The sequence below is a fragment of the Furipterus horrens genome, unplaced genomic scaffold (genome assembly GCF_987537825.1).
Source record: "Furipterus horrens unplaced genomic scaffold, mFurHor1.1.pri manual_scaffold_10, whole genome shotgun sequence".
Lineage (NCBI taxonomy): Eukaryota > Metazoa > Chordata > Mammalia > Chiroptera > Furipteridae > Furipterus > Furipterus horrens.
In genome coordinates, this window is record NW_028327180.1 from 3,192,163 (window position 1) to 3,336,341 (window position 144,179).

General features: G+C 46.9%; 1 long non-coding RNA gene across 2 annotated transcripts; it reads left to right on the forward strand.

Annotated features, from left to right (window-relative positions):
• The first annotated feature begins 16,894 nt into the window (after positions 1-16,894).
• Positions 16,895-117,766, forward strand: LOC149999192 (uncharacterized). 2 transcript variants are annotated; one of them, XR_016513386.1, is made up of 6 exons: positions 16,895-17,007; positions 21,689-21,775; positions 104,137-104,199; positions 105,519-105,592; positions 115,721-115,796; positions 117,297-117,766. It is a non-coding gene; the product is annotated as an uncharacterized LOC149999192 (long non-coding RNA). The 2 variants fall into 2 exon arrangements; XR_016513385.1 differs by lacking the exon at positions 117,297-117,766 and having other exon boundaries at positions 115,721-116,101.
• The last annotated feature ends 26,413 nt before the right edge of the window (positions 117,767-144,179 follow it).

Consider the following 144,179-nt stretch of genomic DNA (forward strand, 5'->3'; position numbering starts at 1 on the left):
GTGTGGATCACGGGAAAGTTAAACCTGCAATGAGACGCTTCCCTTCGGCATTTCCGGCCTGATCTGTCTTGAAAGTTAACGGTTTAACTCGATGTCCTTGTCTGGCTGGCGCGGAGGTGGGAAAGAACAGATCAACAAACAAACAGACAAACAGACAAAATGCTTACACGCCAGTTCCAGCTGCGCTGAGCTGAGACCACACAGCAGCACACGGCTCTCAGGTGCCGAGCTGCGTGTTTACAAAACCTCACGACACCGAGCAGCCTGGGTGATGGGAGGCTCCCAAGGATGCTGCCGCGTCCGTACACAGTGAGTGTGGGGATCCTGGTGACGGCAGCGTAGCGTCGCATCTTATCTCCCATTTTCTCAGCAGCTCAGAAAGAGGGACGTGGGGATTGCTACTTCAGAAGAAAAGAGATCGGCTGACGTGGTACTGTATACATGGAACTCTCTGAAGAGGATGCCAATCCAAGAAAATATCCTACCCCTCCCCAAGTAAACTTGCACATGTCATACTCGGCAAAAGTTCGGGGATGCTGCTGTCACGTGCTGTTTCCTTCCGGAGGCCCACCAGGCGCCCAGTTCGGGACTGCAGGTGTGCGGTGAGTGAAATTGCTGCGGGGGTTATCGGAAGACGCACACGTCCTCTGTGCTGGCCTTTTTACGTTTTTAATAGTGAGATTTGAGAGTAATCAACTCAGAAAAGAAACAAAGATTTCGAGAGCTTTTCCTGTTTTCTTTCAGGTTCTGAGAGCCAAGTCCTTTGACCGCTGGGTGAGGGAATTGGGGCCGGAGCCTTCTGAACTTGTAATTGTGTTTAGTCTGTAGACCGGTTATCGGCGCCCGTCCAGGGTGTTTCCTGCCAGGAGGCCACTTTCAGGATGGTGTCGCAGCAGCCTCTACTCCCCTATCCCCCCCAAAGCCTTCTAAGGGGGAAGGGTCTGTCGTGAAGCAGCCGGGAGCCTGGGTGTGCGGATGGATGCGGGGCGTTCTGGTGTCCGGCTCTGCAGAGGTCTCTGCCTCAAGGATTGGTTCCAAGTCACTAACGTTACCAGCAATTTACTGAAAAATCAAACCCCCTCCTTTTCTAATGTGTAAGTGGAGACACGTCTGAGTTTGGAGCAAGTCTTGCCTTATACCAAGTTAGGGTTGAGCTAGAACCCAAATATTTGGGTGTCTTTAGGGGAAAGTTCCACTAACCCATTAAAGTGTAAAGGTGACCCTTCTCACCGTGGACGTTCTATATAAAGAAGCAGGAAAAACCCTCTGGGGGTGGAAGCACCTTTTGTGAGTGCCGAGGACGGGGACACTTTCTTCTCTATGAACGAGCCCGTTTTTCCCAGTTACCGAGTCTTGTGCATTTCCTCCCGTGCAAACCTTGCCTCATGAGCTGCACGTGTACCGTTGGGCACGCACACTGCCCCACTGAGGCTGGGCTGGAGGTGTCAAGGGCAAGGGCAGTGAGGCGGTGGGTGCTTCACTACCCTTCTCTCTTGGGGATGTGGCAGAGGCGCAATGGAGTGACATTTCTGGTCACAGAGATTCAACAGTGCCGTTCCCGTGGCCCTTCAGGCCGGCATTTCTGGGTCCCACCCTGAATCCTTCTTGCGTCTCAGATGAGACACACCAGCTGTGCCCACTCTCTTTATAAATTATGTGTTTCAAAGACGGTGTCCTTCCCACACTGAAATGTAAGCTCCATGAGGACAAACGGCTTTTAAAATTGACTGCTGTGTCCCTGGAAGAATGGTGTCTTTGCAGAAAGAACTGTCTAATATATCTCCTGTTGTTGGATCTACAAGCTGTTTCCTTTTATTATTATGAACGGCTTGTATGGCCATCTCTGGAGCTCTTTCTTCTTAGTACCCAGCTTTGCTAAGTGTAAATCCCTAGGAATAAATTTCGTAGATCAAACTGTTTTGCACATTGAAAAACAATTGGTTTATATATCGACGGCTTTCCTCCAAAATGTTTATACCATATCACAGAAGTTCATACCAAACCAAAAGTTTATGCCATTTAATTAAAAGAACATAGAAATGCTAATATTCCTAGTTTCTCAGCTATATTGGGCATAAGCCTTCAAAATCTTGACTGGTTTGTTAGTTGAAAATAAGAATCGCATTATTTTAATTAAGCTGCACACACTTTCCATATTCTTAATTAAGAGCAAAATGTCCCGATTGTGGAGCCAGAGTTTGGGTGGACTGGGCTCGTACCACTCACTGTGGGCTTGAAGGGAGACTTAATCACCACATAATACTTTGCCATAAAATAAAACATAACACAACTCCTCCTCCCGAAATAGAGCTTCGTCGCGTCAGCTCTGGAGAGCGGGCCCTGAACCTCTGCGCGTCTGTAGTTCTGTGCACGTGTCCGACTTTTCCTCTCAGTCCTTTAGGCCCTTTTATTTCTTAACCAATAAACAAAAAAAGAAATATATGTTTTGCTGTAAGAAAGTTCCATCCATGAGAGTCTAAATGGTTACATTGTGGGGAAAGAAGTCATTATTTTACGAGTTCCAGCTCACAGTAACACACCTGTACAGAGAGAAAATAAGTGCAGAGACGTTTTCGCTGTAACAGCTGTGATGAGATGAACTTGGCCTCTGGGCCATCTGTGGGCGCGTCCCTCCCAGGACCCAGAAAACACGATGCGATGCATGATGGGACAGAGGCATTCCAGGCCGCCCTTCCGTGTCCTGCTCAGCAGATTTAGGCACTTTCGGCTAACCAATGTGTCCGTAGAAAGCAATGGGCCCTCTGCTTCCCCTACACCTTGCAGCTGCTGAAGAGTCAGTTCCGTCTCTGAGCCCTGAAGCCTTGGAAGCAAAAGGTAATGTGCCACTTCCCTCTGTGCTTTACTGCTCCCTGTAGAAGTATGAAGAGTAGCGACTTCAGCTGGAAGGGCACGTGTGTACGTGAGTACATGTATGTGTTTGTGAGCTTTCCGTTGAAAAGACTGCAGGATTCAAGTGAAAAATACAGCCCTTCCATCCCATTATAGGGACTTGAGGGCTTCCATTATTTAGAAGACTAGAAATATCTAATACTCGTCATCGCGTCCGTCTACAGGTGTCCTGGTGCGTCTACACGTTCTCCTGGCTCGTATACAACCAAGGAATATTTCAGCATTAGACGGACGTGCACCATTGTCTGCCATGTAGTGTCAAACAAATAGTTCCTGAAAGAAAGGACAGGCTACATAGTTCTCACTTGCCTTTTTTGGTGTGTACGTGGGTTTTCATAGACCGTGATGGAAATCCTGCAGACGAGGATTATCGCCTCAAGCTCAGGTGTAAACACTGGCGCTTACTGAAATAATGTGGGTCACGCGCCGTCCTGGGAGAGAGGGGCATTTCCTCAGGACACTTGAGTGGATGGATCAGTTGCCAGGCAACTTGAATTCTTATGGGGCCAGGCTGGGGAACCAAAGGGCGCCAGGTGGCAATACACTGTAGCACAAGGACAAAGACACGTGGAAAATTAAAGCCTCCGTCTGGGAACTATAGTGCATAACTGTTTAGAAATTCAGACTATGTTTCCTCTGAATAACCCATTTCAACAGCTATCAATCAATGATTATCTTCGATCTCAATGACCCTCTCCATTCATTCCCCACCCATCCGTTCACCTGCCATGGATGACTGATTGGGGGTTAGACATTACAGGAGTAAACTAGAGCTGTGTGTCTTGTATTAACTACTTTGCCCATAATTGTGTTCACTACTTTCTCATTCATTCACCTGATTTCCTCTGTTCCCGCACCCCCAAAGCCTTATCCATTTTGACGGTTTGTCCCATGGTCACATGCTTTCTCTGGCTGTCTCTCCAGACCAGTTTGTTACACGAGACCTTTGCTTCACTGATTATTGGCGCTTGGATCCTCAAGTCAGGCGGAAATAGAGATTCCTACAGGAGACTGTCAGAGTGGCTCTCACGGGCCCATGCTTCCTGAGGCCTCTCCCCTAGACCGTTGTGTGCTGAGACTGAACCTCCTGATCCCCAAGTGACAGCAGGGGTGACCGTCCAAACTACCAGACGTATGGGAAACAATCCTCCATGACATAAGCGTCATATATTTGAAGACGTCAGTCAGTCATAGGCATTTGTTCTAATACCCTACAGAAGTAAACCGTTTCTCACTGTAGAAACTACAGCTAAAGAAAACCTGTGAGTGCCTTCCCTTTGAGAGATCTGCCAGCCAGGGTTCTAGCTGAGTCTGCCCCTCGGTTTCGGGTTTTCAATGGGCTGTTCCTGACCCCATCACGACCTGTAGCAACCTAGCGCCATGTAGTGGCAGAAGCCCTGCTGTCCTGAAGAATGTCAGGAAAAGAAATGTGTAGTCTAATTTGGGGACGTGTCTAAAGGAACAAGAAACCATTGTTTACTTACTGCCTCCTCTATATATGCCTGGCATTGTGCTAGTCATTTCTTGATAGATTTTAAACCTTAATCTTTAAAAACCCTTGTAGGGTATTATGCACATTTAAAAATATGAAACGAAGGCTTGAAGTGGTTAAATAACTTACACAAAGCTGCTCAGCTCCTTTCCCAATATGTTTAATTCTTATATTTCCTCTTGAGACGCAAGAAAACCAGTCGAACACGTTTAATGGGAGGCTGCGTGCGGGTGTTGTTTGGTTGGGAATTCCTCCAAGGCGGTGTGTGGGGCTGGGGAGGGGAGGGTGTGTCGGTAGCTGTTGGAGAAGTGGGAGGACAGATGTGAGTGTTTGGGCCACTGGGGCCCCTCCTCACGTCTCCTTTGGTGCTGGCCACGCATTTACGCTGAGCTCAGCTCCCCCTACTTAGCGTTTCTGCTCCCCCAGGTTTGGCTCCTTTTATTTCCAACTTTCTTGGCCCTTCGGCCGTTCTCTGTTTGCCCGTTTAACTGCTGGGGTGGATACAGCGATGCCCCAGCAGAACCCCACCAGCGTGTCGCCCCCCTGGTCCCCCTGTGATGTCGCTGCTAACAGCAAATCTTCCCAAACATGAGGACAGAAAAAGTCTCTCAAGTGTAAGTCCAGGAAGCACAGAGGGTCTCAATGAAGATGAACCCAAGGAGGCCCACTCCAAGGCACATTGTACTTAAAACGGCAACATTCGAAGACAAAGAGAGAATCCTAAAGGCAGCAAGAGGAAAACAGCAAATAACATACAAGGGAGTTTTGATATGACTATCAACTGATTTCTCAACAGAAATGCCTGCCCCTCTCTACAGAACACCGAGGTCCCCTCAGGAGGGCCGGAAGTGCGGGGACATGTACCCTGACCCACCTGCTCCTGCGCTGGGGGGCACTTAACCAGTGACAGCCTGATGCAGGGTATGGAAGACCAAAGACCACCCCCCTCGCTTCCCATCTCGATTGCCCACTTTTACTTACAACGTTCACCAGGAGGCTCACCTGCTACATTAGTCCAAGGCTAGGACTTTGCCTCAAACTGCACCTTTCTTCAGCTTTGACCTTTTTTTTCCTCTTTGGTTTCTCCCATTCTCTTTGCAGTCTTCCTAAGGATACCTTCTTCATCGGTCAGTTGCTCATGAACTTTTGTCTCAGACTCTGGATTTTAAAGGGCTGTTGGACAGAGGTCTGAGATGACACTGTTACCGGGGAACCCAGAACACTCCCCTGGCTTTTGCGTTAGACTGAGGGAGAATGGAGGTCAGGCGACACACGAAGCTCTGGCCCCGGGACCATCTCAAAGTGGGCCCCGGGGGCTTCTGGACTCATCTGGTTGTCATTTTGTGATTTCCTGACTGAATTACCAGGGTGGACATATTTAGCATCTGGCCAAGTCCTTTAACCCATGGAGTAAGAGCTATCCTAGCAGGAAAGACCACATAGACATCACCCAGGTCACGATGGTAAATCAAAAAAAATTGGTCTCCCCAAACCCTGTGTGCGTGGCAGAGATTAGATCCTGCTTATACCAACACAGATGGTCGACCCTATTCAATCTGCATTTAATACTGCCTGTAATACTTCCTGAAGAAGCTAGGTGAGGCGTGGCAGGTGACATGGACCAGCAGAAACTTGGCCAGGTGACGGCCTCAATGCAGCTGCTGTGCCGCACATGATGTCCCTGATAGAGCAGATGGACACTACTGCTCATGGGGTTACTGAGCAGGCCAACGTGTTCTTTTCAATCCCTGTCGTGAGTAAGGAGCAGAAGCAATTCACCAAAAAGGACAGCAATGTTCAGTCACAGACTCTCCCTGGGCCCGAGGGAGCTCCTCTGCTCTTCATCACAGTATCGTCTGAAGGGACCGTGATTATCTGGACATTCCATGAAAGACCACTGTGGTCCGGTATGTTGGTGACATTGTGTTCACTATACACGAGCAGGAAATGGTGAGCGCTTTGGATGCCCTGGTAAGACCTTGTGCTCCGGAGACTGAGAGAAACCAGAGATTGAGGAGCCTGCCTCAGCAGTAGGCACCGAGGGTTCCAGCAGTCTGGGGCCGCCTGGGGCTGGGCAGCGAAGGAAGCACAGCGGTGGGCCCACAGAATCCACTGGTCTTGCTACGCTCCCACCGCCCTGAAGCAGCCGGTGTGATAGGAGGGGCGTGGGGGCAGGTGGCACCTCCTTGCAGGGCTGGGGCACGCTTCTCCAGAGGGCCATGTGTGCTTGGGATTAGTGTCCAGTGTACGGTGCTATTTCTCCAACAGCCAAGACTCAGGGGTCCAGGAATCCAGGCGTGAAAACGGGGGAGGCAGCTTTGCTGTTACCCCCAGTGACCCATTAGCAAAACCTTTGCTTCCTGCTTCTGTGGCTTTGTGCTCTGCTGGCCCAGAAGCCTTAGTTTCCAGGGAGGAATGTTCTTGCCAGGAGACGCAACAATGATCCCACTGAACTGGAAGCTCACACTGCGGCCGGGGCCCTCCGGGCTCCCAGTGCTTCTGAGTCAGCAGGCAAAGAAGAGAGTCTCTGTGCTGGCCGGGTGACCGATCCGACTGCCAAGGGCAAGTTGGACTGCTGCTCCACATGGAGGTATGAAGATGGTGGCTGGGGTACAGGAGCTCTCTCGGGGAGTCTCTGAGTACTGCCTGCCTTGTGGGTAAGCTCATGGGCAGCTACAACCCAACCCAAGGTCACTAGGGGGCAGACTTTTCAGGAACGAAGGTGTGGGTCACCCACCAGGTAGAGCCTGGTTCAGGTGAGATGCTTGCTGAAGGCGCAGGGAACACAGGATGAGGAGCAGAAGAAGGTAGTTCTAAATACCAGCTACGACCTTTGTTTCTGTTCCTCTCTTGTGCTCTTCTTATGTCAGGTGAGAAGTATCAATTTTATTTCACAGTTTTTTTTTTAAGTATAGTTTATTGATTATGTTATTATAGTAGTTCCAGTTTTTTCTCCTTTGCTCCCCTCAGTCCAGTAACACCCTTCCCTCCAGCAATCCCACCCCCCTTAGTTCATGTCCATGGGTTGTGCATATAAGTTCTTTGGCTTCACCCTTCCCTATATTATTCATAACTTCCCCCTGTCTATTCTGTACCAACCAATTATGCTTCTTAGTCCCTGCACCACTTCCCCATTTCTCCCCCTCCCCCCTCCCAGCTGATAACCCTCCAAATGACCCTCATATCTATGATTCTGTTCCTGTTCTGGTTTGCTTAGTTGGATTTTGTTTTTATTTTTTAGATTCAGTTGTTGATAGTTGTGAGTTTGTTGTCATTTTAATGTTCATAACCTTCTTTTTCTTAAGTAAGTCCCTTTGACATTTAGCATAATAATGGCTTGGTGATGATGAACTCCTTTAGCTTTGACTTGTCTGGGAAGAACTTTATCTGCCCTTCCATTCTAAATGATAGCTTTGCTGGAGAGAGTAATCTTGGTTGTAGGTCCTTGCTTTTCATCACTTTGAATACTTCTTGCCAGTCCCTTCTTGCCTGCAAAGTGTCTTTTGAGAAATCAGCTGATAGTCTTATAGGCACCTCTTTGTAGGTAACTCTCTGCTTTTCTCTTGCTGCTTTTAAGATACTCTCTTTATATTTAACCTTTGGCACTTTTTAATAATGATGTGTCTTGGTGTGGTCCTCTTTGGGTCTAGCTTGTTTGGGACTCTCTGTGCTTCCTGGACTTATATGTCTATTTCCTTTGCTAAATTTGGGAAGTTTTCCTTCATTATTTTCTCACATAGGTTTTCAATTTCTTGCTCTTTCTCTTATTCTTCTGGCACCCCTATGGTTCAGATGTTGGTGTGTTTAAAGTTGTCCCAGAGGTTCCTTAGCCTCTCCTCATTTTTTGCAATTCTTGTTCCTCATTCTGTACTGGTTGACTGTTTTTTCTTTTCTTCCTTATATTCAAAATTATTGATTTGAGCCCCAGTTTCCTTCTCATTCACCATTGGTTTTGTGTGGATTTTCCTTCATTTCATTTAGCATAACCTTCACTTCTTATGTGTTTGCTGTACTTAAGCATATCTGTCAAGTCTGTGAGCATCTTTATCACCAGTGTTTTGAACTCTACATCTGTTAGGTTGGCTATCTCCTTGTCGCTTAGTTCTCCCACTAGAACCTTGATCCGTTCCCTCTTTTGGGCCATACGTCTCTGTCTCATCATCTTGACAGCCTCCTGTGTTTGTTTGCCTCTGTGTCTTAGGTAGAACTGTTGCACCTGTTATGTTGTAAGGGGTGGAGCCTTAGGTATTCATCAGTACAGGGTGACCTGTTTCACCATGTGTGGCGCTGTATTTTGGGGAAGGGTCTGAGAGGGAACAATACCTCTTGCTCAGCACTCACCCCTGTTCCAGGCACTTCTCCCACTCCCATATGGGACTGGTGCCTCTCTAGCTGTTGCCCTGGCCATCGCTCCCAGAGTAGGTGGGTCTGCAGACATTCTAGGACTGTGGGGTCCCTTTAAACAAGCAGAATCTGCTGAGAGACCAGGAGTTTCTTCTTCCACCCCAACCCCCACTGGTCTGCACAGTCAGAAGCAATGAGGCTTGATTTTTCCTGGCACTGTGACCATTAGCTGCGCGGTCTGGTCTGGTGCTGGGAACGCTCCCCAGGTGTCCCTCTTGACTTTTTAAAACGTATGACCGTGCTTTCTGCCGGCCTGCTGCTGCCACCACCACACCGTGTCTTCTCTGCCCTGGGTCTGCCCCTCCTACCAGTCTGGGTGAGTATTTCTATTTTATATCTTTGTTTGATGGACTTCCACGCAGCTTGATTTTCTGGAACCTCTGGTTGTCTCTAGTTTTGAGGTAGTTGTGTTCCTTCTTAGTTGTGGAGGGAGACACAGCGTGTCTGCCTAGGCCTCCATCTTGGCCGGGAGTCCTCACAGAGTTTTTAAGTTATGTGCCATCAAGGAGAAGAGGAGTCAACAACTCCCAAGGACTTAGCCTCCTCTTCTGCGGAAGGGAGTCGTGAATATGATTTTGCTTGTCTGCAGGATAGTTTTATCACACTAGGTGTAATTATGACCGCGTTATTGTCTTTATTAGGAGATTCAGTGGGGCTTAAGCACATGTGTGTGTGGACTTGCGATGGTTAATTTTGATTGGCCACAGGTGCTCAGATTCAACCTTCTCACTGGGTGTGTCTGTGAGGTGCTGCCAGGTGGGAGCAGCACTCGGAGGAGTGGGCTCAGTACAGCAGAGTGCTCCCCCCTGCAAAGGCGGACGTTACCTCGTCCTTTCAGGGCCGAGTAGAGCAAAGGCTGGAAGACTGCGGGACCCATCAGTTTCATTCCTACCTCAGGTGCTTGAACTGGGACATCTCACCTCGGCTTCTCTAGCTGAGGGGACCATCAGACCAGGACTCAGTTACACCACAGACTTCCCAGGGTCTGTAGCTCTCAGGGGGGCTGTGGGACTTTTCTGCTCCCCCACCCCCCGCCCCAGTTCTTCATCGTAAGGATTCTTTCCATAATGAGTAGATTTCAAAATAAGTCTAATTTTATTAAGTTTATATATTTGACTGGTTCTATTTCCCTGGAGAACCCTATTATACCCTCTCGTTTGAAGAATAAGTTTGGGCACCTTTGAGTTCCCACTGCTTAAAGAATAAGCATGATGTTGTTAGACCTCTGTGCTTTGGGAGCAGCATAGATCGCACTTGGAAATGTTGCTGTGACCCCTGTTTGGGATGGTGACAAAGGCTTCCAGTTCTGAGAGGGGCAAAGAAAAAGGGAGGGCTCTTGGGAAGGTCCAGACTCTAGGACAAGCCTGCTTCTTGGGATTCTTACTGAGTAGATCTGTGGCGAACAGGTCATGTGGACATCACAGGGAGTCTCTGGCGAGATCTAACCATCCCAGAGCCAAACCCAGGTTTTCAGAGAGCCACGTGCAAGTGAGTGCTGTTTCCCATTCACAAAGCAGCCCCTGTCCTGGTCTGCCATTGGCACTGGCTGACGGTGGCCATCTGACTGTGGGACAGCAAATGATTACATGACCAGGGCTGCTCCTCTTAAGTCGGGTGTTTGTGGACCCACTGGGTCATGATGTGGGTGGGCCCAGCAGCAATCTGTCATGCAGTGACAAGTGGTATATCCACTCAGGCACCCGCAGGTCTCTGGGGGCACCAGAGGGTACATGTGCTCTGACAACAAGGTGGCCCGACTCCCCATGTCCCGCCCATGGAAGGCTTCCAGGGTGTTTAGTTTCACAGCCGTTTTCTTATCCAGGATTGTCTTTCATCCAGGGAAGAAGATCTCAAGTACCTGATGTCTGAAAATATTTTCTATTCTCTATCTCAACATTCTCTTAATTTGCTTTTGAGCAGAGTTGACGCCGGCAGTCATATTCCTGGCTCCGTGCTGGTTGACAGTCGCCCCACAGAACTGCAGTTCCGTGGAGGCAAAGGCCTCGTCCACCTCGCGTACCGCTGCCTGCCTAGGGCATCGTGCAGACCCATACCGAAGGGGAGGGCTGGGACATATTTGTTAAATGAGTGAATAATAAATTTGCAGAGTTCCTGGTAAGACTCAAGGCTTATGTAATTTTCTTGCAAGAGTACTTAGCACAGAGATCTGGGCCCTCGGTTGTGTTTGTAATAAATTCTTTTCTCGATGACAACGAAGCCTGTTGCGGTGCTGAAGATGATCACATCAGCTGCCTTTGCAGCTGCCGTGTGGCAGGCTGAAGTGGGGTGATCAGAAGCAACACAAAGACATGCCACAGCACAGCTTCCAACAATATCCTTTAATCCGACTGCTGGGAAGGCTGGCCACAGACCGGCTGCTCTGTGTGCCCGTCCCTGGGGAGCTGGCAGAGGATGAGCGAAGTCAGCTCTTGAGGAAAGAAAGGCGAAGTCACTGATAGCAACAGGTATTGCAAACAGTGTCACAGTTGCTAACGAGACGATGGGCCTGGCACGTCAACTTCCCGAGGGGAGGACCCTGATGTCATGCTGGTGCATTTCTAGCTAGTTTCTTACCCAGGCCCGGTTTGCCTGGAGAGCTCCCCAGAGGCATGTGCTGCAGGTATTATCACGCCTTCCCCCCATACTTTAAATTTTATTTGACATAAGTAGAAAGTCCATACCATGGAAGCAAAGCTTTTTCCTTCACGTGCCCTGTGTTACATGGTAAGACATAGTTTATTATTTGTTGGAACGCTCATCCCAAGTATTAGAAAATATGCATTTTTCTTGCTGTTTATAATTTTAAACAGAACAGAACCTCAAATATAAAAAATGAGGCACAGATTTGTAAAGTCCATCCTGCACTTCTGTTTTCTTTGTTCATGCCACACTTTTGCAACCAAAGAAGCACCCATACCTATAGGAACACGGGTGCACAGAGAGAAGAAAAAAAATGAAAGGGAGAAACTCGGCCTGCAGCTTGCCCCATTTTTTCCTGACTTGATGGCTGCCCTGGCGCACATCTAGAACCCGTAAGAGGCAGCTTGTTGTATCCGGGGCTCTGATTTCCCTCTTCAACTGGAACCAAGCTACCCAAAGGCAAAGTGGAGGGGCTGGGTGTTTGAGTTTGGGTTAGTGTGTCGGTCACAGAGTACAGAGAAGTTTGGGCAAACTCCAGAAAACAACTCCAGGGCAGAGAACCTCAGACTGTGAGGTCCCCGCGACGCATAGTTCTTCTCATGGAGTAGGTGGCCCGTTCTGAAGAAGATCTTGTTTGCGGGACGCTGCTCTTTCCAGGACATTTTCCCAACCAGCTTCCTGTGGCTGGCCGTGGGCTGGGAATACGGAGCCCGGGCCAGGGGTCCCATCAGGGGCGAAGGTGAGCGGGGCAGCTGTCCCTTGTGTCCTGAGCAGCGAGCAGCGGCACAGAGAGCTCACGTGCTGGTCCGCCCTGCCCTCGCCCAGAGCGGCTTCGTTCCCCCCGCCACTGTCCCGGAGGTCTCCCACGGGCTCTGACGTGGGCCTTCCAGAATCCACATGCTGGTGGGAACTTGGGGGTTCCTTTTCTTTCGGGTTTCAGCCTCCTTTGCAATCTGTGCCTCAAGCGCAGGACCAGGTGGCCACAGTCCCGGGAAAGGGGGGCTCCGCGCGTCGCCCACGAGCACCATTTGCTCGCTTCCCCGCCTCCTGCGCAGGTGGGTGGCGCAGCTGTGCCGGCTCCCGGGTCCCTCGCTCCCCCTCAGTGCAAGCCAGCAACGCGGAGTCCCCAGCGTGGCCTGTCAGGACACGATCGCTCTGTAAACACCGAAACCTTGTTGCCATAACAGCAGGAAAAACAGTACGAGGTTCTGCATAGCCATGCAGGGAGGCCTTGGGGAACGGGGGCATTTCTAAATGACTGGAGGCCCGTCACAGGGGTGTAACCTCCTGGGAATGAGCGTCAGCAGGTGGTCACTGAACACAGGCTGGGCTTCCACCCGCCTCGGGTGCCTTCTAGACGATACTCTGCTCAGGGATCCCTTTTAACAGAGCTTATCTCCTTGGCTTTCCTTCCGCATTCCTCAGGGCCTAGGGGAGTGAAACGCGTCTTATTTCAGGCAAGAGGTCCTGTGAACGACCGACCCTGCTTCCAGGCGTTGGGGCTTTGCATGGCAACCCCTTTGGTTTACAGAGAGAAGAAGGCCCAGGGCAGCAGCGGCGCCGCGGGGCCGGGACCCACATCCTCCCGGGAATGGGGAGAGGGATGGATGGCGTCGAGCCGTTGGGTTTGAGTAGAACCGTCCGGAGCAAGCTCATGCCGCTGTTGGGTCTGCTGTACTTTTCCTGGCGGGGATGGACATCGCTCACCTTTGCTTTCATCAACACTCTCTCTTCTGGACTCCACCTGAGGGCCCAAGTGGGACTCGGCCGTGATTATGGCTTTGTCTGGTGCACGCCACCATGTTTTACATCTTCCCCCCACGGCACTGCCCAAAACTGGGCTGCCATGGCCTGAACCGTACATCCAAAACTACAAATTGGAATGAGCAGAGCACTTTGGAATGGCCTCCGGTTTTATTTTAGCTCAACACAAATTTTGTTGGTGAATTTTGGCAGTCTTGGAATTATACAGAGAGCGAAGTATTCCATGGAAGAAAGAGAAGCAAATGGCATGATCATATGGTTTCAATTAAAAGGACCCACATTAACCAAATGTGAAGGATGAAATCAAGATGAAGTCCATGTCTGTTTGTGGACACTTGGTGCTTCAACGCTGACAGAACCGGGTTATTTTCATGGGAAACAAGACCCGCGTTAAAGGAGTCAAAGGGAATGAAGTCAGAGCTAAGGGCAGAAGACATGCTGGTGCTTTTAGGAAAATGCAATATAGTTATAATAGAGGCAACATATTTAGGACACTTAAATTTAGACTGCAAGTCAATCCAGATGTTTATTTATTAATGTTAATAATGTTTCCAGTCTTGTTATAGAAAACCAGGTCCCAGGGGTTCCACTGCTGAGTTTAAAGACAAGCGAGTGGTCTTTCTTCTTTTCCAGCTCTGGTTTGACTTCAGGGGTTTTCTATAGCTACGATCTTCCCGTAAAAGTGTTTGCGCAATCCCGAGCAGCTCCTGCTGCCCAGCAGAAAGTCCGCATGGGACGCTGCCCTCACAAAGCCTTCTCGCTTCCATGACAATAAAGAAGGAGACCTGACCTGAGAATGTCATCTGTTCCTGCCTGTTTCTCATCTGAAGTCGTAAACCTCTGCCGTCCCACCCAAGACTAGAGTTTCAGCCGGCACGAAACAGCTGTCTGCTTACCGGTTTATTCCGGCAGTAACCAAAGGCAAACCTATTTTACCCGAAGGCCCGTGGATGCTCTCCAAACCCTCATGATCTCTGGCTCATTCCCGAGAGGAAACCGTCGAGGAAAAGGCGCAAGTTACGTCCTTTCTTACAGTTTTTGACACACTCTGTGTTTGTAAGTTGAGAACATTTTATCCATCTAATCTCTCTAGATTGGATGCCGTGGAATAAAGGAGGCCGAGGCTCTCAAGCTATGTCAGCAAAAGGCAGGCCGTGGTGTCTGGGGGACAAGTGTCCTGTCCAAGGCCCACCTGCTGCTCAGCGTCCCCTGGAGTTACCACGTGGGAATGTAGAGCCAGGCCTGTTGGTTATCAGTACACGTTCCCAGCCCTGATTTTTAAGTGAATTCTGCACCGTTTTAAATGTTGACAGTTAATCTGAATTGAAGTTAGACATCGTGAGGGTCGATCAAAACAAGGCTCTGAAGGTCTGCGGTGGCGGATATCCAAGCCCCAGGCTCTGTCCCTGAGTCACGGTGGGAAGACGTTGTATCTCTCAGATTCTTAGGCTCTGTAACTGTCAGGCAGCATAATTTATTTACACATTTCACTGTTTTGTTCTAGGTTGTATGACATATAGCACAGAACACAAGCTTTTACTGGGTCCAGATTTTACCAAACTCTGTCCTGCTGCAGGTTCATCTCCTGAAGCGTCTCTCCGACATGTGGACATGAAAACGGATCGTACAGGGTGTTTGGAGGATTAACCCACTACTGCATAGACACTGTGCAGCCCGGCCCGTAGGCGCTTCTTGCCTGGGCATTACCGCTCTGGTCGTTACCGGCGGGTGACCCACTTTGGAAGACACAGGCCTCCATCCAAATGAGTTTCTCTTGAAACAGAAAGGAGGGCCCCCCTGAAGATCTCCCAGGCTCTGCCGTACACAGGAAGTGAACCGTGAGTCATCTCTCTGGAGGATTTTGGCCCTAGAAGAGGCTTTGAGGAAACAGAAACCCCAACAGCTAGAAACGAACAGAAGCATGGATTTTATCTCAGACAAGACTCGTTGAAGGCTTTCACTGAAACGCCGTGTGGCCCAGGAAGAATAGGACTTGCTATTAAAATGAAACCAAAGGCCGTATCTGGAACTATGCTGTGCAGTAGCAGAATGGAGGTTCAGTTCGCCCCACTTTCCATGGGACTTTTAGTTGGAAAGACGTGTGCGGGTGGCACGTAGGGTGTTACTTTCTTTTGTATCCGGGCAGGTCTGCTGCTGGGGAGGTTTCTTCTCTCTGAGCCTTAGGTCCATGATCTGTGCATGAGGGTGGCCAGGGGCCCAGCCAACTGGGGTGCCCCAAATGGAGGCTGAGGAGCTCCCCGACGTTTCCTCCTAATGTTCTAGTCAAAATTAGGTGCAGGTCAAAGCTTCAGCATTCAAAGGAAGAGGCTTCCTTCCTTCCTTTTCCTGGAACAGGGGCAAGCGATAACAGAAAGCACCAGAACAGAACGCTCAGCCTAATGAACAGTTCCGTGTTAGAGACAAGGCAGGGCGGTTCCGAACCGCGGTTCCGTGTCTCTGGCGTCTCTCACGAGACGGGCTCCTCGTGCTTGCGGAGGGCTCCGGGGTGCACGGCAGGCCGCGGATTAGAAGTGTCCTCTCTGAGCCGTTGATGTGCTCCCTGGACAGCTCTCTCAGCCCTAAGCCCGGCGGCGTGTAGTGATGCCACCATGAGGCTCAAAGACTCTTGCCGACATGCAAGAATTGTAACGAATAAAGATAATATCGTCCCCAACCACGAGATAGGACCTATGGTAGGTGCTTAGCGGACATTGTTGAAATCCTCATCACCCGTGTTTCGGGTCTGGATCTGCATTTTATGGCGGGGTAAGCCGAGCTTCACGCGTGAGGGGCTTCTCGCAGATCACCCGGGTAGTTAGATGAGGCCAGGATAAACCGGATTTGTTACTCTGGGCCTTTCTACCCCATACTTACTCAGGTAGCGTAAGGAGTGACTCGCCCCGCTTGTGGGGAACGTTGGTTACCTAGAAACCATGAGGGATGCCAGAAGCCCCAGCGGTCCCGCAGCCACGCCAGGAACAGAACAAGGTCACGTGATACACATCGTCGTCGACGGCAGCCGTCCGTCTCGAGAGACGATGGTGTAGCTTCTTAAGAGTCTATCTGCACCACCGAGAATGGCTGTGCAGTCCGACTCGGGAGTGACATGGTAGTATCTGTCTCCTCCCGTGTTGAATCGACATCTTGCGATGACGCTGAAGCTACAGAGCCTGGGCAGGGTAATATGGAGGGTCTGCTGTTGCCCATGCAGCAGACCCCCCCTCTCTTCGCAGCTGAAGGATCCAAGGGAAAGACGGAGTCAATACAGCTTGGGTTCAGGTGCGCCGCAGGAGTTGCCGGTGTTGACTACAACGTCGAACCGCCTTAGGGACTCCGGCTCCGGATTTTCTGTCGGGGTTTACTCCCTTAGCCTTTCCCCTGAAGAGGTATGCCGCAAGGCAGCGGAGGTTTTTTGGAGTCAGAGTTTTCCTTCTCTGATGTACCCTGACTGGAAGATCGAACCAGCGACACTTAGCTCGCAGGCCGACGCTCAATCCACTGAGCTAAACCACGACACTGGCTGTTTCTTAGAAAAGGAGGAAGCTCTCCCTCTTGTGCTTACCGCATATGCAACATGGAAGGAAAGGGAGAAGAATTTTTTAAAAAATGGGAGCGAAAAAGAATAATGAAAGGCTGGGTCTGACGCAAACATAAAATAACTCCTTTCTGTTCTCTCAAGCGGGGTCCCTGATGTGAAGAAACGGCTGGGAAACTTGACTGTAGAGAAAGTCAAGGACGAAGGGTGTCCGACCTCCCACGGACGGGAAGTGGGCCTCCAGTCCACGCGGCACCAGCAGGTTGGGTCTTTGGTAACTATGCTCCCTTTTTCTCTGGAAACCCCTTTTGCCCCAAACTCTTCAATCTTGGTGTAGCCCTTCTCCGCCTAAGACTAGCAGATGATGGGCAAGTGAAGGGCCAGTCTGTGTGCAGAAAAGTCCTCTAACCTCCCAGGAGGAAACTGGCATGACCCCCTGTGTAAACACTGAGTGCGATGAGCCCCCCGGCCCCCCGCCCCCTTTCTTTGCCTTTGGTAGAGATTTAGGTTGTTTGCTCACATGATCGTCTACAAAACCCGCCTCCTGTAGAACATCGGGGGGGGCCTGTGCAGGGATGGGGAGACGCAGGCCGGGCGCCCTCCTGAAGCCAGGCGGCGCAGAGGGCCACGCAGAGTCACGAAGGCCAGTCTTACCACGTTAGTCCACAGGGGGAAACCCCCCAGGCGCCGCGCCTTCGCCATGGCCGCTGATGGCACCGCCTCACGGGGCACTTCAGCCAGCACGTCTGAAGCCCCACGGTGGTCTCAGACGCCTGTCCGGGGGGTGGGGGGTGGCGGAGCTTCTTCCGCGGTGGTTCTCATGTGCCACAGGTCAGAGAGCAGACTAGGCCCTGCGGGTCACCCGCTCCTGGGTCCCAGGGCTGTGCTTTCTTTATTCCTGATCGATATGCGTGCCTGCGCTGCCTTTGCGTCAGGTACTCAGATTGTAATAACGCAGGTGCAGCAAAGGGATTCTCAGGAAAGTTACATCAGAATATACTTCCCTTCAGAATGCTGTGATGTCTGAACTCGATGTGTTAACATGGAAAACAGAGTATTTTAAGAACAACAGTAATTAAGGTCAAAACAATTGTGGAACAGTCAGATCCTGGTCGCAGTTCGGGAGCGGGGTTGGTTGAAAGCTCAGGAGTGTGTCAGGTTTTACCCCGGGGGTTTTCATCCGGGAGCTTAGGGATGTTGTCAGCAGAGCTGCAAATAAGGCTGGAGCTTTTAGAAAAATAAAAATGAGAGAGCGAGAGCGAGCAAACGAGAGAGAGAGAGAGAGAGAGAGAGAGAGAGAGAGAGAGAGAGAGAGAGCAGTGTGAACTGATAGGAAGCGCGTGGTGAATATCCTGGGAGTTCACACAAGTCTTCACTGAAAAGAAGAGCATAGGAGGCCAGAAGGAACTAGGAGGGAACCAATAACAGGGGCTACTCCTAAGCTGCTGTGGGCATGTGACCTGAGCAGGACGATTGTGACCGAAACGTTGAGCAGGTGACCTCGAGGTTGAGGCAGAAGAAGGACCAGGTTGCCTGGGAGTTCGTTGCTCAGCCTGCAGCAGGAAGTGAGAAGAGAAGCCCCCACCTGACCTGGGGTGGTGCACATACGATACGCGCATGGACGATGCGTCGTCCATTGCGCACCTGAGCGCTGTAGAATTTTATTGACCAGTGTCAACCCAATATGTTCAGTAAAAAGGGGGAAAAAGAAACTAGGGAAAACCAGTGAGTGCCCCGGCTGGTGTGGCTCGGTGGATTGAGTGAACCGAAGGGTCTCCGGTGTGATTCCCAGTGAGGGCACGGGCCTGGGCTGAGGGCCAGGTCCGCAGCTGGGACGCACGAGAGGCAGCCACACATGGATGCTTCTCTCCCTCTCTTTCTTCGTCCCTTCCCTTCTCTCTAAAAATAAACAAACAAAATCTTTAAAGAAAGAAATAGGAAACCAGTGAGGACAGTGGCCCCCAAGAACCAGGGCGAGGAGAGTCACCTATGACAGGAAATGGTGTAAGCACAGGGCTTGGAAGAGGCTGATGCTGGAGCCTCTGCCCAGCCAAGTCGCACGGAATGACAGACTCGGAACCTCGCACATCTGGACGTAGTTTGTGTCCTCAGAGGCCTCGACAGTGGAGCAAACACAGTCGTGCACTCGAAAGGGCTATGCGCGCTGCTTCCTCGTAGAGGGACAGCCAGCGTGAAGGAGAAGGAGAAGTTCAGAGGCCCAGTCTGTGCAGAGAAAACCACCCCTCTCAGGAAACGTCGTCTGGTGGCTGCTGGGAGCTGCACAGGGAAGGCGTGCGTGGGAACCTCAGCGAGGGGGGGTCTGTCAGCGGGGTGACTGCGGACTAGGCCGGCAGGTCCAAGCGCTCCTCTCCGAGGACGGAACCGTAAGAAGATACGTGGGCTTGTTAGTGAAGCCCAGAGAGGAGGACGCTCGAGGGAACTGGATGTAGGCTGTTCATGGTGGAAGGGCTGGCGGAACAAGGGCAGGGGCAGGCCACACGCAGAGCACAGGAGAAGGAGCAGGGGGGGGCCGAATTCAGAAAGCCCTGGGGAGAAAGGGAGCCCGCCTGCCTGTGGACTTCGATGCCTAGAAGCAAGTCATAGGTTAATCAGAGACCCCTGGAAGGACCGCTCGGGGCGAAGCTGGCCGCGGGGGGCCGTGCGGAGCTGCTCAGACACTACTTTGACCCTGTGGGAAGCGGGGGGCCTGGGACTGCGTGCGTCCAGGTGCTGCTCACTCCCTCTGGCACCTCAGAGTGAAACGTCAGCGAGGACCTTGGGAAGGAAGGAGGGGAGACTAGGCTGGAGGTCTACAGAGAGGAGCCTCTGGGGGACGTTAAAAACACGTCGTACAAGAGAGCCCCTTGTGAAACTTCTTGAATACCCAAGACCGTGGCCGAGGAAGGACTATTTTGTAACTCAGATGTCCCCATGAAATAGGTTATGTGCACATTTAGATATCTGCCAGTGTTGGAGCGAGGCTGGGATGAGGGAGGGGGGATTACTTGGGAATAGCAGAGAGTGGTAAGTGGCTGCTCCCCAAGGGGTGTGATTTCTGGAAGAGAAAATTTCCCCGTACTGACCATGAGCTGACAGGGTAAATTAGCTCAGGCTTGGAGAAGGGGCAGAACCTTCACAGAGAAGTCTTTCCTGTGGAGTTATGGTCTCGACCACAAGACGATTGGAAAGGACTTGGTTAGAGGCTAGAAGAAATTGTGTAATCATTGGAGAAGGAGAATGTGTAACCAGCATCTTTTTAGTTACATATAAGGATATAACATAAAATATTTTTAGAAATTAATACAGAATACCCGAAAGTGGTATTGAAATACCACTGGGGTTTTCTAGTGGGAGAAAGAATTTATATGGAAATTACCAGTTTCACAAAATGAAGAAAACTTGTCCAGAGGTGTTCATTGCTATAGATGCCACTCTGTCAAAGACGGTCTGTCCTGAACCAGAAGAATTTAGGGTGGATTGAATCAAGAGGGCACTCTATCTTGTTCATAAAAGATGCTCAATATGCATTTGTTGAGTAGATAAAAATATATCGACTAACTAAACAAATTAATGAATAAATGGAAGGAAGCAGTCTTTCTCCAGGATGGTTGGCTGCCCTTCCATGGGCTCCCAAGCTGTCCTGCACATCCCTCTCTTGTCCCACTGTGTGCTATGCTCACCTACTAAACGGGAAGCTACCTAAGGGTTGGAACTGATCCATAGCCTTTGCGAGAACTCTAGCACCGACCACAGGACCCTGCACATAGCGTGCATTCAATAATAACTGTATAGATGAATGACCTTATTTACAAGTGCCAGTTGAACCCAAATGTTAGAGTAGAGTTACACATGGGAGAGTCAAAGAGTTCACTTGTCTTTAAACACCTGCCTGACGTCTAGGAAAGCCCATTAAGGCACAGAAGGATGGACAGGGTAGTTTCTGTCATTTGAATTTATATTTAGTTTGAAAAGTGGATTGTGCTAATGCAGGGTGAACAATCCCTTTCTTGAGGATGAAAGGCTAACGAATTGAGGATGAAGACATAACTTTTACCAAAAGCACAGTAAGAGGGTGGCCTCCCCCCATCCCCCCAAATATCCAGACTTCAGATTATACAGGGATCACTTCTTGAAAAAGTATTTCCCAGAGGAAATCCAGCATCTATCGCCCCCTACTGGTGTCAGTCATACTAAGAGTGACGTCTGACTTTTTTTCCCCTCCTTTTGATTGAGAAATGTTCTAATTAAGGTGAATATTTTCATTCGTTATTTGGGGGAAATTTGTTTATTCTTAATTCAAAGCTTAAGCACCCTATGATGGAGATTTGTTTGCAATGAGCTTTACCGAGACTTGGAGGATAAATTGTTCCATCACAGATGAGGAATGGTTGCATATTGTTGCTCATCTGCAATGAACAGATTTATGTGACAGTGAATTATAGCTCGCTGATACAATGAGAAGCTTTACTGAGCTTCTTACTATAGAATATTTCAAACACACACAGAAGTGGAAAAATACAGTGAGTTCCCATGTGGCCATCATCCAGATCCCACCAAGAAGTCATAACTGATCTCATTTCTCTTACTGCTTCCCCAAGTTCCCATATCTGGCTCCCACTAAAGCGAAGTCCAAGCACGGGGTCAGGTCACCTGCAGATATTTCAGTACGTGCCTAAAAGGGGAGGATGCGTAACACCCCCCCAGACCGTTATTATGCCTAACTCAAATTAGCAATAGTTCCTTAATGTCAGCAAATAGTCAGTGTTCAAATTTTCACCATTATTTCAACATTTGTAATGATTTATTTTACAGTTTGTTTAAAGCAGGCTTTTAAGAAGGACTATAATGGTAATTGTTTGGTATGTTTCCTAAATCTCGTGACATTTATGAGATTTGTTTCCTCCTCCATTAAGTTTGGTTTTTGCTAATATTTTTGTTAACAGAGCTGCATCGTTTGTGCCGAAGAGTACTCCACACGCAGGAATATGCTGGCAGGACCCCCGTGGATCTAGAGGCTCGGTGTCCTTCAGGTTTGATTTCTTTTCTTTTTGCAAGATGCTGTTGTTTACTTCTATTACTGAAAGTCTGGCTGCGGCTGAAGTTCACTGTCTAGGGTAAACGGTCTAGGGCAGCACTTTCTAACAGTAATTTCTGTGCTGATGGAAATGTTCTGTCTCTGCACTGACTGTTCTCTGCTCTGTGTCCTAATATGGTCGCCACTGGCCACACGGGGCTCTTGAAGAGTGGCTAGTGTGATTGCGAAACTACATTTTTAATTTTCAAAAGTTTAATTGCGTCGAATTCAAATAGCCACGTGCGCCTAGAGTTTGGCATGTGGAATAGGATAGCTCTGACTCATTCATTAAAGGCTGCAAGGTGATAATGCTGTTATCCTATTATTTTTGATTTGTTTATTAATTGGAGTATTTCCATAAGGAGAAACTTCTTTTTTTTCAACTCTGTTGCTACCATGAGGCTCAGTGCATACAGGAAAGGCAGAAAAGTTGCTTCCTTCTTGTTAGTCCCTGAGCATTCTCCAGAGGTGAAGCATGAAGGCTTTTGTTATTCGTGCTGTTGTTAGGCAGTCATATTTTGTGATCCGGTTTATTGCAGTTATTCTTGTAGATGCTCAGCTTGGTCCATCCTTGGCCAGAAGGGTGTTTATTCACAGTTTCTCCTGCCTGCTCTTGGTGACCCTGTGAGTCTCTGATCGTGTCCGGGCTTTCTGGTGTGTGCTAAGGTGTTCCAGAATCATCTTGTACATTTCCTGCGTCATGTCTGAAATTAGCTGCCTTTCCAGGGAGCTGTGGTGCTGTTTCGTGGGCCTGCGGTATTTCAAGAACACACGGTCTTGGTCTCCAGGGGTGATCATTGCTGTTGGGTTGGCCATAGCTTCTTGCTTTTACAAAAACAGAGTAAAAAAATACAGATTAAAAAAAATACAAGGGTGCCTCCAATTTTAAGGCTTTTTTTTTTCATGCTGAAATCTAGTTTCTTTTCGATGACATCTGTACAACTACCTTTTTCCTGTATGCCACAATACATACACAATAACTTCAGGATAACAGTGCAATTATTATTGAAAAAATGCACAGGATTTTTGGTTTTGTTTTGCATATTTTTAAATCCCTAGGCTCTACCTCACTGAGGACATACTGTTGTGTTTCAGAGTTATTTAAAATAGTTTCTCCCTGTGTGGTTTTGCTATTTTAATACAATATATTTTAAAAAACCAAACAAACAGGATTAGCCCTGGCTGGGTTGCTCAGTTGGTTGGAGTGTCATCCCGTACGTCAGAAGCTTGCAGGTTCGATTCCCCGGTCAGGACACGTACAGGAAGCAACCAATCGGTTTTTCTCTCTGCACTGATGTTTCTCCTTCTTTCATTCCTCTCTGTCTAAAATCAATAAAAATATTCTTGGGTGAGGATTAAAAAAAATAAATTAAAAATAAAACAAGATTAATGCAAAACAGAAGCCCACGATGAACACTATCAAAACTTTAAATGGAGACAGGATCAGACCCGAGTCTCGAACTGTGCCTCGCGTGCCGCACCCTGACTCTGGCCCTGGTTCCAGTCAAATGTTATTAAAAAACAGGCAGCTAGCCCATGAGGCCATTCGGTCATATTTAAAAATATTGCCTTCAACTATCTTAATTGCTCCATGTTTGGTAACCCCCCACCCACTCCTTATATTTTGCAACCTGGTCTTGGCCCTGCTTTTGAGCTCAACTTAGAGTTGCTAGAACCCGTTAGATCACTTTTGCCTGTAGGGCTGATGTGATGGGCCACCGCGGTGACGTGGCAGGACGCAGGTGGCACAGACGACAAAAACGGGGCGGAGATGTGTCATGGTTCCGTGTGCACTGACTCTCCTGCCGCAGTCCTTGGGGATGAGATGCTTGGCCCCCAGTCCTTTTTTTCATACAGCGCTGTGTGTAGAGCAGCCTTCAGACTTCCTCTCTGAAGTCCATCCGTTACTTGTGTGACCTGAAGAGGATACTTACTTTTAATTGTTTTAATTTATGTTTTCGTGACACCCAGTTCCAGGTCAATGCAGTGAAAAGAAACGGAACGAAGGTAAAAGAAAAACAAAACTTTCTGTGGAGACCAGAACCGTTCGTATGGTCCTCCATGGACAAAATAGCTGATTAATAAATGTTTAATTATTTTATTTTATTTTATTTTAGATTAACTGGTGTGTGGTGATGTGTAGTTACAGGCTAGGTTTGCTAATGTTCAAGAAAAAATAATCTCCTCAGTAGGAGTTTGTAGAATTAATCACTAATAACTGAATGCTGTCTGCAAAGAACATTATACTTTGGAACTGGTGATTACTAGAGCAGGTGGTTAGTGTTTTCTTATTTTCTCAAGAGGGGAGGAGATAAGGATTTTCAGACATTCATGGAAACCAGAAGAAGATACTGGAAGGGACGTGTGTGTCGGTAGTGGGCGGGGGGAGGGGCCGGAGTAGAGCGTGTATATTTTTTTGGTTAAACTTAGGAGAGATCTGTGGGTTTCGCATCAGTCAGTTTGCATTACCCTCGTTCCCATCTTCTCTGCTTCACATGGTTTCAGTTTCTTCCCAAACAGCTTTGGTGCAAAACTTTATGGTCAGGAAACAGAGAAGTTGAAAAATGTTGACCAAAAGTTTTGGAAGCAGTTGCTGAAATTTGCACAACTTTACCAGCAGTTATTTTTAGTGTGAAAAATGGTGCGACTCTATAATAAATGTGGGTTAGGAATGTTTATGTCATTATGATGTAGCCACTGAAACGGAGATAAGACCACACTGTTAAATGTGTTTGCAGAAAAATGGAACTTGCTGGAAATCTAGAAGGAGATTTTATATAAGTTCCTTAAGATATAAGAAGTATGTTTTATTGTGTAGAAAATAAGATTTGCCTCAACTGGAGGAGAGGTAGCTATTTTGCCTACCACTAACTAGTATTTAATGTTGGATTTTAAAAATATGAACTTTAAAAACTTTAGGGTATCTTTTGAACCCAGACATAATTTTCATAATGCCATGAAATAAGATGAAACAGGAAAGCTATTGGGAGAGGGCATTGGTTTTTAAAAAATAAGTGAAAAGTACATTTTCTTCGGAGTCATATTTACAAGGACAGCATCAATGTAATCCTTTGACTTACATGTCTGTTAACCCCGTAAGAGATCATAAATTCATGATTTCAATAATTGCATGCATTGTATATACTCACATGTAAGGAAAATGAGCTATCATTATCATTCAGAAGTATTTATGGGGTGACTAGAAGTTCAAGGTGTTGACTTCGTAATGTCAGTAAACAGACTTTCTACTTCTAGGAAACTTGAACTACAATTTTTCTAAAAGATGACATCGGAGGAAGGACAAGCAGACAAAAAGTAATCATGCCAGACCCACACAGGACAAAATAGAAACTAGATATTCATTCATAGTTCATTAATAACTGCCTACTGAGGACATTTTCAAAGAAAAGAGAAAAAGGAAAATGTGTCAAGTACCCACTCTGGCCAGATACTATAATAAACACTTCAGCTGTACTCTCTCAGTCACGGTCAGACGGAGGGCCTGGGGTAGAAGCCTCCCACCGAAATACGGTCCCAGGAGGGCGGAGGCTGGCGGTCATTCAGCGGGACTGGCCCTGGGCCGGGGCGGGTCAGCGGGACAGAAGCAGGGCTCCCAGGGGGGAGTTTGGGAAGCTGGCTAAGCTCAGGTTAGACTGTCGAGGACCCTCGAGGACAAGCGCAGGCAGGCCTACCTTCTCACGCAGGTAAAGGAAGTGGGAAATGTGTCTGAGCAGAGCGCACGCCAGGGCCAAGGACCACGGGGGCAGCGGGGACAGAGCGTGGGCGGCGGTGGGGCCAAAGCTGGTGGCCCCTGGTGGCCCCTGCATCCCGGGAACAGCGGAGCTGGCTTAGCCGGGAGGGCGGCGTTCTTTTCAGGCGCTGGACTGTCCCGGAAAGTTGCCCTGGAATAGGCCCGAGGGGTAGCGGCTTATTGATTTAATCACCAGTAATTCAGAACCACGGACATTTTCTCTGATTTGCTGTTGGTCTAAAGGGTCTGACTTTGTGAAATAGATGTGCAATAAATAAGATGTTAAAATCTCTAGAGTAGGCTAATGTTTAGTGGCAGTTTGTGGTGACATTTAAGAAGCCAACAAGAAGATTCTGCTCCTTCCTATTAAAAAGTTTTTTGAAAGAAGTAGGATTCTCAGGGGTCCTTGAGGTTAGGGAGGGCGAGCACGTGGGACCGCGTGGGCAGGCCCTCGTTGGCCCCCGCACGTCCAGCTCCCAGGAGCACATCTCAACGCCTTGCGGGCACGTCGCGCCTCCGGCCCACTCTGGCTGCGCGGCTGGAGATGTCCCATGAAACCCTCTTTTCCCTTCCTTGCTCTTCTCCTTTTCAGTATTGAATTTGGAGAATTCTTTTTATTGTACATTTAAGAAAACGGCAGTTTCCTTTCAGTATTATTTTGTGCTGGTGTCGGGTACACAGCGTGGTGGTTAGACCGCCCGGGTGGTTCCCTCGACACTTCCTGTGCCCACCTGGCAACGGGCCTTGTTATTACAATGCTGTCGACCCCATTTCCTCTGCTGTACTTTACATCCCCGTGACTGTTCGGTGACTACCAGTTCGTGCTTCCTTTTATCCTCGCCTGAGGATACATTTATTGATTTCTTTAGAGGGACGCAGGGAGGGAGGGGGGGGGGAGAGGGGGAGAGGGAGGGAGGGACGCAGGGAGGGAGGGAGGGGGAGAGGGGAAGAGGGAGAGAGGGAGAGAGAGACATGGATTAGTTGCCTCAAGTACACGCCCACAGTCTCTTGGAGGACAGGACAGTGCTCCGGCTGAGGCCCATCTATTTCTGAACCCCTTCACCTCTGTCTCCCGGCTCCGCAGTCCCCTCTGGGGCTCTGGCCCCCACTGGTCTCCTCTCTGTGTCTGTGATTCTCTGTCAATTTTGTTCGTTTTTTTATTTTGCTCTTTAGATTCCACATATAAGTGAATTTGTTGCCAGTGGCAATGGGGTTCTTGTGGTGTCATGAGAAAGCATTTCCAGGGACCCACACCCGCACGGGGGGGATGACGTTTAGTGACAAGGTTTGTTGTAGAAGCAAAACCCGAGGCCTGTCCTGGGTCCAGCTTCGTCCGTGGTGGAAGACGTCCAGCCTTGTCTTCTTCGTCAGGCCCGGGGACAGGACCAGTGTCCAGAAACTCTGCCATCAGTGCAGCCCATGTTCAAACCCGGTCCAGTTCAGCCTTTGTCCCCCTCCGGCTGGCTTAGTCTCTGCTCCGCTGCGCCCAGGCCTGCGCTTGCAGCCCATGTGGCCGCTGCCAGGCCTGCGTGGCTGCTCTGGGGACAGAACTCAAGAACGAATAAGGGCAGCGTGTGCTGCGGAGGGAGAGAGAGAGCTTTGCTAAGCCTGAATTGCTCATATTATCTCAGGCTCCCCAGTCCTTCCCAGGCTGCCACTGGTCCCTCCCCCAACCACTCCTTTTTTTCTACGTCTTCCGGGGTCCTATGTCCCTTATCCAACCTGACCCTTTTCCCAGGCTTGACTGACAGGCCTCGATGGAACCCCTACGGCCCGTGCCTCAGAGTGGAAGGCCCTTCCCCATGCGCCCAGCAGAGGGATTTCTCCTGCTGCCATCTTCCCTCCGTAATCCTGGCCGACGACCTGAAACGATCCCTCCTGCCCACTACAGGACGTCGGTCCTACTGCAGGGCCCTGGGGAGCCTGCAGCGTCCTAGTGGGCAGGCTCGGGTCTGATTCAGCCCCCTAGTTCACCGTCCCTCGTAACATCTGACCCCTACCTGTATTAATGTCTAGCTACCTACACTGACAAAATCACACGGGACTTGTCTTTCTCTGAGGGACTTATTTCACACAATACCCTCTAGTCTAGATCCATCCATATTGCCACAAAGGGTAAGATTTCATGCCTCTTTTATGGCCGAGTAACGTTCCATTGTGTGAACGTGCCATAATTTTTATCCACCCATCTGTTGATGGGCCCTTGGGTTGCTTCCGCATCTTGGGGATTGTACGGAAGGCTGCGGTGAGCATAGGGGTGCGTTTATTCTTTTGCATTAGTGGTTTGGGTTTCTTGGAATAAGTTCCCAGAAGTGGAACCGCTGGGTCACAAGCAACAGAAGCAGTCTGGAGTATTGGCAGCTTCTCTCATTGCTCTGTGATTGAGCTCAGGGGGTTCACCACTCGGGGTGTCCCTCAGGGAGACACCGTTGTTACAAGACGATTTTATTGACCTACAACAAGAAAGAAGACAGGGGGATTCATACCCAAAGCTCTGTCTCCCAGAAGCAGCGCTCAGCCGTTGCTTATAAGACGCTCTGTGGTTAACTGCACGCTGATTTCTTCTCTGATTATTGCTGCCCTTATCATCGGCTTGGGTTCCTGTCAACTCATCCTGTTTACAGCCGTGTCTGCAAAATGTCGATGTCAGCAGCCGTCCGTCTCGAGAGACGATGGTGTAGCTTCTTAAGAGTCTATCTGCACCGCCGAGAATGGCTGTGCAGTACGACTCGGGAGTGACACGGTATCTGTCTCCTCCCGTGTTGAATCGACACCTTACGATGATGCTGAAGTGTCCTCTCCAGTGAAGCTGAAGCTACAGAGCCTGGGCAGGGTGATATGGAGGGTCTGCTGTTGCCCATGCAGCAGACCCCCCCTCTCTTCGCAGCTGAAGGGTCCAAGGGAAAGACGGAGTCAATACAGCTTGGCTTCAGGTGCGCCGCAGGAGTTGCCGGTGTTGACTACAACGTCAAACCGCCTTAGGGACTCCGGCTCCGGATTTTCTGTCGGGGTTTACTCCCTTAGCCTTTCTCCTGAAGAGGTATGCCGCAAGGCAGCGGAGGTTTTTTGGAGTCAGAGTTTTCCTTCTCTGATGTGCCCTGACTGGAAGATCGAACCAGCGACACTTAGCTCGCAGGCCGACGCTCAATCCACTGAGCCAAACCAGCCAGGGCTTGTCTGCAAAATACTGTGCTGCAATTTAACAGTTAGCAAGAGTAGCATTCTGTAAGAACGTCCCAGTCCTCCGGGACCTTGTCGTACGTAAGGGTTCCAGCCACACTTCTCTGTGTCTCTGGGTCCTCTTCGTCATCTTCCCTCCTAGCGGGGTCTCAGTCATCCCCCCGAGGGGATTCTGAGGTCATTATCATTCTGAAGGGATGAACAGTTCTAGAATGTTGAGAGTTCCCTGATTTGCAAAGGGTTCTTTCCGAACGCGGCTTGAGTTTGCTTATGTGTCCCTTGTAGGAACAGAATACACCCAGGTAACTCTGGAACACGAAGGCAGTAACGGCGCCGCGCTGAGTGGCAGAATACTGTTTTCCTGCTGAAGTACACAGCGCAGAAGGAGATTTATGCTCTAGCCGAGCTTCTTCCTTCCATGCTTGGAGGGAAAATCAATATTTCACGGGCACTGCCTCCTACACAGCATTTTGCTAGGGTGGAAAGAAGGGGTATAAACGATTTGTTGCAAACTATCGCGGTGTTATTTTTATAACCGGAGTGAAGGTGGGATTCTCAGGTGCCACCCGGTTTTCACACGTCTGGTGAAGTAAAATTTAATTGAGTTTTTAAAAGCAGGCCTATATTCTGTTGCTGGGAAATATAGCATCAAGGGTTCCTGCAGGCTTCCTCTGGGTTTTTCTTGCAAGTTTTAAATGAGAATTTTCTGCCAATTTTCTGGCAGAAGCAGAGGAGACAGAGCAGTTTCGCTGGTGGTTTTGATTATGGATTGTCTATATGACATCAATAAAAATAACTAGACCTGGGTCTGATGGGCACTGAGCTTGCTTAAATGCTAATAAAAATCACGAGAGTAGGGAATAAATCTTAACTTTTAAATATTTTTCTTATAATACATATGGAAAGACTATTTCTCAGTATTTCAGTGTTAAAAGTGTAATAACTGGAGAAGACTACGTTCCCTTCAAAGTGCCAATAAAAATGCAAAATGTCACTTTCCAGTGCAAGGCGGCTTGACATCGACCTGTTTTATGGTCATTGCGGGCCCTGGCACCAGAACGTGGCAGAGTTTTAAAAAGAGTGAATGATGATCGGGTCTAGCCTCCTTAAATGTGAAACATGTGAAATCACTTGTGTCAAGGAGAAGCCAGAAGAAGCGTCACCCTGCCCACCCCAAGCTCCTCACAGCACGTCCCTCGTGTCCTCCCCGGATGAGGGAGGAGGTGACAGAGTTACTGCCAGGACAAGACACAGGGGGAGAAACCTCGTGGTGGAAGGGGAGTTTCTTCCAACAGACGTATAAACTGTGAGGAAAAGACAAGGGTTCCCAAGTGGGCCCCAAGTGCCCTCCATTGGCGGGTTCTGGGTCATCACCGTGAAAGGAAAGCTCATCCACATCGCTCATGCCACGGCAGTGTCTGACACGAGGACCCAGTGACGTGCCACCGTGTGCCACATGGCAGCGTGCCTGGAGCCGGTCCTCGGGCCAGGAGAGACGTAGCTACGCTGCTCACTGTGTTCCCTGTTCCCGGTGATCCTGGTGTCTTGGCACTGGGGTGGCCTTAGATTGGTTTTAGCCTTTAAAATAGGAGAAAAATCAGAGTATTTAAATCCTGTAGGATTTGAGTGTCCCATATTATAAACCCAAATAGAGTAGTGGCTGAACCTTCTTAAGTTTTAGTTATTTTTTTAAACAAAATTATATGTTTAAAGAGTCCATTTTCTACAAATTTTGGTGCACAAAACCATCAGTGCCCTAAAATCTCCCCCTATTTTTTTTTATTCTCAGAGGCCATCATTTTCAGCCAAGTTAGCTGGTTTTTCATATTTGCATATCTTCAGATGTCACGTTTATAAGGCTGCTTCTTAGTATTCCCAGTTTGGGGATTGTTTCTTACTCCACTCTGAGAGTCAGGAACCTTCAACTCTTCCTTCCAAAGCCCCATCACACACACTCACACAGAGAGACACACACACAGATACAGGCACACACAGACACACATGGAGACACACACAGACAGACACCCAGAGGCACATAAACAGAGACACACACACTGACACAGACATACACAGACGGGGGCGGTTAATAACTGAGGCTGGGAGCACGCTCTCCACAGATGGTAGGTATTCAAGAAACAGTGACTGGAGCCAGAGGAAGATTCAGTTTCCATCAAGAGAACAGAACTTGGTAATAATCCTGCTCCCGGTGCAATTTTAGGAAGAAGCCGTACACACCGTTTTGAGATGTCCTGGTTCATGTAATTATTGCATGATAGAGGACTTTTGTTTCAAATAGGATCACAGAAAACGAGATGAATTTCCCATAAAGTTCCCCATATTCTACATCTATCTCAAAAGATAACAAGGCCCTACTTATATCAATCTAGTCCTCAAAAAACTGGCAATGCCGGCTTTAGTTTCATAGAGTGCTAACTTTCTAATTGATAAAAATAGAATATTTAGTCATTAATTATTGGTCATCAGTGTCATTGATACTTTCATTCTTTCAGTTTTCTTGATTAACCAGCATGGACTGGAAGTATTTGACTTATATTGCGACAGACAGGCTTCCGCAGCACCTCCTCCTGCCTCCTTTCTACCTGCTTTCTCTCCTCTTCCTCTCTCTGCCCCCTTGATTATCAACCAATCAGTTATTCGTGGGGGCATATACTAGGTGCAACATAACCATGATTTCTTTTTTTTTTGAATGAGGTGCCTGGACCTTTACCATTTCAGGCACAATGCTGTATTTTTCAAACCATATGGTCTTTGAAATGTGTAAAATGCTTCCTTTTGGTGAAAAGGATGTATTTATAGATGTCATAAAATCAAGCATTACTCTTGGCCCACATGACCGTACTCACCACCAACTCCACCGTCGTAGCAGTACCCTTGGTGCTGACGAGACTGATTAATTTTATAGCCTGTTCTACTTGTCTTGTGATCCTCACCATCGTGGCTTCTATGCGTTCATTAAAAAAAATAAAGCAGAGAATAAAAGCTTAGTAGTTTACATGCTGTAAAAATGAAGAGGACATGACTTAGGATTAAAGGAGGGCATGATTTAATTCGGGAGTTGCTGAGCTGAGCTCTGGGATTTGGGACACTGGAGAAAACCTAGGCGTGGCAGCGGCTGATCTGGGTAGGAATATTTTGTGACGGCAATGGCGGATGCCCTTAGCCAAGGCTTTTTAAGTCAGGATGTTGCCTTACATGTCCTTACGGGGACACAATGGCCTTCCCAAGGATCTGCATTTGATGAGACGTTTTCTGTTTAGCCAAAACTTGAAAGGTATCCCCCTTGACACGTTATTTCAGAATTACTTAAAATTACATGGTTTGCAAAAACTATTAACAGGATCTAAACATACGGTCTTTAAGACAGTAAAACCTATTTATAGTCTTTAGACAGCTTGAAGTAAGGTAAGTATTCTTTCTGGTACTTTTCCTGGGGTTTTATATATGGCTTCCGTGTCTCTGTATCTGTGACCTTGAAATAGCAGTGACGGGGTTTCTCTGAGACAGGCTGGGACTGCTCTGTTAAAAGTATACACCCCAGAAATTGTCAAGGTTCACACAGGCGTTTAATAGAGTTAACACATTCAAAAAGTTTGAAAATTTGTACCTTTGGTTTTTGATTTCTCGAATCCTTGATATGGAGGGACCATTAATTATTTTTGTACACTGTACATTTGCTCATAATTATTTTTTACTTTCAAGCACTGCTAATAAATAATGTGCAGCCTATTTATGACCATGTGTTCATTGGCCCAATTCAGAATGAACCTACAGGAACTCTACTGTCTGATATATATAACCCAACACCATAAACCTATCTCATTAACCTTTATAATCTTCAAAGGTGGGTAATATATCGTATTATTTTTACTTGTAAAGATTTTCACACTTTATCCTATAATATGGCTTAAGTCACTGTTCAAGAATGGATTTTAAAAAGACAATAATTCTAAAATTATAAGATTAAGTAGAAATTTTGATTTTTTGTTTGCATAATGGGAGCTGAGCATTGACAAGAACTACTTTGGACCAAGATCTTAACTTGACATGATGGAATGTTTTAGCTTTGTGTGGACTTACTGTCAAACCCCAAAAAACATTAGTAAATGGGACCTGAGCTTTCAAATCATGAAAAGCATCCTAGATTTGTTTGCAGATTTTTAATCTGTTATTAATAAACTTGAAAGAGCACGGCCCTGTCTAATAAACACATCAAACTAATGGGTACCAGAGCGGTTCAGAAGAGTGTTTGTTGTTTGGTGTTTAGATTCCAGTCAGAATTAATCAACAGTGGACGGGGCTGGCTGTATTTATTAGCAACTCAAACCCCTGTGATTTAATGCCAGGTCCCTTTGACTCATTCCAGGGAACGCTGGCGAGGTTGGAGCCCTGATACACGCTCCCATCCTCGGGTCTTACGGAGAAAGGGAAAAATAGAGCCTGAAATCCGACCGCAGGGTTGGCAAGAATTTCCCCAGAGCCATTTTGAATCTAGCCCTATAGAGCGAGCCTGTGAATAGGAAGCAATTGATTCAGGAACAGTGAGGCCTTTTTTTTTTTTTTTTTTTTTTTTTTTTTTGGCCAGAGGGAGCCCTCAGCTGTGCAGATGGCTGGCGGGCATAATCCAGTCTGCTTTTGTCTTGCATTTTATATGTTAGGCTACTTTCTTCTCACATTCTCCTTCGCTTTTATTTTCCCTAAGCCTCCAGATTTCAGGACTGGAGAGCTGGCAGGGTCCCGTGCGGGGCTGCCCCTGTCTACCCTCCCCCCACTGAGGTGTGCGTCCCGAGGACAGAGCTGGCCACGCCGCCGCTTGTCACGGTCAGCACCAGGGTGTCCTTTGTGCAGGAGTGCCCGCTTGTGTCTGAAGCCTCCAGAGACAGATGCAGGGATGAATCCCGAGGAGGCATGTTCCCGAGTCTGCCCGAGCACCCCCCTTTCCTTCTCAGCTACAAAGGCTCACAGTCTCCACTGTCCCTTTGCAGAAACTCCTCAGCCCTCAGCTGTCCCTTCTGTTTCCCATGTCCGGGCGCTGCCATCTGAGAGCAAATTATTTGTGGAAAGACATTATTTATTTTTCTGGAAACTCTTCGGTGAGAACGTGATGGAGTCTCCGTTCCCCCAGGGACCGTCTCTCTCCCTTGGAAGATAAGACTCCCCAGGGCTCCCTCCTACGCCTTCCGATGGGAAGATTGCCGGCTTTTGGCCTGATAAGTAGTGCAGTCAGGCTCCCGTGGCCTTTCCCAGCCTCCCCAGCCGCGGTCTCTCTCTGTGTCTTACTCTGGGTCATCTCATCCTCTTCTCTCTTATTTGGATGCACATTTTGAAGAACAACTATATGCCCAAATTGGCGTTTGTTCAAGCATTTCCGTGTTAAATATTAGGACAGATCTCCAAGTGTTCTGAAACAAATCTGTGCGCTTTTTTTTTTTTTAAGGGAATGCTGAGGTTGTTAATCACAAAGCTCTGTTTTTCCTTGGGTGCTCTCCTGCCCAATGGCGCGTTTCCTCTCAGCAAACAGAAGACTTTGTGGGAATGATGTGGGCTTTTTTAAAACAAAATTGTGAACGTTCCACACACACACAGCAGGAATGCCACAGAATTCACTGCTTCGGAATGGCTTGATAGTGAGTAGGTGTCCTTGTTTTCCCTCCTTACAAATGGTCTCTTCCATTTATATGGGAAACGCGTGCAGACAGTTCCCCCTCTCTTATCCTTCACCAACGGGTGTGATGCATCTCAGCTGAGGGTCCCAAAAGGGCCTGGTTCTTTAAACATTTGTGTGTGACGGGCAGATGTCCTGACACAGGGATTTTTTTTTTTTACTGTTGTAATCATTCTCCATATAGTCAGCACTTTCTCTTGTGAGGGACGTTCGTTCGGGTCCTACCCTACTTCATCTTTTTATGGTTCCTCTTTCAGATTATGCATCTCGAGGGTATTGCTCATGGAGGCGAACTTGGCTCTCAAGTGAACAGTGTTTATATGTGAGATCCAAGGCAGATTTTTGGACTAAACGTGGCCGAGGAAATGTACTTGCATACCCACGTATACCTTGAAATAAGAAACAACTACACCAGCGACAAACAGTGAGAAAGGCCGTCTTCCGTGAAGCTGGGCGAGCTCAGTTCTGGTTCTGACCTGGCAGAACTGCCGAGTACAAGTGCCAAAGAGATGGAGTTAGGCCAGACTGAGATAGTCCCCGTCCGCGGGCGTACGTCCTGCTGGCCTCTGGCAGGAAGTTTAGAGCTTTACCCGTCGGGTGCCCCCTCCTGAGAGGCCCAAGCAAATCTCCGTCCCTGCGGTGACAGTCACGAGTTTGGAGTGGCTGCAGGGAGCTCACTGAAGTCAGGCTCATATGGGTCGGAGTGTAAACACAGTATCTGACACATCACATTTTATCACAGAAGGCCGCCCACTCGAAGAAGGAAGATACGAGAAGGCAGCAGATGTGCAGGGACTCCCAGGCAGCTCTGATGGAGGGACACGGAAGCCAGCTCCTGTCAGCCCTCTAGAGCCAGTTAGTAAAGTTTTGAAATTTTTCAGGTCAGCTGTTAAACACAGTCATTATTAAAAGTCACATTATAAACTTACAATAAATGGCTACAAACAATGGTGATAAGTACTCAGAACTGATCACAATAAACATACTATACTGTTATCTATGTTCTTGAGGTATTTACACCAATTTATACCAATTGCATCTGATTGGTGAAAGTATATAAAAGTCCCCTACTGAGCACTTCTTCCCAATCCTGTGGCCAGTGATGTCACGTGGTAGTTTGAGGTCAGCCATATGTGGGTACACATACAAGAGTCAACCAATGAACACATAAAAAAGTGGAACAACAAATCGTTCTCTCTCTCTGCCACTCTCAAATCAATAAATTAAAAACATGCCTAGATTGATGAGAAGAGCATTGATGAAGAAATTGTTGACGGTGCTGACATCGGGACTGGGAGAAACTATCGGATTTCCTTGTATCCCCTTTTGTATACTTTTAAAAACTTTATTGTATCTGTATTATTTTTATTAAACACTCATCAGCTCCTTGGCAACAAAATAAAATCTGCAGAGTCAGTAAGTCGCCCAGCTCTTACTCTCAGATCATACAACTGGCCTAGAACTGCAGACATGACATTGAGTTTGCCAATGTGTTTTCACAAGATAGCATATCAAATAAGATTTTTATTTTTCATTCTTTATTAGTTGGGATTTCCAAATGGAATTACTACTCAATGTTCCATGGAAAATTTGACCGACCCAGTTTTATTAGAAATGGGATAATAGTCATTTTATTTTCATTATATGTTTCCAGTTTTCTTTTTAGCTATTTAAAGAGAGTAACTACTATATTGTACTCTAGACTAAAACGGCATCAAGAGGTCTTACACTTTTTCTCCCTTTTTAATTAGTTAGGATTTTTGACTTTCCATTAATACTCCCATAACATGAAGTTTCTGAAAAATGTTAGTTATCTGGCACGTGTACAGTTTATGTTAACTTTTTAACCTAACACGAGTAGGTTGGCTGTTCAGTCTGATGGACAGCATGTGGAATGCACCAGGGAAAGTCCAGAGAGGGGGCCCGTTCTTTTGCAAGTGCTGTGGGAGCAGATGGCATGGGCTCATGATGGGATCTTTAAGGAGGTGGCTTTGCTTTTCACGGGGAAAGAATATTTTGGACGGTTGTATGAGAATTTCAGTGCCTGCAGGGTCCCAGGGGTCATACTATGAATTTTTGGGTTAAGTGATGTACAAGCAACAGGAATACTGCTCTACAGAGAGAAGAAAAGACCAGGGAGTTATTGTAAAATCTGAGGGTGAGGGCGAAGTTTCATTATCAGCAAAGCATCTTGGAGACACATGTTGCCAAGTGCTCCTGGATCTGATGCCTATTTTGTTGTATTTTTAAAGGGAGATTTGGATATATTACACTTGGATGTTAAAATTTTCCCTACCTTGCTCTGTTTATCTAGCTGACACCAACTCTAGAATTCCGATACACTCATATATTATTTGGGGGCGTAAGTGATCATCGGAGCATTTACCAACGTAGTGGGGAAAATGGAGGGACCCTCTTTGCTTCAGTCCGGGGATGCTTCCTCGGTCTCCCTTCAGCATTCTTGAGCCTGGGCTAATGAGGTGCTAATGGGGTGTCAGTACAGGCTACTAGTCCAAGGCAGCCAGGAGACAGGAGGCTAAACACTCTTTGAAGTGTGTGCCCACTCCTTTGAAGTGTGCTTCAGTTGGGAAGATAAGCCCGTTCACTGTCTTCGGCTTGATGTCCTGCGCCCTCCAGTATGGATTCTAGGCCGACACTTGAGCAGTTTTAGGTAGTATTTCTGGAACACACTTCACGGGGGGTGGTTCCTGGGTTTGGGGGACTCATGTTTGATCTGTCTCACAGCGCCTCCTATAAGGAACCTGTAAATATTGGTAAACCAGCATAACTGACTTTTACCCCACCTGTAGGAGACAAATAAAAATATAAAGTAGGTCAAAAGAGGGGAGTATAAGCCCAAATGCCACCCTAAACGTTTCTCTTCTTAGCCTTTCCTTCACTCTCCCTGTCCCTCTTCAATGCTCTAATTAACTAAGGTCAGAACGGTCTCTTATGGGTCTTTTCATTCCCAGTTTCCAGCACAGCCATTGGTCAGTCAGGGGTACCGAACCTGCGTGAGTGAGCTGGTTTATCACGTGGACTCAAATCCGGAAGGAGATGCTCTGCTGCTTGGTTTGGAAACTCAAGGGGTTCTCAGCTTAGCGGAAGCCAAGTATAGGAACACACAACACTTTCTAACCTGCACGTGTTTAGATATTAGACGTATTTTGTTAGGTTACACCTAAGTATCTCATTTGGGGGGAGTAAATGGTATTTTGTTTTTAATGTCAAATTCCATTGTTCGTTGCTGGTATAGAAGGAAGGGATTGATGTTTAGTGTATCAACCCTGTATCTTTCAACCTTGCTGTAACTGCTTAATAATCCCAGGAGGGTATGTTTTGTGGTCGATTCTTTCAGACTTTCTACATAAACGATCATGTCATCTGAAAACAAAGATAGTTTGCTTCTTTCCTTCCTAATCAACGCACCTTTTATTTCCTCTTCCTGTTTTCTTGCAGAAACTAAGACTTCCGGGAGAACGATGAAAGGCGTGGCAAGAGGGGGTATGCTTGTTTCTGAGTGTAGTGGGGAAGCTTCTCGTTTCTCCGCGTGAAACAGGACGCTAGCTGTGGGTTTCTTCTAGATGTTCTTTGTATCAGGTCGAGGGTGTGCCCCTCTGTTCATGGTTAGCTGAGAGTTTCTCTCACGTGTTGAGTTTGGTCAGGTGCTTTTTCGACATCTATTACTACAATTGTGTGACTTTTCTCTTTTAGCCTGTTGATGTCATGGATCACATTAATTAATTTTTAATTGTTGAACTAGCCTTGAGTACCTGGGATAAATCCCACTTGGTCCTGACATAGAATTCTTTTTTTCACATTGCTGGTTTTAATTTGCTGATATTTTGTTGACGATTTTCCATCTATGCTCATGAGAGAGATTGGTCTGTAGTTTTCTTATAATATCTGTGTTTTTGGTATTAGGGCAAGGCTGGCCTCATAGAATAAGTTAGGAAGTATTTCCTTTGCTTCTGTGTATGAAAGAAATTGTCGAGACCTAGTGTAATTTCTTCCTTAACTGATAGGGTCTGGGCCTGATGCTTTCTCTTTTGGAAGCTTATTAATTGCTGAGTCAATTTATTTAATAGATACAGTCTTATTCGGATTGTCTGTTTCTTCTTATGTGAGTTCTGTCAGATTGTGTTTTTCAAGGAATCGATCTGCTTCATCTAGGTTATCACATGTTTTGGTAGAGACTTGTTCATAGTGTGCCTTTATCATCCTTTTAATATCCACGGGGTCTGTAGTGATGTCTTCTTTTTCGTTTCTGATATTACTAATTTTTGTTTTCTTTTCTTTCTTAGTTATCCTGAGTACAGGCTTATCAATTTTATTAATCATTTCAAAGAATAAGCTTTGGTTACATTGATTTTTCTCTATGGATTTCCTTTTTTAAATTTCATTGATTTCTGCTCTAATTTTTATCATTTCTGCTTACTTTGGATTTTCTTTTTCTAGTTTCCTAAAATTGAAGGTTAGTTTGTTGATTTTAGAGTTCTTCTTTTTTCGGTTCTCCTCTAAGCATGGAATCCCACAAATTTTATTATAGTTTCATTTTCATTCAGTTTAAAATATTTTCATTTTCTCTTGAGATTTCTCCTTTGAGCCACATGTTATTTAGAAACGTGCTGTTTAAACTCTAAGTACTTTGGGATTTTCCAGCTACCTTTCTGTCAGATTCAATTTGCTCATCTTTTGTTGGGTACCTTGAAATTAGTAAGAATCAATCAACTTATTTTCTTTTACTTTGAACAGTTCTACCTATATTATGCTCAATGAATGTGGTTTAAAACTTGATTCATATGCATCTTTATTATATTTCTCAGGGATTTTCCCCAGAGCTATAAATATGTAGATATTGTTAGATGCTTATTAAAAAAAGAAAAAAGAATGCTATTGGTTTGGACCCATCGTCCTTCTTTATTTTAGTATTTCTGTGCCTTTTGATCCCTTAGTTAGCTGAATCTCAGAATATCAGTGAAACCTTTCCCTGCCAATGTCAACAACCCCTGCTTTCTTCCTGACCCTCCCATGCCCTCGCCCCCCCCCACCCCGCGCCCCCCCATTCCAGCACTTCAGCAGCATTTCTGAATGAGATCTGTGTAGGCTTACACTGACATTACACTGGCTTCCTCTCGACTGGGAATGCCCAGAGGGCAGCGTTGGTGTGATTTCATAGATTTTCCCCGCAAGTCCTAGTGTGGTGACTTGTGTAGTAACATAGATACTCAATACGTACGGGGTGAATACATAATTTAATAATGCCAATGGCCCCATAAAGGCTTTAGAGACGGGCACATAATGACCCCAGAGGTAATTCAGAGCTATTCCTGTTTGAAAGGATTTGTGAAGGTATCACGTTTGTACATATCATCTAAAGACTCAATTGCCAATGGCAACTAAGGTGGTGTGAAGAGGACGTGCCGTGTCATTGAGCAATCTGAGGGCGGCCACAGCTGGGAAGGGGAAAGGAACCAGCGTTTGGAGGGGCAGTGGGACAAGGAGGACATCCCCAATGGCTACTGTCCACTGGGGCTCCTGGAAGGAGTTGAGGGTGGAGGGATGGCAAAGCTTATGTTGTAAATAACTCAACTTGCCAACCGCTCAGAGAGCGGCCACAGTGTTTGTGTGGGGCGGACAATTTCTGATAAAAATAGAGAACTTTTCTTTTTTAAGTTCAAGTACTTTAAAAGCAACTATGGGAAGTTTTAATCATAGGGTGGTTCTTTTCTGAAAGAAGACGAAAGACATTCCAGTGTTAAATTCAGGGGGTTGAGATGATTGCGTCGTTTCAGCTAGAGCAGAGCATGTCAACAGGCGGACATGTTTTCATTGTGGAAACTATGACTTGAAGATGTAACATTTTAAGTTTAAAAAAGCAAATAATTTCTGCTGTGGGTTTTCTTCCTCCACAGGAACACTTAGAACTTAGCTGCATTTGGAAATAAAAAGTAAAAACATCAGGCATCATATTCCCTGCTATCTTAGAAATAGAAATTTTATGATGTGACTGGGTTTCTTAATACAGTTACAATATGCAGAAAACAGGACAAAAGTCTTCCCTGAGGAGAGAAACTTACCTGCTTACAGGCGTCATGAGAAATTCACTGGCTACTTTATTTAAATATTTATGCTTTGTCTTAGTTATTACAAACACCTTCTCTCCAGTTCATGGTACCTATGAGGCATTGGATAAAGATTTGCTGAATGAATGAATTTTAAGGTGCTTGGAATATAACTATGTATTCATCATTTAATGGTAACACCAGCTGCCAACAAATCTTAATAATGATAGTAAAGGTATTCTTGTTTAAGAGGATTAACATAGACATTAGAAATATAAAAATAATAGATTGGTCTCCTTAAAGCCAACATTATTCCATGTTTGAATTAGTGTGGATTGTGTAACTCAGCAATAATCAGGACAGTGGCCTTTTATAGAGAAATCAGGCCAATGGCCGGATTAACTCGCCCGAATATGAATAAACAATCAGAACCACGGGGCTGTAGAGGTCATTAGCTCTGAATTCAGTGTTGAATAAACTCCTGGTCAGAGTAATTGGTTGCTCCCTTTATTTAGCTAATTGGGAGAGACATCTAATTAGAAATGTATTTTGCTGACTAGAGACCTTTCCCAACGTGATTTTTCTGCTTCCTCTGCCGTAACTTGAGGCAGATTCCTCTCTTCAGCCACCCGGCCTTACCGGCACGTCATTATTTTTTAGACACAGGGGTGGGGTGGGGATTCGGGTAGGCACAGGAAATAAGGTGTACTGTTTGTAGTTTCTATGTAGATGTGCAAATATTTCTTTTTCCCTACAGAATGTTTTTTTTTTTTTTTTCCAAACCAAGAGGTTTTGTTGGTGGTGACAAGTAATGGACACCTGGTAGCCGGTGGTGGCGGCCTTCGGGCAGGGTGGGAAGCAGCGAGGATGGCGGTGATTTCTAATGTGGACAGTCTGCGGACCATTAAACTAGCTTCTTCGCGACGTTTGTGTTCAGGGAAGCCTTTCTGGGCTGCCTCCCTAAATGCATGGCCACCCATTCCCCACCCCCCTGCCAAGCAGTTCTCTTAAACAGAGGCGCCAACTGCTTCGGGCTCAGTGGCCTGCGTCAGAACGCGGAGGCGGCTGGAGCGCACACCCGGACTTTGGGAGATGCTCATCAGCCTGGCCCTGGACTTGGCCGTTCCCAAAGGGTATGTTGTTGGTGGCCCGAACCTGTTCCCAGGGGAAATGGTAATGGACCGAGCCCGGCATGTTCACTAACCTGGTGTGTGCGTTTGTGTGTGGGGGAGCAATGAGATGCTCATGACCTACTGGATATGCTGACAGGCAGACCCACCCTCTGAAGTGTGCGGCTGAGGAGTATGACAAGGGCGCCTGCGGAAGTGCGGGCGGGACTCCCACGGGCCACAAGGAGGACAGGGGTCCCCGTTCCCCGTTTCCCATTCCCTTGCTCCCCATTCCCTTGCTCCCCATCCCCTTGCTCCCCATTACCGTGCTCCCCATCCCCTTGCTCCCCATTCCCTTGCTCCCCACTCCCCGTTTCCCATTCCCTTGCTCCCCACTCCCCATTTCCCATTCCCTTGCTCCCCATTCCCCGTTTCCCATTCCCCGTGCTCCCCATCCCCTTGCTTCCCATTCCCTTGCTCCCCATTCCCCGTTTCCCATTCCCCGTGCTCCCCATTCCCATGCTCCCCATCCCCTCGTCCCCGTGGGCCCTTGCGTTGGTCCAGGAGCTGCCTCTCCCCTCCACTCGCACCCCCTTTCCCTCCCTCCGTGAACCCGCTCCCTGGCCCCACGGCGGTCTCCGGGTGAGTTCTCGGGGCACGGCTGCCCTGCCAGCCTGGACCCCCGTTCCAGCCCCGCCATCTGTAGGACTCGCTGGCTTCCGCCCCGCAGCCCCACGCCTCCGCCTCCGGAGCCTGGTCTCCTCGTTTGTAAAACGGGGAGAACCGCTGGGGGAGGGGCCGTCTGAGGCTTCGGGGCGGTGCAGGGGGTGCAGGGCGGGCCTCGGCCCCCGGGGAAGGCACCCCGAAGCCCGCCCGCTGCAGCTGCTGTCTGTGCTGCCTCTCCCGTGGTCAGCCGTGCTCTCCGCTTTTCCTTGGCCTCGTCGGCTCTCCCTCGACCTCGCATGAAGGTTTGTTTTTCATCTTCTGTAATTTATTTCATACCCGTGGCTGCAGAGCGTAGCGTGTAAAGCAGTGGGTCTGCTTCCATGGGAAGTTTTTGGACTAGGTCTCGTCATAATTCCCCTCCTACAAGATGCGTAGACATCGCTTATTGAAGCACCAAGATAACACTTCACGCGTGATGTGAAGCCACGTACCCTCTCGTGCAGTAGTAACTCCGTGTTTCCCTCCGTGTTTCTGGCCATTCACCGTCAGGTCCCTGAAGATGTTTACACAGATCTCTACACGCCCACTCCTTCACTCCTTAGTCTTCCCTCTCCGATTTCTAGCTATTGATGGATATTTTCCTTGTGTCAGAATTAACGTTTTTTTTCCGAATATTGTTTCTTTGGGACACTTATTAACTTCCATTCTGTGTCCCAAATACCCAATACAGCAGTCCCTCTCTATTTCGTGGTTCACTTATCGTGGCCTCATTGTATCGCGGGATTTTAAAAAATATTATATTTAATTATTCATCGCGGATTTTTTGCTCTATCGCGGGATTTTGCGGTACTGTATACGTATGTTGTTAAAGTTACGTAGGTTTAAGAGTAGAATATGTTTAAGAACATAAATAGTGTTTATAAAAGTGTGGGAAAGGTTAATAAGGGAGTGGGAAAGGTTAATAAGGGACTGGAAATGTTTATAAGTGTGTGGGAAGGGTTTATAAAGCCTTAGAATATACATAAATACTCAAATAAACGTAAGGTTCCTACTTTGTGGAGTTTCACCTATCGCGGGGGGTCTAGAGTGTAACACCCGTGCGAAGTGAGGGAATCCTGTATTCAGTCCAATAAGGTTGCAAAGGGAGCGGAGTTCACAATAATCAACAACAAGCTGGTACCTTTCCTCCACCCCCACCCCCCGCCTCCTTCTGAGGGTGGACCCATGACAGTCCCGTGTGTTGGTGACAGGAAGGGACAGTGAGGAGACTGGAGGAGTTGTGTTTCCCAGGTGCTGCCCATACCCACCAGATGACACCCAAGTTCCGCACTACGGTGCCCACAGTCTCTGAGGCGTGGGCCCTGGTAGCCTCCCCAGCCCTTCCCGACCCAGTTTCAAGTTTGCCCCCCGGCGACACTAAACGGCTTGCAGTTGCTGGCACACCCCGCCCTGCTTTGAACCTGTCTGTCCTTACTCACACTCGCTGTAGCTTGGAAGGCTCCTATGTCCGTCTGCCCCTTGCCTCACGTCTCCAGCCAAGCCTCCAGAGCTCAGCTCAGGGACTGGCTTTTCTAGGAAGCTTCTTGGACGGCCTTTTTCTTCTTCACAGCAAGCCAAGGGCGCGCACTCGTTCCCCACTGGTGCCACTGCACAGTGGGAACAGCTCTGTCACTGTGTCCTCCTTTACTTTGGAATGATCTGCATATGGGTCTGTTTTCTGGGCTGGACCATAGAGCGCCCATCCCTGCATCCCCGCCCTGCAGCAGGGTGCGTGGTGGGTGCATGCCTGCCCGAGTTCTTTGTAGAACTCTTCACCCCACTTGCCCAGGGCCCGTGGGGAAGGCAGTGGCCCTGGGATGAGGTAATCCCAACTTCCTGTCCCAGCGCTTGCCCGACAGCGGCCTCTCTGTCGGAATTCCTTCCAGACAACTGAACCAGCCGGAGAATCTAACCCTTGTCCAATGTGTGCTCTTGTTCCAGAAGTGACTGTATTTGCTCACTGGGGATTCATATCTTTACATTATTTGGAAACGTTTCCCTTCTGCTGCGGGAGAGCTCGTTGCCAACACCATGTATTTCCCATCTAGTCATTGCTTTCACAGGACACTCATTGAGGTGACGGACTTTCTAAACACACGAGACAATGCCTCTGAAATGCCTGAAATGGCCGGCCGTGCGGCTGATTTGCTCATAGAGGAAACCCACAGGCACAACACGGAAAGCCTCTCAGAAGGAAGGCAAACAAGCAATTACCTGAGCCACTTCCTGTGGGAAAGCAGCATCCTACCACCCACGGCGAGGGCTCCTGAGGGCCTATGGGAGCCGTGGCGTCATCCTAAGGAAATGCATTCCTGTGTTTCTCAACAAACGCACAGTTTAGTCTCTTGGATGGAAAACTATGTGTCTTCGTTCAAGTTTATGTTCCTCTTGCTACTCGGCTTCTTTTGTTTTTTAAAAGCAAATATTACATATGGAATTTTGAAAGGCATTATAGAAGGTCGAATGGTGGTTGTCATGGGCTGACGTGTGGGTAGACAGCTGTGGGTCCCAGGAACATCTGGAAGGTCTGGGAGGTGGGGGTTGCCTGCAGGGTCTTTCTCTGGGTTTCAACATTGATCAGTGACTTCCAGGATAGATTTAAATTACAGATGTGTATTGCTATTAGTCTGGTAAAGATCTTATTTGATGAATCTCTTCTTGGTTTCTCTCTGTATTACAATACGTCTTACATTAATCTAAAGCCTTTAAGAATACCATAAGAATGAAGCTTTTGAATAAATCATATTTGGAAATATCAGTGAGAATAGTTCCCGCTGATTCATCAAGTGAAATAATTGGTAGATCTAGCCCCAGTAGATGGAGGCTGATATGCGGATTGATATCGCCTTATAATTTTTAGAGTAACAACAGGCCTAGTTTTGTATTTTTCCACTTCCTATTTGATGAAATAGCTTGCATCCTTTGGGGCTTCAGACTCAAAATTTGGCTTTAGCTTTTTCATACAGGAGAATTATCAATTTATCTTGTGATTTCGTAGCAAATTATTCATTTAAATGAATAATCCTCAAGTTTCATCTTTCCCTGAAAATTAATGTGTTGGCTATTGTAGTGATGATAGTTTAACCAAAATAGTTTTGTGAAATTTGAGGTTTAAGGAGAAATGGCTAACCTCCAAAAATATATATCTGATATATGAATTTAGGGACAAATTGTAAGGGATTGTGTACTTTCCATTCTGAAATGCCTAGAAAGTTTTAAAAGTTTCATTTCATAAAAAAATATTTTTCAAGTAGCTACAGAAAACTGTCTTACTAATGTTGAGAAGAAAACGCTCTGGGGGAGGTCCATGATTAATTATTATTTCCTGTCACGTGGTCTGCTTCTCCTACCTTGTTGGTGCTCGACAGAAATAAAACGGTGCTCTCTCAGCGAAGGTAGAGACCAAGGAAGGCTTACCCGCTGCCCACGACTCAGAGAGGTCAAGTGGCACTGCTCTCCTCGGGGACTTGCAGTCTGACAGAGGTGGGGGTTCAGAAATAGCAACGTTGACCTTGAAGTTGGAGACTGTGCGGTTGGCATTTCTTCCCCACTGGTGGGGGATCTGAAGGCAGCACCCCATCTCTGCCCCAGGAAGTTGGCTGCCTTGGGATGAGAGACGATAAAGATAAAGACAAATCCAAACCAGGGCTCCCCATTTGTTTAACCTCCAGCCCCAGAGAAAATCGCTGCCGTTTCCCTGGGCGAGCGCGGTAACGGGCTTCCTTTGCAGGTTGTTCACAGGGGTTCAGCCTGCACTTGGCTTACCAGTCCCAGTGAAGCAGATGACACCCCGAGACTCAGTGGATTCTCACTACAAATCCCAAATTGGATGACCTTTGAAATTCACCTCTACCTCCTGTCCTTTTCTCTTTAGCAAACACATTGCTCATTCACTCATATTGATTGATTATCGGCTCTGTGGACAGCTTGAAATGGCCACTCTGACATGTGTCCAAGAAGGAGACGTGGCTTCTATGCTCAGAGCGCATTCTTACTAAAGAAAATCAAGTCAGAGTAGAGCTGTGCATTTACATTGAGAGGCGGGGACTCTGAAAGAATTATTATATTATTTTGTTTCTGACACCAGCACTTGTGCAAAGTGAGGTTTTTAATTTTGTGAGTGATTTCTGGGATATAAACAGTAGAGAAGAGAATAAGAGAGACTGGGGAAGAGAACAGGCTTCAGAGAAAGACTCAGATGCTTGTCCTAGAATCCTGGGATGTCGAATCATGGCTGGGCAGGGGATTAAACATTAGGAAATTGATCTCAGCTTTATTTATACAAGAAACATTTGATTTAAAGAGGTGGGCTAAAGATCACTATTATATAGTATGACTGATTTGACTGTTACAAATTCTTTTTCTAATGTTTTTATATTATAAACTTTATATTAATAATTTAAAAAAAGGAAGAACGGCAAGGTTTGACACCTAGAGGAATTGAGTGTTAGAAGATGAAAGATGAAATTCTGTTGAAATAGTAATGAGTAATCACGATACCCTTACTGTTAATTGAATGAATGAATGTTAATAGCTCACATGTCTTGAACACGGAGCTCCTCGTTCCCCGTGGGAGGAGCCCTGTGATACAACAGGTGGGGTGCATTTATGGAGGCAGAAACTGGGACAAGAAAGGCACTTCTCCACAACTGACATCAGTGTCTGTGCCTTAAACGTCTGCTGGAGTCGCTAAAGAACATTTTGAGTTCCTTGCTTCCCCAAGTTTCTTCTGCTTCCGTTCTTTTTCCTTTTCCCATTCCCATCGATGAATTTTCTCCCTTGATTTCACTTTTTCATGACACAGTCCTGGTCTGTCCTGGAGTTCCCTGTTTGACAGGTGGGCCCTGAGGACCCGGGGGCTGATGCTGTCCTCAAAGTCTGATGCGTGGGTGCAGCACTTGTCACTGTTCTAGCTCAACGTCGACAGGAGTCTGTTGGACACGTGTGTTTTGTGCGATCAGAAATTGAAGTAAATGCCAACTGAAGCCTCGCATGATGCTTTCTTATAAAGGGGAAGAGAGGATATGAAGGAAGAAGACATTTATTGCTTAAAGCGTTTGTCTGCACACGCACTCACATACACACGCACACCCTGTTCTTCCTGGGAAACAAATGACGGGCTCTGCCCATCAAAGGCGGGCAGCGTGTTTGGTCGTATTGTAAACAGCCCAGTAAATGATCCCCCCGCCCCAGCTAACTGTTGATTAGGACACAAGGGTTCCCTGTTCTTTTCCATCCACTGGCGTCAGTCCGACACCTCCTGTGGCAGCCATCTGAACTCTTAGCCTACGGAGACATACAGGTGGTTTATCAGAAAAGTCTCTTTAGAATTGGCATTAGCTCCAGTGTGGGGTGTGGGTGGGACTGGGTCATCCTCAGTCAGACCTTACACTCAGCGGCTGTTTGGGGGCGGGGCATTGTCCCGGGCGATGATCTTTATTTTCAGATGGAGCCGTGGCCAGAGTGAAGGCCAGGCTGCCACGGGAGAGAATCTGCTGAGTGACAATGTCAGTGGGTAATTGTGCTCTGTGGGGCTGTACAGGTCACCCCAAAGATGGATCACCCTGATCTGACGAAACAAAACAAAAGCATCTCCACGGGCTCTACTTGTCTCCTTAGCGCTCCTACGGCCTTGTTATTCCAGTGATTACGTAACAGCTTGGCATCCGTGAGTTCTCTGACACGGTCCGGAATCTCAAACTGTAAAAATACCTCAGCTGAGGATCCAGAATGAAACGGATTGGCAGAGTAAGCGTTTTCACATCACGCCTGACCCTCGCCAGTTAGCCGTTAATGGTTTTGCCCAATATGGAAATCTGAACCTAATCATTTCCCTTCTGGCCAGCTGAATGATTTACCTAAAGAGGTTAAAAAATGTACATGCATGTGTTTTCATGGAAAACACTGAATGTATTCATTAGAAAGAATGTAGCAATTTTCGGGTCCAAGGCAGGGGTGGGTTGGCACGGGCGGGGTTGGAGGCCCTTGCAATCATGTTATTAGAATATGACTGAACACTTATCTATTTTTTATATACTGGGGTCAACATACAATTTGAAAAAATAATCCTGCTGCTAAAATTGTTTAAAATAGTAAAGGAATATTTGACACCATGAAAAATGTCCACTTTATATAACCTGAAAAAGAAGAGGCTGAATGTATTTACAAGATTTTTTCATGTAAGCTAAACACTAGAAAAATGCAAATAACATACTTGTGCCGCTCTGCTGGACCAAGGCCTTGAAGGTTACAGAAAAGGAGTGTCCTTATTGCTTCAGACATCAAGAATTTATCTTAGAAACAGATGCAGCATGTGAGCAGGAAGGGGAAATTGCCTCATTATTACCTGGTTATCGTAACAGGGCTCTAGTCTGTGGCTTTCTGGAATGCGGGGCAGGCTTCGCAGGTGGTACCCGGCGGGGCCGGGCCGGCAGCCCTTTGCTCAGTCTGCAGTCGGGTGGCGTCTGTGTAGCATTTGTGTGTGGTCACGTGAGGTCGGCCTGCGTACATATGGTGCCCCTAAGTGTGAGCGACCATGCTCTTCAGCAGCGGCCCAAGGGGGGGCCATGCTCCCATCCTTACTTCAGCCTGTGAAGTCACCCCTCACAGAGGGCAGACGTTACCGTCTTTTCTTATTTTTTACAGAAAAAGGAATGTAAAAATTTAGTAATTCCAGTAAAAAACCCCAGATAATCTATATTTAAAAAGAGATGCAAATAAGGTAAATTCAATGTAGCATATGCCATTAAAATATTTATATTTCCTTGAACTTAAAGAAAATAAATTATTGTGTACAAAATATTTAGTTTCCTAATTTAACTGCAGGTTTGAACCTTGATCCCATTTTTCATGAAATCTTTACATTCAAAACCTAATTTCTATTTCTTGATCTTCCAAAGGTATGATATTTAAAGACTTAATTTGTACAACATTTGAAGGATGAAACTGGGGCCCCAAATGAATATAATAAATGACAACAATTATTTTTGTACCTCATAAATCTTCCTTTATCTTAAAAGATAAGGCTTAGAGTATCTAGGCTAATGGTCAGAAAGGAAAATAATCTGTTTATCACAATAATGATGAGCATGATAATAAAAGTCATAACAACAATAATAATGATGATGATAAAATACTCTAAATTTTGTGTTCCTTATAAAAAAGACATATGGGAGGCATTAGAGAGGATCATCTGCATTTTCCAAGATGTTTGTGTTTTAGGAAACCAACATAAAATTGATGTAAGACAGTCCTGGTGAGTAGGATTTGTGATCTATTTAACAAAATCTCTACTAAATGAGCCGTTGACACGGGCTGGCTCCTTGAGGTTGCTTGGCCGGTACAGTGGGGGATGGGGCTGCCGGCTGGTAATACATATTATGTACTTTGTGGAACAACTTTTATATGATTTCACACCCTTACTGTAGTTCACATCTGTGACCTCAGTTCATTGACATGTAGACCCCGTGAAACAGGTGTGGCAAAGACTGCACCAGGTGACGCGGACGGGTAAGTGAGGCCTGGGCAGCTTGGGCAGGTGGACCGAGATCCCCGCTTCAGAGTCACGTGCAGCGCGGCTCCCTGACACCCATCCAGCGCGTTGGGTATCCGGCTGCCTCTGCCGAGCGGCGGCTTCCCGCTCTCCCTTCCCTGATGCTCTCAGACTGGGTGGGAACGAAGGAGTCCGATCCTCCTTCTAAAAGTCGAGACCCCATTCTTTTCTGAGCCCTGACTTCAGGTGATGTCACGGGGGCCCAGGTGCAGAGGCAGCGCCGGGCTGCAAGCCATGCGCTCCTGCTCCACCACATTTGTTGACACCCGGTGGCCAAAAATACAAGAACAAAAACAAAAAAAACCAATGCCGTTGGAAAACATGGCTGATTACAGCTACATCTGCCCCAAAGGGCGGTGGCGCAACCTGACGGCAGGCGGTGGCTTTTGGTTAGAAAGGCTCCCTGTTGCGTCCTTTGGAGGAAGAGGCCAGCCCTCCACACGGGTGGCGGCTGGAAGGTCTGAGTGGCAGGACAGCGGGCAAAGGCGTCGCCTGAGACATGCCAGCCAGTGGGCATGTCACGTGGGCTGGTGGCAGAGTCCTGCTAAGGAAAGGACATGTCATGTTGAGTATTAACACGCAGTGATGCCCACTCCTTTGTTGGGCTTCGGCCTGGGTGACAGCTGCCGGCTTCTCTAATGCTTTCAGCGGGCGGTGTCCCTGGAGGGTGGGGGAGGAACCAGAGAGTGGGGACAGGGGCTTACATCCCAAAAAGGCAGCTCCAGGGCAGCAATACTTTGGTCCCTTTGCCTTCGTTATACCTGCACGGTACCGGTGGGAGAAGGTTTGGGGGTGGGCATGGGGGGAGAAGCATAAAGAATATAAGCCGATGTGATGTCTCGACTGAGAGAGAAAGCATCAAATTCACTTCTGGGTTCCCTGAGCATGTTTATATTTGGTGGAAAAGAATGAAAAAGTTAAAAGACATTGTTTACAATAATCACTCTTCAGCTTTGATCTTTTCTTAGAGTTTCTGTTTCCAAAGCACTACAGCTCCCAACCTGGGAAAACTAGCCTGTGTGAATAGAAAGAATGCTTCTTCTGTGAGGGGGGCTGTTCCCCAAAGGAGCTCGCCTCTGGGCCGGAGGAAAGGCGTGGCTCTGCCCCTGCAGCGGGGCTCTCCTCTCCCACCCCCAGCCTTCCCCGCAGCCAGCTGCCTGCAGCCCAGGGCCTACGCGCCCCTTTGATCCCAGAGGCCGGGCGACAGCAGAGCTGACCACCCCGGCAGGTCTGCAGGAGCCCGGCAGCAGGCAGGCCAGGCCGGGGGTCTGCGGCTCCAGAGTTCAGTGTGTCAGGAGGCTGGGGGCTGTGCTCCGGCTGGCTGTCAGTCAGGCGCGAAGGACACTGATGATGGGTGGGCCAAGCCCTGGGGAGGGTGTTCTCTTATCTGGCTTCAGGGACACCGAGGTCCCAGAGCCTCCCGGACGTTGGGTCGTCAGGCCTTTCATTCCTCCACCCTCAGAAAGTCAGGAAGAAAACAAAAACAAACAGAAAACTTGAAAAAAGCACCCAAGTTGTTTCTTTCATGTTCCCTTGCCTTTGACAGCGCCAGTGTCTCACCCTTCCGGGGAGATGCTGAGTCCCAGGCCCAGGGCTGTCGGGGAGTCACACTGCACGTGTCACGCTCATCCCGCCTCCTCTGGGCATGAGGACACCAGGCTGTAAACTCTGTCCTCATTCAACTTTCTCATGAACAGGGGTGACATTAACAAAGTAGCCGTGAACTTGCGAACTTCTCTGCAAGGTGAAGAGCAGCTCTGACGACGTTACCTTGAGGTCGTAGGGAGAGAGCCTGGGGGGGCCCACTGGGTGTTGAGGAGCAACACCACCTCACTACGCAGAAATAAGGATCCGGACACCGGCCCCTGCCACGGGGCCACTTCCTCCTTCTGTCTGCCGGGCTCTGTCCCTGCTCCCCAGACCCCCCGTAATCATCCAGCGGGTCCAGGGACCAAGTGACCGCACTGCTGAAGGCTTAAGAGCAACTCTGTCCTCTTGGCTGGGACTTCGGCATTTTCATTTAAGGGGCGTTGGGTGGGAAAGGAATTCAGGCAACGGGGATCCAGTCCTCACTGTCTTACCCGGGCAAACACCGGAAGGTCCCCTTTCAGAAAGAGGCTTCTCTCGGGGCCTGAAGCGGAGCTGTTGCCCTACGTGTTTCTCCCCTGGGATGAGCCTCCAGTGATGTGAAAAGTGGGGGTTTCTGGGTGTGAGGTAGGCGGGCCGCGGGGAGAGAGAAGCCACAGTAAGCCAGAGGCAGGCCGGGCCGCCTGCATCGCCCGGGCTCTGCAGCGGGTGCCGCGTGTGGGGACCGCCCTGGTCCCTCCCCTGGGGCCTGAGCCGCCGCCCGCTTGTTCTTGCACAGAGTGATGTCCCCACGCGGAGGCAGGAGCTTGTCGTCCAGATGGGACGGACTGGCTGCAGGCCTGAGGCTTAGCATGGTAAACGGGGGAAGAGGCAGAGAGCTCGTGAGAAAAGGCAACTTGGTGGGGCCTCGGGACAGTTCGTGAAAAGAGAACGGGTTTCTCGGAGCGGCTCCTAGGGCCACGGGCTTCCGGGTGGGCTGAGCTGAGGGGCTGAATCACAGCGAGGTCCTCTTCTGGGGTCACTAGTGTGCTCAATAGACTCAAGACAGGAAGTGGGAAGGACTAGAACTCGGAGCAGAGCTAGACAGTAGAGCTGGACAGGGGTGCGGGGAAGCTTTGTGGGTCTTTGTCTGTGCCACTCTCTTCATCAGCTCAGGCCACATAACAACAGACCGTGGGCTGGGTGGCTTCAACAACAGATTTACTTTTTCGCTGTTCTGGAAGCCAGAAGTCTTAGGTCAGAGATGACAGCTTTGTCCCTGGCTCCTAGCCGGCTGCTTTCTCGCTGCGTCCTCATGGCCTTTCCTCGGTGAGAGTGCAGTGAGCGGGGAGGAGCAGAGGGAGAGACATCCTCCTCTTCTTATAAGGCTGCTAATTCTGTCAGATCAGGGCCACCTCATTATGACCTTATTTAACCTTAATTACCCCAGTAAAGATTCTGTAGCACTAAATGTTGTGTGTAAAGTCTCTCCACTCCTTGTCTGATCGTCAGCTTTAAGATGCACAGGGGAGCCTTGAAGAAGTCTAGTAGAAAGCAACACCGAAATGCTGGAAGAGGTGAACAGATATCGCGGCTGATACCCACCAGAGGGGAGACAGGGCTTGGACTTTGAGTCCTGCTCATTTAGAAGGGGGCTTGGTAAACACTTTGGGCTTTTCATTTCCTAAAGGGCCACCCTCCAGGAGCAAAGACTAAGCTCTTTAAGGAATTCGCCTTAGTACAAAGGGCTAAACTTAAACAGACATGCCCTAACGCGGACTCCACGTCTGTGGACATCCCATAAAAGGAGCCTTCTCAAATTCATGTCGGCGAACCAGCAATTTCACTGCAAGCTAGAACAGAAATCAATACTCTTCAGAGGAATATAATAGAATCTGGTGTCTTTTGAATGTATCATTCACAATGTATCATATGCTATAAAAATTTTTATATATGTGAACAAACAGGAAAATATAACTAATAGGCATGGATGAAGGAAGCTCATACAAATGGATTGGGTTGACATAAATGTTGGAATTTGTAGGTAAGCACTTCGAAGCAACCATATGTGCTCAAGGACTTAAAGGAAAAGATGTTTGTAATGAGGGGACAGACGGGGAATCTCAGCAGAGGACTCAAACCTATAAAGAAGAACTGAGGGTGAGTTCTAAAATGGAGAAATACAATAACCGGGGACAGAGAGTCAATGGTTGGACTTCACAGCAGACTGAAGACAGCAGAAGAAAGGGTTGGGTCAATGACCTTGGATACAGATGAACAGAAATTATTTATTTTGAAAAACACAGAAATACTGAAAAGTAAATGAATAGAGTCTCGATGACTAATAAGGCAAAGTGTAGGTAAGCTTTCTGCTCATTATGAAAGATTGAAATTCCCTGAGTTTGGGGTCTCTGTGCTGTTTCAAACCTGTTGTCTGTGCGGACACCACCTGGCCCTCTGCGTGGGCATTAGGGCGCAGGGAACTAGCGTCGATGCTGACACCCTGGCTCCTCTCATGGTTGTGAGTGACAAAGGCCTTCCGCTCTGACTCAGGAGTGTCGTGTGTCCTGCCAGCACCCATAAGTTTGTTACAGGTTAGGCTGTTAGGTTGAAAAGCGTGGTAAAATGTCAGACTGTTCCCAGTCCTTGGCAATCCTCTGACCACCATAAAATTAAACCTGACTGAATCACAATATAGCAACGAGTCCCTGAAGACTTGAAAATACATTTCTAAATGACTCATGGGTTGAAGAGGTCACAAGGTAAATTAGAGAATGTGCTCAACTAATAAATATATATTAAAATATTAGGGGATATTGTAAAGAGAGAAACTGATAGCTCCCATGCTTATAAACAAAAAATTTCTTAAAATCAATGGCCCACATGTCCACTTCAAGCTAAAAAACAAAAAAGATAAAATTAAAGCCAAAGTAATTAGCAGGAAGGAAACAAGAAATACAAGATTAGCGGCCAGTGAAACATGGAACAGAAAAGCAAAGGGAACTTGCAGATGAGAGTAAATGAAGGATTCCGAGACGGGAAGATTACCCAGGATGACCTTGGTGGATCCTAATGCACTCAATCCCTAGAGGCATCCTTGACTGCAGGAGGGGGGAGGGCAATCAGAAATTGTGGGGATGTGACCAGAAACTGCGCAGAAGACAGCTTCCGCCAGAAGGAGCCTCTGAAGGAGCCGGCTGTGCTGACGCCTTCCTTGCGGTCCCGTGAGACTCCTTTCAGAGTGTGGCTTTCCGAAGCTAGAGAAGACATTGCTGCTGTTTAAGCCACTGCCGCTGTGGCAACGTGTTCTTCCGAGGGGAGCGCACACAGCCCCCCAGCAAGACTGATGAAGAAGGAAGGAAAGAACACACGGGTTTCCAGGGTCAGAATTAAAGGAGGGTGTATAACCACAGAGTCTACGGACATTGAAAGAAGAGCAAGAGGGTATTTGAAATAATTTATGCCAACAAGTAAGATGAAATGGACAAATCCCTCAAAAGTCACAAGTATCTAATCTGATTTCAGAAGGAGAAATTGGAAAACTGAGTGGCCTTATATTTATTATAGAAATTGAAATATTCATTTAGAACTTTCTTACCAAGAAAACTAAGGCCAAGATGGCTTCAGTGATATAGTCTATCGAACATTTAAAAAAAATACCAGTTATACAAAACTTTCTGGAAAGAGGAAGAAAGATTTCAACTCATTTTATGAAGCCAGTATTAGCTTAATAATACAGAAAAAGACATAACAAAACTTCAGACAAATATTTCTCTTGAACATAAGTGAAAATATTCTTTTTAAAAAGATTTTATTTATTTACTTTTAGAAGGGAAGGGACGGAGAAAGAGAGGGTTAGAAACATTGATGGGTTGCCTCTCGCATGCCCCCATCCGGCGGCCAGTCCCATAACCCAGGCACGCGCCCCAATGAAAACTGAACCAGCGACATTTTGGTTTGTGGGATGACATCGAAGCCACCGAGCCACACCAGCCAGGGCAAAAATATTGTTAATAAAACGTTAGCAAATTGAATCCAACAGTAGAGAGAAGGGTAAGGCATGAGAATCAACTGGGGCAGAATAGAGACCTTAAGTGACTGATGGATAATTACTAACAAAAGAATCGTTCAGGGTGTTCGATGAGCTCAGAGTGGTCATTTTGTATCTGTTCTTTCATTCTTGCTTAAATAACCCAAGATTCCAGTTCTAAGTCCCCCACAGCAATGTAGCTAAAAGATCGAGCACATACCTTGGTACTCTTTGTTAACATTAGCTGTGCTTCTGAAGAGGTGGAGAGTCCTATATTCTCATCCCATCATGACTTCCTCTGGGAATAATCCCATCATCTCCAGGGAGTCGCAGCCGGGAGATTGCCTGGCGCTCAGAACTCCAGGAACCTACGTTCTCTTTTATGTAATTCTTTATGTGAGTACGTGCAGGCTCAGAATTCATCTTTGAGAAACACTGTCCTCGGCAGAGCCGTCCGGAGCCTTTCTCATCCACGCTGTCTTCCTGGACGGCTGAGTACGTTGCTAGCATTGCTGCCCGGCCCTCGTGGTTGGCAAAGAGGCAGGATGCTTGGTCAGCACATGAAAAATGTACTCTTTTGTTCGAGGTGAGCCTGGGAATTGACCCAGGTTCTTACTGAGTAATTCAGGAACTCTGCTGCTTTGTTCTGTTTTATCTATGTTGAAAACAAAAAAATATCTGAGGCCCTATTCAGAAAAGTTTGGTACATGCTGCATAAGAAGCGTTTTCATTTGGGAGAATACTTTTAAAACTAAAATACTGGGCTCCTGTAGTTTTCCTGATGTAATTTTTATTATGTTGTTAATGGTGAAAGAATGAGGCCAGCTGAATCTTCCTAACAGTGATACTAAAACACTTCTCCTTTATAGACAAGTTTGTAAAGGAGGAGCGTTTACATTATTTTATTTTTGTAAAAAAGATGGCTTTTCGTTCTATGGTAAAGTACATCACTGAAGATGAAGCTGAAAAAACTCCCGCAGGCACGAAGCCAGCCCTGGAAGTGGGAACCTGCTGGGTTTCTACCCAAACCACTGACAACGCGCTGCAGGTGGAGACCACATGGGCTGGTGAAAAAATGTGACTGTGAGGGCCATGCTGACAGGTCCGTATTCGCGATCTGTTCCTCTTCAGTTTGATCTGTGCCTCGGGTCGGTATCTCTGCGTGTACTTGTATTGCGGGAGCCCGCATTCTTTAAGGAGGTCAAGGGTGTCTGTGCTCCCAGACCTCCCGCTGGGCAGAGAGGACGGGGTTGGTGTAAGTGGGCCGGCAAGCCCGGGGGGCCTTGGGTCCTGCCGAGGCCTGTCGGAGTGTCTGAGGTTGCTTGAAGATCCCCACCTCTGAGATCAGGATTATTAGGAACTATGCTTCAAAAAGGCCATGTCCCACTTCCTACAAGCTGTAAAAGCCAGGGAAGTTTTGCGGATGCAGATTGAGTTCTGGACGGAGGTTGAAAACAAGCCAAGGCCGAACAACTGGGTAGTGGAGGATCCAGAGGCACATCACCCGGATGCCCATCGCTTGCCGCGCAGAACAAGCAGTCCTCAAGGGCCCAGCTCAAGGTTCTTGTCTCAGCCTGTTTAAATCACGTCTCAACAAGTGCATCCTATTAGTAACTTCTCAAAGCAGGAGCAGCAGAGATAGCGGCCCCTGTTTTCTGTGAATGCTGAAGGGGCCCTGAGGGAGTGCGCTCCATTTCCCGCGCCTCCTAGGAGGAGGTACGGCCCAGAGTCTCAGGCCAGCAGATGCGGCGTCGGTTTAGCAAGTGTGGCGCAGGGCACGAGGAGGCCCTGGCGGTCCTGCCCTCAGACCTGACCACGGCCTGAGTTTCTTGGACAGCTGATTGGATTGTTTCAGCAGCTTCAACGTTCCCGTCCTCCCACTAAGTCCTTCCCCCGTCTTCCAGGCATCATGTCTCTCCACTGACGGGCTTGGCTTGCGTTCAGACGGCTCGTGGGTCTTTTCTCTCGTTTCGGTCGTGAACTTTCTGTGTGCTTTAGCCTTCTTCATGCCGCTGGTCACTCACCGTGCTGCCATTTGGTAGCTGGTAACCTTGGGCAAAGCATTATTAAGCTTGTGCCTCAGTTTCCTCATCTCTGATATGGAAAAACAGAAGCTGGTGCTGTCGTGGGGATGACAGGAGCAGATGTGTGCAAGGCCTTCAGAAGAGCCGCTAACATGTAGCAGGTGCCGCAAAGGCGTTTGCTCTCCATTCTCCTTCTCATGCTGAACTGAAATATGTGCTGGAATTTTGTGTCAACAGATTCGACGTGGCTTCTTCCATAGTTTCATCCTTGGTTTGGTTTTGCTCCCTTGGAACAGCCAAGCCCAAGCGCGGTTAGAATCTCCAGCTATTAATTAATAAGCTTTCATTAGCCATCCGCGATCAGTGTTGCAGAACCCAGAGACAGCCCAGCTGTCTGTAGATAAAATTTGCATCTATGCACCCAGTGGTCCCCGGTGGGCATGTGACGACGACCATGTTGAGGTGGCCCAGGCTCTGGTTTCTGGAACTGGTTTCTGGTGGAATTGATTGGTGGTTTGCCCCATCCCACCTTGGGGAGAATGAGCCTTGTGCAGAGCTGGGGGCACACAAGGCCTGTGGGCACCACCCCAGCCAAGCCGTGGGTGCGGCTGGGAGTGAAGAGCGTGCCCCTGACTTTGAGAGGCAGAACCACATCCCCGGGGTCTGTCCCCCTGGGGGCCATGAGCAAGCACCTCCGCAGAGGCGGACAGCCCTTAGCTGCCACCAGAGGGCGCAGCGTGGGCACAGCTGTGAACTTCACGGTCGTGCCGATTCCTCGCTCCTCCTCGGCTGGACTGGAAGCGCCTTGAGGGGGTAGAAGAGCCACTCAAGAACGGGAACGACGACGGGGGAGCCCGGAGAAACAGCGGCGACACCAGCGGCCCTTTACTGAGCGCCTGCTGAGACTCAGGTGTGAGTCACGTGCGCTGGAGTCTCACAGTCCCCAAGCGAAGAGCTTTGCTGCCCTCCCGGGACAGCCGAGGACACGCGCGCGAGGAGGGCCTTGTCCAAGGTCACGCAGCCTTTCCCCGGGGGAGCTGGTGTCAGTCCAGCGCTGTCGCCTCGCATCCTTACATCTCAGCCCGGCAGGCAGCTCCGTGGGGAGGACTAGGTCCCCTGCCCGACGTGTTTCAGAGGGTGGACAGCTCTGCCGCGCGCCCTGGCCTTCCCAGCTGGTGACTTGGGGGGTGAGAGGTGTGGGTTACAAGCTCTCCGGCCGCACCCGGGGTCACAGGACGGGTTTCTGTGGGACCCCCTTTATCCCGGGAAGGGGTCTTTGCTGGAAGAAAGGCGTTAAAAGGAGGACCTCAGAGACTCGGACTCGGATTTTCGTCTTGCTGAGCATTCCCGGGTTCCGGGGGCGTGGAGAGCGCGCAGGGCAGGGAGCGCCCTCTAACCTCGCTGCGCCCCGCTGTGCGCCCCACGCCTCTGTCCGGAGGCAGCACCCCTGGGTGGGGGCGTGGCGGCTGCCCTGCGGATGTGAGCCCCCGGCTCTCTGGGCTGCCTGGGGGGGTCTCCGGAAGGCGTGGCGGCTGGAATGGGGCATGTGGCAGAGGCGAGGAGCTCCTTTGCATCAAGTTTCTATCAAAATAGTGGGTTGGCCAAAAAGGTCATTTGTTTTTTTCCGTACGACGGCTCTAGTAGCGCTTGGTGGTCTTTAACTTCATTCCAAACAATTCTGTTAGATTGTGTTGTGGCAGCTGCCATATCAGCGTGTATTTCAAAAAAACGACCAAAATTGGTGCGTTTTTGTTTAGTCATTTTCATATTGGAGATGGAAGAAAATACACAACATTTTCGGCATATTATGCTTTATTATTTCAAGAAAGGTAAAAACGCAACTGAAATGCAAAACAAGAAAAAAAAGATGTGAGCCGCGTATGGAAAAGGTGCTGTGACTGATCAAACGTGTCAGAAAGTCTGCGAAGTTTCATGCTGGAGATTCCTCGCTGGCCGGCTAGACCCGGTAAGGATGGTAGTGATCACATCAAATTGAGAACAATCAATGCTCTCCCATATGGGAGACAGTGACGTACTCAAAATACCAAAATCAATGAAAAATGTGTCTTTTATTCTACAGCAAAAATGCATGGGCTTTTTGGCCAACCCGATATTTCCCTTTTTGACTGGAACCGTCAGGCTGGCTAAGACTACCTGTACCTGCTCTCTGACTCCTCCTGCCCGCAATCCGGCAACTGCGAGCTGAGCCGCCCGAGCTGTGAGGAAAACGCCAGGAAGGACGTGAAGAGGCACTTTTCAAAGCTAATAGGAAAGGGTGGTCTGTTTTGTTTTGTTTTAATCAGATGGCAACGATTAAAAAGACTAAACATTTAATGCTCATGGAAGTGTGGAGAAAAGGGCACTAATATATATATATATATATATATATATATATATATATATATAAATTTATTTGTTTTGTTTTTATTTATTTTTAGAGAGGGGAAAGGAGAAAGAGGGAGGGAAACATCACTCTGTGGTTGCCTCTCACTCACCCTCCAGCTGGGGACCTGACGTGCAACCGAGTCATGTGCCCTGACTGGGAATCGAACCAGCGACACTTGGCTCACAGGCCAACGCTCAATCCACTGAGCCACAGCAGCCAGGGCAGGGCACAAATATACTGATAGAGTTGTAACAGCGAAACTTTAGGAGGGTATTTAATAGTAGCTATTAGAATTAGAAGAACGCATTCCCTATGGCTCAGTTACCCACTTCTAGAAATTAACTTTTTTCCCCCTTGGCTTGTTCCCAGTTTCAATGGAAATGCTTCTGATGTTTTACCATTAAATATAAATTTTGGTGAAGTTTTCTTTTTTTAAAGGAACTAGTTATTTTTAAAAGATCTATATTTCTATTCTTAGTTTCTATTATGAATCAAATTTGAATTTTATTGAATGCTTTTCCTGTGTCTATTGAGACGGTTACAGTTCTCCCCCTAAAGCTATTAAAATAATGAGTTGTATTGATAGAATTTCTAAAGAAAAATTATTCCAGCACTTCTGGGGTAAACTGAACTTGGTATAGCATATCATCTTTTTTTATTAATTACTAAGTTCGGTTTGCTAATACTTGGTTCATCATTTTGCATCAATATTTTATACATGAGATTAGCCTATAACATTTCTTCTTTAGTTTTTTTAATCAAGAACCTAACAGTCTCATTAAATGAGTTGAAAACTTTAAAAAATTTTTTTTCTGAAGAAGTTTATATAATATTGAAACTATCTGTTTCTTGAATGTTTTGGTTAAACTTACTTGTAAGATTCTAGGTGTTTTATTTTCCTCATGGTAAAATTTTACTTAATCCTTTCTTTCTCGACTTCTTAGTGTTATAGCACTACCGGGGCTTTCTCTTTAAACATGAGGCTGTTTTGATAAAATATGGTTTTCTGTGAAGTTGTCTATACTATTTTATCCAAATAACAGGGGTTTACACAGTATTCTCTTTAATATCATCTTCATTCTTAATGTTGACATTTATGCGTTTCTGCTTTCTTGACTTCTCTCTTTGATCTCATTCAGTCTTAGGAAGTGATTGTACACTTGGGGGCTTCCCCTGAGATTTGTGGGGCTCACTGTCAAAGTTTGAAGGGAGGTCCACATATAATGTCTAAATATTTAAAAGTTGCAAGCTAAACTAATAAAATGTTAATTAACATATGCCGTATCCTCCTACTTTGGCAACTCTGCCTTCACAATGACCAGGAAAGAACACATGAATTGAGAATTCTTAGACTCACTCCTTCAAGTTCCCAGCAGGCTCATGGCTGCATAGGCAGTCTGACCGTGGCCTGTGGCCTATTTCTTCTTCTTTCCCCTCTTCAATTCTATTACAAAATATCTATAAACTGTAGACCTCTAACAGGGAATGTTTAAATTTATGATGCATCCATACTATAGAAATTTGTAAGTCTGTCTTTAAAAGATGTGGCAAATCTATAAACACTGACTTGGAGACACCTTAACGGTATATTACATGAAAAAGCCCTGTTGATAAGCCATGTAAAGTCTGATCCCGTTTCACAGGCATTGGGTTTGAGGTGTCTGGGGGTACAGCCTCTAGCAGACGGTGTATAAAAGGAAGGGGAGCGTAAGGAGAGCGAGCTGCAGACATTGCTCTACCACCCACTCGTACGCAGGCTTAGCTAAAGCTGAGAGAGGGAGACAGCAGGCCCAGGAGAGTGGGTACCACAGGAAGGGAGGGGACACCTGCACCAGAACCAGGGGGCTACTCGACATTGATAACACAGACAAGGAGGTGCCCTGAAGGAAACCTAGAAGGCGCTTCTCGAGGAGGGGAAGAAAAAGTGATGTTACTGATGCAGAAGGAAGCATGGTAGCCAGACGCTGCCAGGAAGCCAACCGAGATGTGAATTGAAAAATGCTCATTAGATTTGTCAGGGGAGATCTTGGCAAGAGCTATTTTATTGTGTGGGCAAAAGCCACAGGATCCTGGGCTGAGGTGTGAGGTCGGGAGAGGAAGCGGTGAGCGTGGGTGGCTTTGCGGGCCCGGCTCGGGGAGATGACAGGAGTGGGGGATGTTAGCTGAGGCTGTGGTGTGGGGACTGGCCCACGCCTCGCAGCTTTCCCAGCTGAACTGCAGTTCAAGGAGCCTTGGGAAGGGGAGATTACGAAGTGCTCCCGTTGGGCATATATCCGGTTTAGGGCTTCACCGTTTATGAAGAACTGGGGAGCGGTTCTGAGGACTCACTCCCATATTTGATCATCAGATAAGACTTTGAAGATATTAAGTAGGACAACTGACTCCAAGGGCGAGAAGGGAGATTACTCAGAGAAGGGAGACCGTGCTTTTTCTCCCCGAGGAGGGAACAGGAGAAAGGGCTCTGGCTGCACCACAAGGAATTTAATTTAGAAAGCAAGACTCCCTGGCATCGTGATGGCACTGTCCCGCAGGTCATCGACGTTGCTGTGAAATCTCTTCGGGGAGGCTGCAGAACTCGCACGTGAGTGGATTGTAGCAAGACCGTCAGGAGTGCACACGGGCAGTTCTGTTTCATCCTTTCCGAGAGGAGTCGCCGCTGGCTGTGGTCGCTGGGTGACTGAGGGCCCCTCCCCACAGCTGTGCGTGTCCCCTGCCAGGAGAAGGAGCAGACTGGACCCATGGCATTTGTTTGTGAGCCCCGGAGAGCCCTTCCCGCATCTCAGACCCCAAAGCTGCTCACAGAACTTCCCGTGGGCTTCAAGTTTATACCTCAGTAAACTTGAAAAATCCATCTGGCGTCGGCCGAGTCTAGAGTGCTGGAATGAAAGATAATTTGCACAAAAGCAGAATCAGAGTGGAAATCCCAGCGTACTCGTGATGTGTGGAGGCCTAGGGCTCTTTTCATTTTTCTCTCACATTGAACCGAATGGGTGAACAGCTCATTGTGGGCGGTTTGTGTGGTTTGTGTGTTATTAGTCATGTTGCAACGCTGTGGGACTCAGACCACTCCCACCACCCATTATATATATTTTTTTGGTGGGAAAAGAATATAAACCAACCACACTATCTTTATTCAAACTCTGTTTTATGTTGTTAAATTTTTACCGTGTGTGTGTGTGTAGGAAACATTTTGTTATTCTTTTTAAAAATTTATTGATGAGAGACATTGATTTGTTGTTCCACTTATCTATGCACTCATTGGTTGATTCTTGTATGTGCCCTGACTGGGGACTGAACCTGCAACCTTGGTGTATGGGGATGATGCTCTAACCTACTGAGTACCTGGCCAGGGCCCTGAAACTCTCAAAAGGATGATTCCATGAATTGCCTTTACAGTGACATTTGTATAACATTTTAAAGTTTCCATTGGCATGTAATTATTACATTTATAAAGATCTGTGTGAAAATATATTGACATAAATATTTAAGTCGAAACAGGAAAAAAGAGAGGCTTTTTTATTTAATATATGCTTTGGTATCAAAATGGTCCCCAAGTTTTAACTTGTGGGAAGCTAGAAAGGATGTTGATTTTATGTTTAACTCATATAAATTGTTTTTGGACCAGTAATAAACAAGATAAGTAGCTATTTCCATGACTAATTATGTTTATGTGTTTATCTTTGTATATATTTTCTATTCTATCTCCCTTTTTAGATTGATTCTGTGCCTAAATTAGTCTCCATAGGACCTCAAACAAGCAGTGATCACAAAGGGTGGGGCCTTGTCTCTCATGTCTTTCAGTGTGGCCACCTCAGTGTTGAACACATAAGACTGACTTATTGATTGATTTTCTAGTAATTTAACTAATATATCTTAGAGTGTATAGTAGACATGTACTTAACCAAAATCCATTTAAATCAACTAATTTCTCGACTGGAAACTAAATTTAAGATGTCAGGATTTTCTCTAAATAAGGGACTGTTTGCCTACCTTCACGGTCAGCGTGGGGAGACCAGACCGATAACATAGTCTGGGATTGTTCTTTGTTTTCGGTTTGGGGAAGAGTTGCTTCAAGTGGAGTGATTTCAGAACGGCAGAACAAGTTCCCTGGCAAGTTTGGGACCCAGCTTTCATTCTGTTGTACTGGACTATGTACTTTGGCTGCATAAACCAAACACATGTTCTAATCCAATTTTGTCTCTGCTTGGAGGGATTGTCCTTATTTGTCCAAAAGTTTCAGAACTACTTTTTTTTTGGTTCTGTTTTGTTACTGTGAGCATTCAGACCCATGCATTTCAGGGGCAAGAGGCACCCCGGGGATTTGGGGTTGACTCACAGCTTTGAGAGCTAAGAGACAAGCCATGCTATTTTTGTCGTTTCTATTGGTGGTAAGTTGGATGCCAGATGTTTCAAAGGATCAAGTATCTTTCTCGTATGGAACCACGTGCCATGTAGATTTGTTCTCTAACATAGACGATAGAAAGTCACTTTGACTCCCATGTGCCATAGTTTAAGCAAAGTGCTTCCCGTTCACCATCTAGAATTCCAATCATCTCTTGCCTTTAATGTAAAAGTCTTTAGCATATTCTACGAGCGGATTATACACTTGCTGAAATGAAAATCCACCCAGCCTTTCCATCCTGCTGTGGGGAAAATGCTGCTGCTTTCTCCCGTGTTTCTCTTCCCTGTGTGTCCCCTTCATTACTCACACAGGGTACCTCACGCCTGACACTCAGGTTGCCAAATGGGAGGAAGCTTTCCTCACACCAACAAGTGCCTCTCTGTGACACCAGCTGGGTGTCCTATGATTTAACCCATTTCTGACAGTGTCCATCTGAGGATCAAGTGTCAGACCCCACAGGTGAAGGGCTCCATCCCACAAGATTGTCCCCCCCCCCCCATTTCAGATGCCAGTCATGAGCCCAGGGTATCACCCGTGATTCTGCCAAACAGGCTATGGATCGGAGGTTCCAACCACCCCTGGCCTGAGTCTGAGTCATGTGCTAGAGTAGCTCACAGAACTCACCAGGTCATTAAAGGATGTGATGAAGGATACAGACACCTAGGGCAAGGCCTGGGAGAGTCCGGAGTGCAGAAGCTTCTGTCCCCAGGGAGCCGGAGTGTGTCACACTCTCCCGGTGTGGACGTGTTGCCCCGCCTGGAGGCTTTAAACCCCATACCTTGGGGCTTTTATGGAGGTTTCGTCATGGAGACACAATCAGTCATTAATTCCATTTTCAGCCCTTCTTCCTCCTCAAGAGTGTTGGGGTGGAGCTGAAAATTACCAGCTTCTAGTCATGGCTTGTTCTTTCTTGGGACCAGCCCCATCTAGGATCCCACCCTGAGTCTTCTCATTAGAACAAAAGATGCGCCTATCACCCAGGAAATCCCCAGGGCTTCAGGAGCCCGGTGCCAGGAACCGGGGTTGGAGGCCAAGTATTAGAACATTTATCGCTCAGAAAATTACAGGGGTTTCGGACGCTCTGTGCCAGAGACGGAGGCCGAGCCCAACATATACATTTTCTGTGACCTCACGTTCACTTAACGCAGCTCATAGATCCAAATGTTTGGCACGGACAGTGAGCTATTTCAGGTCAAAAATAATTTTCTAAAAAAAGAGGAATTGCATTATACATTCAACTTGTAAAACTATTTCAGAAAATCGTACCATTTTGGCAACAAACCTAATTTTTTGCATAAATTCCTTCTGCGTTTGTTAAATAGTTTTCCCAACACTCCTGTTGGCGATACGAATCATATGAATCACAGGACTCCCAGTTATTTGATAAATGTGGAGTATGAGTTTTAATATATTTAGATTTGACAAAAGTCCTCCAATAAGTGAGTCACAGTGAGAAGCATCCAATACAAATATGACATTTCCCTTCAATTCTGATTAAGAAAAAAGAAATATGTGTTTAATATATTTTCAGTTATTTTAACAAAGAGTCATAACATTCTACTCAAACATGAGTTGGACCATGTCTAGAAGTGATGAGAAGCTGGGACTTCTAAGCCCCACCCCCCACTCTTGAGAAGGGAGAAAGGCTGAAAATGAAATTAATGATTGATCATGTCTACATAATGAAAACTCCATAAAAATCCCCAAAGTATGGGGTTTAAAGACTCGGTTTCCAAGTCTTTAATTTTCAGATGAGAAAGGCAGACCTAGAGAGTGGACCTGTTATTGCCTCTTCATCTACGCGGGGCGCCAGCCAGTGACGTGCCAGAGAAGCCCTGTGCCAGCCCACCGCCGGACAGAGCCACAGCCACCCCCGTCAGTACGTCGGGCAGCGCCACGTGCCAGACACTGTGCTAGTGTTTCCTTTAATCCTTGCACTAATCCAGTGAAAGACTTAACATCACCATTTCCAGTTTAACAGGGGAACAGGGGGTGGGGGGGGGAGAGAGAGAGAGAGAGAGAGAGAGAAGAGAGAGAGAGAGAGAGAGAAGGAGAGAGAGAGACAGAGAGAGAGAGAGAAGAGAGAGAGAGGGAGAGAGAGAGGGAGAGAGAGAGAGAGGGAGAGAGAGGGAGAGAGAGAGAGGAGAGAAGAGAGAGAGAGGGAGAGAGAGAGGGAGAGAGAGAGAGGAGAGAAGAGAGAGAGAGGGAGAGAGAGAGGAAGAGAGAGAGGAGAGAAGAGAGAGAGAGAGAGAGAGAGAGAGAGAAGGCTGAATTCACTTCCTCAACTTAGTGATGAAGAGCTTTGAACCCAGACCTCCCTGACTTCACAACCCAGCCCCTTTCCAACTATTCTGCTATGAAATAAGGGTGCATGGGGGACCCCGTCGCCAGTGTGGAAGGCATAATGTGTGACAAGATCAATGCCGCGTGTTCAGGGGAATGATCTCAGCGGGCTCTGTGGTTCTGAGGGGAAGAGACTACTGTCGCGTCTGGGAGAACGCCTTCGCATGGAGAGTGGAGGAGACCCTGCATTGGTTACGTGCCTTCTCTACTTCAGTTGCCCCGAAGCCCTCAGAGTCTTGCTCCTTCTGCTCCCTGCCATCAGCTCAGATTTAGGAGGAGGACGGAAGCGGCCAGCAGATGAATACATGTAACAGGAGCTTGGCCCTGATTCATTCTACTAATAGTTGTGGAGCAAATACGTGTGCCAGGTACTATGGCTGACCTCAGTAAGCTCTCGTTCCTGTGTGTGTGTGTGCATGTGTCTCTGTGCGTCTGTGTGTGTTGAGTGTGTGTCTGTGCATGTGGGTATGTGTAGGATTCACATAAACAAAGAACTTTATTTGACTATATATAATTTTTCACAGGAAGAGCTCCTCACATGAGTGAACATGCGTGGGGAATGCTGATTAATATTCAGATGTATTTTATAGAATTTTCAGTAAGTGTCTATTCAGTTTAGAGGCTGAGAGTTTGATTCCAGAAGATACCGGTGCTAAACTCAGATCTCTTCGTTGGTCAGGGGCCTTGCAGTCCTGCAATGGTGGTTCTCAGGAAGTGTCTTCGGAGATCTCTAAAGCCCCATGAGCTCTTTGTTTTGACATGTTATAACTTTTTTTGCCTGAAAATTCGTCCTGTAGATGGCTAAAAACTCCAGGGTACAGACAGGATGAAACACATGAAATAAGATGTGGTGTGAGGACAATTGGCCAAACAAGAGGAGGAAAAACTCCCTAGTTTTCCTGTGCTTGGAAATAAACATGCAGGAAACTCCTATGTCAATGGAAGCCTTAGCCTTCCCCCACTTCTCCCCTTTCTCTCTCTCTCTCTCTCCATCCCCCCTCTTACAAAGCTATGGAGATATAAAAAAAAAAAAACCCAAAACAAAAACAAAGTCCATCTGGAAACATTTTGAACTCAGGCACTGTAAGAATGTGTTGGATGATCTATTGGAAGAAGAGCTGGTTTAAAGTAACACTAAAAGTCAGAATGAGGCAGTTTGTGTCTGTTTTATGTCTGGAGGAAAGAAGCCCAGAGCTATGAGTAAGAGTGCGCTCCATGGAGCCCTCAGGGCTCTAGGTGCCTCCAGGTTCGGCGTTTCGCCCACGCGACCTCTCTGTCCAGGTCACCGCGTGGTCCAAGAAGGCTGCTTCCGCTCCAGCCATCATGTCTCTTTTCCGGTAGCAGGAAGAAGGAGAGAGGAGACGTGCGCGTCTTCTCTGTTTTAGGATGGTCACCGCAGGTTGTACATATTACTTCTACTTGTATCCCTCGGGCCAGAATTTAGAGGCCAGGGGAAAAAAAGATTCTTAATCCGGGTAGCCAAATGCCCCTCTAGCTCAGGAATGCGGTGACTGTAGAAAACCCGAGAATAGACAGGGAGGGACAGCCACAGCAGTGTCTGCTGCGATGACTCTCACTCTTCCCTCTGCCCCAAGTTCCGCGTGTTTATAACTTTAAATCCAGAGTGAGCACGGTGTCACAAAACCAATTCTTCCCAACTTGCTCCTGAGATGCAGAAACGCCTCTTCACGCCCAGGGACACAACGTGGGCAGAGGCTGGCGCTGGAAAAGGGAACGACGAATGGATGCGCCGCTCGCTCCGGCCTCCGTGAGCTTGCACAGAGACCGCAGCGCCCCTGCCGCACGACCCGGCCTTTCCCTCCCAAGGGCTGCCTTGCACGTTGCATGACAGCCGAGGTCCCTTCAGGCCCCTGGAACACCGGGGTGGCATCGTCTGAGTCACTTCAGAAACTGCTGGGACCCTTCCTGGGGTTTAGGAGGTGTGGTCGGCCCAGGAGGGGACACGCTTGGCAAGCCCAAGGCTTTCTCCTTCCAGGAGCTCACTGACCCGGCCGCCGTGGAAGGGCCGGGTTTGTCAGTGGGAAAGGAATTTTCAGAAGTATCATGAAGTACTCTGTTTGGCCAGGCACGGAGGATCGACCCTTCGTAATAGAAGTTTCTTCCATTTCAAACATGGCATTGAGTCATCTCCTTAGGAAATCAGCCTTCAGAGAGACAGCTGCAGGCGGTCCCTCGGCCCCTGCAAAGGGAAAACTTCAGTAGACAGAGGCACCTCGGGGAGAAGCGAGTCCGGGAGAGGCGTCGTCCGCTCTTTGTGGATGGAGACCGGGATTACTTTCCCCAGGTCTCCCGTGGGGGCCAGCCAGGGTTCTGGGGGTTGCCCGTGCCCGTGGGGTGTATTCGTAGGCATTTTTCGAGTTAAACATTTATTCCTCCTATAGAGGGTACACGAGCGCCTCAGCTGTTGTTTCTCCTCAGTCTCGTGCCTCACCCACTGAAAACCCGATCCACGCGTTCCACTCACTGAGTGTGGCAGGACGCAGAGCAGAAGGAGGGAGAGAGTGCCGTCCCCGGCCTCCGCCGGGACGCTGACCCTTCAGGGTGCCTTTGCTGTGACGATGCCCACCACCCCGTGGGTTTGTTGCCAATGGAAGAGCGGCAATCCACGTCACGTTTTCATTGGCTGCTTTTACGCGTGGAAATATTTGTCTGGACTCAGTTAGTTCTGAGCTGTTGGTCAGCTCTCTGAGTTTCAAAAGCGTTCCTCATTACACCCCGTGCAGCCTGTTCCTGCCCATTCCTTGTCCTTTAGGGCCGTCGCTACGTGGGTTTCCAAGTTCGGAGCTGTGACAATATCCCAGTGGAGTGCCCTGCGCTGTTTTTACCGGGTGATGGAGGAGAAAAGAAAGCGTAGTGGTACAGTGGGAGAGAGTTTCTTCTCCTCCTAAACTTCCTCCCACTAGAAAGAAGCAACATTAAAAACAAGGGGCCCAGAAAATAAAGAAATGTGGGTCTGGGAACCTGAGGGATCCATTTCCTCACGACATACCTGCTTCCGCGCGTGCTTGCAGGCAGCACGCGTGCCTGGTCCTCCAAGGCCGCGGCCTCCCCGGGCTCTCGTGGCGGATCTGGTTTCTCAGCAGGACGGTATTTTCCTCGTTGTTTCTAGTATTTTCCGTGGACAAGAGTCACCTGGTACAGAACCCGCGCTGGGCTGGGGCGGGGCACAGCTGGCCGCAGCTGCCTGAGTAGCCTGGGAACCTGCTCTCTGTGGAAGGTGTTGGCACGTGGGGCGGACCGCGGGCTCCGTGACAGTCACAGCTGCTGATGGCGGGGACCTCGTGAGGGGGTCACCCTGGCCGCCGGCGGCCACAGGACGGAGCCGCACAGAAAGCGGAGCACTCACCACCCTCCTGGCCTGTTTTCCGGCTGGGCCCCCTCCTCTCCGTGGCCAAGCAGTGCGTCCCCGTGGAGAAAGGCCAGGCCCTTTGGAGGCTTTTCACCACGAATGCCACTTTGGAGGAACCTCGGCAGTGACGCCTCATTTTCATCCAGGTCGGAATGTATATTTACACGGACTCTTCAGATCACCTGCGCGTGATGGATTCTGCAGAGCCCGTGACGTCTGCTGTCTGGGGCGTGCTCGTCCTTGTGGCACGCAGACTCACGCGCGACTGTCACTCTGGGCGGCGGTGGGACAGGGCTGATGAAGACAACCGGGGCGGACGATGAGGTGGCCGGAGGGGTGGCTGCGGTTTGGCTGCGGACAGACTAAGGGGGGTGTTTGAGTGCATAGAGTCAGGGGGAACCGGATGCCACAGGTTAGCCTGAGACCAGGTCAAGTGCAGAGATGAGCGTCAACAGCAGGAACGTGTCATTACTGAGACAGGGAAGCAGAGGGGGGGCCCTGGCCAGGGAAGACGTGAGGCCGCGAGCTCCGAGTAGGCGCCAAGACAAGCTTTTGGCAAAACAGAGGATGTTTTCAGTTTTTCCTTTTAAGCCCTTGGACGGTGAGTGTGCTTGTGGCCGTGCCGGTTGCCAGATGGAGTCTCTGGCTGTCCCCTCCTGACTCGGCGACACCCTCGATAGCCAGCCTCTGGGAAGGACTCCCATACACCTACCTGAAGAGGGTCACGGCTTCACGATGACCCTTTACTCTGAAAACTTCCGCTGCCGAGTAAAGTCACTTCATTTAAAATGTGCCCCAAATACAAACAGGGAATAATTTTTAATCGTTTTCAAAATTCACAGAAGTGGGATTAAATAGGAAAGAGTAATAGTAAAAAAGAAGGACAAAAATGTTAGAGGACGCTCTTAAGTTTCATGTCTTCTGTGGTTTGTAACGTAGCATTTCCCCGAGACTGTTAGAGAAATCATGCAGAATTGGCGTGGGAGATAAAATAGTAATAAAATCTTGTAGGAGGGAAAGAGCCGTGAAGACCAGGGCTGCCTAAGGTGGGAACTTCTCAATGGCACGAGTGAAGATAGTAGAGCTGGTGCAGCGTCCGCGACATCTCTTAGACCGAATCGGTCTTCCCCCTCCCTCCCTCTCTCCCTCTGTCATCTTTACACGTATTTTTAGGGATGCGGACAAATGAGCAAGAAGAGGATGAGAGGAAGCTTGCCTGGTGGTTCTGGGAGCCCAAGGGAAGGGTTAGCAACTCAGGCCTGGCAGCGGGCATCTGCCCTGACTTGGTCAAAACTAACAGGGGTCAAAGCCAGGCCGCTCCACTCTCCGTGGCTGCCAGGAGGGTCCACGGCCTCACGCAGCTCAGGCTGAGAGTTCGCTCTCTCTGGGCCGCGTGTACAGGCGTAGAGTTACGCTACGTGGCTGGCCGTACGTTCACTGGGCTACAGCATTTCTACTGCTTCACATATTTAATCCAGTCTCTCTACCCAAAGAACCATGGACCCTTCTTTCTGAGCTCCTGCCCCGAAGAGTTAGGAGAGCATCGCACATTTTTAAAAATGAGGGCTCCTTGTGCCCTGCTGTGTGCTCTGCACCGAACTCCGGACCGTGGCAGGAGGGAGCACGTGGAAGACAGGGCTACCCGGTGACTGTCCTTGCGTACAGTGACAACAGGGGACAGGCAGCAGTGTCAGAGCTGTGGAGGGATTTCAGGAGAGCTAGAGTGAGGGGCCTTATAAAGACACGTTTCGTTGGAAACCAACACGTTGGAGACCAAGCGCTCCTGACTCCGAGCCTGATTTTCTCCTGCGCACCTTTCCGGATGCTGTTTAAGCCGCAGGGACGGAGGCCTGGGCTGACCAGGGCGCTTATGGGATGCTGGTTGATACGCACGTATTCCTTCCCCACACGTGTTGTCTCTGAATGTCACGAGGACACCAGAACGAGTGGGAAAAGGTCAAAGAGGAAGTTCTTGGAAAAATCCCCCATGCATAACATTTGCATTTCTAATGAGAAAACTCAAGGGAAAAAAAGGAACTCGATACACAGAGGACGTTAGCAAAATATTTTCCTGAGTTTGATCAGGTTACCGTTTCCGCTGGGATAGAATGTGTCCCGTTATGATTGTAAATGGTCTCTTGTGCTCCATCATGGCGCCTTCTCTGCTCATCGACAGCGTGCACAGAAGTACATGCTACACGCCACGCTAGCTGGGAGAGTGTCAGGGAGAGCACCGACCGCCCTCCCGTTCACTGAGCTGTTGAGACCTCAGGAATTCTTCTTTCTCATCCTCAGATATCAGGAGTCTGGCCCCTGGCTGCTGGCAAGTCACCAGCTTTCCTGGACTGCGTGGTCCCTTGAAAAGAAAGACGTGCATTTCGCAGACACCTGAGTCAAACATGAGGCGTGGCTTTATTCCTTGTTTGGGGACCGGGCGGCCATTTCTCCATTCCGGGCAATGTGGCTGGCTTACAGGCACTGCCAAGGCAGCCGTTGCGCTTCTCCCCCCTCACTTCCAAAGTACGGAGCGCACAGGACAAAATGACCGGATGGGTGCTGCGGACAGCCAGAGTCTCTCTGTGTGTCTTTGCAGTAGGAAGGGTCCCCAAGGATTACACCTGGGTATTTTTTCGTTCTGTTGAGTGTCCCTTTGTCCCATTATGCGTAGCCAAGGAGCCGATGCAGAGCCTCGGCGGGGTCCCGATGCCTTCCTGCCATAAGGACTCCACCAGGGTGTGGACGCTGAAACCAGCAGGCCCACTTGTGACGTGTGAAGCAGCTGAGAACAGACGAGGGTGACAAACAGCGTGCTCCCGGCCTTGGATGTTTCTGCTCAGCTGGGACATTCTTCTCCCACGACTCCATGGGGCCAGATCGGAGCAAAGGTGTTCTGCAGGTGCCACTGGGAGTCCCACCAGCGAGGCCAGCCGGGGAGCAGCTTCCACACCCGATGCAACCGCGCGTCACAGGTTAAAAACCTGCTGTGGCGCTCGGCCCGGTCAATGGCGGCAGCCTCTCAAAGCTCCCCGCAGATCCGTGGGCTGCAGTGGGTCGAGGGCGGGGCTCACAGAGCCTGCAAGTGTGACAAGCTCCCAGGGGACGGTGATGCTGCTGGTCGGGGCACTGAGGCACTAGAAGGAGGGGGTGCAGTGCCCCAGAGCGCGGGCCTCATAGCAATGCTGAGCAGTTGCTGTTTCTCTGATCCGTGGAGTTAGCGGCCTTCTGAAGCATCAGCTCCTTTTGCATATTTGCTGTTGACCAGAGGAGGACCGGGTGTTGGCCAGGGCCAGGCCGGAGGGCGGAGGAAAGGTCCCAGGGCACGGGGCAGCCTGGACCGCACACCCCCGTGCTCTCTCAGCCCTTAAACCCACCCGTGAGGGAGTCCTTCGCACCAATAAGTCGGCGGCGGCGGCAGCCGTCCGTCTCGAGAGACGATGGTGTAGCTTCTTAAGAGTCTATCTGCATCGCTGAGAATGGCTGTGCAGTCCGACTCGGGAGTGACATGGTATCTGTCTCCTCCCGTGTTGAATCGACATCTTGCGATGACACTGAAGCTACAGAGCCTGGGCAGGATGATATGGAGGGTCTGCTGTTGCCCATGCAGCAGACCCCCCCTCTCTTCGCAGCTGAAGGGTCCAAGGGAAAGACGGAGTCGATACAGCTTGGCTTCAGGTGCGCCGCAGGAGTTGCCGGTGTTGACTACAACGTCAAACCGCCTTAGGGACTCCGGCTCCGGATTTTCTGTCGGGGTTTACTCCCTTAGCCTTTCCCCTGAAGAGGTATGCCGCAAGGCAGCACCAATAAGTAGTCCTGTTAAAACGTGAGATCTTAGTTCAGATTAGTTCCCCTCGCTGGTTACTTCTAAGTGGAGGCTGCCGATGGGGGAGACGGTTATCGGGGGGAGCCTGGGGAGGAAGGAGTTCGGGACTGGCGTGGGGAAGGCACTCCTGTGGATGCCCTTTGTCCCCACCTCACTGCTGATACGCTGGGCTTCCAGCTCATGCTTACCCTCCCGCACCAGGCAGCTCCCCGATACTGGCTGAGCGCCCCGCAGTTGGGCCCCGTTCTGACACTACTTACCACACCCCAGCTCGTCTCTGGCTGTACGTCCATCCTCAGACTTGTGTGTTTACACCGGTTTTATTGCCGTGTACAAGGGCGGCTCGAATGCTTGAGGAGGATGCAGTTTCCTAGAAACTTTTGGAAGCAGAACGTTAAAGAGAATACCTTGACCACGGTGTGGCTGGATGCTCAGCCTCCGTGGGTCTGCGCACGCGCTGGGCACGGGGTTGTTCCGTTGGCGCCAGGGTCTTCCACTTCCAACAGGGTGGCTTTTTGAAACAGTGAATTCGGAGAATGAGAAGCGTGTGGGGGAGCGGGAACAGTGGGGAAAATAATAGGTTCTGTGTGCTTATTAATGTTAAATTATTATGTTTAATCATTATAATTACATTAGTGCACAACTTCCTTAGGATGAAAGACGAGGTAATCTAATGGAATAGGTTTAGGAAACCAGGACTCTGATTACTATTTGAATTTCTACCACTTAATTCCATCAGATATACGAATCACAAAACTTTAATTCTTGGTGAACGTGGTTCACGGTCCCTAGTAACTGTGTTTTAATAATAATGATGATTAAATAGTAAGGCTTACCATTTATTAAAGATAAACTGGATGCCTAACACCGTATCAGGCGTATTAAACCTTAACCCATTTAGAGCTTTCCAGGTGATCTTTACCCTGTAAAGTGTTCACTAATGGCCATTAGTACAGCCTACATGTATAGTGTGCGGGGTATTTATAAGGTCCCTTCCATGCATTGTCTCACTGACCCATTCAGTTCTTCAGGAAGTAAGTCTAATTTCCCGACACCACGTTTTGCTGAGATTTCAGTGAGTATCTTGACTGGGTTCAGAGCATGTCAGTCATGTTGAGACAGCAGAGGCTTGTGGGGAAGCCAAACCACCAACCCCATTTTTCTCTGTTAAATTGAAAGGCCCTTAATAAAATCTGTAATTCACACACACACACACACACACACACACACACACACACACACACACACGACTTCTTTGCTTGTGGGCTGGAGAGAAAAGTGAAGACAGCCTTGTCTTTACTTGCTGTCAGATTCCAGCCGTGGACAGTGAGACAGAGGTTCCGTGAGGAGCCGCTGGGCTGACGATTGTCATCAACAGTGCAGGCCACAGCGGCCAGGTGTTCCGCCTTCCACACACATTTCCTCCTCCTTTTATTCTGGCCTCTTAAATTCGTTCAGGGCATGTTGGTTTAGATCTTCTGGTTGGCAGCTTACTCTCGACACTTACCTTTGGCCAGCATCTAAAACTCTCCTAATACTGAAGGCAAATGCAGTTACAGCTGAGATGATAAATGGCAGAATGCCCCACACAAGGAGGCCTGGCGGATATCTACTGTTGAGAATTGAATAAAATTACCTGTAATCATATTGACAAAGCACTTTCTTAGAGCCATCTGCTTATTTATTCAAGTGATTTAAAAAAAAAATATTGAACCAGATGGTTTTTAAGTGGAATTTCACTGGTATGGACTATTTTTTAAGCACTCTTTTTAAAAAACGTTTTTATTGAATTTATGGGGGTAACATTGCTTAATAAAGTTATATAGGTATCAGGTGTACAATTCTATAATACATCACGTGTATATTGCATTGTGTGCTCCACAGCAAAAGTCAAATCTTAGAAATCTTTGGGGTACGTAAAGATTTCTTAGACACAACACCACAAGTATGAACCCTAAAAGAAAATATTGATGATTGGTCTTCATCAAAATTAAATACTGCTGTTTCTCAAAAGAAATATTTAAAAGAATGAAAAGAAAATACTGGGAAAAATACTTGTAAAATACATATCTGATAAACAACTTGTATCTAGAATATATAAAGGACTCTCAAACCCCATAATAAGAAAAAAAGTCCAATTAAATAAAGTGGGCAAAATGTTTAAACAGAAGCTTCGCCAAAGAAGTACGGGTTGTGCATAAGCATGAAAAGATACCAAATGTCCCTAGTCAGGAGGAAAACACAGACACACCCATACACCGCTGATGGGAATGCAAAATGCTGCAACCACTCAGGAAAATAGTTTCTTACGAGGTTAAATGTACACTTACCACAAAACCCTACAGTTGTACTTGTAGGTATCAAAAGTGAAATAAAACCTTATTTTCACACAGAAATCTGTACTGGCACGTGCTCTCCCAGTGAAAGCCCGTGGCCCGGCCACTGGGAGAGGTGGCCAAGCAGCCTTCACCGTCCGCCCCCTTAGGGCTTTCTCAGCGGCACAGAGACACTTTGCTGAAGATCACACCCTCTCTAGGGGGGCCCATACCCAGTGGCTGATGGAGGAGCCCTACCTGGGGAAAGTCTGATGGCCTGGTGCCGCTCTGAAGCTCCCTGCGGAGTCAGCTGAAGCCCTTGTCGGCCTCTTGGTTGACTCTGAGGCAGAGTGAGATATAGGACGATTATTAGTGGGGACGCTTATTCAGTATATTGTAACTTGATCTTCACAGTGACTCCCTGAAGTGGGTGCTATTAGCTCTGTTATACAGGTGAGCGATTCAGACGTAGATTAAGTAACTTGCTAGAAGTCACTCACCCCGGCATCCACACTTGGGTCTGTTTAGCCACAATATCCATGCTCTTTTCAGTAGATCCTGTTGCCTACTGAAAGGACCAGCAGTGGGCACACAGCTTTGTGCATGTGCGGTCAAGAGTGGAGAATTACTCATGTGTCCTCATTCAGTCAACAGCTTTTGACTGAATACTCACCAGTGTACCAGAGATGTTGCAGTTACAGAAGGAGGGGACATGACGTATCAGATTTGCAGGCTGCATAGAGGCTTTGTAGACATGGGAAAGAATCTTCCTTCTGCTCTATAATGCTGTGTTACCAGTCCAAGGTCAACTGGGATAGCATCTTTGAAGATCAACATTTATCAGTTACATTTTCTTTTCTAAATCCTTACTTGAGGACATTCTTATTGATTTTAGAGAGAGAGGGAGAGAGGGAGAGAAACTTCAATGCGAGAGAGAAACATTCATTGGTTGCCTCTCATATGTGGCCCAACTGGGTACTGAACTTACAATCCAGGCCTGTGCCCCGATGGAGTATTGAACCTGCGACCTTTCACTTTGTGGAACAATGCCCAACCAACCGAGCCACATGGGCCAGGGCTCAGTTACATTTTCTTAAAATTATAACATCTAATTAGAGATTAAAGAAATTGATGGGATATGAATATTAAACAAACACAAAAGTATAGATTTGAGAGACTCAATAAAGACAAATACTAAAATACGCTGCCAAACTAGTTGTAACCAAGACAACTGTGAAATATTAGAAGATGTTTTAAACATCTAGGAAAGGTATGTAGCGATATTGCTTCTCAAATTATTTACGTTTTCACTTTAAAGAGAACAAATGGATATCTTCTATGATGCATTTTGAGTATGGTTCATGCTGGAGAGAAAAAGGATGGATTCAAACTAAAAAAAAATTGGCTCAACATCAAACGATTGGCAAGTAAATACACATTTATATGTTTTGAGTTAGAACAAAATATTTAATATTTAAGGTATGTATGTATCATTTTTTATGATTCCCTGCTTTAACCAGCTTTTTCTGTTGACCACAACTGCTGTTAAATCGAGATTCTTCACTATGGTCATTAAGAACATGTATCCCCAAAATAGTATCTCTCGTAAAGAATATATGCAATAAAAGTTTATTATAGGAATGAATCATCCAAAAATGTATGAGATGAAAATTATTTTATGTAACATATCATGTAGATTATGTGCAAGAACCACGTGTAGATTTCTGTACAATTTCTAGTGCTTCATTGGGGATCATATTTAACCTTTCTTCTTCTGGAAAGAATATTGTATCTGATCTTTTGAATCCAGATAGTGGAACTACTGAATGGATTTTGTTTTTTCACTTATATTAATTTTCCGTGACACATCTAAAATAGTTTTACGATGGGGCAAGATATTTGGAAAGACAAACTTAACTAAAATTACAGCATAAGTTTTCTATTTGTAAGTTAACGTTAATCAGAACCAGAACAAAAACAAATTCTTAATTTCATACAAAACTGCAGCTCTTTAAGTTTTCCTATAAATATAATGACCTTTACCCTATAGTTAACTGCCTCTGCACCCTGTCTCTTTTATACTTGATTTTTCTCCCAAATCTCTGAGCAGGAATGACCTCCGTGTCCAGTATGGGCTCATCCTATTTTCCCACATATGCAATATCTACTTTGAGAATGCTCCATTTTGAACACACAATTACGTAGAGAGTTGGCCATCTTGGCTTTCCCTAGGTTTATACTAGTTTTCCTCTCGCAGTGGTGTGAGGAGGAACATGCAGGACCACAGGACCCTGTCTTCATGACCAAGTGGCTAGGGTCAAGATCATTAGTTGATATTTCTTGCTAGATCTAAAATTCTGGAACTTTGCCATGTTTGATGAGAAAAGCAGAAATGACCCTGGTAGTAGTTGGTATTTCTATTCGACACTGGCAGGTTTTAAAAATAAAATTTACAGTACAAACAAGTGTAAATGTTGACTACTTTGTTTTATAACATAAGTCAAGACAAAACTAAAGCAAATTTAAAGAAATAAAATTATTTAGAAAAAGATTGTTACTGCCCTCACTCCTATCAATATTTGGTGTGCTTACTTATCATCATCAGGTTAAGTAGAAAATCACCTTCATTTCTCCTGAATCTTTCTGTAGTCAATGCTTTATGTAATTTATACTTTGCTTTTAGTTGGTGATGGAAGAACTTAATGTTTCAGAACAATTCAATTTCTTTTCAAAGCTTTCCAATCCAGCATTTGAATCTTTGTGTTGTCTGTGGCATTCATGGAGTGCTAAAAATATGATTTCGTGCAGTAGCTGAAGTCCCTACACACTTACTTATATTATCAGAGAGAAAGCAAGTCCCTGAAAGCAAACCAGCACATGGTTTGGGGTTAGTGGTATGTGTTAGGTACTGTGTCCGAAACTATAAGGTATGTGAAGCCACAGAAACATGATCAAGAGTTAATAATTTAGTCGAAGAGTCAGAATATATCAAATTGCTCATGTTTACCCTAACAAAACGGTATTTACTTAAAAGTCAAATTGAATGTTCTGTGAGGACAGAGGGAGAAGGTTCTCTCTCTGGTCCAGGGCGGTCATCTTGAGCAGGATTTAAACTGCTGGGGTGACGGTGCGGACCTCCCAGGACTGGCTGCGGAAGGGGCAGGGACTGGGGAGAAAAAGCTGAAAAAGCTGAATGTGGACTCCATTCATAAAATAACAAGTGCAGAGGCTTTGTGGAGACGGTAGACAAGACGATGAACTCAAGGAGATTTTGGTCAGATCAGAGGGTAAGGAATACTGGATTCCAGATTAAGGAGCTTTGGCTCGCATGGATACACCTGGTTTTTTCAAACTGTGACCCATTGGGATGAAAACTTCAAAAGTTCTGAATAGATGTACCACTGGAGAGAGAGAGAGCGAGAAAAAAAAAAAAGACAACAATTGCAGAGGCAATTTCATTTATCAACGACTGAATTAAGTAAGTCAACTTTTTCCCTTGAGGGATTATTAACCGTTATGAAAGCGCATTGTGAATTCCCAGGAGAGTCGGGGCTAGCGTGTACAGTATTTTATAACCCTATGGGAAGGAAAAGGAAGGCCCACAGAATACGTATCTTGGAGGATAAATTAATGCCAATTGGCGACTGAGTCAGTGTATGGAGGAGGAGAGAAGTTAAACAAAAATGAGCGCTGTCGCCGTGGAGAGGTTATAAAAACCATTTCCTAGTTCCCGCTGTCGTTTGTCAGGCTGCTGGTACATGCAGGCACTGCAGGCGAGGGGCTGGGATTCAGAAGTTGAAGCAATTTGTCGAGGGTCATACAGATAATTCGTGGTTGTCACAAGAGCGCAATCACAGTAGAGCGAAATGATTGATGGGGAGACACCAAAGACATCAGCGAAAGGATGTGGAGTTCCTTTAATCACGAAGGATGCAGACGCTTATGGTACCAATTACACAAAGCGGGAGGCACCGTGACGCACTCCCGGGTCCCAGATGGAGGCCCAGGTGCAGCCAATACCTGCTACCCAGGGTGATGATCCTGCCAGATGAGCCTTCTTTTCTTCCTTCCTTCCTTTCTTTTTTTTAAAAGAAATTTATGTGACCATCTGCAAATCAGTGGTACGAAATAGCCCCAGCAGACGCCTGAGTGCTTACCGTGGACCCCTGTGAATCAGAGGTCATCGTCCCGGGAACGGCATCGCTGCGAAGGCCCAGGCGAGAGGAGCAGGAATTCTCTCGGTGGAAACGGGAGCGGAGGGCAGCCCTGGCAGCCTGGCTGGCCGTGGTGCTGATGGTGGGGTCGGGCGGTGCCGAGGTGCTGACCGCACAAAGCACGGAGCGCGTGTGGAAGCGCATCCCATCCGGCAGTCTGAGCTGAAGTCTGCAGATGATGGGAACCCCCTTCTCCCAGCTCCAGTCTTTCTGTGGATCCCTTCACTCTCCCAGATCTCCCCTCCTTTCCGCTCAGGAATAACACAGGTCCTAAAGCTGGGCAGGCTCAGCAGCCCACAGAGATTCTGATTTTAAGGAAAAAGTGGATCCCCCTTACTTTTCAAAATTAGAAAAAGCTGCAGCCTTGATTAGGCAAACCATCCGTGGCCGTGACACTGTGGGCCGGGGCAGACCCGTCTCTCTACCAGTTCCTCTGCGCAGTGTTCAGGGTCCGTCTGACCGCTCCATGTGGACAGGAAGGGCTGGTGAGGGCAAGCCCTTTCCCAAGTGAGGGCCTCTGTGGGGTCACTTGGAGACAGTGCACCTCATGTGGGTCTGGATCATTCAGAAGACCCCCGCCCCTCCCCAAATCATCATGTGTGGCGGTCAGTCTGGGCGTCAGACCGCTCCTCCTCAGAAGCTACGTGCATTTTCTGGAAAGCTATGGACATTTTCTATCCAAGTTTCTAAGTAAAAATTATCATCATTTTTTTCAGACTTTACCTTGGCACTGTCTTTATAAATCCATCTTATTGCCTGCCCTGCTCAAATCCTTTTTTAGGAAAGCTTGTCACACCACAGCCCTGGGACGGCAGCCTGGCCTTGTGATCTCCCCCAGCTTCGCTGTCGCTGCGTGCACATCTGACCAGGGACAACCCATTCCTGTGCTGATCAGTGATGAAGCAAATTTTCTTTTTTGATACTTTATTTGTACTAAAAAACTAGAGTCTGTAGACAGTAATGATGTTGAAACAGTCTTCCTTAAGTTTCCTTCACCCCAGCGTGTTAGACTCAGCCGAGGAGAACACACCCACAATATATTTTTTTTGCTAGCATCTATTCGTGAATTTAATGGATAGGTATTTGTTTCCAGTGTGTACGGAGGTGAATTTTTTTGTCATAAAACCTAATCCTCTATGGCATGGTCTGAATGATTTCTAAATAACCTTTATAAAATGTCTGTACCCATTTTGCCAGGGTGGTGGCCCAAAAACAGATTAAATACTTCCTGTATCAACTTATATTTACCATGTTATTAATATGTCAGCTCCCTATTGTCTGTCTTAAATCAGGCATGATTGTCAGCTTTGTATTGTGGCCGAATCAGTGGTGACGTGGGCTCTCTGCCAGGTAGGAGGACCGTATGCAGAACAGTAGTGACTAAAGGCAGCTGAAGGGAACGTGGCCTGGAGGCAGGTGTTGCTTAATTCATTTTCTTACAACATACATGTAGTTTTGTAATTCCAAGAAATTAAATGAATGTACAGAGTTGCTAATGCCGTGAGACGGTTTACATAGTGAGGAGCCACTCATCAGGGAGTCAATGCGTGTCCTTTCTTGGTGTCCAGAGAGGCCGACCCCTGCGGCTGAAATGACCACGGCGTCTGCCGTGCGGTGGCTGTCTGCTCGTGGCTCACGCACGGGCCGCGGACGCTTGTTCTGCGTGCAGTTTGAAGGACAACCGTAGGATATGATTATGATACATACGAAGGCTCTTTATTTTCATTTTTGCTAAACGGAAGCAAGACCTGGCGTGTTTGGCTGGGCACTAACTTGGAGTCGGTGGTTTCTGCTTTTCCTGAGAGGGCTGTCGGTGCACTTTAACGTGGCCTCTCCACACCTTTTCCTTTCTTTGGATTTATGAGTTCCTTCCTTATACTTCAGAGATTGGCCTGGCCCTCGAGGTCCCTTTGGGCTCTGGTGTGGGGCAGGAGACAGCCGGTGACCCCCCCCGCCCCCCCTGCCCATCTCCTGGGGGCATGCAGCGCAGACTGCACCAATTGCAGAGACGTCCAGCAAGGCCACATAATGGAGGGGAACAGCCGAGAACAGACGCGTCCTCGCTTTATTTATAGCATCACTGTGCAAGGATGAAAAGCTGCCAGTCCGCTTTGCTTGGGTGTGGCCTGGCAGTAACTCACTCAACACTTTGATCGTTCCCTTGACTTTGCCTTCTGAAGCTTCTGCGGCTCTTGTGGATTATTACTTCACAATGCTTGGACAAACATCAGTTAACAGACATCAGAACGTTTCCATTCATGGCCCTCTATGAATGGGGGAGACCTGAACGGCACCACGGGGCTGGGAATGCTCCCAGGGAGGCTACCGGATGCCAGGCTCGCGTGGACACAGGTGTGCCGCTCGCGGTGTGTCGGAAACACGCCTTTCTGCGGGGCTGGGAGTGATTACTGAACCAGACCTCTGAGAACAGCTTATTGGAAACCTTAGCTAGTCCAGGGAGCTGTGTGTTGAAGCCTAGGAAATTAGCTGTTGAGACTCAGATGAAACGCGTGAGTCTGGCCGTTGGAACGGGAGACAGCAGACATTCTATGGGTCTTCGCAATCGCTGGGGGACTTTTTAATCCTTTTCACAATTTCTGTGAGATTTAATATGGCACTTCTTTCCAACAATATGAATAATAGAAATATACTTAACATAGATGCTTGACGATATTTATATAATAGTGAATGCCCAAGAAAAATATTCCCAAAGCATTTGATATTACGGAGTTTTAAATACATGCCATTTCTCACCACCTGGTTTACTCTTATAGGAATACTTTCTATCCATGATATCAATACTAGATGCAGCTGGAACGAATTCATAGCCAAATTATTATCTTTATTGTCACTTGTAAAAAATTGACAATGGATCTTTGTCTAGTGTTAGAGCACTACACTAATGTCAGCTCCAAATATCTCTCATTGTGTGTTTATCTTATAATAATGAGTATATTTACATGGCAAGTCTTCAGAACATATTAATGTTGCTGTTAAACACTGTGAATGATTTGAAAAATCATAGTGGAGTAAACCAAGAATAACCTCATTGTAGGATTATTTTGTGTATTATTATGTAATACCAAGGCTTGGTTCTTAGGGAATTTCATTAATAAGCTTCAAAAATCATCTCAGACCAATTTGCTGTAATTCAGAATCCACGTGGTTAGACTGATATCGGAACATAGCCATTTCCCCAGAATGTCTTATACGTTAAACAGAAAAGTTCCCTTTTGCATTAATTTCTTCCATGAATATTTGTTCTGGCAAAAATTACAATAATATTCTAGTGTTAAGGAAATAAATGATAGTAACCGTGTTGTGCTCAATAAGAAATAAGAAAACTCTCCTTTGGTATATGAAAACTTAAAAATTTTCTTATTATGTATTGGTTTCGGGGGTGCAGCTTAGTGATTAGATAGTCATGTACTCGACATAGTGGTCCCGCTCGTATTTCCAGCGCCCAGCTGGCACCCAGACACAGCATCGCAGTATCATTGGCTATACTTCCTATGCTTCACCTCCTTCCCTGTGACCCTTCTGTAACTACCAGTCTGTACTTCTCAATCCCTTCAGCTCTTCTGCCCTGTGCCCCTCCTCCGCTCCCCCAGCGACCACCAGTTCTCGTCCGTATCTATGAGTCTGACTCAATTTTTTGTTCCTTTATTTTGTTCTTTAGAGTCGCCATATCAGTGAAGTCATGTGGTGCTGGTCTTTCGCTGACTGACTTATTTCCCTGGGCATCATGCCCTCTAGGTGCATCTGTGCTGATGCAAATGGCAAGGTTTCCTTTCTGTTTATGGCCGAGTAGTACCCCACTGTGTAAATGGACCACAGCCTTTTTATCCACTCATCTACTGATGGGCGCTCGGGTTGCTTCCAAATCTTGGCTGTTGTAAATAACGCTGCGATGGCTGTAGTGGCGCATATACTCTTCCGAATTAGTGTTCTGGGTTTCTTTGGATAAATGCTTGGAAGTGGAATCACTGGGTCATAAGGGAGATCCATTTGAGATTTTTTTGAGGAAACTCCATACTGTTTTCCACAGTGGCTGCGCCAGTCTGCGTTCTCACTGACAGTACATGAGGGTTCCCCTTTCTCCACATCCTCGCCAGCTCTGGCCGTCCGTATGTCCTCTTTGGAGAAGCGTCTATCTGGGTCCTCTGCCCATTTTTAAATTGATTGTTCATTTCTTTGGTTGAGTAGTATCACTTCTTTATAAATTTTGGATATTAACTCCTCATCAGAGGTATCATTGGCGAATATGCTCTTCCATTTAGTAGGTTGTCTCTTCTTCTTCTTCTTTTTTTTTTGATGCTTTCCTTTGCTCTGCTAAACCTTTTTGTTATTCCATTTGTTTATTTTTTCTGTTGTTTTCCTGTCCTGAGAAGATATATCAGAAAAAATATTGCTGCAAAACAGAGGGAGACATCTCGGTGCCCCAGAGGGGGAGAGGCCTAAACAGGGCTACCTATGGTTCATGCTGAAATACGCTGGGTCTGACCTTGAGGGGGGTAACACAGCACTGGCATCTCTTCTACTCAGTGAGCATTCTTTCGACCCCAGAACGGGTCAAGCTGAACTTGCCCCCTTCCTCGGCCGTAGGCTGCCTGCCTCCCTCTGAGGCGTGTGGCACCCCTGCAAGCCCTCCCCACACTTAAACACCTGAGACTGGACATCAGCTTTTCTGCTGTGTATTTAACACAATAATAATGACAGCCACAGGTGACCTCTTTCCCTAGGGTCCCTTACATCAGTTAGCTTCTGCTATCTCGGTGGACGGGGTCCCAGTCTGTAAATCCATTGCGTATTATACTCTTTGAGTTGAGTACCTCTGTCCTTAAAGAGAGATGCTTCCAAGTAGGCAAGACATTGCCTTCTGTGTTCGGCTCTGAGCAAGCCTGCTTGGCTCATTCATTCAATCCTGCGGGAGGAACACGGGAACCTTGTACGTATTTGGAGCTCGGGCACAGGCCCCGCAGGAAGGGAATGTGGTGTGGTGGGAAAAACATGGCTTTGAATTCCGAGAGACCTGGCGTTGCTGCTGGCTTTGCTGCGTATATCACAAGACGATTAGCGAGCGCACATGACCTGTCCAGACCTGTACTGGTGTGTGGTAGAAGCCCAGTAAGAGGTAGCTCTTATGGAAAAAGTGTTCCACTTCCCCCATCACAGCTCCCTAATTTTGCAGTCTTAGTTGCATTTACCCAGAAGCACTAGGCGGCTGGATCACCTCCCATTCACCTTCTTTGACTGTGGATGTGGAAGGAGCAGACTGGGGAGAAATGAGTAAGGACGAGGGAACACGCTCCGCCCAGCGGGCAGGTGTCTCTCGTGCGTTTATTCGTCTCCCGCGGGGACAGGCGTCACTTTGGTTGGTGCGAGCCCTGCCGCTCTGAGGAAGGAAACCCAAGCTGGTTAAACTTAGAGTTTAATCTATTTTGATAAAAACATTTATTTTAAAAGATATACTTCTAAGGTCTTTTCCCATCAACTTACTTTTTTTTTTTAGTTGGCTATCACATGGCTCTATCATTTTTAGACACTAAATGAAAAGCAGGTGTGACAACCCAGAAACACACTCCTAGTCCATGTTACCATGGGTACCGTCCACATGAATTATGGGCTTTCTTGAAGTAGAACACACTACTTTAATTATTATATGCAGTTTGGAAACATGAATATTTATACAATTAGAAACTTGGAAGCATTGCCCAAATTCTTTCTAGTTGGACTCTTGCACAGGCATTTCCCCCCCTCAGTCTGTTTCGTAAATGCAGACCAAAAGACGAAATTCCATGGCAGCCTTCAATTCGTCGGGTCTAGAGAAACATGCGACAGAATTGGTCACACGAAATGAAATTGTTTGTGAGTTCGGGCCCCAAAGTTGCTTGGGTTGTTGTTTTTATTTGTTTGTTTGTTTGGTTTATGTTTTCACTTGAGCTTTGGCTATTGATAATGTTTATTCTATTCAGCTCTGTGGCTTAGAGTATTGGAACAGTGCACTTACGGCTGTAGATCAGGTCTTCATACACTCCCCGCTGAAGTGATTTTTCACGTTTCCCCCTTGTGTTCTAATTTTTCTGTTTGAAGAAATGACTCATGGAAATGAATAAAACGTATTCCCTGCACTTAAAACACACGCACAGCCCTGGCCAGTGTAGCTCAGTGGGCTGAGCATCGTCCTGCAGAGCCAAAGGTCGCCAGTTCGATTCCTGGTCAGGGCACCTGCCTGGGTTGTGGCCCGGGTCCCCAGTTGGGGCGAGTGGGAGGGGCAGCTGGACAATGTTTCTCTCTCACATCAATGGTTCTCTTCCTCTCCCTCCTGCCCTCCCCCTTTCTCTAAAATAAATAAATTTAAAACTTTCAAAAAATAAAATAAAACACACATGCATATATATACACAAGCACACACACAACTAAAATTTAAAACACAAATCATTGTTAGAGTTTTAAGAACATGGGATGCCTCTTGCTTGTCCTCATAAACATTTGGAACTCTGCTAAGGGTTTCATTGATAAGTTTCCTAGGTAAAAGTAGTTAAGAGTTTTAATTCTCTGCTAGTTTTACACATTGTTTATTAATTGATGTTACAATAAATTTACTTGAGTTCTTGGAATATAAGTTGCTGGACTTTGCATAAATTGTGGTACTGGGCTTTAAAATTCATAATAAGTCTTACATGAATAGTAGTCCTATGTCTGATAGGGACAAGAGACCCACGCAGGTACTAGTAAACTGTGAGAGCCAGAGAGCCCCTAGTGATGCACATTTACGGGAGGAACTTAAAACTGACTCTCAGTAGCAAGAGAGGAACTGCCTATTGAGTTTTTATTTTATTTTTTTTAGATCCCAACATAAACTACTTATTTAAGATGATTCCATTTGGGGAGCTGTGTCTAGTAATGAGCTTCCACCAGACACGTTTCTGCTAGCTCTGTTCCCCACTTTAATTTGGCTATGTGATGTGGGGGCAGATTTATCACAACACCTAATGAGGATCTGTAACTGCAGGGAGAACCGGGACGTTTTTCAATTATTTTGCTTGAAAATGCACTAACTTTTTCTAATACTTTTTACTGCTTCCATTGAGGCAATGGGAACGAAAGACAGGAACGCATGAGAAATACATCGGGCTTGTCTGGGTCATGACTGTGCTACTAGGTTTGTAGAATAGATGAATACATTTCCCTGGAGACTGATACTGCCATTTATAATGTTGGAAGCCGTCGGTGGTACTGAGCGGGCGCATTACCATCTGTGAAACCGGACAGAGGTCTGGGGGGAACACGTGCGAATCTACAGCAGTTGGTCAAGCGTTCCTCGGTCCACTATGTGAATAAAGCCCCAGATCACTGGTTCTTTCTGAAGACGTTTTCAAGGTAAATGCATTGGGGTGACGTTGTTAGTGAAATCACGCAGCTTTCCGGTGTACAGGTCTACGGTCCCTCCCTCCTGCGCACATTGCCCCGGGCTGGTGACGTGCTCGGAGTGTCACTGCCTTCGGCATCGCTGGCTCCTCGTGCCCGTGGGCGTGGCGAGTCAGTCGAGGAAAGGAATCATGGGTTTGAGAGCATCATGCAGACCGACCAGTGGCTACACGTGCTGAAGTCAGACATGACGTCTGCGTGTCACCTCTCGTCGTGCACGGTGAGCGACGGCGTGGCTGCGCGGACCCTCGCCGGGACCCACGTGCGGGCCGCGCAGGGTCGGGGTGCGTGCAAGGAGCTGGTTAGCGGTTGCGGCTGCATCGACCCTGACCACCCTCTGTGTTTCAGGGACACGCTCTCCTAAGTCTGTAAGGGGCGCGGCAGCTCCATCCTCTCCTGCGTCCCTCGCCCGCCTCCAGTGAGGACCGCCACGCATGCAGGGCTCTAAAGGACAGGGAAGGAGATTCCCACGGGAGCCAAGCGGCAACGACACCAGGTGGCCTCTGTGCGTTTAGAAGTCCTCTCTTCCCGGGCGCGGCCCCACCAAGGTGGAAGATGGACGTTCGTTTCTTCCTCATCCACACACTTTGGTTTCTGACTGCAGACGGCCGGGAACGCTGACGCCCCGGGAGGCTTTCTGTGTCAGGCAGATGCTCCGAGCCGGTTTCAGGGACAACGAGGAAGTGGTCGCCTCCGAGAAGGAGAGTGGAGGCCGGGGAGGGCGTTCCCCCAGCGTGGGTCGTCGGGGGGGCTCCTGATGAGGAGGGGACGGTGACCAGGAGGCGAACAGAGGGCCTGTGTCTGCGCCCTGGAGTGCGGGCGTCCCCCCTGCCCCGGGCCCCTTGCGAACGGCCCCAGCTGCTCCCGTCCATCCTGTCCCTGCGCCGGACCTGCCAGCTTTTCCTGGGAATGAAATAATCCTGATTCCTTTACGCTTTCATCATGGTGTCTGTTTCCTGGCTGTTTAATCACATTCACTGGGTTTGTCTCCAACTCTCTGGGTCCCCATGACAAGGGGGGACACTGCCAGGGAGGGCAATGGGAACGTGACAAAGGTCACCTTGGAAGGAACCCTCTGATGGCACAACGCAGCGACTCCAGCGGCTCACGTTGTTTATTATCTGATCTGGGTTCAGAGGAGGCATTGCCTAAAGGGAAGGGAGTCACCAGGTTTAATTTTTTTTTAAGTTTCTGAAAGAGGACATTTCAGTGGTAGTCTGTGTGTATTCGTGTCTCATCTCTCTGTGACTTTCCTCTGTGCTGTTATTCAAAACTCTGTGGGCAACTGGGTTGTATTCCACTTGTTTTAATTGGAGTTAAAAGTCCAGCAGTGGCTTCTGATGGTGATGACATTCACTCATTCATGCACTCGGGAAGTGTTATTGACATTGTCGCATGTGAAAAGCTGTATTCCGACGGTGGAGTTAAAATGGTGAAGAAAAGCGTAGTGTCTACGGTCTCTTGGGGAAGAAGGACATTTAAAAATCATTGTATAAAAGATCATATCGTTAGAATTGAAATATGCGACGTTAAGAAGAGACACTGTTGTATGAATTACGGGGTCGGAAGGAGGTCATTTTCCCTGTGGAAGAAAAGGCACTGGAGCTGAGTTTAAAGGGCAAGGAAGGTGGACTGATTGCACCAAGGAGTGAGTGTGTCAGGAACGGCATCCTGTAGAGGGAACAGCGTGTACAAAGTATATTGCGTGTGCTCTTATGGTCAGCAGAGTCCAATTTCCTTCCATGCGTGCTGTTTCCTTGGATCCTCTTCACTCCGAGTTTCCTGTTCCCCCTTCGCCTTGTCCTAAGGGGTCCCTCAGGGAAGGGTTTCTGCTGCATGCTTACCCCGTGTCTAGGGACTTCCGTCTTTCCTTATTAAACCACAGCGTTTTGTATTGGCTGTGCGGTCTCTAATTTCTGAGCTGAGTGCATTGGTTTGTAAAACGAATCAGAGATGTCAAGATAAGCATACAGAACAGGTCATCTGTCCGGTTCCAGGGAATGACTGTAAGTGCGGCTGAAACTTCACCTCTGCAGCGTTTGTGCGGGTGTCTTTTAGTGGATATTTCTGGGACTTTGACCTGTGTAGCTAATCAAAAAGATTACCTTTTCTTTTTTTTCTTTTAAAAACTTATTCTAATTCCTTAGCGCTCTGCTTTGGTATTCTTGAGTCAGAAACACCCTTTAGCTGTCACCTTCAATCCCAGGTTCCACTTAATGCCTCCCTCACTGAGCCCTTCCTCCGTGTGGGCAGTGTTGTCAGACCGACCTGCTCACGGCGGGGAGACGCTAAGGTCCCCCCAGTTCTCCGAAATTCTAAGAAATGGTGATCGCTCTATGTTTCTCTCCCCAGATTTCCTGATTCCGGGGCTCCTGCCTATCCCAGTAGACTTACCGTTCTGCTTTGATCTCTAGCAGTAAACACACTCCAAATTTCTTACCCTTTTTTTCAGTTCTGTAGCTCTAAAAATTTGACTAACTCACCCTATTAACAATTGCTTGGGTTGGCGTGTCCTGACACTATTGTTTCTTAAGTGCCTTTAATTCAGAGTAATTAATATGCCAAAGTGGCACATTTTGGGGTGACCCATTCTGGTTTCTCTCTCAATCCGTGTAAATGGTTTAATGCTTTGGCTTATAAACTCCTAATGATACTTCCTTTTGAGGGAACTTTTGTATAAATCGTGGGACAAAGTGAGGTGAATCACCTTTAGAGGTGTTGTTATATATAATGCTAGCAAACTTACTTTCACCTCACTTCATGAAAAAATGCCCCCAAATATTTTATTTATTGATGAATACATTCCTTGGCAATTTAATGTTTGCTGATTGCGGCTCTAGGGTGTGACAGGCACTGTTCTGTGAATTCTGTGATGAAAACACACGGTTTCCGTCTCGAGGAGCTGACACGCTATTGTGGGAGGCAGTGAGGGGGAGTGTAACACAGGGCGATCAGCGCTTTGATAGCGTGAACAGGCTCTGCGTGGACTAAGTGTAAGCACTTCCGTTGAATCCACGGGTGAGAGGGAGCGTTCTGGAAACAAGTGTCTCATGTTTGTCACATTCTATGTACAGTCGCTGACAAACCCCAATACTAAAATCAACGTTTAATTGTATAAACTGACACAAAGTTCTCTTCTGCGCAGCCACTAACACAGAAGTTGCTAGCACACTCACAGCTCCTTTGGAAATCACCCAACTGTCGTATTTAACAAAAAATGGTCATTTTTTCCCCATCAGCTGCCAACAAAGACTTTCCGCCTGTGTCACATTTCCAAGGAGGTTCACCCTGTTACTAGGTGTGTTCTGGGGACAAGTTACGTGAACGGAATTCCTCAGGTCCTAATTCCGTGCTTTTTATATTCGACTCAGGTGAAGTCAGGGTTCCCCTTCCTCCCTGTCTCTGGAACCCCGTGTCCCGTTAGCTTTGTAACTGTGCCTGCTGCCTCCTCCCCGCGCGCAAACAGTCTCCGCGAGGTTACTGTACAGTTAAGGCCTAAATAAGCATGGAATCATATATTTGGAAACTCGATTAAATATATTTAACAATTACCCAATGCCATTTTGTTCTTTTATTATTTGATGTGTTAAACCTTTAATACGTCCAAGCCTTAGCACTACCATAAAGACCGTAAGGGAAAGTATCATGTAACTTTATATACGCAGTAGCTACTCAGATATGATTGATCACAGGAGTGCACATGTGTTTTGTTAAAACTATATCCCCCTAGAAGATTCCGCAAAGAAATTATATCAGAATAACATAAGATAATGATGGAACATTGGAGAAGGTGCTCCTCCTAGGGCTGGGTCCGAATTCATTTCGTTAATTCTCTCAACAGTGAGATAAGTGTTAGTCTTGCTCTGTGAGTTCCTGCTCTGCAAAGTCTCTAAAACACACGCTCTCCCCTCTATTGCTGACTCAACTTGAGGATCAAATAGTGAGAACAAAATATTCAAACCAAATATTCAAACCTTGAAGGAAGACAAAAAGAAACTGCATGACTTCTGTGGTTAAACTCTGGCATCATGTCAAGGCTCACCTAAGGCTCGTCTGTCTAAAGAACGTCGCTCCCCTTGAACTGGTGTTGACTGGTCTCCATGAGGACATTTACAACTTTGTAAGGACAGATACGAATTGGTAGGGAACCAACAAGGTCCACGTTTATCTTTCTGGGAGCAATGCAGATGGCTTCAGCCGAGGAGGGCACATGGAGCAAAGGTTGTGATTTCGAGCCCTAAGAGAGAAAAGAGGTCATTTTCCGTGGTGGTGGTGGTGGTGGGGGTCATTTAGCAATCTCATTCCAGATGTCTTCTGTGTCTCTCACCGACTCTGTATACATTGGTCAGTATGTTTCAGTAAAACGAACCAGCAAGATAAGCTGGCTTTCCATCCCGATGATCTTTTCATAGAAGTTCAGTAAAACTTTAGCTACAATGTGTATGAGAATTATGTTGTTTTAAGATTTTGAAAATTATATGCTTGACAACAATCTCATGACCTCTTTCTTGAGTTATTATAATAGCTTATCAACCGGTTTCCCTCCCTATAATCATCCCTGCCCTGGCTCCCTATCGATCTGGTATTTCACTTTTAAACAACCTGAACGTCGGCAGCCGTCCATCTCGAGAGACGATGGTGTAGCTTCTTAAGAGTCTATCTGCACCGCCGAGAATGGCTGTGCAGTCTGACTCGGGAGTGACACGGTATCTGTCTCCTCCCGTGTTGAATCGACATCTTGCGATGACGCTGGAGTGTCCTCTCCAGTGAAGCTGAAGCTACAGAGCCTGGGCAGGGTGATATGGAGGGTCTGCTGTTGCCCATGCAGCAGACCCCACCTCTCTTCGCAGCTGAAGGGTCCAAGGGAAAGACGGAGTCAATACAGCTTGGCTTCAGGTGCGCCGCAGGAGTTGCCGGTGTTGACTACAACGTCAAACCGCCTTAGGGACTCCGGCTCCGGATTTTCTGTCGGGGTTTACTCCCCTAGCCTTTCCCCTGAAGAGGTATGCCGCAAGGCAGCGGAGGTTTTTTGGAGTCAGAGCTTTCCTTCTCTGATGTGTCCTGACTGGAAGATCGAACCAGCGACACTTAGCTCGCAGGCCGACGCTCAATCCACTGAGCCAAACCAGCCAGGGGCTAGACAACCTGAACAGCGAACTAAAATTATGATAGCACCCATCAGAGCAGCCTGGATGGTGGAGCTAAAGCCCTGGCTTAGGTTCCTCGGGCTGTCATAACAACCGACCACGGCATGGGTGGTGGAAACAACAGATATTAATTCCTTCACAGTTTTAGAGGACAGAGGTCTAAGGTCAAGGGCTCAGTAAGGCTGTGCTCCCTCGATGGGCTCTAGTGGAGAATCCATTCTTTGCTTCTTTCTGCATCTGGTAGCTGTTGGCGTTTCCTGACTGTGCCTGCAACATTCCAGTTTCCAAATCACAGTGCCTCCTCCTCTTTTCTCTGGGCCTTCTCTTCTGTGTCAAATATCCTTCTGCCTCAATCTCACAGGGACACTCGTCATTGGGTGTCTCAAGACCCTTAACTTAATTACGTTTGCAAAGACCTTTTTTCAAGTAGGTGACGTTCACAGGTCCTGAGGATGAGACATAGACGTATCTTTTCTTCGGGGGGTGGGGTGGGGGGTCTAGCATCCAACCCACTGCACTGTTTGCACCAGCCCTCGCTCGGCCATCCGTCCTTACCTCCCAGGGCTTCTCAGCAGCGTTTCTGTTGATTTCTTGGTCCCTCTCCCACCTCTAATCCACAGACTTCGCTCATTACAACTCACTGCTGCTGTCCCCGTTGTTTCTCCGCCGAGCGCAGCTCCGTTCCTTTTCCACGTGTCGGGTTCAAGCTTCCTTTGAGCGGACTCCTCGCCCACCCTGTTCCAGGCTGGGTCTGTTGCCGTTTCTGCTGTCACTGTATCCTGAACACACCTCTACTGCTTACTGAATTGTATGGTCTTTCTTCCTCTGTATATGCCTGTGTCCCCCGTAGGTCTTTTTCATAAAGACCATGAACTCCGCCAGCTCTGACTTCCTATAACCCACACAGCGCCGGTGAGCAATAGCAATTCACTAGGTGTGCAATATGAGTCATTTAGTCTCTACGTCAAAACCTATTTGTTCTTAAAATTTTCTATCAACTTTGTGTTTTAACATTCCCTCAAGTTCTATTCCATTTGGTACAATTTAGCATTTGGACTACCGACTATTTTGTGTCCTGGTAGTTCTTCCTCTATCTGGCCTGAACTTGCTCCGTCACCTAAGTGAGCAATACTCCCTGAAGGGCAGAATTCATGTGTTCTGTGGTGTATATGTTGCGACTATGGGAACAACTTGCCAAAGGCTTGTTAACTTAATCCCCAGTAGAATCACTGAGAATGTAAACATTTTTGGGGGAGGAAGATAGACTGGCTTCAACTGATCTCTTCCTATTTTCCTCTGATAGAAATATCAAACTCTATTTCTCAGCAATTTACTAATGCTTTAGAACTAAGATAAATTATGTTCTTATTGGGGTGTCTAGTTTCTGGGTGTAAGAAACCCAGTAGCCTTCATGAAGTCATTTTATTGAATTTTACTTTACATCCCCTCCTTACGTCTGATCACAACCATAATACAATCAGTCTGCTGTCACCTCAGGTTTTATGGGGCCCGCACAAATACAATTTTGAGGGTCCTCTTTAGGAAAAGGAGAACGTGAAAAATACAAAATTTGGCACAGGGCTTTGGTTGGGGTCACTGCGAGTATGGAACCCTGGGTGCCCAACTCATTAGCTTCCTGGGAAATCGAGTCTCTCTTGCGTTTCTTCTTCTGTCCCAGTGGCTGACCCAAGTCCCCGGCCATTCTGACTGCAAGGGGCTTAGGAAAGCAAGCATCTGGGTCTTCCAGCAGCTAACTTTAGAGACAGGTGTCTGCTATGCGAAAAGGAGGGGAGGAAATGGCTGTTGCGTGAGAACTAATTTGCTCACAGATTCACGGCCATTGGAATATTTATGCATAATCAGAGGTACAGAACTTTAGTATAAAATGTGTCAGATTTGGAAGTTCCTGTGCGGTTGGCTGTAGTGTGATAAATAGTGTCCCCCTCGCCATGAATGTTGTCCACCTCGAATCTCAGAATGTGGTCTTATTTGGAAATAGGATCTTTGCAAATGTCATTAATTAAGGACCTTGAAATATAACATGCTGGATTTCAGGTGGGCCCCAGATCCATTGACTGATGTTCTTACAGAAAGAGGAAAGCTGCAGACACCCAGAGGAGAAGGATGTGAAGACGGAAGCAGAGGTGCGAGTGATGCTGCCACAAGCCAAGGACGCCTGGAGCCACCAGGCACTGAAAGGTGCAAGAAAAAATCCTGCCCAAGAGCCTTCAGAGAGAGCACGGCCCTGCTGACACCCTGATTTATGACCTGCAGCTTCCAGAGCCCTGACATGTTTCTGTTTTATTAAGCCACCCAGCTTGTGGTTATTTGTTGTGGAAGCTCAGGGAAACTAACACAATGGAACACACAATAATTCTCAGTAGAATGGAATGTGGTGCTGGTGTCTGTTGTAGAACCTATAAAAGGAGTTTACAAGCAAGTATAGTTGTACATACAGGAGGAGAGCCAGGGTGGAGTGTTGGCTTGATGATCAGGACAAGGCAAGGGGGTTTCCACACCAGGGAGACTTGCAGCGTGAAACACAGACAAGAGCTTAGACATCACGCGACAAGGGGACAAGCACTCTCTGTTTCCTATAAACAAACTAATTCCTGAGCATGTCCGCCTGTTGCCTGACTCTCTGCCCATGAGTGCTCTGGCTCTGAGGGGCCTAGTTCACTGCCTTTCCCCCCATGGAACTGACTTGGAAGACACACTCCCCTTCCCAGTCCTTCACGTCCTTGGGTGTGTGTGTGTGTGTGTGTGTAGAGTGATATGGTCTCAATTTTCTATTTTTAGGTATTAAGTGATAGAAGCATAATCTCTTTTTCATTTTCTTTTAATGGTATAATGTTCTTGAAGTTATTTTGGAAGTGCTAAAATAAAGTTGATAGCATGCAGTGCATATCTGTGGAGTATGAGCATAAGAAAAATAAAAAACTGATGTTCAGTTCTTATTATGTGTTCTATATTTAAATGCAGTAATAGAAGTCTGTGATTCTGGGACAATGAGGTATTCCACATTCATTTATTTTAGACATAAAGGAAATCGGCTCCCCTGAAGTACTCAAGTTTCTAATTTTAAGTTGTTTTGATGGGAATATACCTTAAATGTGCTAGAGACTTCCTTGAATTCTTATGTGGGCTGCATCTTTTCCTTGACGACCCGGGGTCAGCATCACGCACATCCGTGAGTGTTCTGTGCTGGACTGTGATGTCTGGGCCTCTGTCCTAAAGGCCCTGGACAGTCACGTTGCTCAGCCGTTGCTCTTTTCTCTCGCTGAGCTGGCCAGCTGTGCATCTGGCTGTCGCCAGCACACTCTCCTTACCAGAACCCTGTCTTTCTTTAATGTGCTGTTTCTAATCCACTGTGGCCTGGGAAACCAAATAGCTCAGCTTGTTAGAACTGGTCTTAATGGAAGAGTAAGTGCCCCAAGCCAGCATCTGTGTCCCCAGGTGTTTCTCGGGGATCTGTTCTGTGAGTTAGGTGTTACAAGTTTTAATGCACGTATGGCCAGAGTAACTTTTTCTTTGCTTCTGAACACCCGAGTAGGTCCAGCTGGCTGCCCGGTTGCTTGACAGCATCCAGCAAATTCTCAGCAAGAGTTGTTTTTTTCCCCCTTCACATTGTTTTCCACGCCCTGACATCAAAAAAGCATTGTATGTGTTTCTGTTTCATTTTAGGATATCAATGGGGTAATATAGCTGTAGAAAGAATTCTTTGCTTTTAAACCTCCATCTTGGCCAAGCTTTGGATAATGATAATGTGTGACTTCTTTTAGCCTGAGAGTCTGCGCACTTGAAGTCTGAGACGCAGCCACCGCGTGTGTCAAAGCCGAGGTTGACTAGAAGGGAAAAGTCTGTTAGAATAACGCGGCTGTGCCAAGAGGTAATATTTTACGTACACATAGCGGTAGCAGGAGTCACAGGAGAAGCAGTGTTTCCCAGAATGTCACATTATTTAGGAATCAGGTTGCAGAACATCTTTGAATGTTCAAATCACATTTAAGTCAAAATGTCAAGAGTGGGAATGCTGAGGTCAGAATCAATAGGTATCTGGACATTAGTCATTTAAGAAAACAGAGTCTCTGAGAGGACCCCGGACTCTGCGTTCCTTTTCCTTACCAGCTACTCTTCTCCCAAGAATACACACGAGAGCAGCAGGCACTGAATGTAAACAGTCAGAGGCTGGAACAATAGCGCAGGTTGAAGAGCACCGGGGCCTCTATAAATCATCTGGGAACCCGGCGACGATGCTCACTGCAGATGGGCTTTTAAACAAGCGTGGGACTGCGCCGCTGCCTCTCCACTCCCTGCGGGACACTTAAAAAAGGCTCTTTCTCAATTTCCTGTTCTTGTGCCTTATGAAAATCATTCTGTTGCTCTGACCCCCGCCCCTGCCTCTTTCTTCTTTCCACATCTGTGTTTGTGTGTGGAGGATGTTACCCACAGCTCTCGCCATGGAGAATGCAGGGAAGTCTTGAGGACAGGACGGTGACCCACGACAGTGTGTGTGAAATGAGGGATGGGGATGGGGGAGAGGGAGAGCGAGGGGTGGGGGAGAGGGAGAGCAGCGTGCACAGTGGTGCAGGGTTATGAGTTGTACAGTTATTTCTAGCTTTGAATCGTTTCCAAATCTCATACATTCACAGACAGCCTCGCCAAAGCCCACAGCTGTCATGCATTTTCAACAGATTCCACAGGGCCCAGATGAGGTTGGAAGACATTCCTTTACTCTTACACATTAGCTAGAAGGAATTACCGTAACATCTGATATTGTGGCAGTGGGATCGCTGCCATCCCGACCTTGTCCAAAGCCGTCCGGAAACAGGGGTCCAAGAATGTGTTATCTCATGTGGCCTCTGAAGGTCACCAGCGGCCCTCGGTGGTGTACCAACAAAACCCAAGCACCCAGCATGCTCTGCTTTTGGAGAAATGGGGCAGCTTTGAATGGGCACTGTGGACAGACATGTGTTCCCACTGCTCCTGGGATGTTTGTCACTGGAAAGGCATGTTCCCCTGGAGAAATTCCCAGCTGTCAGTAATGTGCTGATGCGCCACAGCCAAGCACTCGCGGACGGGCCAGATAAACAGGATGTTCGCAGTGTGTGCGATTGCCTGAGTGTGGAAGGCGACTTCTGCCCATTTCACAGCCCCCGGACGGCATCGGCACGCATTGCTTCGTCTGCATCTGTCTGTGTCGGGCAGAGACTCATCAGCACCATGGAAACCATGTGTAGGAAAGCCTCTCTCTTTTTTGGCTCTATGGGCTGTTGATAGAATGGGATGAAATCTGGTGTAAATGGGGAACGAACATCGCTTTAATGTCGTGGCTCCCTTGCCGGGAAGTGCCTGTGAGCCATCCAGACACAGAGAGGGGCCATCGCGGGCTGACAACGGGGCTGAGCTTACAGGAATATTTTCACAGACCAGTGCAGTCATCTTCATTCTTTCTTCTTGTAAGACATTCATTAGCTGAGTTATTTCTGTAAATGTACACAAACAAGTCAGAGTTATGTCATTGCCCTTTTGTGTTTGGAAATGCTGCCACTGTTCCCTGTTAGTGTCTAAACACAGTCGCAAGGCCGCCGTTTGGGAAAGAGCGGGGGCTTCCTTCGACGTCCGCGACAGAGGGGGTTCTTTGGAAAACGGTGGTGCCAGGCCGCTTGCTCCTCTGGCCATGTGACTCCTTTCTGCTCTAGTTGGTACCTTTATTAATGTTAATAACAGTAAACAACATTTCTTGTCGGTTTCCTATGTGCCAGGGCTGTGCTGAGATTTTAACACATGGAAACTCTTAACTCTCACACACACACACAAAAATGCAAGGTTGATATTATTATTATTCCTCTTTTAAAGATAAGGAAACTGGGGTTCTTGCCTAAGAAGACAGAGCTAGTGAGAGCCAGCTAGGAGCCCCGGGTGCAGAACCTAGACACCTAGCGCCTCCTCTGCCCGGCCCGGGGTCGCTGCCTCAGGCGGAGCCTGCTTCTGCTACAGCCCCTGATGTCCCGTTCCACGGAAACACCACCATCGTGTCTTTCTGAGCTGCCTCCACGTACGAAGATGACCTTGGCATTCTAGCACCTCTCCGTTTAGAACATCCCACCAACCTGGATGTATTGGCGCTTAGAGACAACGGCATGGCGCCTTGGGAATGATCTTTCTGTTGCTCCCCTTCAGTCCTTCAGTTATGGTTGTCACATGCTGCTTTTGAAGCTCATCGCCCAAGACGCACTGATTTAAGCCAAAGTCACATGTCAGTATGCCAACTCCTAGAAATGTTGACACTCTTACAATAGTTTTCTGTGTGACCAGCACAGTGGGGAAGAGAAAGAGTTCCATATGCACAGAGTATGTGCGTTGGTTTTGACTTACGTAACCGTTAAAGACTGCACTGTGATGCCATCTGGCAGAAGACAGCACCCAGAGTGGCGAGGATGCAGCCTCTGGAATCTTATTACTTGCTATCTCCGTGACCTTGGGAACTTGAACTGATGTCTCTGTGCCCATGTTTTTCCATCTGTAAAACAGGCGTAAAGAAATAATAACAATGATCTCAGAGGTCTGTCCTTAGGAAGAAATGAGCGCATACACACGCACAGTGAGCCCCTGGTAAGTATTCAGCTGAGATGCAATGAAATGCCTCCCAGCATTGGCACCCCCCCCCCCCGTCCTGGTAGCGAGCGCTTCCTCCCAGGTCTTCACTGCAACCGACACACTGGATTATAGTTGCTGAATGTCACCTCCCTCAACTGGAATGGAAGCCCAGTAAAGGCAGCTGAGTTTTGTCCCCTGCTATATTCTCATTGCCCAGACTAGGTCCCCACAAATACCTGTTAAATAAATGAATATTAGCTATCATTGCTATCCTTATTATCTGTTTCAGACCTAGATACTGTGCTTAAAAATCCTCAAAATAGGGTTGAGTAGTTTCCAAGAGGCTTAAGATAGTGAGTGTCTAATCATAGACCATAATAGCTTCTCGGAGCATCAGAGTATATTGGGTTTAACCTCCTCAATTCGTAAAGCAGGAGCATATAAAACACCCTGTAGCCCAGCGACATTAAGCGATGTTCCCTCAGTCAATAATCACCTAGTGGCAGGTGAGGTCTCGAACCCGCGATCTAGTGGTCTTTCTTCTGTGCCCACTGATTTCTTCTCTGGTTACCAGTCGGGCACTCTGCCCATCAGTGGGCCAGGCCCCGAGCCAGGGAGAAACCAGGCTCCACTTATCATCATTGGGTTTTACTCCACGCGTCTCGTCACCTCTGGTTGATCGGTCATTGCGGTCTTCCAGCTTCTTCACAGTGATGGACTTTTGTTTTTGGATGATAAAGTGTGCTCTTAAGTCACGTACAGAGACGGCTGAGAATTGCATGGGCTAGGGACAGCTGTCCCTCCCCAGGTGACTCAGAAGAAATTGTGTATCTGTTAACAGCTCTCTTTGGAGTCCACTGGATTTTGAGATCTCGAGGATGTTCCATTTGGGAAGACAATCAGAATAAATAAAAGTTATAAAGGCCATTGCTCTTGTGACTGCAGAGCTGCCCAGGGAAACAGAAGATACGAGTTCATCCAGCAGACATGTATTATATGATTCCAATATGATAAACAACGTGGGTATGTGTGAGTGGGGTTTACAGATATCATCCTTTCCCCTCAGTGAGTTTACAGTCTAGATGAAAACCAAATTATCCAAACTAAATCCTGCCATACATGACACAGGAGTTAGAACAGGAAGACCAGAGATGACAATAGGATTTTGAGGGAGCGCAGAGGAGGAATCACCACTTCCAGGGGTAACTGGCGATGTTCGCGCACAAGGCGGCAGCTTAACTGGACGTCCCCGGACCAGTGGTCCTCTCCCAGTTCCGTGCATCGCAGGTGAAATACACTTCCAAGCTGACTGCTCGGGGTCTGTTTTACGTCATGACATTTTATATTCTCGCATGTACCACATAACATATACATATACGCAGCATAATGCAACCACCATAGCTTATCTCTCAGAAGAGGCTTTTGTGAGAGATATCGTTGTGTATTTTTTACACAGCCACAATTAAAAACATTCACTGGAGTTTATAAATGATGGCATCCTTGAAAAAGAAAACATTCATACACATGTACAATATCTGGTGTCTCTATACACAGCTAAGAATTAAACAGCGGATACTTCTCGGACGTTGCTGGTTTGATTCACGTAACTGATTGGGGTAAGACCACGGAAGGAACAGAAACCGAAGTCCATTGTGACATAGTGCGCGGTATTTAAGGGACTCATGAGCTCTGACCATGATTTTTATACCAGGAGCCCCAGAAAACATTTACAGCCGCCTTCACAGACTTTTCTCCGTGTCAATGTGTACCTTTCCCCCTAAAATAATCTGCTGCCTTCATTCTAATAGTCGATCTCTCTCTGATCCTTATGTTCGAAAGTAAAAATGATGATGGCTGAGTAAGTATCTTTAGTTTTACTCAATGTTTTACCATGTACTACTCCACGGTAACTAGAAAACTGAAAGTTTTTCTTTTTAATCGAGGTATAATTGGTGTGTAACATTATTTTAGTTACAGGTTTACAACACAATGATTCAATATTTATATAAACTGCAAAACAGTCACCGCACTGAGTCTTGAAAGTTGTGATCAATTTTACTAATTAAACCGTATATCATATTTTTGGTTTACCAAGGCAAAATTAAATCTATAAATGCACACGACGGAGAAGCCACCGGGAACGTGATTTGCTGCATCTTAGCGGGGGGATGGCTCTTCCTTCTCTCGTCCCCCCCCTGTCACTCCGACCTTGCCCCGCCCCGGCCGGCTGAGCTGTCCCCAGTGGTTTTCTGACTTTGCGTCACGCAGGCTCCCCGAACCCCGAAGGCGCGGACAGAGGTGCTCCCTGAGCGTGGTAAGCAGCGCACCTCCTCGGGCTGCTTCTGAAGCTGGCGACATTTCCGAAGCAATGCCATGCTCCTCTGAAGGACACAGTGAAGGCGCGACCGGAGAGCTGGAGCCCACGGGCCCAGGGCGCGAGGCGTCTCCGCGCTCGGACAGGGCAGCGGCAGGGTGCCGTCGGGCGCTCTCGGGGGGGTCCAGGCGCCCGCGGGTGGGGACCTGCACGGGGACGCCTGACGCACAGCCCTGCGCTGTGTCCTCTTGTAAGTAGTTTCCACGCTCGCCCTGGCTTAGACCAGACTGGCTGGCGCCTTCGTGCAGACATGCCAATCACATCTGGGGGAGTATCTTGGGACAGGTTTCCTGCGGTCGCCGAAATATGAATAGTGTAGCAAGAAGAATGATTTATTACCAAATACTTTTGAGCTTTTATTTCGTGAAGGAGACTTACCTGAAGGGTCAGTGTTTATGCCAGACACAGCCCTTGCCCAGGGGACCGTGCGCACCGCTGCTGAAGCCCGCGACGGGCCTGCTCTGGCGGGAGGAAGCCCAGGGCGTGACTCGGGGGCCAGGGCGTCCTCCGCGGGCACGGGCTCTGGAAGGCCTTTCGGGACTCGCCTGCTCCCTCCGCCCCCCAGCTCGTTCTGCGAACATGGTGGCCGTTAACTGTGACTCGCCCAAGAGCACCGAGAAATTGAACAGAAAGTCAGGCGTGAATATACTGCTCTTTCTTCTAAACATGGTGACTTGTTTTTGACGTAGCTGTTTATACTGAATGCGTAAAATGCAATTTAATTTTACTTGAATTAGTTTAGTGCTTACTGATTTTAAAAAATTCTAAGGTGCTGAATCTGTGTTGTCACCCCCTCTCCCCACCAGTGCTGTATATTCTGAGCTGCAAGAGAGAGGGCAAGAGGACTTCTCTGTTCATTGCTATTAGTACTAGTTTAGAAGATTTTGTTATATAAGTGATGAGATGTTAATTGAATAAAACTAAAAAACATAGACAAGAAAGAAGAGAAAATTAAATTCAACTGTAACCCAGGCCCTCAGAAACACTATTTTACGTGTAGATGTATACACTTTGTAGTAAGAACGCGGTCACTTTGGACCCTGTGCTATTCTTCAATATCAGTGTCCAGTTTTTATTTTTTGCTTACCGGTTGTGTTTATTCTGTGGATTCTGGGATAGCTCTAGGAAAACTTGCTGACATTTTTATTACCACTCTTTTGGATAATGTCGGCTTTGTACTTCATAAATACACTTACGTTAGTAAATGTTATACTGCCAGATGAGCAGAGTCCACTTTAAAAATAGAAAAGAGAATGTCACAGCGCTCAAATGCAGAAGGGCACCGTTTGGGGGCGTGGGGAGGGTTCGGGGAGTAGGACAGCCTGCAGCGTGGATTACCTCCGGCTCAGGCGGGGGCGGGCTGGCCGCTTGAGTTCTGGGGAATCAGCAGGCACAATGAGTCTTGAACACCTGCCTGGGCGGGTGTGTCCCCGTTTTAGAGCCGTGTCCCATTTGACCTTTATGCCCTCGGCCAAACTAAAGGTTTTCTCTGGATAATGTCTCTCCTCTGTTTCATTGCTTCCCTTCTCCCCTCAAATTACAGTGGAGGGGTCACCTCTTCCAAGACAACTTCTCTAACATCCAGGGACCTCCCCGCCACCAGCATGATTCTGGCTCCTGCCGACTGCGCATCACTTTGCTCATCACTGTCACTCCTGTGTTCATTGATGGAATGTGCGTCTGCTCTGTTTCCCTTTTAAAACCGTGATCACGCATCAACCATGTCTGACGTTGACTGTGTCCCCCGACACACCAAACAAACTAGTGGTGTCTCTGAGCATTTCTAAATAAGTGCAGCCCCATGGTGAATTTTACACCGTATTTTTTTACCAGCAGGTTGGAAATATTTTTATTAGTTGGGTTAAAAGGAAGGAAAGAAGAAAAGGACATGAGTCCGATCGCCGAGACAGCTATTGAAGATTTGCTTCATGCTGGATTTATCCTGAACTTTTGTTTTTTTACACATTATTTCCCATAATTCTCACCACCACCCACACGGGAGATACTGTTAAATTCATTTTAAAGGTGAGGACATAGAGTTTTCTCTGATGAGGCTCAGAGAGCTAAGAGACCTGATCTGCGACACACAATGAGCAAGTGGAAGCATTGGAACAAGAGTCCAAAAATATATGGCACAAAACATACGTGCTCTTAGCCAGTTCTCACATCTTCCTACCCATGTTCTCTCGGGCTGATTCTAATGAAGGAAGGTAATGCTTTAAAACCTCCTTTTTATGTTAATCTTTCCAGGGTCTGGCGCTGAAGGTCGGCATTCCAGTCATCGATCCCACCGCATGGATTGAGAAGTTTATGGTAAATTCCACAGTACGTGATTACTCACCTGACTTAGAAATAGCAGAGCGTTTCCTTTCAAATCTGGAAAGCACTCTAGGGAATCATTTACTATGTAAGGCTGCTGTGTAAGAAGCAGGTGATCTCTGCTTCTCACAAAAATATCTGATTACAAATGGTTGTGAAGATAACCGGAGTCAGAGGTCTTTCATCTCAGTGCAGGTCTGAAAATACCACTTTATTACTAATAATATTAATATTATCATCACGTAATCCTTGTAGGTATGCCAGCTAATATGTAGTTACTTGTTCATTGTGTCTTATAGGGGGTAATAGCATCTATTAGAAGTTTCCTTTGTTTTCAAATGCAATCTGACTCAGAGAGTCACTTACAATCCGATCATCCTAACCTTTAACATTGTGCCATATTAAAGCCAACTTTCTGCCAGCATGGTAATGGCAAATATTTCTGAAACGCAAGCCATGGAGAAAAAGGTCGATGGTGGCAGGAAGGCGTCATCTGAGACCAGGCCAATTAACTGACACAGTAGTTTCCTACCAAATGCAGACATCCTTAACTGGAAACAAAGATCTGCTCTGCGTAATGTTATAAACATATCCTTCCCCGCAGCAGCAGCGATAATTAATGCCACATATTCATATGAGGAATCGATACGAGTTTGGTCCTCCGTGTCTTCATGCATTTGAAATGTCAGTAAAACGAACAGCCTTTAGAGTCCCGGAAGGACAACTGGTTGCCAGGCGCCGCTCCTTGGCGGGGTGAGTGCCGTGGCCCCCAGGGAGGTATTTTGGGAACATCCATATTACGAGTTTGTGAGACACGCCCTTCTCCCCGAAGCGCACTGCAGGGGCGGCACGCAGGGCACAGGGGATAGGCCTGAGGAAACCCGCCCCCTCTGCCCTTGCCCCCACTTCCCTGCTCATACGTCAGCCTAAGTGACTGTCTTAGGCTCAGGTGGGAAACTTTTTTAAAATTTTTTTTAAAGACAATGCTCTTCTTTCTTTGGCTTGCAGGGCCAAGTGCTCTGTTCATGGTGGTCCCTGCTTTCTAGACATGGCTTTTTATTTAAAAAAGAAAACCTCCATAGGCTTGACATCTGTGGCCAGTTCTGTTCCCCATTAAGAGAAAAGGACTTGAATGTGCTCTGACTCTGTGGCATGTTAAAGCCAGGTGGACTGATGCACGGATAATGGGTGAGAGCAGGTCATGTGATGGAAAGAATGGTCAACTAAATGGAAAATTAAAAATAGGACTTTTGATTTCAGGTTTTTAAATTTTTCCACTAAAGTTTACATTTACTATTATTTTTTCTTATTAGTTTCAGGTGTACAACATGGTGGTCGGACAATCCTGTAGTGGCCAGAGAGTCATATACTTGACCAGATATTTCAAGTATGCACCTGACACCACACATAGTAACTACAATGTTATTGACTGTGCTTCCTATGCTTTGCCTACATCCCCATGCCTGTAGCTACCAATCTGCACGCCCCAATCCCGTCACCTTTTTTGCTCTCCGGCTGTCCTCCCCTGACAACTGCCAGTCTGCAGTCTGTGTCTGCTTCCATTCTGTTCACTTACTTTGGTCTTTAGATCCCACATGTAAGCGAGAGCACTTGGGACTTGTCTTTGTCTGTCGTACTTGTTTCACAGAGCGTAACAGCCTCTTGGTCCGTCCGTGCGGTCACAAATGGTAGGATTTCTTTCTTTTTTTATGGTCAGTCCTAATATTCAGAGAGCTTGGACGCTGTCACACCTGTCCTTACAATAGTGAATCTAAACACATTTAAAACCGATGACTTTTCTTGGACCCATCAGAGAGCAGAGGTTGCCGGGCAAACTAATACCCATGATTTTTGTGAGAGGGGCAAGTCCAGAGTCATAGCTGAGGTTCTCTTACCTGGAGGGCCACTGCTGGTGCCACCTCTGATAGGGACAGTTCGATGTTCATTGTGAGGAAGTGCTGGAGGCTGAGTATGGACCAGCATGAGAACTTGGGGGGGCTGCAGAGCTCTGAACTGTGGGAATCACCCAAGAGCTCTAAACTATAGGAACCACCAGATTCTCACAGCGAAGATCCAAGAAAGAACTCCTTGTGGCTTTGGCATGGAAGGGGAGGAGGAATCATTCTGAAATAGTCTCAGATAGTTCTCCATAATAAAGTTGAAGGCTTGCGGAAGAAAGACCAGCAGAGCCTCATCCAGCTGGGGAAGGGTGTTCTCACTCCAGCTAGCCCCCGGGTCTCACCCGAGGGGGAAAAGTTATATTGTGGGGAGGCCCCCGTGAAGGCCACAGCCCAGAGAGCCAGGATTACTACAGACTGACATTCGCTCACAAGGTTGCAGAATGCTTTCCTTCTGCCACACTCCGTCAGCACACCAACAAGGCCGCGACGCAGTAAGAGTGGGTTGTAACAGAAAGAGCTGTACAATGCAGACTGTCTCTGAGGAAGAGTGCTTAGGGAAGCCACAATCAACAGAAAAGATAAAAACAAGAATACTAGGGGAACTGAATACCTACATTTATAGCAAACATTAGTACAACATGTCTGGCTTTAAAGAAAGTACAAAGTGCCAGAAAGCAAGGAAAACATAAGGCAAGAATCAGTGTCAGACCTGGATGACACACATGTAGGAATGATCATAATTTAAAATAACCATGATTAATAAGTTAAAGGCCCTAAAGGAAAAAGTAGGCAACATGCAAGAACAGATGAGTAATGAAAGCAGAGAGATGGAAACTATAAGAAAGAATAAAGAAGAAATGCTAGAAATCAAAGACAGAAATGAAGCGTGTGTTTCAGGCACTTCAGTAGATTGGCCAGAGGACAGAGCTAGTGAGACTGAAGATAGGTCAGTAGAAACTTATCAAATTGAAAGGTAATGGAAAGACAGAATTAAAAATAAAACCTTTGAATATCTAGGAACTATGAGACAACAGCAAAAAATGTAACATATGCATAATTAAAATACCAAAAGAGAAGAAAGAGGAAACAGCAGAACTCTGTTGTATGAAGTAATTATGGCCGAGAACTTTTCAAAATTAATCACAGAGGCTAAAACCACAGATCCAGCAGCTCAGAGAACATCAAGAAAGATAAATACCACCCCCAGCCCCCAAAACCAACAACCAAGAAACGACACCTAGGCATATCATATCCATGCTGCAGAAAACCAAAGACAAAGAGAAAATCTTGAAAGAAGCCAGAGGAAAAAGTACACCTTGCATGTGGATGAGCAAGGGAAGAATTACAGTGGTCTCGTCAGACCCAATGCAAATAAGAAGAGAGTGGAGGGAAATATTAAAACTTTTGAAAGAAAAAACCTGATATATAATTTTACATCCAGCAAAATTATTCTTGAAAAGTAAAGGAGAAATATAGGCTTTCTCAGATGAACAGCAGCTAAAGGACTTGATCACCAGCAGACCTGCCCTGAAGGAAATGTTAGACGAAGTTCTTCAGGGAGAGACTCAGACCAACGCGAAGAAAGAAAGTGTGTTGGGAAAGAAATGAATCAAGGTACATTTTCTCATTTTAACTGCGCTAAAGAGAATGGTTAACGCAATAATGGGAACACTGTATTGGGGTGTTATAGCACTCGGGCCAGAGAAATGGGAGAGTGAATTAGGGACAAGAGGGAGGCTTGGGACCGCTCTATTTATAGATACCTCGTTATATGCACACGAAGAGCATGGAGTTATTTGAAGGTGGACTTGGGCTGGTTAAAAATGCATATTTGAAATTCTGAGTCAACTATTAAAACATTTTTTAAAGAAGTATATTTGATATGCTAAAAGAAGAGATAAAATGGAATCATAAAATGCTGGAGAAGGCAGAAAAAGCGGGGAATAAGAAACAAAGAACAAATACAATGCTTAGAACAGCTAAACATGGTAGATGTTAATTCAACTGTATCACAAATCACACGAAGGGTTTATACACATCAGTTAGAAAGGTGCAATATGGGCCAATCTCATTTATAAGCATAGATGTAAAGACTCTACATAAAGCATCAACACAAAGTAAATATTTTGTATTTCTGTTAAATATATAACATTTAATTTTCAAAGTATGTTGATGAGTGTTTTAAAATTGACACACTTAAGTTGTTTTCAGTAACACAGTTGCATAATTATGAAAATTTTGCCAAACATCTGTTTTCGAAATTATCTTGATAGCAAGAATTATTTTCCAAAACAATCATTTTCTCACTTCTTATTAAAAAAATGCCTCTTTTACATTGGGACATATTAAGGGTGTGTGTGTGTTTAGACACTGCTAAGCAGGCACTTTTAATCACAGAAAAGTTCAGAAATCTGAAACAGTTGTGTTTTGTTTTGTTTTGTAAGAGAAAAACATGTAACTCATCTTCACATTCTCCCACTGTTTTCAGGATTTTACCCGGAGACAAGCAATCTCTTTATGGTACTTAGGACCTTCACGTCACCTCCTCGTTTCAGTACAAATTACTGTAAATATTAATATTTTCCTGCTCAGTGCAGTGTGGGCCTGAAATTTACTCCCATATAACCTCACCCCTCTGCCCTGAACCAGTTTCAATTTGCGTATTAAGTATTAGTAAACTTAGTTCTTTCTTATTGTTTAAATTAAAAATGAATAAAAGAGGACCGGCTTGTGCACCCTCTGGAAGGCAGGCATTGCCCACTGGAAGCTGCTGGCCTGCAGGAGGAGTGCGCTCAGAAATCCTTCATGCCCGGCTGGCCCCGGCTGGGTCACCCCCACGGCTGGGAGTCAGCTCCTCTGTCTCTGTCCTCATGGTTTCAGCCAGAAAGGTGGGCACTGCCATTGTCTCCACCAAGTGGGCTGGTGGTCTGGTAAATTCATAAAACATACTTTGAAATGTTAGATGTTAAGGCTTTCCGTGAACTTGAAATGTGCCTAGCTATAGAAATGTGTTGTGTTAATACCAACTAATTTAAGTAGCAACCATACCTTCACTGTGAAAGACGCTTAATCCAGGGCTGCATTTTAAATAGCAAGTTTGACACATTGAGGGAGGCAGTCGCCGTATTCAAGCCCCTGAGCTCTGGCTCAGCTCTCGCTGGGGCAGTGTGGCCTCATCTACACTAGCAGAATTTTCAATTGCCAAAAAGCAAGCCCCTCAAGACCTTTCAAAAAGAAACATCTTTTTCTATTTTAACAGTGGCACTAGACTCCCTGAATAAAGCAAGTTCTACATGAGAATGTCAATTGCTTTTATTTGCATTTATTAGTGCTAGTATTGCAAACAATTTGTCTGAGTGGAAGAAAAGAAGAGACCGAAGTCCTTCAGTAACCCCTCTCATTAATTATTTGTGCAAACAAGCTCCAGTCTGGTTTAAAGCAAGATAACCTATTGGATGTTTTGTAGAGGGTGTGCGGCCACTTTGTTTACTAGTGAAGTTTTATCAAACCAAATGGACCAAGAAAAAGCAAGAGAAGTTTGCAGCTATATTTTGAACATCCCTGAAACCCACTCTCCAGACTTGAGCTTTGAATAGATTTATACAAGGCCAAGGTCACAATTCTCATGAACAGAGGAAACATGACATAGAGTTTTTGTTTATTTTCTGCCTCTTAAAAAATCAAATATGGCCACGAAAGACATAAAACACCGATACTCCTGGTAGCAGAAGCAGGCCTGTGGGTGTGTTTGTCTCCTTGGTGACCGCGTGTAACAGAAACAGACGTCAAACAACCTTCAGGTTTCCTCTGTCTTGCTTTACCCAAGGTTATAATACGTTTTTTTTTAAATGCTGGAGGAGTTCTATAACCATCTGCAAGGAGAAGGCAAAGCCATTCAGTTGCTTCAGAATATGAACGAGGAGGGAAGCAGTCTAGGAGGGCAGAAAGATTACTTCAAGTTCCCCTCGGAGGACATCAGTGTTCTTTCTAAAATGCTCACTCCTTAGGTCCTGGGGGTTTGCCCAAGTTATGCAAGTCTGTGGAGCCTTTTACTCGCCTATCAAATACTCGCTATCCCCCCTCTAGTGTTACTGAGAGGATGATGAGAGATTATCAAGAAGGAAACCTTCTCTCCACTTTATTTATTTTTGTTTTTTAAACTTAAAGAATCATACAAACATAAGGTCTCACAGTGCAGTTTTGCAGCTGTGAGCTTTTCCGTTCTGGAATTGCTGGGCTCGCTTACCTGCTGGGCGGGATGGGAAAACCTAGGGCAGCAGCGTCAAGACGAGCTCGTGGTTTTATTAGCGATACTGTATTTATCATCATTAACTTCCCAGTGTCTTTAAATTCCACCTTAGAAGACCCCATACCGTGGCAGTAGTGACGGTCTGTGGTTTTATTTGGTGAATGGGTTTAGAAGGGCAGTTGCAGTGCTGCTGAGCATTTAGCTTTTCAAATCGCTCACAGGTGGGAACTAAAAATTTCATCTCAATTTCCCATCCTTAATGAGTGTGAGTAGTTCAACCTCTCTGGAGTCTTATTAGTTTCCATTTTGCCTTTAAGTTCTAAGCCCGCTGGACAAGTGTCTTCTCTAATTCTTCGTAGTAAGTTGTTGGTTCACAAATGTTGCTTGTGGATAATATTTATAGAGAGCGAAATTTTCACGTATTTCGGCGACAGTCGTGATCTTAGGCTCATGCAGTAATTTCTTTTTTTAAGTCAGGATTTTCCAAAGCTTTTGCCTCAGGTTAAGTCAACTTTGGTTAGCGTGGACTCGATCAAAACCTCTTACTTTATCTTTAAATACTTTCCAACTGTCCCTTCTCTTGTGAGCGCTGCCTGTGAAAACCTCCTGTTATTAATCCAGAAACCCTATGAGCCCAGTCCCTGTTCCCTTTTGGTGCTGCGTGACCGCGATCGCGCGGGGCCTGGCAGGTGGAGGTCCAGGGACAGTGAGTGGGAGCCGGTGCGGGCTGCGCGCCGCGGGACCTCCGTTCGCCCTGCTCAGAGGACGGGGGTCCTGGGGCAGCGTTTCAGCCCCGCCGCCAACGCGGAAACCGTGCGTCTGTCCTGGGAGGCCATCATCTTCCTGGCCCCGACGCTTCCCAGGGCGAGACAGGCCCTCGGCGACACCCACCGCCCGAGGTCCCCCGGCGATGCCCCGCACTCAGGTGCGCGTCTCCCGCGCTGTCGGGGACACCTGCCGCGGCCGGTTCCATCCTCAGGTGGCACCGTCTCTCGCGCGCCATGTCCGTGATCACAGCTCGAGATAGATCCGTGGCTCTTGGTGAACGTCACACTGGATTCAGCACTTACCTGGATTTCAGTAACGCGTCCACCCCGCCTCCGGCAGCACAGTGTTCCTGTGAGGGCCCCAGAAGCCCGAATGGCAGGGAGTGAAGAGGCAGCTCCCGTTCAGTTACAGGGAGACCTTCTGAGCACGCCAGACCCCAAGTTCAACTCACGCGCAATGTCCTTGTTTCGCCAGTGAGACCCGTCAGCTGCCCCAGGCTTTTCCGACGCCCAGGACCAGCCCGCTAAGGGACGCGCGGAATCAGCGAAGATCACGAAGATCACGCGCAGAGGCTCGCAGACCCGGTGGGGGGGGGGGGGGCTCCCTCCCTGCCTGGGGTGCTCGTGGCCTCTGCCCCCTCCGCTGCGAAGCAAACCCTGGATTCCGCTTTCGCTTTGCCCTCAGCGACAACAGGCCTTTCCCACAGGTGAAGGGGCTGCTGCCGACTTTGGAGAAGCGGGGCACGCCTTCTCCATCAGCTGGCACCTTCCCCTCCTGGGGCCTTAAGAAAATGGGTGTTAACGTGGGGGGGGGGGTCCTGAGTTTCGTTCTACAGAAATGAAAGACCCGCAGGGGTGAGGATGACTGTCCCCATAAACAGTCACTAGTTCGTGGGTGCGGCACCGTGATCCCAGCGGAGGAGTCTCCCCAAATAAGGCCTGGTCTCCCAGGGGCGACAGGGGTGGCTGTGCCCGCTGAGGAGGAACTCGGAGCACAAGCCATGCCGCCAGAGCGCGAATTCCGACCGAGAGGAGCCCTCGAGGTGCGTTTGCTTGTCTTCCGCAAGAAGACAAAGCTGCCGAAGGGTCGCAACGGTGTGCTTACTAGGTAGCAATAATGCCTAAAGGGTGTCTATAAAAATACTCAAAAAATTCTTACAGAGAATGGGACCGAACTAGCCGGTGGGAATTTCATACGCGCTCCTTTAAAGGGACGGGTTAGATGTAGGTGAAACTGTCTCTCTCACCTGCTTCTCTCCCTTAGGTGTTCAGTTTGGGGATTTATCCGCCTCCGTGTGTAACTTGATTTTATATTTGACATAAGAGAGGGAGGATCAACTTCTCTGTATTGCAGCATTTCTTGTTAACATGTTCCACATGTACTTTCAGTTTAGCTAATTTATAATTACAGTTTTATTACTTTATTGCGGTGTTTTATTCCTAATGTGCTTCTTTATTAAAGGGTGATATGGTGCATAAATGTCGCTAAGCATATAAACTGATGGTATAATTTGCCCTTGACCTTGGATCTTGGTAGTTGCTAGAACACTGAGGAGACAGCTTATTTTTGGGTCACTTGGGAGACAACCAAAGGCATTAATTTAAAAACTAGACTGGAGTAATTGCCATTACAGTTCTGTTAGAGGTTAACATTCATGTCATTTCCTCCTGTTGCCTAGCTTTACAGAATGTTATGCCCCACTGCTTTTATTAAATCCAGGTAATAGAGGAAATAACAGTGTTATTAACCTCTAACACTGATGAAAAATTAGCCTTAAGTAAAACATGGTTAAAAATCCGAGCGGCGGTGTTTCCGTCCAGCGGGTTTCCCAGTCATTGTGTCCGCATTTGTTATTATAAAAGTAAAAACGGAGTCTAACGTGCGATAAGTCTCTGGGGAGCCGGGGCTACATTTGAACACGTGATGCACTCTTACTATTAAATGTTATAGGTTTGCATGACATTACACCAATGAGCACTGATGTTTACCCTTTTTCCATGGCTGAAAAAGGAATTCGTTTTGATAACTGACTTTAGCAGAAAAGCACTTAGAAATTTAATATCTAATAATTGATCCCATAGGAAGTCTCCAGTGGGATGCTTCTAAACATGAGTATTTTTCAGCTGGGTCTACTGTGGGAAAGTTCTCCTTTCCATGCTTGTTTGCATTTAAATCATTAGTTTTAAAGTGATATTTCAGATTTAAGCAAAGAGATATCTTGCTTCCCGGGTTGTACAATATATACCTATGGTTTCGTGGGAGGTGCATTCTAATGGAGGCCACAAAGTCACTGTCTCAAAGAAAGTTTATTATTTTTAGACAAATGTAGAAATATAGACATAATAAAGTGAAGGTAATTATTATAGGAAAACACGCTTAGCAGAAGAGTTTATCATAATCTAATGATTAGCTATAGCCCTAAATGTATTGGGTTGGCCAAAAGGCTCATGTGTTTTTTTCCATAAAATAAAAGACACATTTTTCATGTTCACCAGTAACTTTATTGATTTGGATATTTTGAGTATGTTGGCTATATCCCACATGATATAACATTTTTTGTTCTCAATTAATGTCTTGATTTGACTGCTATCAATTTCATCTGGTTTCCCCGACCGTAGAGCGTCAGCCAGTGAGAAACCCCCAGCACAGACTTTGCAAACCACTTCTGACACATTCGGTCAGTCACAGCACCTTCTCCATACGCTGCAGAAATCTGTTTTTGTGTTTCAGCTGTGTTTTTAACTTTTTTGAAATAATAAAGCATAATATGCTGAAAATTTTGCATATTTTCTTCCATCTTTAATATAAAATGGCTACACAAAAATTCATCAAAAATTTTTTTATTTTAAAGTATATTTTATTATGTTGTTACAGTAGTCCCACTATTTTTTCCCTTTATCCTCCTTCCCTACAACAATCCCACCCCCCTTAGTTCATGTCCATGGTCATGCATATAAGTTCTTTGGCTTCACCCTTTCCTATATTATTCTTAACGTCCCCCTGTCTATTTTGTACCAACCGATTATGCTTCTTAGTCCCTGCACCATTTCCCCATTTCTCCCCCTCCCCCCTCCCAGCTGATAAGCCTCCAAATGATCCCCATACCTATGATTCTGTTCCTATTCTCATTTTCTTAGTTGGATTTTGTTTTTATTTTTTAGATTTAGTTGTTGATAGTTGTGTGTTTGTTGTCATTTAATGTTGATAGCTTTGATCTTCTTTTTCTTAAGTCCCTTTAGCGTTTCATTTAATAATGACTTGGTGATGATGAACTCCTTTCACTTTACCTTGTCTGGGAAGCACTTCATCTGCCCTTCCATTCCAAATGATAGCTTTGCTGGAGAGAGTTATCTTGGTTGCAGGCCCTTGCTTTTCATCACCTTGAATACTTCTTGCCAGTCCCTTCTTGCCTGCAAAGTTTCTTTTGAGAAATCAGCTGATAGTCTTAAGGGTACGCCTTTTAAGGTAACTCTCTGCTTTTCTCTTGCTACTTTTAAGATTCTCTCTTCATTTTTCACCTTTGGCATTTTAATGATGATGTGTCTTGGTATGGTTCTCTTTGGGTCTAACTTCTTTGGGACTCTCTGTGCTTCCTGGACTTTTATGTCTATTTCCTTCACCAAATTTGGGGAGTTTTCCTTCATTATTTTTTCACATAAGCTTTCCATTTCTTGCTCTTCCTCTTCTCCTTCTGGCACCTCTATGATTTGGATGTTCGCATGTTTAAAGTTGTCCCAGAGGTTCCCAAGCCTCCTCTCATTTTTTAAAATTCTTATTTCTGCATTCTGTACTGGTTAACTATTTATTTCTTCCTTATGTTGTAAGTCATTGATTTGAACTCCGTTTTCCTTCCCTTCACCTTTGGCTTTATGTGGATTTTTCTTCATTTCATTTAGCATAACCTTCACCTCTTACCTTATGTGTTTGCTGTACTTAAGTATATCTGTCAAGCCTGTGAGCATCTTTATCACCAGTGTTTTGAACTCCGCATCTGTTAGGTTGGCCCTCTCCTCATTTGTTAGGTTGGCTATCTCCTCATCGCTTAGTTCTCCCACTGGAACCTTGATCTGTTCCCTCTTTTGGGCCATACTTCTCTGTCTCATCTTGACAGCCTCCTGTGTTTGTTTGCCTCTGTGTCTTAGGTAGAGCTGTCATACCTATTACGTTGTAAGGGGTGAAGCCTTAGGGATTCATCAGTATAGGGTGACCTGTTTCACCACGTTGTGGCACTGGATGTGGGGGAGGGGACTGAGAGGGAACAATGCCTCTTGCTCAGCACTCGCCCCTTTTCCAGGCACTTCTCCCACTTTCATATGGGACTGGCACCTCTCTAGCTATTGCCCTAGTTGGGGTTCCCAGGGTGGGTGGGTCTGTGGAGGTTCTAGGACCGTAGGGACCCTTTAACAAGTGGACTCTGCTGTGAGACTGGCAGTTTCTGGCTCCACCCCAACCACCACTGGTTTGCACAGTCAGAAGCAATGAGGCTTGATTTTCCCTGGTGCTGGGACTGTGAGCTGCGCAGTCTGGTCTGGTGCTGGGAGTGCTGCCCAGGTGTCCCTCCTGACTTTTTAAAACATGTGACTGTGGTTTCCACCAGCCTGCCGCTGCCGCTGCTGCCACCACCAGCACGCTGCGTCCTCTCCGCCCTGGCTCCACCCCTCCTACCTATCTGGGTGAGTATTTCTTATTTATATCTTTCTTTGTTGGACTTCCATGCAGCTCGATTTTCTGGAACTTCTGGTTGTCTCTAGTTCTGAGGTAGTTGTATTGCTTCTTAGTGGTGAAGGAAGACCTAGCGTGTCTGTGTAGGCCTCCATCTTGGCCAGAAGTCCAAAAATTAATCAATTTTGGTATGTTTTTCTAAATGCACACTGATGTGACAGCTGTCACAATGCAGTCTAACAAAAAATTTTTGAATGAAGTTAAAGACAACTAAGCACTATTAGAGCCATCTTATGGAAAAAGAAAACAAAGGAACTTTTTGGCCAACCCAATAATTTGTTTTGATTCATGAATATTTAATTTAAAGTTAAAGAAACCCATCACCTCTGTAATGTCAATCATATATATAAATAAATTTAAATGGTTTGATTGTTTGATATTTAAATAAGTCTTTCTGCCTAACTTATTAATAAATTGTCACATTATTTGAAGGTGATTTTTCTCTTGTGGAATCAAAGATATTTTTAATTGTAAGCATATTGTTTTCTAACCTACTCAATGCATTTGCTACCATGATTTTAACAGTGAAGTAATAAAATACATTAAAAAGATTTCATTTTAATCTATAATTTTTAGTTTAAATATAGAATTAAAATAATTGATTAGAACAGGTATCATTATTGAGAAAGAACATTTTGTTTTATGTATTTATTCAAAGAATTGTGTGGGAAGACATTCATATAGGATTTAAGAACTATTTTGTGCATTTAGTAAAACCAGATATATGAACGTGTTTTGTGAATATGAAATACTATATAATAATATTATTCTCATGACATATCATGGGAAAAATGTACATAAACATCATAGAATTCATTGCGTTTCTGGAGTATATGTATATTTGTCTAATAGAAAGTAATAAAGAAAAGTTAGCATGGTACTTTTTAATCTTAGGCAAATATACATTCCAATTGCATGAGCAGTCTTAAGTAAAGGCTCAGCAACCCCTTTACCTTTTAAGTTGACGACCACTTCAGCGGTTAACTGAGTATTTCTACAGCAATAGTTACTGTCCGTCGCCACTGATTGGGAGCTCAGTGTCCAAGCCAGCCTGGCCCGAGAGCACGCACGCTCCGGCGGAAGGCAAAGGCGGCTGCGCGGGCGCCGGCCTGGGTCGGTTCCCTTGTTCTGGCCCATCAGTGCGCTGTGTTTCCCGCTTAAATAAGCTTCCGTGCACTGCGCACGTGGCCGTTTCCATGCCCCAGCGGGGCACCCAGAGGCTGCAAAAAAGGAACCGTTATCGGGAACAGTTTGCATGCGTTCAGGGGCCACGTTACGCATCTCGCAGCTGGCCGATGGCGCTTCTGGCGCGGCCGGAGCTGTCTCTGCCTTCCGAGCTTCGTGCCGGCTCCCAGGCCACCGGCAAGCGCGGGCGGTGCGCATCTCCCCACCTTCCTCCGGGCCTCGGGGCCTTGGATCGCGGATGCCATTCACCATCTGCTTAAAATCAGGGGCTGCTGAGACCAGCCTGGGTCCTGACCGCGCCCTGGTGTTGGAGTGCCCGCGGGAGCACGCGGTCCCGGCGCGGAGGAGCAGCGCTCCGGAATTAGAGTTGCGCCAAGCTCACACTGGAAACGCGAAGAACGTTGATTACAGAGCTGTGTGTCAGGAAACCGGGCCGCCGTCTCAGGAAGACGCAGTGTTGGGAGAAATGAGGACGTTATTTTCTTGCGTTATCATCGAGCAATACTTGCTTCTCTTACCTGTGACATAAGCGCCTGTCCGGCAGTGTTCCAGCCTCCCCTCCCAAGAATGGCTTTAAACCAGGGGAGCATCTTTCCAGCGGAGCAACACTAGGATGATGACTGGCGTTGGCCAACCTCACACAGAAGAACAATAACGTAACTGAAACTGCAGTCCAAGAATGAGCGCTGTAAGGAGAGAGCCGCAAGAAAAGTGATTCATGTTTTATATGATCACTTATCAGCCTTGTCCCTGGCTGGTTTGGCTCAGTGGATTGAGCGTCGGCCTGCGAGCTAAGTGTCACTGGTTCGATCTTCCAGTCAGGGCACATCAGAGAAGGAAAACTCTGATTCCAAAAAACCTCCGCTGCCTTGCGGCATACCTCTTCAGGGGAAAGGCTAAGGGAGTAAACCCCGACAGAAAATCCGGAGCCGGAGTCCCTAAGGCGGTTTGACGTTGTAGTCAACACCGGCAACTCCTGCGGCGCACCTGAAGCCAAGCTGTATTGACTCCATCTTTCCCTTGGACCCTTCAGCTGCGAAGAGAGGGGGGGTCTGCTGCATGGGCAACAGCAGACCCTCCATATCACCCTGCCCAGGCTCTGTAGCTTCAGCTTCACTGGAGAGGACACTCGAGCATCATCGCAAGATGTCGATTTAACATGGGAGGAGACAGATACCATGTCACTCCCGAGTCGGACTGCACAGCTGTTCTCAGCGGTGCAGATAGACTCTCAAGAAGCTACACCATCGTCTCTCGAGGCAGACGGCTGCCGACGATATCAGTCCTTTCTTAAGTTTGTCTACTTATGGAAAGCAACAGCATGTGGGTTTGTTATACATGGCCTTTTGTTTACTTTCTCTCAGAATTTCAATGGATGTAATTTTATGAGTTTTATGATGTGGGGAGACGGTGCCTTTCATTATTGATTGCTTAAGTAACAAATCAACTATGCCGAACGCCATGCAATTAGAGACATATTTGGAAATGAAACGTGACCGCGATGGCAGAAGTGCGATGACTTTAAATGCTCCAATGCCCACGTGATACTCAGTGTGGAATATGCAGAATGAGCTGAATGTCCTGGGAGGGGCTGGGGGTGGGGGGCAGGAGGAATGTCTCTGCCAGCAGGCAGGACCGTCTGTTTGTTAATTTACCCCCATGAAGCTCTGGGCGAAGGCGAATCCTGTCCTGGAAAGTGGGATATGCGGGCGCCACCCAAGAGGCCAAGGAGATGTTTGTTTTAATGCCACGTCCATCCTGGGCAGGCTTGGAGTCTGTGTACAGTTTGGGGGTACAAAGAGGAATCAGTCAAAGGGAGAATTGTGGGAATAAATTTGAAGAGTGAGATTTAAGGCAGAGGAATCCATTTATTGGAGCTTCAGGATAAAAGAGATTTTGGAGTGGTCCTGAGGCTGCCAGTGATGTTGTCATTGTGGGCTGGAGCACCAGGTGATGGACAGCGTGTGTGTGGGGGGGTGGGGGGGCCAGGCACGGGCTGGGTGAAGAGGTGAGGCTAAAATTTACAGAGCGAGTCAGGGGTCAGGTCACGGTAGACCATGCGTGCAGTGCACAGTGAATTATGTTATTATTTTTTTCAGTCAGTGTAATAATTTGTGCTTTTGGGTTTACTGTATTAATTCATATTTTAAAAAATTCCTACTGGTCTAACTTTCAAAATAAAGCAGGAACCTTTATAAACTCTTCTCGTGTTTGTGCTTTCGTGGCCCCAAGTGTGACAGCCCACGCTCCTGCAGACACTGGCCTGCGGTCTAATCAGCTCGCGTTTTCCATTGCAAACCACTGTGCCTTTCACAGACACTCCATCCGCATCTTCACAATGGGCTTGGTGCTGACCTCTGAGAGGGACTCCCTCTTGAAAGTCCCGCTCCGGTTACTTTGAGCTTTGCGTTGGGATTACGGCCGCTTTGAGGTCCTTGACCTCCGGCACAGTGACCCTGGTCGTCCTGCGACACCCGAAGGTGGGCATGTTTCATCTCTGTCTAAAAGTGGTGGTGGGGTTCTGCCTACCAGGGAGAGGGTCAGGGTTCCACTGGAAAGATAGAATATACGTTTGTACCAGTGTCTGCCACATCTGCTTGTCCAAAGGCTGTGGGAGGAATCAGGGAACCCTTTGCAATGCCCTTTTGTGGTACCTTATGGAAAAGTCATCTGCCCCTCAGCGTCCAAAGGCTAATTGGGTCTCTTGTAATGAGTAAGGGCTCCCAATCACACGCGGTTTGGGAATTCATTTATTAATTTTATAGTTGTTATTGTTCAGGCAATAACAGGGGGGTACTAAACTCAACTCTTTTATTGAGTGGGATTGTTCTAAATTTGCTAGTTTTATGGCTCCTGTAATGAAAATTATTAAAAATGAGCACTAAGGGCCAACTTTAATAAGAAACTACCTGTGTTGCTCAAATATGTTTTTCATTGACGTGCCTAGCAAATAGCTTTTATGTGAATTTGAACCTGCCTTGAGCACTTGGGGACACGTGTAATAGCAAATGGGGTATTTGACGTGTACCAGAGGTGGCCACTGAGTGGTAATTTTGCTGGTCAAAGGTGTCACCCTTAATAAGGAGGAGGCCGGGAAGGGAAGGCTGGGCACCACGGTGTGACGCAGGAAAAGGGGAATGATTCTGCGAGCGCACTTCTGCGCCCCGTTTGCCTCTCCTCCTTTTTCCTCTTCGATCTTCCAGTTTTGCTTTCTTTGATCTCTTGTTCCCCTTTGCCGGGCTCTGAAGCTGTCAGCTCTGCTTTGGGCTGTATAAGCATTAGAGATGGTGACACTTTGAATTTATCAAAGGGCTTTTTATCTGAAATTTGTCAGAGTAGTTTTGTAAGATGAGTAGAAAAAATGGAGGGGCCATGAAAAAAGCATTTAGCTTTTGGACTCTTCAGATTTTATTTTTAATGAGAGAATGTTATGTCATTTCTGCCATCAGTGAGGCAACAGGGTGGCGTGGCTGCCATGTGACTGCAGACTGGGACAGGTGGGGCACCTGATATTGGAGTCATTCTGAACCCTCATTAAGTCATGATAAGAGAGGGAAAGACCTGCCTGAGCTCCACAGGGGAGAGAGCTTAAATGTTAAAACAGTGCTCAATGCATACGTAATGTGTTTACCTTGACTTTATGGAATGACTAGCCTTTCTAAGTACCCTGGGACTGTCATCTCAACCTTCATTATGGTGCAGCTTACTATGTAGTATCTCCTGCTAAGGTAGTAAATGCATTCCTTGCTTATTTTAGAGGTCAATAAATGTCACGTATATAATTTTATTTAATGGAGTACCTTATTACTTTTTATAATGACTCATCGATGAAGAAAAATTATTCCAAAGAGGCCTACTATATAGAATGTTAGGAATTCATGATATCTTAGTATCTTTCAAAGGAAGAGAGAGAAAGATGTTAATTATCATTACTACAGCATCTCCATGTACTAAAACAGCTTTAATTAAGGGGTTAAATCTGCAGGAAAAGACAAAGGGTCCCTGAAGGTGGCTATTTCATTGAAACTAGAGAATATCACACTTATGGAAAGAGATGCTTGTTGCCACTAATACAAAAATCGTATAGGTAACTCTTTAGTGTGAGTCTGTGGTCACCTCCAGATTGCGTTTTGACTTCTATACACTTGCTAATTTAAAAAGAAAAGCTACAGAAGACATAAACAGCTGGTCTTTTTGCCAGTTTCATTTCTGCCGTATATTAACATGGCAAGAAGTAGAAGCTCTACGCAGTCTCTTGTGAGTGTTGTTAGTCCGAGGATTTAACCTGCAGCTCAGAGAGCCTTTGACGTTGGCAGGACCCCTGGACCCACCAGTATGAAGCGGGCCCAGGATTTGGACGGTTCCCCCTGAGAGATGCCATCTAGGGCTGAATGACACGTTTGTGCAGGTTGGAAGGTGTCATCCCTTCCTGAGGAGACACAGCCTTGCACCAGGGAGGACGTTGGTGAGCAAAGGACGGCTGGGATCCCACCTCCTGTTTCCCTCTTGATCGGCCCTCGTTGAGCCTGTGCAGTGGCGGCCTCGATCACACCTGGCGGTCAGCAAGCCTGGTAACAATCTACCTGCTTTGCTCATAGTTTCTAAAAGCCTTGTGTATGTATCCTTTGGATTCATATTAAACATACGAAAGTGATAAATTGAGGGTGGTTGTTTTCATTTTAGAAGTTTATTTACTTTGCAATAAGGCATATAATAATTATTATTATTTTTATCCTCACCAGAGGACATGTTTATTGATTTTAGAGAGAGGGGAAAGGAGGAAGAGAAACATCGATGTGACAGAGAAACATTGATTGGTTGCCTTTCGTACGCCCCGACCAGGGACCAAACCCGCAACCCAGGCATGTTCCCCAACCTGGAATTAAATCTGGAACCTTTCAGATTGCAGGACAATGTCCAACTAAGCGAGCCACATCAGCCAGGGCTATTTTTTAAAAATAATTGTTCTCATTATTCAATTTACAAAACAGTTTAAGAATATATCCCATAGTTAAAATATACCCTAAACACTTCCGGTCTGTTGGCTTTGTCCCACAGAAGAATGTAGTGGCCTGTCTTTCCCACATCAGTGTCCCCCCTTCTCAGAAAGGCTACAGCGTGCAATGTCTTCTCTTCATTTCCTCCTTTCGATTTAGGAAGGTTTGGATTTTGGACACATATACACACAAATGTAAGATTCCCACTTAACAACAAAAACAAACATAAAACACTTCCAGGTTTTCTGACAAAGATAGCTGAGGGGGTGTACTGGCCTAATACCTTTGAAAATATGTTGTTTATGATGCTAAAAATAGACGCATGGGATGGGAGTAAGGAAAGCAGCAATGCCTTGTCTATAAGAGGCTCGGATGAGGCGCAAAGGTTCAGTCTGAGACGGGCGAGGGAGGCGTGAGTGTCAACCCTAACCCTAACCCTAACCCTAACCCTAACCTAACCCTAACCCTAACCTAACCCTAACCCTAACCCTAACCCTAACCTAACCCTAACCAACTGGCATGAGCAGGACCACCCACGAGGCTGGCTGGCTGGCTGGGCAGACACCCCCAGGGCAGATACGGGGAAAGCTCAGGCCTCATGACAAAGCCGGGGGACTGCATCGGAATGTACTCGAATCCCAGGATACACCTTGAGGTCTCTGCTCACGGGTCCTCCATTTTGTCAAGCGTCCAGCTGAGTTGTCCCCGATGTGTGGCCCAGAATGCCATAAGCTCCTCCGTTATCTAAAGGTCCTCACTCTCGGGAGCTCAGGACTAAGCTCCGTGGTTGGAGCATCATCCTGTAACTGAAGGGTCACTGCTTTGACTCCCAGTCTGGCACATACCTGAGTTGAAGCTTTGCTCCCCTGTCTGGGACTAGCTTGCTGGAAGCAACTAGCTGATGCTTATCTCTCACATCAATGTTTCTCTCCCTTCCTCCCTGTCTTTCTAAAAGCAATTAAAAAGTGAAGTGTCCTGGAGTGAGGATAAGAACAAGCGATACACATACCTTTCCCCCTTTCATGGGATCTACAGAGAGTTGTACCCTTTGCTACTACAGGTGACGGTGCACAGGGACATGAGGCAGACAGGCCAGTGCTTGCTGTCATGCGCCATCAGATCATCCTGTACATTCCTGCTCGTTCTGAGTTTGAACAAGAACGTCACCACTTTGTGATTCCTTAACACGTTCTGTCATCAGCTAGGCGATGTCCCTTATCTGCCCTCCCTTTGCCTGGCCATACATACCTATTTCAGGATCTCCTGAGAGAAGTCTAATACCCACATTCCCAAACTTCTAAGTTTTGATGTGATATCTTTAATATATTCTGCTACTCTTACTATTTGTCTGACCTTTTCCTAATTCCTTTATTTTTTCTTTTCTCTGCCATCCTTCTTAGAGGCACTGTGCCAGTCTCCTCATCTACCCACACACACCCAGCGCACCTGCATCCTCAGCCAGAACGGATGCGGATGGGACCGTACATGGCGACATATTTCCCATTGTAACATCAAGTGTTACAGCAATCGGGGGGTATGCATACATGTTTCTTTAAAGACATATGCCACTATGCTTATTTTTTACACAAGTAGATCTGTCCTCCGGATGTGTCTTCGTCATGTTGCTGGGGAACAGAGAACTTCATCATACCGATTGTTCCCATGCCTAGAGACCTCCAGAGTCCAGGCTTTTCCACATGGGAATAGTAATGAATTCCTTCTGTGTAGGAGCTGGCTCTTCACTAGGGACAAGAGATGTAGCCGGCTACGATCCTTGTATAAATTTTTGAAAATATAGAAGAACGGTGAGTTAAGTAAGGTTTTTATCATCACAGGGTTGGAGTATCTCTGTGATGCTCCTGCCAGAGGGTTGCTTCTCTGTCTACAGCTTTTGCTCTGTGGTCTCCACTGAATTACCCTGATGTCCCCTGGAATTAAGAAAAAACAATGGTCTCTATCTGAGGCAGTAAAGGAGCAGAATGATTCTTTAGGCATCTTTGCCATAGACTCATTTTATCTTTGGTCCCAAGCAAGTGAACGGGAAATGTACTTTATTCATTGTAACATGGAGTTCTATAACCATATAAAATGATTTTATATGATCCAGCAATTCTAATCCTGAGGGTATTCCTGAAAGAACGAAAAGCAGGGACTCAAAGAAGTATCTGTTCACTGTTGTTCATCACAGGATGGTTCAGAGTAAGCCAAAAGGTGGGAGCAACCCACACATCCATGGGCAGAGGAGCGGATAAACAAAACGTAGCCTACACATTTGGACGGAGTGTTGCTCAGCCTTGGAAAGGGAGGGAATTCTGACCCGTGCTAAAGCAAGGACGCACCCTGAGGAAATTATGCGATGTCAAATAAGCCAGCACGAAAGGAGATACACCGTATGAGTGTCTTTGTGGGAGGTACCGAGGGCAGTCAAGTTCATAGCGCTAGGAAGCAGAATGGTGGTTGCCAGGGAACAGGGGATACGGAGTCGGTATGGAATGGGCACAGCGCCAGTTGTATGAGGTGAGGGGCGTCCTGTGGTTGGGGGTGGGCATCAGCACAGCGATGGGGAGGCACGCGTGCCTCCTAACCGTGCTCTTCCAAACGGGGAAGGTGATACAGTTCACGTGAGGGGGAATGTGCTGCTCTTTAAACAACTTCAGATTTCACCTCGCACATGTGAGACTAATTATAGGTTGCCTACTATGTGCCAGATGTTGAACTGGGAACTTTACATACATTATTCCTGATAAATATTATTATTCTCCTTTGACAAGTGAGGAAACAGAAGTTCATAGGAGTTAAAATAATTTCACGAGGTTATGCAATTTAGCAGCTGAAGTGAAACCTGAATCCAGGTCCATGGAGTCCCTCTGTTACCCCGCACGTCTGCCACCTACGCGGGACGGGCATGCTTGTGCCGGCCCGTCTGCGTGCGCTCACACTCACGGACACGCGCGCTTCTCTGTGTTCATCTGGATATATAATGTGCATTACTCCTTAGCTTAACGTAATGGTGTTAATTACTGTTAATTGCTGTAAATACAAATGGTGAGGCTAACCACTACTATAGCCACGTTAATCCACATAGTCATCTTAGCGTAAGTGGCGTGGAGCAGTTCTGCTCGCTAGAGAGCTGGAGAGGAAGGGCTGCCGAACACCACCAGCCTCCTGGCTGCCTCATGAGGCAGAGAATTAGCCTGATCGCTCAGGCTGCGGGCTCCATCATTATAACCTGGCATTTGAGAAATGGCAGTTTAAAGTTGAAGTTCCCCAAAAGCCTAAGACCAAGCCTATCATCTGAATTTATTTTTTCTCCTATATTTTTGGAAAAAGAATAAATTCCTTCAAATGTATCTTATGGAAACACACGGGATTTTTTGAAGTTTTTTTTTTTTTGTGGTCTCTGAATGAGCTTAATACATGTTCGTTGCGTCACAAGGCCTGTCTGATGCAGACGGAAGCCGTGTCCCTGGTGAACCCAGCGGCCGCAGCCCCGCCTGAGCGTGCGTTTCCTGAGTAGTGGGCACAGAGGCAGGGCAATTGGCTGCCTCCTGCTTGTAAGTATAGGTATGCTAACTGCAGGCCTGAGGGGCACCTTCGCTTCGGGTTGTAGTTTATTATTAGGTGAAGAAATTACTGGACACCTCCAGCTGCCATTAATCAACCACAGAGGCAGACCGGAGCCAAGCGGGAAGGCCGTGGGTGGATTCTGCCCGGTGCTGTGGGAACACAAGAAGACAGAGACAAATATGTTCCAGCCCGGCAGCACTAAACCCTGCCCCTTCACAGCCCTTAACATGCGTGTTCAAATTGATTTAGTCCCTTCACCCCCTCAACCTAGCCATCCATTTTCCGTGAAGACTGACAGTTTTATGTGTCCCTACCATGTTATTATGTGTTGCTGCTCTGCCGGTAGCTATAGTGTTTCAGAAACATTTACTTCCAGACAGAAAGGATGAATGAGGAGGGGAGCAGAGAGAAAGGGAGGTGAGGTTGTGTCACTTTTTTATGGGGTGCAAAGCATGCCCATCATGGCCTCGGCGCTTCCTCTCTCCCTCTCTCTCTCTCCTTTATTCCTTCTCTGTGCCAGTGATTTCCATGAAAAAGCCTTGAGTAAAATCTCCCACTTGAGAAACACATCTGTCAGGTGATGTCAGCGCCTGGCTCACTCCCCTTCCTGTGGGTTGCAAACATGGCATTCTCTCATGGGCCTGGAATGTTGATGGGCCGAGTGGCCGGGACCGAACACAGGTAGGGTCAAGCAGAAAAAACCCACGGGGCTCCTGCTGCCCTCGGCGTGGCTTCGGGCAGCATGGGAAGAACCTAGAGGCAATGCCTCGTCTCTGCTGCTACATAAATTCAGAGACGGGGGATGGTGGCAATTAAAAACCAAACAAACAGGACAGCAAACAGCCCCGGAAGGCCGCAGGGATTTGCTCTGTCACGGCATTCCGAGGGCCTGTCCCATTGGAGATGGCGGCCTCAGAATAAGCAGGAATTCACATCTGACCCTCGGCCTCCACATTTTTGGAACTGGATGAAAGCGCTTTATCTGAACATGGAAGAATATTTCTGGCACTGAAGGCCAAGACTAAAATGTAGAGTTAAAATAAATACTCAGCGAAGGAAAGGAAACGGCGAGGTTAAAGGTTTGATCAGATAGGAGCCCCTGCGCTCTCTGGGCCCCACCCCTTTGCTCTCCTCTGTCCGTGTGCGGGTCCGATCCCCGCGGGGCAGCCGGCAGTGGAGAAGGCTCTCTTGTCTCTCTTCCTGCTTTTGTGTTGGGGTGGGGGGTGGTTGGCGGGCAATTCCATCGGTTTGTGTAGACAAATGCAAACAAAACAAGCCACAGAATTAAATTAGCCAGCTTGAAGCGTCTCACAAGAGATGAGAGTTGTCCATCCTTCCCTATGCATCGGCATTCAGTCATCTATAGTATGGGATTCTGCTGAGTAAACATAATTATTACCCGATAGGAGAAGAAGGTTTTAAAAGAGCAGCTTTGGAATAAATTTGCTATTTTACGATAAAATAATGCTGAGGACACAGGTTGGGTGAGATAGACATGCGCTTACACACACACACACACACACACACACACAGAGATGTGTTTTTGAAGGAAAAAAATGTCACCACTCTGGCTTAGATGAGATGTAAGGATCAGGGTTTTAGTCACCGAGTGACTTCCTGGGTGGGTCTCCGAGTGGGCGCTGAGATGGTGTAGCGGCCGTCCTTGCCTCCTGAGCCTGTAGGTCCGCCGCATGGCTGATGGCCCCTACTCAACAGTCACAGTGACACACTGAGCCCCCGCGGAGGCTGGGCACCGGCAGCCGTTAGGGCGGTGAGGCGTGTGGTTACTTTAGCCGGACAGCGCGTCTCTGCTGTGACAGGACTGACCCAGGAAGCCGTCTTGGTGTTCACTGGCTTCCCTTCACCCCTGCGCTCAAGGTCTGTCATGGTTTGGTGCTCGGAGCACTGACTCAGCACCGCCTGGCCGGGTCGAGCATGACCCGTAGTCACCACGCTGCTTTCTGCGACAGCCGGACTCGCGCATGAGACGCCATGCAGACAGCACTTGATAACATAAACCTTTTCAGTATGAAGATTCGATAGGTCACAGAGCGACTGTAGGGAAGCTTCTCCCTTGACCATGAACTTGAAAAGTCCTTCAAACTCTCCTTTTAAAGGGTATGAGAATGTACACACACTAATGAAGTTAGTCACTGAAAGTCACCTTTACTGTCAACACGACTGAGAAGGGGAAATCGCTTGACCGTCTGTTCAGATTCCAAAACTGGGATACATGTTGGGCAACTTTAGCACTATCACTACGGGACCCACAGAACAGACTGTTTAAAATCAGGAATATTCCAAGATTGGAATAGGTGATTGCCACAATAAGAGCAGAAATAATTAATATTTTGGTTGTGGTTAGCCATGTTTTATCTGTGTAAACCTGTTCCCTAACAAAGTAAAATTAAAGTGAATCAGTGAAATAATTTCTACTTGACTCTTCCAAGGACCTCTCTCAAGAGTCAGGACAGTCTAGGTCAAGAACTCATGATAAAATTGGTCACCTTGACCCGCTACTCTCTTCATCTGGCCAGAAATTAGCGATCCAATGTGGCTTTCCTGAACTTCAGAATGATCTGCAGGGGATGAAAACCCTGAATTAAAGACTTAGGAGCTTCTTTTATTAGCTTTTATCTTTCAAACAAGCACAGCCTTTGAACCGGAAATAACACCTCTCGGGGGCTAGTTTTATTTGAATAAAATTCAGTGTTTAAAATTGTTTAAAAAAACATGAGTTTTTGTATACATTAAATCATGACCTTTTGGTGTGTGGCCTTGCTATAGAGTATTCTATCAGATCCGAATCCATTAAAAATATTTGGGATGATAGTGGCTATATACTACCAAAGAAAATTTGTTTCATAGGAGTGTGTGGAAAGTAATTGAAAAACCAAATTAAATTTTATTCCCAAGTATAAATGATCATAGCACAGAATGCTTATCTCTTACGTTCTTTCTAACATATCATATTTATTGAGTCAATCTTTTGCCTTGTTTTGTGTTTTTCTGCAAGATACTATCGGATACAGAATGGGAATGGCTATTTTTGACCAAAGGAAAATTACCTGGGTTTTTCTTTAGATTCAGTGAATTCAGGGCCCTACTTTGGGGCCCTAAGGGGGAAGTCTTTTTGTCATGGAGCGCTTGTCTTTCCTACGTGGTGCTAAACAAAAGAGAGATAATCAAGATGCAAAGCTACTGAGGAGATATTTAGGTCAGCTGGATAATGAATTCTTCTTAGTTAATGCTTGTGGCAGGGCCATACTTAGGCACCAGGGGAGGAACGTGGTTTTTGAAAATTTCCCACACAGACCCCATGATCAGTTACCGCCATGCGTGGCATCTCCCACCAGTGCACTGTAGGAAGACAGATAATTCTCCAGGATCCGAGAAAATACATCCTCATCAGGATAAGATGATCATCTTGTCATCTTAAAGCCTCCCGTCCACACACTTCGAAATCGTGAGTGGGTTGGCCATCCTGATTGCATCTCATTACTTTATTCAGACAATGGCTCATTGGTCTCTCTCTCTCAGTTTTTATTTCAACAAGAGCCTAGATGCTCGCCTTTCTAGTCCGTGTGTTTTTTTCCCATGGCCCTTTCTTCTTTCCCAATCATTATGGTAAGCAGAGAGCAGCTCCTTCGCAGGTGGTGCTGAGAGCCCTGCGCTTGGCCTGGGGCGCTCTTCCTCCAGCGCTTCCCACGTCTGACTGTATAAAGGGGAAGCCCCTGAGATGACACAGCCCACAGGGCAGCAAGCAAAGCCACAGGACAGGGGAGGCGGCTCCCGCTGATGTCACAGGGCCCCCAGGCCGTCAGCTGCCTGCCAGCAGAGCCCTCTGCCTGCGTCCCCCGCCTGCTGTGCCCTGGGGTCTGGGACCTGCCCAGCAGGCCGCGACCCTCCCCCTGGCCCGTGCTAACCCAGGGGCCTTTGCCCCGCAAACCCACATCCCTACCCGTTGGGAGTTCCCGTGGCAAAGCCCGGGCTCGTACCACGTCAGTACGCGCTTCTCAGACGCGGTGTGCTCAGCCCCGGTGCCGGGCAGAGAGGATGAGAATCAGAGCATCCAAAGCGTTTCTGTCAGTCAAATCAACAAGTTTATGGAAAAGTTCATAAAAACAAAGCACCTTATGAAAAGCCCCCACAAACTGGGAGCAGAGGGGAGCAGGGGAGGGGAGAAGGGCCCCGGGAGAAAACAGTCCCCGGAGACGCGGGACCCCCCCCGGGTGTCACTCCCGCACAGTGCGCTGCGGCAGCCCGCCCACGCTCTGTCGTCCACCGGCCCAGCCCTGTCACCAGCACCTGTGAGTGGACTTCTGGCCCCGTCTCACCAGCTGCTGTCTGCGTCCCCCTCTGGCGATACAGGTCATCCACGACTTAAAGCTTATGTTGGCGTGACGCGCGCCCTTTTGTGATGGTGCTTATGCGTGGCCGGCCCACCGCACGTGCATTTTAAAAACCACCCGAGGACCCTCGTAACCAGCCTCTCTCTGCCGGCCCGGCCGGGGTGTCCCACCGTCACGCTGTGGAGCCTGGGGGCGGTTGTCACGAATGGTTCCTTGTTGGGCGCCTGCAGCTGGACTGGGGGGAGCCATCCTGGACTCTGGGCCAGGCAGGGAGGTGCCGGTCCCGGACGCCATGCTGGGTGGGGGAACGGCCGTCCTCCCTTCTAGGCTGGAGGAGGACACGGTGGACCTGGCTTCCGACGGGGGAACGGACGGCCTGAACCCCAGGTCCTTGAGGGAAGGGCAGGCTCTTCTGCGCTCTCCCCGATGCTGGAGACGGGGCCGGGGCAGGGGCTCACCCGGGTGGTGCGGCACCTCATCTTCGTTGTTGTCGTTTTCAGAATGCGGCAGGTGCGCATGACCCTGGTGTGGGTTTTTCCGGCCAATGATTCCTGAGTTTCCTGTTGTGTAAACCCCGTGTCTTCCATTAGGTCTGCCACCTGGGGGTCAAGGTCGCTCCAGGGAGGCTCAGTATATGGTCTCAGTTCCTCCCTCCGGCCCGTGGTGACCCATGGGTCCTGGAGTACGGCTCCCAGCGTTGTCCTGTTCCCGGGGCTGAGTGTTAGTAACTTTTGTAAGAGATGCTGACATTCTTCAGATAGAAAAGATGGCACAGTGAACCACCCACTCTCGATCTTCTCCTTCGGTTCCCATAAGGTGTCCCCCTGAAATGGCAATCCCCCCACCAGCATTCTATAAACACTACCCCCAGGCTCCAGATATCAACTTTTGGCCCGTCGTGGGGCTGAAAGTGGAAGACCTCTGGGGCCATGTAGGGCGCGGTCCCACAGCAGCTGGTGAGCTCACAGTTGCTAACTTCCTTGGCAAAGCCCAAGTCTATTATTTTCAGGTCCCTCCCACCGTTCACCAAGATGTCGTTCGGCCTCAAGTCCCGGTGGACGACCTGCTTTTGACGGCAGGAGAGCAGCGCTGACGTGGGCTGCCGGAACATGGGACGGGCCGCTTCTTCCGTCCTGGGGCCGCAGTTCTCTAGGTACTGGAGCAAGTCCCCTCCACTCACGCGCTCCAGGACGAGAAAACATTCCTACTCGGTGGCAATCACCTCACAGAGCTGGGCGGTGTTCGGGTGATTTAAGCTCTGGAGGCAACGGACTTCTTCACAACTACTAGCTGCATCGTCCGGACTCATGGCTTTGGTGAGCAAGTGCGGGGCCAGCCACACTGTGGCATAGGACCCACTGCCAATGGGGCGCAGGAGCACGTAGTCCCCAGTTACGCACTCCTGAAGGTCAGCGGTGGCGTCAAGGTCTTTAGCCATCGTGGCTGCAGAAGAAGAACCAACTCTCAAACTAACGGCACGAGCGAAGCTCACAAGTCCAAGCGCTGCAGGTCACTACAATAGCTTCCTGGGCTCTAACGGACAAAATCTCAGCCCCGCCAGGGCCGTATATACAGGGTGGGCTTGCATCTGGGTCACAATGGCGCCTGTGAGGTCAGAGCAGGGTGGGGCCCAGGCGGGGCTGGGGGTGAGCTGCAGCGGTTTCCTCACTTTTCGGTCTCACAACCCTTTGGCTCTGGAATAAAAAACAGGGACCCCCTTCCCACCCAATGAGCTTCTTGTTTATGTGGGATATTAAAGATTGATATTTACTTTAAAAGAAATAAAAATATGTAAGTTGCAAATAAAGAAAAAGAAAAAAATGAAAGCTTGAGAGTTTTATGAAAGAGCAGTTTAATATACATATACACAATTTATATGTAATTACATGTGCTGTGAGATAGATGTATATAAACACCATACATAAATACATATGTTTAATTTATATACACACCCATGCTTTCTCTTGGTGTGTCAATATGCAATACGAGAAACAGAGTTAAATAAATTTTCCTTGTGCTTAAAGTTAGCATTCTGGATTTAGTATAATTCAACAAATATTTATAGAACTACTGTATACTAGATACTAGCAACAGAGAGAAAACAAGATGTATTGTTTCTGTCCTTAAGGCACTTTTGGAAAGGAAACAGAAGCGTTTATTGTGTGGCGAGATAAGACACCAGCACCGCCGGGACAACATTGTGTCCAGGCTGCTGTGCACGACAGGTAGGCGTACGAACTGTGTAAAATTGTACAAAGGATTTTAAAATGTTCAGAGAATTGTTAAGAGAAAATGTGATGCACAAGTTTGCATTTCGATGGGAGCTTCTCCTTGTGGATGATCATCAAGTTTATACAATAACCTGAAAACCCTGCATTGTTTTTCTTAATTACACCCCTCACTAGGTGTAATTCTTCTTCCCTTCACAATCCTGACATTTTGTTATTCTGTGGTTAAAAAAAATTTGGTCTGGCTTCTTGTTTTGTAAGAAGCACTCGGTTTAAAGAATAAATAACACTTCCCTTACTCCAACACCAATTTTTTTGTTTGTTCACTTTGGTGAATTTTATAGAACTTAGCCCTGTGTATGTTAGAGAGTGTCAGAAATTTTGTGAATCAGTTAATAAATTATTACCTTGGTGCTCAACTTGGAAACAGTGATCATTATGTAAATTAATGCTTTCCAAACTGCTGAGTTTTGGTTAAGTCTAGATTACTGCAATGTGAATTATTGTTACAGAATCAGGGGAGTCCAAAAACAAACCCCAGAGTTTGCGGCTGGGAGATAGGCAGCAGGAAGCAGCTTTCAGGGTGCCCTTGCAGGCCTGGAGCGAGTGGCTGGATACATTGTTGCAAAGATCCGCTTTACTTCCAAGACTCAGGAAGATGGGAGGGATCTTGGACTGTGGGCTGGGACGGAAGAAGCAGACAGAGCCTACGTGGGGTTCTGTGAATGGTCAGAACTGTTTGCAGCAGACAGAGCCTACGTAGGGTTCGGTGAATGGTCAGAACTGTTTGCAACACCCTCTGCGTGAGAGGACGCAGGGGAGAGAGGAGGCAGGGAGGAAGAGAGAAGGAGCTGCGGACATTTTGGGCTGGCTCTGGCTCTAGGAGGCTCTCTCTCTCAGGCTCTCTCTGGCCCTCACGTCCTCACTCTCTGGCTCTTGTGGGGCTCCCTCCATCTGGCTTGGAGAAGGGATCTCCAGGCTGCTTTAAGAAGAGGCTCTTGCCAGGCTGCTTTGAGAAGGAGAGGAGATCCATGCGGTTTGCAGGAAGAAGGCAGTTTACAAGGAGGCTGAGAATCCCGGGGTTCCTGCATTGAGAGCTGGAGGGCACCGCAGCACAGAAAGGACCTCCCCAATCAGAACTGAGTGATGGGCAGCTGCTGGTAAAGCTGAACTGTGCCTAGGAAGTAAGGAAATGGTGTTTCTGAGCTTCCTAAGACTGGCCAGGTCTGGGAGGGGGAGGCAGGACTATGTGTAAATAAACAATTCTTTTTCTTTTCACCAAACTCTAGTATTGAGAGTTATAATTCTGGCGGCGGGCAGTCGGGCCCCTAACTAAACAGCCCATGGGTTCTGTTTCAATCGGAGCAACCCAGGGGTTCTGTTACCATTTCTGGTGACCACGAAGGGACCGTGGCAGGACATTAATAATTGCCCGTGGCAGGTCCACCCCCTTGTGAGACACCTTCTGAGGGCGCCAGCCACCTAAGTACGCCTGTGTGGTGAAAAGAAAATAGAACTGGGAAGGGATTAGAGAAGTAAGATTGTTTGCTAAAAATTATTTCTGAGCATTTCTGAAATAATGGCATCGTGGATACTAGATTTGTTTGTCTGATTAAGAGTACTCCTTGGAATAATAGAATTATGGATGTCTGAGTGGTATATGTGTTTTCTAGTCCTTGGGATTTTTCTAAACTAGGATAAATACTGTTGTTACCCTATGACTAGAAAAATATTGATGTATTATTGTGACACTGTTTGGCCTAAGTATGTTCTGGATGGTGGGGAAAGGTGGCACAGGCTTCCTCGGAGGCCGCACAGGTGGCGGCAGCGGCGGTGGTTCCCGAGGCTCTGCCCCCTCTGCAGGGGGCCCAGGCTTTGGCAGTGGCAGTTCCCGCGCCCGCGGTGGCAGCAGCGGCAGCGGCGGTTGGTGCCAGCCTCTAATGTGACTGCAAAGCCAGTGACTCCACCCCTGCAGGAGGAGGAGTGGGTCTCCCCCACCAGAACCCCCATGAAGGTTGTGAATTGGACACTGAGCCTCATAGGTGCACTGCCATGTTGGGTAAGCCATGTGAGTGGTGGTAGAGTCACGTGGGTTTGCCACCATCTTGTGGTGTGACTCTACCATGGTGGTAGAGTCACGTGGGTTTGCCACCATCTTGTGGTGGCACTTATATGGGTGCCACCATCTTTAAAGATGCTGCATGTAATGCTGCCACCATCTTTGAAGTGGGCAAAATGGTGGGTTAGGTATGCTCTTAAGGTAATGTGCTTTGTTTGCAAAATGGTATATGTCTAAACATTCAGGTCATTGCTGCATGACAGGTGTTTGCAAGGTCTAAGCTTCAAAAACTGCAGGATATCTGCAAATCTAGGGAACTTTTAGCTGCCAGATACTGAGTTTGAGTGTAGTCCTTTACAGTGTGAAAAAAAAAAAAAAAGGAACAAGAATTGGAAAATAGGTTATGGCTAAATCTAAATGAGTAAATATATGGAAAGTTTGGAAATGTTGTAAAAGCTCTATGGAAAAAAAGTCATAAAAATGTATAATAAGATTGTGAAAGTTTTTAAACCTTGGAAAAGGAAATCTCAACAACTTGTGGTCTTATTGTATGGTTACCATACCTTGTATTGGCATTTAGCCTTGGGACCTATGAAAGGTCATTTGAAATTCCTTGTATTGGCATTAGCCATTGGAGACCTATGTAAGGTCTAGAATTCTCTGAGACCTAGGAAGGGTCTGGAATTCTTTGTATTGGTATTGGCCATATAATCTGAAAGGAAAATTAAGGTTTCCCAGGTAAAGTTAAAACTTCACAGGTAGGACAGTGAACAAAAAAAGAAAGTATAAGGTATGGAAATGCAATTTAGTGAATATTAGAAGGACAAGCATTTTCTTCCAACTGTGTATTTTTCTCCTTACCTGATCCCTCCAGAATTTGGCAATTTTGAAGGCTTAAGTAATGACATTAGGTTTCTTTGCATAAAACTAACAAGACCAGTTGTTAATAGAGGTTTTTACCAAGACTTTGGCTGGAATGGCATGCCTGAGGGAGGCATGCTTGGGCTCTGGTTGTCACCAGAAAGCCCTGAGGAACTGGACTTGACTTTTGAAGCTAAGGAAAGCCCAGAAGGAAAAAGGCCTGACACCTTGGTTGGTTGTGCGGTCCACGGCAATCTTTCCAGGGAAGGAACGAAGGTTGCTTTCCTGAAGGATGGCTAGAAAGAACCTTAAGGCACAATGGAAAACCCAAAGGACTTGGAAAAGCAGGTGTTTACAGGCAAGGCTGAATGGCAGGTGTGTGGCTCAGCTTCTGTGCCCTGATGGGCAGACTAAAAGTCAACATGAAGTTTCCTTGAGTAAGTTCCAGCAAAGTAGACTTAAAGATCATATGTGATCAATCACTGCTCTTGTTGTTTTTATGCAAATGAACAAGCTAAATTAAAACTGGACTTAATGCAGTCCCTTTAATGACAAGGAGGGTGATCTTAGGGAGAAAAATCAAGACTCAAGGAAAATCATAATGCTCAGTGGTAGACCATAAACTAATACAGTTCACTGTCCCTAAAGTTTATTTTCACTTAAAGGTTGTTTTCATTTAAAAGTTGGACCAGGTCTGTGACATTATAAAGGATGCTTTATTTACAGGCAAGAAGAATAGGAAGTGCCTTGCAACTGAATGTCTTCCCAATAATACAGTCTCTCAGATTTGGAGACTGGTTTGTGAATTGGGTTGTGTGAATTTAACATGTGTATTTTTTTCTGTTTACATAGCGCATAAGCCTATGATCTCTACCTGAGTGATTGTCTGTACATATAGGCCTCACCTAAGAAGCCCATCTGCATTGCTGTCTCCTGAGACTCAACAGTTTGGCTGAACTAAGTGATTGAGTTGGTGAAGTATGGGGTGGCCTATGGGCTTCACTTTAAAACTTGTCTCTTTTCTGTTGTAATGGCTTGGACAGAAAGGGCCCAGAGTTCTGAGAGGGGGGAAATCTTAAAATACACCCCTCAGCCCAAGCTAAGTGAAGTGGGCAAAAGGGCTTTGGACAGGTGTGACACGCCCTGCACACCTTCCTCCAAAGAAGCCATTTCTTTTCGTAATGTGGGGCATTAAGAAAAATCCCTGCCTTTTTGTCATCTAGTGGTTATGGTTTTAATGATGCCTTTTAAATCTATTGCCTCCAGAATACGACAAGGATGCCAGCTTGTCCAGCAGTGCCAGCCCTTGGAAACTGAGCATGCTGCTACCCAGGAACAGCCAACTGACCTGGACTCTGCAAGATCCTTCCACATGTGGAAAGGCCACCCTCCCCTACATCCCCACTCTTCTTAGGGATTTCTAGACCCAAGAGTAGGTAGGACGACAGCCATGTCCAGCAGGAAGCAGCTAGAGGAGCATGAGACCTTCGCCCATTGTCCTTTATAAGATTATAAAGGGTCTAAGTCTGAGAGGGGGGAAACTTACAGAAACGGGGGAGTCCAAAAACAAACTCCAGAGTTTGCGGCTGGGAGATAGGGAGCAGGAAGCAGCTTTCAGGGTGCCCTTGCATGCCTGGAGCTAGTGGATGGAAACATTGTTGCAAAGATCCGCTTTACTTCCAAGACTCAGGAAGATGGGAGGGATCTTGGACTGTGGGCTGGTGCGGAAGAAGCAGACAGAGCCTGCGTAGGGTTCTGTGAATGGTCAGAACTGTTTGCAATACCCACTGCGTGAGAGGACGCAGGGGGAGAGAGGAGGCAGGGAGGGAGAGAGGAGCTGCAGACATTTTTGGGCTGGCTCTGGCTCTAGGAGGCTCTCTCTCTCAGGCTCTCTCTGGCCCTCACGCCCTCACTCTCTGGCTCTTGTGGGCTCCCTCCATGTGGCTTGGAGCAGGGGTCTCCAGGCGGCTTTAAGAAGAGGCTCTTGCCAGGCTGCTTTGAGAAGGAGAGGAGATCCATGCGGTTTGCAGGAAGAAGGCAGTTTGCAAGGAGGCTGAGAATCCAGGCGGTCCTGCATTGAGAGCTGGAGGGCACCACAGCACAGAAAGGACCTCCCCAATCAGAACTGAGTGATTGGCAGCTGCTGGTAAAGCTGAACTGTGCCTGGGAAGTAGGGAAACGGTATTTCTGACTTTCCTAAGACTGGCCAGGTCTGGGAGCGGGAGGCAGGACTTTGTGCAAATAAACAATTCTTTTTCTTTTCACCAAACTCTGGTATTCAGAGTTATGATTCTGGCGGCGGGCAATCGGACCCCTAACTAAACAGCCCCTGGGTTCTGTTACATTATGATGTGCTTTATTGTGTATTTTACTTATCAAAACCTTATTGGATTAGTGTGCAGGAAATCTGGTCCATTTTCCTGATAAGTGGCCTTGGCCGTGTCCCACCTAATCAGCTGTGCAGATGTGGGGTCTGCTGTGTTCTCGGAGGGATGTAGCTTTACTCGTAGGTTTGCATCAAAAACATCTACTCAATGAAGTTAGGTTTGTGTTCAGAAATGGATACACACGTGCATACTAATTTTAACCATAAAGTCAGATTATACACTTATTATAAACAATGCATAGAATTTTTTCTGAAATTCACATGCCAGGTTTTGAAGAACAGCACAAAACTTTTATGGAGGCTTTTTCACATCTTTCTTGAAATGGATTCCTTATTTCAAAAAAATCCCATGTGTTTCGCTGGTCACAGTCCCAATGAAAATCTTTGTGAGCATTTTAAGGTGTTGTATTTTCTATTAGGGAGAGGCTGGGTGGCTCAGTGGACAAGCCCTGAAGTCGAAGGCTGAAGGTATTGCTTTTCAGCTTCCGTCAGCGCGGGACTCCACTCCGTGGACAAAACCAATAGATCCGAATGCAAGTCTTCTTTCCTCCCACCCGTGAGAGAGAGAAGGACAGACGGGCTGCAGAAGTCCCCTTGGCACGGATCCGGGTCCCAGGGAGCGTGCCATCCTGCTTTAACTCAGAAACAGAATCCGTCACATTAATAAGGACAAAGGGGTAAGGGGAGTCTTCACGGCACTGCGGCCGCCTGAGCTTGGCCACAATAGATACAGTGACTTCGCAGCTATATAGGAGCTGTTTGATGACAGAACCGGTGCTGAGAGCTAAGGTTCCCGTGAGCCTTTTGGAAACACTGGGGCCCTCTCCATCACGGGCAGCCCAGGGCAGTCTGCGCGCCGGAAGAGGCCCGTTCCAACGCGGGGAATCTCTGTTACACAGTCGCTTAAACAGCGTTTCTTCATCAAGCTTCGGCAATGAGCAGTTCTTAAGCTTCTCGGAGGCAGGCGAAGGAATGTTTCCAGATGTTTGAAAATGATCATTTGAGGCAGAACGCTTAGCAAAGGAGTTGTTCCTTTGGGTGTGTTTACCTTTGAGGCAGGTCAGAAATTTTAACTTACACAGTGATGTGAAGTCCATTGTGACATTGAATTTCAGGTGAGTATTCTGTTCTTTTCCGTTTCCTCTGTGAAAGGACTGGTGCCACAGAGATGCGGCCGTTCCATTTCGGGGACATTGTTGGAGGCAGAGAGCAGCTGGTTGCTACGTGTTCCCAACCCCTCGCTTCTGCTTTGTTGTCATTAGTCACGGCCATTGTCGTTTCGTCAGAAATAATGAATGGAGACAAAGATGGAATTAACATTGTATTTTTATTTCTCATTAGAATATTAGAATGATTATTTGACAGAGAGAAACTTGTGTAAGTTAAGTGTCAAAACTGGTTTCGGGATTTTATATAGATGCTAGCTATTATATAATCATTTTTGTGAATGGAAATAAGTTAAGCTTACTGGGTAAACAGCAGTGAAAATTATATATTAAGTGCTGGTAAAGTATTTGACGCATTTAGCAATATTTTAGATGGATAGCAGAAACCCAGACTTCGGGGTGCTAAATATCCCTAAATATCTGACACTATTAGAATATAACTTGTGACCTATATATATGACTAAATTTCACCAATACTTCAAAACATCCAGATGTGTTATTTTTTTCTGAATTCATGATTGTAATGTTTATCTCGTTTAACTAGAGGTGATCACTAATTTTCAGTCACCTCCAATTCAGGCCTTTTGGTGTCTGCTTTTTCTATTTCTCCCAAAACTCTAAAACCAAGGAAACTGCAGAAGATTCCTACCCAGTCATGCATTAAAACCCACGCCGGGAAAATCAACAGCGCAGCTGGAAGGGCTAATGAACTCAGCATTTAAAGACGGGTCTTTGTGATGTAATCCACACGACTGTGAAACTTCAGAGCCATTTAAAACTATCACACTGGTGAGGTCCAGTCGTCCGCCCTGTGACGGTCACAGGTTCCTCATGTCCCCTTTTCCACCCTCATCTGCTTCTGACACAGAGCATTTCTTGTATTCTCTATAAGAAGACACGCTGCCAATTGACCGGCGAGGTAGCTGGCCCGGGAGAGAACTCTGTTATTGAATTCCTATGGTGGGAGTAAAAACAAAAACACCGGTAGATCCCCCTGTTATGCCTACAATTAACAGAGTAAACATCTTAACAGGCGTGGAAGACACAAACAGATGTTGCAAGTGCGTGTCTGTGAGAAACTCGTGTTTACCAGTTCCAGTCGGCTTGGCCTGGGAGACCTCAGGAAGTTCCCCTCCCAGTGGGGATTTCAGTGATTTATTATTTTCAGTCCAGCGAGTATTTCAGAAACGAGCAGGATTTTTCAGAGGTTAACTACATCCGTACAGAGGTTAGCGCGAATTCCTGCTGGAAGGGAAGACTTGCTCTGCCTGTGAGAGTGGGGAGACCCGGAGCTGGGGAACTACAGGGGTTGCCTAAGAGAGAATGGAGAAACGCAACATGAGCAGAGATTTTCTTTCTAAGCTGACCAAAACGAGAGGGGTATGAATAATAAGCAACTCCTACAAATGCCTGGTTGAAACACCGATTAGGCTTGATCAAAACGGTCAAGATATATTGTAGACCTGTATTTGAGACACTCAGAACTGAATAATGTGATAAAGGCTCAGAAACCCGAAAGCTTTTTAAATGCTTAAGAAATGCTTAGTTTTCCACTCACCTTCTGTATTGAATTTGCAGACATTCTGATGTCATGACTGGGCCGGTACTTACCAGGAAGAGTCTACAAAGTTATTGATGGGGACTTTGTCCTCTGTGCTCTTGCTTCTTAGTCACACTGGTGGACAGTGATAGCCTGACATACTCTCATTGGCGTTGGTCATGATAGTACTTAGCCAGAATTTACTTCTTGCCAGGTGCTGTGTAAATGCTTCCAACAAATTCTCTCATGAAGAAGAACATCATTACATCAGATGAATGGCTGTGGAATTGACAGACTATTGCTTTGTAATAAATGTAAACAATACTTTCTCTTCTTCTTAGCTTCCCTTTTAAGTTGTGTTCAATTATTGGTTATTTGCCATAAGATCTTGCTACATTTTTCTTCTTTAGACTAGAAAAAAATAAAGTAGTTAAGAATTGTGTAGGGAAAACAGACTGCGGCTCGACTAATTTTATGGCTCTTCATCCATAACTGTTGGTGGCTGGTCTACACCGAAGATCTAGGATGCAGAAAAGAATTTAAATATTACCTTAATATATTTACATTAATTAGATGTGAACATGGTAATATCAGACATACTAGGCTAAATATAAAATGTATCATTAAAACTAACGTCACCTGCTTCTTTGTACGTTTTTGAATGCGACTACTCGATAGTTCAAATGTTAGTAGCCAGAATCGCTTGCCTGCTGGGAACTGTACAGTTTTTCGTATCTTGGAATCCGGTTGAATTCTGCTGACTTCACCTCCTGCTCTGCAATGATTTCTGCCTAGTTCTTGCTTCTCACAGCAACCGTAGAACACTCAGCTTCAAAAAGATACGACATTGTCAAATGACATAGTGTGCTCTAACATTGGAACCGTGAGCCCTCTCGATCTAGCAGTTCCCAGGGTGTCTAGTGGAGGTCCCGTTCTGCAGTGAGGTGTCTCCACTGTGCTCGGTCACGGACGCTGTCCCTTTGGAGGGGTGTGTGTGTGCGTGCTGCGTCACTGGCTTGTTACTATCAGTTCACAGTCAGTCTGTTTCTCTTTTCCGTGCCACCTCTTAATGAAAAGCGCATAAATGACACGTATGTTATTATCACCACTGTTAAATAAGCTTATTATGACTTCGCGTCATCTTTTGTAATTCTCAGTTGCAATAAATAAATCTCCGATACAATGATCTTTTTTCCCTGCTGTGGAAAGCCTGATGTGCTTAGTAGATGCTGGCAACATCAGAGTGTAACTAATGGGTCAGAAGATAATTTTAACAGCTTCATGGGCTAATTACTAAAATGGCCTTTATTTAATTCTCCAAGGATTGAGCTCTAAGAAAATTACAACCTGGGAGCAACATGAACGGGAAACTCAATGTTAAGCCTTCATGGTAATGGACTAGCAAACAGTGGCCACGTGGCGGATTCTAGTAAATATGCATAAAATTAATACTTATCCAGTTTAATTATTATCACATTTGACTAAAAGCTGCTTTCTTCTTATGAAACTTAATAGTTTAATTGAATTTTTCCAACCCAAAGAAAATAATTTTATTATATAGGCCACTAATCAATTCTTTAAGGAAGCTACTGGGTGGAGACTGACTTTCCGAAGACATTGGCTTATTTAACTGTTCCTATATAATTAAAGAGAGCCCGCTATAGCATGGCTGTCTGTATTAGCACGTAAAGCCTTGTTAGGATAACTGATTGTTAATAATGCCTTCTTAGTCTTCAAATACAAACTGAGAAGTTAAAGAACCTCGAGGTAAAAATATGGAATCCAGGAACTAAATTCAGCTAACACAGCGTGACTCTTTCCCTTCAGAAATGGGCTGTATGTATTTCCCACTAACCAAGGATTCCTGAAACCAGAAAACTGGCTTCACCTGTATTACCGCAGATATTTTGGTTCAGGAAAACAGTAACTGGCTTTTCATACCAGGAAAGCAAACTTCATCCTTCTGGCCAACTCCGAGCACCACAAACAGCTTCCAGATGAGGAAACCCGAGGACAAACGCCCTCGCTCAGGAGCAGTGTTTGTGCAGACGCAGCGGGAGCAGCCCAGCCTCTCCTTCTGAGTTCGACTTGTGAGCTAGGTAAGCAGACAACAGCCTCCGTGGTTTGCTAGTACTTTGAAAACATAACGATTTATTGTTTATCTTTTAATATTTAAAACTTGAAACAAAAGTCCAATGTTTTTAAGCGGCTTTTACATCTCTGGCAATTTTCACGCCACGTGATCCCTGCAGCGAGCAAGTGGATTTCTTCCGTCTGTGCGTTACACGGGCAGCAGATGGTACAGATAGACTTTGTCCCTGTACACAAAGCCCTCACCCACGTACCGGAGTGACTAAATATCTACTCCGCTCTCAGGCTGTAAACAGAGAACTTACAAATTCTCAGTGGGAAAAGACAGCACATCTCATCTGAGTTTCACTAGCCAGGATGGCTGGGAAATTCTCAAGACGTTCCCCTCAAGGCTGCTGGGGGTGTGGGATGAAGGGGCGGGCTCCTTGAGGTAGCAAGTTGTCCTTGAACACAGCAGAAAGGACACAACTGAACATTCAACTCATTCACACCTGGGGGAGGGATTGCCTTTTGTGCGGTTCTGAACATGTGTTTACTGCTTTGTTTGGGAGCATTCAGTTCTGCCCTAGATGTCGGCAAAAAATGGCATGGGTAAAATTCATAAGAAATGTTGTGGACTAAGCCAGTCAAGTACAGGGAGGGGCAAAAGTGGGTCTACAGCTGTTCCTATGGAAAATGAGACAATAATAAATAATAATACAAGAATAAACTGATTCACATACACCTGTAAACCTACTTTTGCCTGACCTGTATACTATATTTTTTGCCAATCTGACTAAAAAATAGGTATACTTTTGATTCCTTCACACCTGATGGCTATTGCTGTGTTGGCTGCTGTCATTTCTTTATCTGACAGTCTAAGGGAAGGGAGGTCAGTGCCCTTGACTAAATAGTCAGGTATTGCATGTTTTCAACGTTCTTCTGGCGCACCAGTTGAAAATAACTGTTATAAAACAATAAGAAAGTAATCAAAATGTTTTCCATGGTGCAGAGAAGTATATAAATAAATCAGAAATCGTAACAACACTAGCTAGTTCAGTTCACCCTCAGGCTTCAGAAGTAGAAATTTATTTTTGGTTGACTTGGCATTTTTCTCTCATGTGTCATAAGTGTGATGGTCCAAGTAACAAAAGAGGATCTTTTCCTGACCCCAGAACTATGAAATATGAGACATAAATTATTTTATCTGGCTAACCATATGAACAAATCTTTATTTAAACATGAGCAAGTCCATTTTAGTGTTCTGGGCGTACGATCCTTCACGATTCTTTTCCAAGTTTCTTAGGTCCTTTTTGAACGTCTGTCTGATCATCACTACAAGGTTCGTGAACCTGGTGTTTATTCCCACCTTCAGCGTTTGTTTCCTCCCCTTCCTAAAATAAAGGTTCAAAACCAATTTTGAAAAAGTCACGGATTCCTCGATTCTCTGAGCAGCTAAGGTACTTTTACTTTTTTAACAGTCATCCGGCAGTAAATGCAGGGTGGGGCGAATCTAGGTTTACATGCTGCTGTTCCTATAGAAAATAATACAAAACATAATAAATAATACAAGAATAAACTCTGCGTTTCGTGTACTCAAACTATAACCCCGCCTTTGCTCCCCCCTCCGCATTTTCTGGTGTGCTGTGGAATTTTAGTAATGAACTTATGTGTTCCATGAGATGAAAAGGGTTGGAAATTGCTGTTTTGTAAGGATAGAAAAGCGTTCATATATATATTTTAATTATAACCTCAAAGAAGTGTGTGCGAGGGCATTCAAGGAAGAAGGTCCAGAAACCCAGGCACTCCTACGGGATATACTTAGCCCTGGCTGGTGGGGCTGGTGGTTGGGTGTGGTCCTGCAAATGGAAAGGTCACTGGTTCGATTCCTGCCAGGGCACATGCCTCGGTCGAGGGTTTGGT